The sequence below is a fragment of the Leguminivora glycinivorella genome, chromosome 15 (genome assembly GCF_023078275.1).
Source record: "Leguminivora glycinivorella isolate SPB_JAAS2020 chromosome 15, LegGlyc_1.1, whole genome shotgun sequence".
NCBI classification, from domain to species: Eukaryota; Metazoa; Arthropoda; class Insecta; order Lepidoptera; family Tortricidae; genus Leguminivora; species Leguminivora glycinivorella.
In genome coordinates this window covers 6,303,943-6,415,116 of record NC_062985.1, presented here as the reverse complement: position 1 = coordinate 6,415,116, position 111,174 = coordinate 6,303,943, and the positions used below count along the sequence as shown (strand labels likewise).

Here is a 111,174-nt window from a genome sequence, read left to right as displayed (position 1 = left end):
TACGAGGCCATGCATTTTCAACCTATTTTTATTTTTTTATACATGAACTCAACTCTCTTAGCAACATTACTAAGAATTCGTCTTGATATTTTTTTCAGTAAACTGATGAATTTTATCTTATCGCCAAATCCTTCAGAAATAACCGAATTAATTGAAACTTCAAAATGAAACAGCTCTACAACTCTAGTTTATGGTACATAGCCGTCAGTTATTAGAAACTAATTTTAGATACTTATTTTTAAGGATTTGTGTTTTTTTGTCCATAATGGCATCACCGTCCATTATGGGGTATTTCACCTTACCCGCATATTTTAAAGATCCATGCCATGCCAGTTCTTGGGCCCAACCAACACAGATTGTAAAGTTTATGATGCAGTGTGGTTGGCCATAACACTGTAAAGGCAGCCACACACGTCGCTACCTGAGCCGCTGTTTGCACCACACAGACATATTTAAATGACGTGTCAACATCACACCTTTGAATTAGGCTTTGTTTTTTGGATATGTAAATGAAATGAAAACAGTTTCTTATAATGTAGGTGTAGCTCTCTGTAAGTTTGTACAGCGTGTGTGAATGTGTAAATATTGATGAAAAAAGGCAATTTAGTTTCCTGATAATTTTCGGAAATGTACGTATTCTCTTTAGACTAGATACCTTAATAATGACTTTCTCCTTTAGCCTCATGGTTCATGATTAAATTAATTAGGTGTCACCTATATTTTTGAAATAGGTAGGTAAATTACATGTATAGGTACCCTTTTAAGAAAATGTACCTGTCCATCGTAGAAACCTAATAAATATCCATCTTATCAGTAGGTGTTAAATTAATTACGATGTTGAGTGTGATTAGTCATTATACCAACTCATTACCTACTTAGTTAAATCCGCCACTATTTACCTAAGATTACCTCAACTAGCGTCGTATATCGTGTATATCTAACGACCGTTGGATTATTTTTCAATAAAATGCATCAATTAAGTTCCATTTATTTTACTAAACGGCTAAATAATGACGAAAAACAAATATCTAAGACAGGGTTTTCCATTTTACTTTAACTTATCAAGCAAGCAAAACAAAAAATTAAGTACATTGCATCCGGTTTGTACCCAGCGTGTAATTACAATTTGATCCATGATTAACTAATCTTCCTCTATTTACGGCGCCACTAGATAGCCGCCTAGACCGGCAAACTGTAATAGACATATCAATTTCCAGCGGTCGGATTACGCTCCCTCCTGGGCATTTAAAACGTTGCATCTACTTTGCCAAAATAACGCCGAGTCACAGTCGTCACAGATCGCGATAACCACCCCAACCTCCCCTCTCCGAATAATACGTATCTATTAGAGCGTATATATCTCCGATTCGCCAAAGTATTTCTCAAACATGAAGATAGTCGACGAAAAATTCGAGTGGAGAAAATATGTATGGCAGCGGTATGCGAGGCGGAGGGTGGCAGCGGTGTGGGGACAGAGGGGGGCCCCCGCGCGCGTCAGTTCGCTCGCGTAGCTCGTGCAGGGAGGACGTACAGCTCGTCGCTAAAGTTTCGCGTGTGACTGACCGTGCGGATTGCTCCAGTGTTGTTAGTGGCTAGTGGAGTGTTGTGTTGGTGTGCAGACGATGCTTGGTGTTTGACGCGGGCATGTATCCAAGCGCGGGCGCGATGAACGCCGCCGCCGCCGCAGCTGCCGTGGCGGCCGCCAGGCATCCGGTAAGACTTCGCCCGAGATCAACCCCGACCCTCAAATCAACGGATATCAAACAGATGTGCCTCGTCTACAATGTGAAATAGTGCCAGTGCTTTGAGCAACAGTAAAGTGTCTCAAATTGATCTGAAGTGCCAAATTCGAGTCCCGTCGGCAAAGAATCGCAAACATTCAACTCATTTACGAATGTCATTTGCTCCTTTTAAAAATAAATTTGGAGTCGACTGACAGCTCCTCCCATTGTTATTATCTTGCACAAATGGTTCCAAACTGAGAGAGCGGAGAAAGTGTGCCACCACATGTCTCTTTTAACTTAATGCGCTTATTTCGCGCTTTTTGTGTGCATACTAATTTGCGAAACACTCAAATTCCAAACTGTTAACTTTTTATGCTCAGGTGCCGTGAATAGGAAAATTGTAGAAAATGTAAAGTGGATTTAACAGTGCGCACACGGATCGTTAAATATGGTTATCGTGAATTTTTCGTACAATGAACTACAATAAATTATGTTTGTTTTTGTACGAGTTCCTAAAGCGACCCCTCTCGTCGTCTTTGATCTGAACGACAAAGGGCGATCACAGGTACGCGAGGAAAAGTTGAATACCTTTCAACTAATTTGAAGGGTAATTGAAATGATCGCTCTATTATATCAGATGTTAATGAAAATTCAGGTTGATTACTAAAGTATAACGTTCAGTTCAGTTCATTTTGTCACGCCCCTACAAAAAACAAAATAGAACACCGTTCCAGTATTTTAAAAAGCGAACAATAGTAAAACATAGACAGTAAATACAGTGAAAACTGGATAAGTGGAATCGCAAGGGACCGGCTGTTTTGTTCCGCTTATCCAGGTTTTCCATTTATCCAGTTTTCCAATTAACCAGGTTCAAATAAAACGTCTTCTCACTTATAGAGGCTCTCGCTAATAGAGGTTGTCGATGCTAGTAATGTCGCTTATAGAGGTCACGTACAGTCAGCTGCAGAGAAAAGGAGACCCCCTGCCATACAAATTTCTATGTAAGGGGGTCTACTTTTCTCCGCAGCTGACTTTACATGCTATTAGAGCAGGCGCTAAGTCGGGAAAACTAAATACATCTTTTATTTAATATACATGTAGATATAAATTAATAGATATTAAATGAAAAAAACAACGCTGGATGGATTGTGTGAAAGAGGATATGAGGAAGAAAGATGTGAGTGTTGAGATGACGAAAGATAGAGGAGAATGGAAGAGGAAGACGTGTTGTACCGACCCCACATAACGTGGGATAAGGGTAGGAGGAAGAAGAAGACATGTAGATATAAATTAACAAAAAATTATACAGCAGTGTAGAATGAAGCTGGGGTGTAATAAAACGCCCCCCGCTGAGACGGCATGTCGCTACCGGCGGTACCGGCGCCCTACCCGGTTGATGTATTTTATTTTACTAAAATTACTAAACGGCTCTCAACAAACATTCAAGGGAATAATGCACAAACTGTTTTAGATGGAAATATTACACATAAAGTAGGTACTAGGTACATAAACAAACGAATTTCAGACAACATAACCTTTCTATCATTAAGAAATAATGTGATCATATTTTGCCTGACCGAGACACTTTTTAATTACATATATGTACATTACGTTGTGTGTAACATGCACAATCACATATGATACATTGTCAAACATAATACCGTGTTTTTTGACTCAGTCAGTATTGCACTTTCTTACCTCGAACTTTAAACGCATACATTTCATTTTTCTCCTAAGTTCTACGTATAGGGCTATACATTACACAAAGCTGCGTAATGCATAACCAACACGTCTTGAACATCTATTGGTAAGGCCATTATGCAGGCAGGTAAAGCCGGCTTTCTGATCAATGCTCGTCAGACACTCAATTATCCGTGAAATTGCTTCGGCGGATGTCGAACCTACCTACCCACGGTCGCGGCACTTCATTCCGCTAACTGATGATTCATGGATGGTTCATGTCTTATATAATATTTTATTGCAAATAAATATACATAGATGCGTTTACCCTGTAGCTTTATACGTAAATAATATATTAACTTTCTCAGCTCAACCTCAATTTTGCTCAATGTCGAAAATGCGTGCGAACTTGTCATTTACATAATTTGTGTAAAATTGTTTATTAAGTAATTAACGCTCTGGTGAATAATTAAATATCCCTCTTTATTTTTCGATATGGCAAGTTCATGACATCACCAGAAAGCGGCAGCTACGTTCCTAAACTTCCTAATGAGTCCTAATTGGAGCTCTTATACGGTCTAATTAGGATGTTACAATTGCTTGCCTGTCAGTACTCAGTAGCTTATACCCAGACTACCCAGTACTTGACAGCAACAGTGATAGATGGGATATGTTGATATAGGTACCTGCTTAAAGTACATACATATATAAATAAAACAATCCTTTACCTTGAGATGTTGCTATTAAATACTGAGCAAACTAAAAGATCTTGTCTGTAATGTTCAAATTCCCACTCAAAGTATACTTTGACTTGTCAAAGTTTTTTATTTAAGTATAAAATTGCTTGTGCACATAAACATGTTGCGAGTTCACTAGTTGCTCTTACATGTCATCAATAGCCACTAGCCACTAGATGATGATTTTTGCGACATTGCATCATGAGCGTTTGAAAGTGGTAAGACGTCCAACGCCTTTCCTCTTCCTATGTGATGACGATGACGACTACATATTATATGTACATATATATCTTGGTATGAATAATAACCAAAAACTACATATTGATCCCAAATTAACCTACATGATCATTTATTAAGGCATGATTTAAGTACATGTCGTAGGTTAAATGCCTATGGTCCCTCTATCGTCATAATGTCAATAAACACGTCATTTGTTTAAATAAGTTCAAGCATTCGTTTCTAGGGTCAGCTCAATTTATGAACGCTTCCGTCATCGAAAAGCACGTGTCTTATTATGTTGTCAAAGTACTAGCTTCTGAGAGTTAAATACCTATTAAAATCTAGGGAGGCCGTTATCTATATTTTAATACCTCAAAATCGACGCCTTCCTTGTCGATTTGTAAATCTTTCGTAGTCTATTCATCTCGAGAGTCACCTCTGGCCCTTTCTTTCTATAGAGGAACTATCAAGCGTGAAGTGACACTTGAATGAACAAGTGATGAAGTGAGATAGCTAAATAAAACATGCTAATAACACTTGATAATTTATACAAAGCTGGCCAGAAACAGGCGAAAACAAGCAAAACCTTAGGCCTGCGAACGAAGCCCGCAAGGCTCGTGTTAACCAGCAAATTAACACCAGAGTCGCTGAGCTACATGGAACACTTAATTCAAAGCAACGATCGATCTGACTTCGTTATGCTAATTTGCTTCCGCGACCACAACCATAAAAACCTTTTAAAACTAGACCTTCAGACTTTTGCGTACGGACGATTTTTGCTACTCTCAGCCAATTCCGAAGTCCGACGCAGACCGCAGACCACAGTGCATCTGTGTGACATTCCCGGCAATATTTCCCGACGTATACAGACCACAATTTAAATATCAATTTGCGTTTAAACCGTATGCCAAAGGGCACTTGTAAATATCATTTGAATGGATTATGAAAAAAGCGGAAGGGATTTATTGACTCGAAGGGGGAAAACATTGTTATTTGTAAACAATACAATTGTCACGAAAACGGCAAGAAGAATAATGTTTGTTTTCGTCACTTCTTTTGTCTTGAGAGAATCTCGTAATTCCATGCATAATAATGTAAATAATGTTGACTGCACGTAATGCGAAAATAAGTGTTATTTATTAACGATTTGTCACCAGGTTATTTGTTGGAGGCAATTAGCCGTTCATCACGCGATCTCTAATATGAATGATCATGTACTGAGCGCGGCGCTTGAGACGAGACGAGAGAGGTCGTATGAGCGGTTAAATCTCCAGTCGCATACAACTTTTTAGATTTGAGACAAGAACTTTACGAGTGTTTTAAAAATGTCACATGTGTTTAAAAGTTGTTATAGTGACATGAGTCTTTATTGTGTGAAGATATTGTGTGGCGTGTCATTGTACTGGAATAAAGTTACATACGTTGTTGAGTCCCGTACTCACATAAGTCGTTATTCCTCTGGGAGCGGCACAATGGTTGCCGGCCGTTCCCACGCCGTGTCGGAGGTTATGTTATAAGTTTATTGTTGACAATGCCTGCCGAACCATTATGCGGTATTTCTGAACTAACTTTGTGTAGGTATTTACTATTCATGGAGTTAAGTGAGATAATTTAAACCGCTTGCGTAGGTTTAAGCGACTGATTGTTCTTTTCTGGTAGGAATATTTTTAGCGGGTGTCTGTTGTGTCGTGTGTCGCTTAACGTGATGAAATTGATGTATTAATAAAAATATCTATACACATTTACAGCCGATTTTTCAAAAAAGAGTGTATTTGTTGAATTAGTACAATAATAAAATTATAACGTCGATCGTACAATTTACAAAAATATGGAAAAATATAGACCAATCAAGTTTTAAACGCAGTCGTTAAATTTTAAATATTGAATGAATAATCTGTATCAACTCTAAATAGTACCAATATTATAAAATTTTCACGAAAAACGAATATAATCCGCCACGGTTCAACCTTCAAATTCAGTGCCAAAATGATCTTGTTATCTCTGTAGGTATCTGTACAACATATTTCCTCTCCGAATTACCTACAGGTAAGAATGTTTGTTTAGTTCCGTATTTACGTGGGTAAGTGCCGAACTTGATAAGACGCTCTTAACTTATCAAGGTACGAGCGTGTTTGCAAACCGGCTTGTAATGGATCTTCTCGTTTGCGGGTATCGCTAACAACCTACACCGCAGTACTTAGCGTGAGATCAACATAATTAAATTAATCAAATAATAGATTAGATGATTGTAATTGTACTAGCGATTGCACTGGCCGGATTTGCTCTTAGTTGTGACTCTTAAGTGTTAAGACGCATTACCTACATGAATTTGCAATTCTTAAGCAAACTAGTATTACATACCTCTTAGATTAAGTCTGTGCATTACCTATTAATTAAAATTATTAAATTATAAACCTACACAACATATTATAAAGCTGTTTCTAGTCACTAGTCTAATATAGCATGATATCATAAATAGGTATAAGGTACAGCGGGACAGACCTACACAACATAATATATAAAGCTGTTTCTAGTCACTAGTCTAATATAGCATGATATCATAAGTAGGTATAAAGTACAGCGGGAGTCGGGATTTGCCCTGCTGTACCTCTCTAAACTCTTTCTCCATAACGTCACGGCGCTGTTTACTGCGTCATTTGTAGTCATCGCCGAACGTGAGCGAGGAGAGGTGTTTGTCAAAGAGGCTATTTGTCTGTTTTCTCGAAATCCGTGTCGCCCACTGCGTCAATATTTGAGTGACGGCATTACCGCTACGTACCTACAAATTGGATCGTCGTATCCAAGTTTCGTCAAACATATCATGCGAGCAAACAGGCATAATTTATATGAAACTGTGTCATTAACGATTATTTTGGTGCGTTTATTATAACTCGTTAAAAGGGGTTATCGTGTTGATAAGTGAAGTGCCTTGAGTCAATGTTCGTCCGAAATAATTCCTGACATTCGTGGTGATAGCGTTATCAGAGAAAATAAACTCGGTATTTGGAGTAGGCAAACAGTATGCTAGCGTCGAGATTCCGCTGCGTTACCAGTACGTAAGGCAGTGTTCCCACTTAAGCGTCGCGTGTCTCGGGGCGCGCAACGGACGTCTCCGCCACGCCGCCTGGGGCGCGTCTTACGTCCTTCCAATACAAAATGTACTGAGGAGACGTTTTTTGAATTACATTCAGGCGGCGTGGCGGAAACGTCCATTGCGCGCCCCGAGACATGCGTCTTATGAGTGTGGATGGTCCCTAAGAGTAGCGGTTACATCACATCGTAACTGAAAATGTCAAAAATCACTTATAAGTATTTTTCAGTAATTAAAATATTAACTTTTATTTATATGAAATTTTCTTTATTTAATTGTGTAACAAGTTACTGCTACATATCTATAGATAGATTTTAGGCGTTGATAAATTATAGAAGACAAAAGGCCTTTACCCGTTGTGCATAAAATATGAAATGCCAAGACACCCATTTAAAATTCAGATTCATAAATAATTCTCCATCAAAATAACTTAGTAAGAAGCGGGCCCAATGTTTTATTTAGAACAGTGAACTAATTATCATACCTTCCTCAACGAGTCTTCAAGTGACAGCTCTCCCGCGCCGTCGACTCATTTGTCACTTTCTACAGGAAAACAATTGGACGTTATCTAAACAGAATCGCTTCCAGCCGGTTCACAGAAGGTCGTTGTCGATCGCCTGTTAGTGCATGCGGTGAAGTTTCTAAGAAAATAAAATCACTTTGGTGATCCCAGAGCTACCATATTAGTTTACTAAGAGTTTTTATTTTATTTTTTCATTATAAAAAGCCGTTGAACTTACTTTCAAAACTTTCCCAACTTTAAAAGCTTTTAATAAAGTTTATTTTTGTTTGAATTTAAGCGTAGTTAAGGCGTTACGGTGCCCGCGGCTTGAGTACACTAGTGAGGAGTTCAAATATTTGTGTATTCTTGTTTGATTTGTAAGTGCGAATGGTGTTTAGATGTTTACCGAGTCGCTGAACTCGTGTTGGCCGCGCGGACCTCTAATGCTGCTAATAAATCGTTGACATCGATCCATTTTATTTATTCACCGATAGACGGCTAAATGATACGACCTTGTTTTTATATTTGTCGAACGAATTCCCGAAAGTAGCAGTTCGGAAAGTACTGAAATGCTTAACATATAAAATAGTGCGTCTACAAAAGGGAAAAAAACATGAAAAAGTTGCGGGTAATTGACCAGCGAGTATAGTTTATACGCGGTGATTGAATAGTCGTGTTTCTCGAACCGCGCGAGGGCTGCCCCGGGCCGCGGCGCTCAAAATAAAACTCGAATTCCGGCCCAATAAACGAAGTCCTCAGCAGGTAGACGTGGGCAGACAGACGTATTCAATAATTTGAAGTAAGAACACGTTTTTCTTTTTATATCCGTTTAAACGCGTTCTGTTTAGTTTTGTTTTTGTGAGCGGCCTGCATGCGGGCCTTTCATCCGGGCTCTACACAATACTGCCACTCAAAAACGGTTCATTGTATTTTAATTTGACCTTTTCGGTGATAATTCATGGGAATCTTTTTTTCTTAAGCCGAGGGGAACGTTTATTCAGTCTATTATTGCCGTCGATTATTTTCCTTTTGTGACTGGTTTGAAGTTTGAGAATGATCTTATTCGTACTTATGCTATTACTTGTGGATTGAAGTAAAACAGGGTTGCTATAATAATAGTTCAACTGAGGGGTTGTAGTTCTCGTATAACATAATGGTCCATTTGATTTCACGGCATAATCAAATTTAATTATATTCTGATTTGGATTTCAATACTGTCTAATGGACGCAATTTACTAAAGCATTCATATTCAGTAACAATATAATGGCAGGTTCAACCGTTTTTAGAATGTCAACTCATAACATGATATCAAAATTACCTATCAACTGACATGCAAACCATCGCGAACTATATTTATACAGTAATCTAGTTAAATAACCAAATAGCAATTAATTCGGTCCGCGTTTATTTACCTACTGCATGATGTTTTCCGTTTTAATCGCGGCAATAAAACTTGGTACGGAGAACGCGGAGGGCGAGGCGAGAGCGAAACAGCGGCGGCCGCGTAGCGGTCCCGCGGCAAACAAATAATTGAATCCAAACCGTAACTTATTGGCCCCAGATAAATCGGAAGGGTTGTTTCCGAAGTATTAAATTACAAGCTAAATGTTAACGAAACATTGTAATTACTGATAAGTACACAACCACAGGGTATTCTGGAACTTCTAATTAAATTAAACATCGAGTACGCGTAATCAATTTGTTAATCTGGTGAGGTAAACGCGTTGGAATAAACTAGCCTTCGATCGGCCCACGTGTTAAGTGAATCGCTAATTATAATCGAGTGTGCACTCGACCTTAGAAAGCTAATAGAAACTTGGGTTTAAGGCGAGTACACACGTAAGTACAATGTCTCGCGTGACATGTCTCGGGTCGGGTCTCGGCTCGGCTCGATATCGTGTCAGACTCGCTATGATATGAACGCCGGCGCCGCCTCGCTACCGACTCGGATTTCTTTTTGCCTTTTATAATGCCATGTCTGTAATGTAACTGTCGATTTATTTTATTCTCCGATCGTGAGATGTGTACATGTACATGGATAAATAATTGCACGCCGAGAGAAATGGAATATAATTGCCGCGCGAAGTGAAATGAAACAAATCGCACCTTCTTTTATAGATCGCTCTCGTAAAATGAAAACAAGTAGCTCGGGGCCGTCGTTACGAGTACATTAAGTGCTGATAACGGTAAACGACTGCTATATCATCAGAGTCCCCATAAAATATTGATGGGCATTGTAAATGTCACGACATTAACGAAGTGATGGAGGATAAGGCGGCGCGGCGTGCTGGCGGCTGGCGGGCAGCGGGCAGGCGGGCTCACCGCAGCCACATTCACTAAATTCCCGGCATTTTCCCCGAGCCGATTGTCCGCAGCTCCATTTACAACGTCTACACGCTGCGCCAGTTCCTTTTACGCTTTTATTTACGCTCCTTTTATTATTTTTAAAGTCCGTTTGTTCGGCGTCGGCTCGCAGCGGTTATTTATTTTTTGCCGCCCGCCCGGCCTCCCGGCGACCGTGTGTTGTGTCCCTCGCTTTATTTTTATTTTCGTGCTTCTTATTATGGAGCTAGTTTTTTATTTTGTTTTTACTTTATTACGTGCTCGCGTGTTCGCGTTACTTTATTTGTGTTAAGAGGCGAGCGATGTTTTTTTTTTTTCATTAAAGCGAGGCTCACACCGAATTATGGTCATTAAAGGATAATTTGTATTACGATAATTTGGGATGCGTGTAATTTTTGTTTCGTGATAGGAATGTTTTGTCGAGCCTGTGATTGATGAGATGTTTTTGTTGGGTCTACTTATGCGTTTAACTTAAACTTGGCTGTCATTGTCAACTTGGTGGCCATTAGAAGGCCTGTTAGCCTTAGTTTAGTAAGACTTCCTGTTAATCCTTTTTCTAATGTAAAATGTTCTGTTCCAGGGTCCCCCCCAGCCCGGGCAACCCATCAAGTTCACGGTGGGGGAGTCCTGCGACCGGATCAAAGAAGAGTTCAACTTCCTTCAGGCGCAATATCATAAGTCAGTATTTATTGTATTTACTTTTCGTAAGATAATAAATATTACATGATTATACATCAGTGGCGGAGCGTCGATACAACTCGATTCCCAACGGGTTCCCTAAAATCCTCTAGTATCTGTAGAAGTCCATACAAAACAGATTCCAAAAACCCCTCCGGCTTTACCAACGAAAATTTTCACGCCCCGCCACTGTTATACATATACCTACATCTGGCAGTACAAAACAAAAACTGCCAAAAGACTATTAGTGAGAATATTATTGCACTCCAATTTGCATTAAGGTTCTGACGTTCTGAGTCTTAATTTGTTTACATTCTGTTGATTTCAGGCATTAATTTTATTGTGTATTTAAAAAAAATGAAGTATTGAGAAATGCCACTATGTTTGTATTCATACCGTGTACGTATGTGTGTAATAATTAAATACAATGGATTATAGCTCAAGCATTATTATATACATAAAAGAGAAAGCCATTGAATTCTATCGAAATAACTGGATTCCTAAAATAATTGCCCTCCATCGATCTCTGCGCACGAGTTGCCAGCGCAAGAACAGAAGCGCCGTAAATGTCATAATTTCGCAGAAATACTGTAATTAATCAACTACGAACACTCCTCGGCCATGACTTGTAGTTTACACTACAACTACTCGCACGAACGGAACACATACCGACGACCAGAGCCTTTAGCAAAGATTACTATCGTTGGCGATACGAGGAAAATCATACGCAATTGGCTCTGTCGCACCAATATGGAAGAGCGATAGAGAGAGATAACTATGATACGATACGGAGCAGAAACTATTGTAATCTTGGCTACAGGCCCTGCATAATTATATTTCAATTCGCCGTCGGCGGGCTATTATGGCGGCAAAAAACCTACATGATTATTAAAGTAATACTTTGTTCGCATCTGGCGATAGCGCTACGCTAATCATTGTAATTAAGACTCCCTGAGAATATATTAAGCTTAATGTGGAATTAATTTACATGTGTGATCTTCTCTGTGAGAATTTAACGCAGATACGAAACTTTACATGTGTTATGTAGTCATAATTCTTACTTATTTTTAAGCAGACAATTTTATTATTTAGCCCGAACAATTTTTATTTCCCATTTAATGCTCATCTCAATTTCAGTTATGAGAATCAATTCGAGCCGATATGAATATGATATTAATCTTTCATTCTTTTTACTTTTTATTCATTGACTGTGCTAAAAGTAAAGCTAAAAAGATACGTGTTCGCTTTTAGTATCACGAATGATAAATTTTTACTCACCCCTAATTCCCAGTGGACCCTAATACTTTATCCACACCAATGACAACTATATCACTTAAGTATCAGAGGGTAAAAAATCTCAACAGAGATTATCTCGGAATCCCCGTCAACAGAGATCCAGCTACCTGCCTCACGAAACCACCCTCTGTTACAAATCTTTTTTTCTATTGTCTAGCAAGAATTATTGTTTACATTGAATTTCTGACATAAAAAAATAACGATCGCGTTACAATATGGACAAGAACATTAAACAGGTGGTATAGCTTACGCAAGATAAACTATAGTCTGTTCCATTTGGATCTTAATAGATGTAAACAAAAAACCATCTGACTTGGTTAATTTATTGGGCCGAAGCTCCAATGTTTTGATTGTGTGGAATCATGTCGTTTTTAATTATAGGAAAATATTAATACCGTTATAATATATTTTGTAAGCTAATGGAAATAGCTTTGGGTTTTAGTTACCACAAATTTGGGAAAAATAGTTACACTATACTGTTTTGAAATACATTTATACATCGTAATATCTAGTTCATCTGTTTACTATAAACATCTGTTTGTTCCAGTTTAAAATTAGAATGCGAAAAGCTGGCTAGTGAAAAAATTGAAATTCAAAGGCATTATGTTATGGTGAGTTGTCAGCTAATTTATCTTCCCTTTTATTCGAACGAATCGCACTACAAAATTAAAGTGCATCAAATCAAAGTTGTAATCTGTTTAAAATTAATCTCTGGAACCCCCAACTGAGAGCTTCGTTCTGATTTCATGCTCTTTCGATTTTGTTTAGCGAAGCGTTCCTCATACAGGACCCAGTAGTAACTCTAGGCATATGCGGGAAAGCTCGAGATGTTTATCAAATGATACATCATTGTTTTGTCATTCAAGTTTAAATGAATTGTCCCCTTCGTCACCCGCATGCCCGTCATTATTGCTCCATCAGATTCGACCGTTCATTTTGTCACCCTCTAAATTATTTGGAGATTATTATCGTCCCTCTCCGACCCAAATATTATATGGGAATAACAATCATGCTTTGAAGAATGTTATTGAAACGTAGTAGGTATGCTAAGAATAAGTTATTTAGCACCTGTGATTTAAATATAAAAGTTTTTGGCATTCGTTAATCCTCAAATGTTCGTTCCATTCAGTTATGAATCACGATTAAGTGTTGCCAAATCGCTCGCAATTTATTTTAATACGCTTGAGAGGAAATTTTTGTCAGTATTTTTATGTGTCGGGAACACTTCTGGCGGCGCTCCAAGCTGCGCCGCGGATGTTTAGTCACTGTTCCTATAATTTGAGGAACTTCTCTGTGCCAAATGCTTCCCGTGTCAAAGCTCGGACGTTTAACATTTTTAACACTTGTAATCGAATCTGTTAATCTGTATTTATGTTTCAGTACTATGAAATGTCTTACGGCCTCAATGTGGAAATGCACAAGCAGGTATGTTAATTTTGTATTTTATTTTAGTTTTATGCAGAGACGCGGTGGCGGTGCGGCCTTGCGGTTATTATTTTTGCACAGCGAGAAACTAATTTGTACCAGTCATGACCCTCGCCTATGTGATTAAAGACTTGCCTTGCTATTTGCCCCCACGGGGAAACCTCAAAATTTGATCTAACATAATAAGATAGTAACAGTCTTACGTCTCGGTGTTCATCGATTACGTGCTCATTCACAAGAATTTCTATGTTGATTAATTCTTTATCAGTTATTACAGTCAAATATTTTGTGTTGCAAGACAAATGGATCAAAGTATGCAATTGATTAATCAAATAGATAAAGATGACAGACGAATATTCAAAAGCCGTATTAACGCAAGCGTCAAACCGCACCGCGACCGCGTCCGGTGTACGAGAGCTTTAACGATAATGTTGCTACATTCCACGCGTAATTCCGACACAAATGTAACATGAAAAACGGACCTGAAACAAATTTTCCAAGTAAAAAACTGTGTTGTTGCGATGCTTGTTTGTTGGATAAATGTTGTTTGACGGTGCTCCCGGCGGCGTTAGGGCGGGCCGGCGTTGAGCTTTGACATTTCGGTTTTTAAATTAACAAACGTTTCCCGCCAGTATTTTTTACTTTTCTTTCAACTAATAATAACTGATAGAGCTAAATAATAATTTGTCGAACTATTGATGGCGGTTAGGCATTTGTGTTGTGACGCCATTTATTCGAATGCGTTATTATCGGCGAGGGACGCTCCCCCAAGCGAGACTAAAGTGGAGACAATATATCTGTGAGTTACGAGGTGCTTGCGTTGCGACCATTCACGGGAAGGGATTCCAGGGTTGCTTAATATATAGCATTTATATCTCTAATACACCACATTACCCTACAAATACTATCCTTCTGAAGAATGAAACATTTAAGTGAAACAACCCATTTTTCCGAATATGTATTCAGAGTTTCAGACCCAATCATACCTAGGTATATTGTTGATTGTCCTCTTAGATACACGTAATTTTTAATTGTACGCCCATTGGTCTCGAACTAAAAAGCTTCATCTTTATCAATAAAAAAATTTATACCTATGTTTCGGGAATTATTAATGTTTATATTAGTAGTGTCAAATATGAAAATATAATTACCTTTTAAATGTCGTTAATTCTAGCTGTTTTTTCACAATTCAATTTTATTGATATTATCCCAAAGCTCAAGTGACTTGAATAGTCTCACGAGTAATCCTGCATATTTGTAGCAACCCTAACCGCAGCTACAATAGCTATCGCAACGAATGGATATGCAGGGGTCCTCAACCCTCGGGGCCCGCGGCGATAGGGGTTCCGTGGTAATCTGTTGATTTTACGCTCGGCCGGCCGACACGCTCCGACCCCGCTTTTTAATAATAACCGTACTTTAACACGTCCTCCAGACGGAACCGAAGCCAATTTACGCAGATTCCACGACAAATATGAACAACTGTGATTTTGTGACGCATGTTTTCATATGTAAGTTTTGTCTTGGTTTTTCTACTCTGTACCTATGATTACAGTTAAGTAGGAAGACAATTGTACAATTTCAAAATTATACTCAATTATATCAAAATATTTTACATTTGTTTTGTTTAGTTATTTAAAGATATTTGCAGAATATGTATGTATTATATACCGGTTATCACACGTAACTTAAACCACAAAACATATTAACAAAATCCTGCCGCTTAAAAAAGCAAGAGATTCATATCAAAACCAGAAACTTTAAGACCTGTTTGAAACGTAAACCGACGCTGTCAGTGCGTGAATATTTGCCGAGGGTCTGGTCTGCCCCGACGACGTAAGGGTTCTTATTTGTAATGTCAAATGGGCGTATGTGATAGGAATCACTAATGTTGATCCGCCTTTCCAACCGAGGGGCCTGTTGTTTGCTCCGGACAGATGGCTCACTAGCTCAACGCTTCAATGCGCTATTTAGCGTTCACTGTTCATTGTAATGGATTATTACATTAGCACTCAGCCCGCTCAGTCGAGCGATTAGAAAGAACCGTACCCCTTCAAGCTTTTATAGCGAGCGTAATCGCACAATAAGTAATGTTTTCTTTTTTGCTCGCCTTTGTGTTTGCCATAGCGTGACCGTGCCGGATTAAGCACTCAATAAAGTTTGAAGTCCGGAGCGAGTTTTCGATCCAAGGTTGGAGATCTTCCTCATAACGCTTAGTGTTAATTTAGTCGCGTCTAAGTCGCGTTTTGGCGCGACGCGGTCAGTTCCCGCGGTCGTGCACGCCCGGCGTGACCGCGTCTAACGCGCGTTTTCCGCTCTTTCTGACGACGACTAATTGCTTAGATTTTCTTTTGTTAGTCGCGGGGCTAGAGCACCGCGACCGTGCCGAATCGCACCTACTTACGCCGTGAATTGATTGTTTCGTCTTTGTGTAGCTGTATCGACACGGAGAGTTATTGTTCCGCGCCGCGAGACATTATTCATGCCGACTGACTTTCACGCTTTTGATTATTGCAACAGTTTCTATGTTTATATTTTAGTACGGAGCGAATACTACTAGTAATATTATTTCAGCATTATTTTACTACATAGATTAGAACAACTGATAAGGTGTTTCTGAATGTATATATGTTATCGAACCGATATTTTTATTACCATGGTTTATTCATCGATAAAGTTTATATATGCTGATAAAATACTCAAAGAGTCAATAGTTTAATGACCATTAACTGAAGAAATCGAGTGTCACCGATGGCGATAACACAATGAGTTAGGGTTGTCGAAACGGCTCGGGCCCGGAGTGTCACCCCTGCGCTCCAGTGCTCACATTCGCCACCCTCCACTGACACTCGCTCGTTACGCGCAGCAACATCTACTTTATAAATACAAGCGTCTTCGAAGCTATTGTTATTGCATCAGATTCCAACTCACCTACTAGATGATGGTAAGTATCCTACCTACTTATACTGTGAAATATTAAATCGCTTCAAACCGTTCAAACAGCTCGTAAAAAATAACATAAATCTTCCCTCCGACGACGCAGGGTCAGGTTCGGTATAATTCAATAATTTACTGGTTATTTCGATTCCATACGCCCTCACCCTCGAGTTGAAATTATTCATAAGCGGGCGGAGGATTGTTTGCCGTTGCATTAGGGTGCACCCGGTCATTGATAAAGCTACTGTTTGCGCGCAACCCTAATACATCTCTTGTAACTTATTATTCTAAAGTGGACTCTATTTTGTAGCTTGGCATGGTGGCCTTTGCACTAATCATAATAATGAGATATGAGGTTTTGAGGAATGAATGGGGCTGCACGTGCGATGTTTATAATGAATAACTAGGGCTGTTGAGCGAACCCTGTAATCCCGTTTGTTTTTCTGCCACGCTCTATTATTATCAACGACATGCAAGACTGTTGGGAATCTACCTACAATACTGATTGTGAGTGGGATTAACTTTTAGCTATCCAATTTTATTTTCAATCTTATCTAACAACATGAATTTATTTCGTTTCATTTATCGATCGAATTAATTTTAATCTGTTTGTCAGCTGCAATATATATTTTCTATCTTTGTTAAATAAAATGCTTTATCTTTAGCAAGGTCATATAACTAAGGGAACAACATTTAAATGGGTTTGCAAGGCGCATAAGTGTTGATATTGATACCTGTATTATAACGGGTGGCAGCGTGCTTTATCGGAGAGCGAGCGCCGTGGAGTGTGAAGTGCTCACATCGCAGCGCAGACAGTCGTCAAAGGCCCACATAATGGGCGCTATCTTCCCATCTACAGGCGGATACAGCGTTGTGAATTGTTTAAACGAACGCAACAACTCACAATGAACGCTCGGTCGCCCCCCGCTTTAAAAGCGAAATTATCTCTCCATCTACAGGGTGCGTGCGCGGCAGATGGCGCTTGCAATAAAACCACTAAACGCGATATCGCTCGCTGCCCCCCCTCGCCTTATTATTTGATCGGGGAGCCAAATTAAAGGATTTACAGTAACCCCTCGCAGCGACCCTCGCTCGCCAACAATCACCTCTGTATTAAGTCTAATTGTGTTTTCAAATTCGGCCCCTATAATATTAGGGGAAGCGATGCGCGCCATGTGAAAAAATAGGGCGTTTTCGCCCCACCGGCTTTATTAAATTCGCTCATACAGCGTGCTCTCGAACGGCTATTAGTATTCGTTATTTGCGACATGACATTTGTCAGGAAAGAATGAATAAATTACTCGAACGGATCCCGTGTAATGTGGTTGAACACTCGTGACTGGTAAATATAGCTTTATTGCTAGTTCAAATCACGCAATGAGTCGACGTAATAACAGAATCGTGTTGTACTCAAAGCGCTCTCTAATAACCGTCGATTATCTCAGGTTCTCGTTCATTACTGTCGATATCAATCTCGTGATTGTTCTTAATTTAATTTGCCTTATTAAAAGGTTTAGAGGACATTCTGTAGATTATCGCCTCCCGCAGTCGCTGCACGTTTAACGTCATTCTGGTCGTTTATTTATTGCCCCTCGCCGGCGGCGACGGCGCGAAACTAATTACATTGAATACGGCCCTGCTCCGCGGGCGCCTTAATTGCACTGATTGAGACACGGATATTGATTTCGAAACAGTTTGTTGATGCCAGCTCCGGTACAGTCGACGGCATATATCATCACCTACACCGGGCACCGTATTGTCAATGGCGCAAGAGCGCATTCGGATGATTTTGCCCGTCTCCTCGAGTGTCTGATGCATACGTACCCGGCGGTGGCCGGGCGTGAAACGGCCCTCATGAATAATGTACGCCTTGTTCGCTCCTTGACTTTTCATTTAAAACAGACGATTTCTATTCGCCTCGTATTCTGCGCCTATGACTCACTCATTTTTCATTCAGTGTAATAGCCCGTAAAACTGCAGCTCGCGCGGTGTAAGAATTTTAACAAGCGGCATTTCATTTACCTACTTGCATAGTTGCATACTAATCATGTTCGCAAACATTGATTCCCACATAATAAAGTCTGATCCCATAATTGCTAATGTAAAATTAAGCCATTTAACTAAATGAAGTCAACTCTTAAAAAGCAGTTATAAAGCCGAGAGAGACTTTACAAACCGGTTTTATCACTTATCCGTTTTATTAGATGAGTGATTAAGAATGTTTTATTAATAAATTGTTTACCTGAGGCTTGAAAGTGGATATGATAATCGAGATAAGTTAAGGAGCTTCACTTCGGCTCGGTAAATTAATTGTGAAGGTTCGCACGGATTGTATCATTAAGCCTCGTTTACATATCATGGAAACAGTAACAGTTGTACGGCGGTGGGACACACTCTATACAAATAGAATGAAACAATGCAAACAGGGCGAAGGGGTTACTACAAATACAGGGGGGCGACCCTCGGGGTGAGCCCCTCACTGACAGTTGCTCAAAATACTGCGGAATTAAACTTGCATTTTATGACTATCACAGAGATTGTTCACAATGGAATTACTAATGAAAATGTTGCTGATTTCTATTTTAATCCAGATTAGTGTTACCTACTTAAGGAGAAGACGGGAATACCGACAATTTTAATCACCTGGTTAATAAGCAGTTATTTTTTATTGATCATTCGCATGACTAGTGTAATTGATTGAATAAATTCTTTCCTCTTTGAATGCTAATTAACCGCCTTTAAAATTGATTTGGCACTAACGAGAGATTATGATTAATTTAATGTGTTAAAAAAAAGTATAAAGTATTTAGTGTATTAATCCTCTTCGACAATTCATGATTTATAACAGGCATTAGTATTAAATGGCTAACGCGTGTAAAACGACCGGTTATGTTGTAGTGATAAAAGTAGGCGTGCCAAGTTAGCGGAACTGATTTCGAATCCAAGTAAGGCCCTGTCCTACAAATGTTTGTGAGGAAGTTTTTGTTGTAATTAGTATTTATGTAAATGCACGTGTCGTGTCAATACTGTCAAGGGTATCTTTGCCTAACCGTTTCAGAGAGCTATGTGATACATAACATAGCCTAACTATTGTGCCTACTTACGCAAAGATTGCTCAACAATCATCAACAGGACATCTTAAACAATTAAGTACTTAACGCAACGCAACTTGAATTATGGTCTTCACATATATAGTTATCAGTTATCAAGTCATCATCGCACACACACTAATAGCCTCAGGAAATGCTCGCAGTGCAATAATCGTATCTGCGTCGCGTCGCCGCCGTGACATGTGCACGCAGCACCGCAGCCGCAGCGTGCATTACTTATGACTGCAATCGATGCAGTCGTCTGCGGTCGCACAGTGTATAATTGCACATTTAGATGATAATTAGTGGCTGTTTCATACCTACTTCTTATTGCAACCACGTGTTAAACAATTTTATATGTATTGTATGTATGTATATGTATTAACACTGAAGAGTAACTTAAGACTATATAAGTTTGTGAACATGAAGACAAGTGGATTTAGAAATATCCAGTAGAACACGTCAAGTAGTGATGTAGTAGTTTCTATAAATAATTTTATCTGACTTTTTAAATGATCAGTAGAGGTACTTTATCAAACGTAAGTATTATCGTTATCAATATGTAGAGGCACTAGAGAGTAGAGAGAGACACTTGTAGATACGATTCAATGGAGCTTGAATGCAACGAGTCATGTAAAACATCAAATAAAGGATAAAATGAACTTGTCTTCTAAATCGACGTACGTATTAAAATGTACCTATGGTTCGAAAAGGCCATAGGGCAAGAAATTAGTATTACGACATAGGTACGATTAGAATCATTAAAAACCACCACCATCATTAAAAAGAAAAACTAAGAGGAGGGTAAGATAGAAGGATGATACCTACTAGTATCACGTTCCCAAGTTCTACACTTTCACAAAAAGCGGTTTGGTGTGCTTCAGTCCACGATAAAAGAATACTTGTACATTTTGGCGTCTATTTGTTTAGCTGTGTACAATTTTCCCGGCTGCCGGTACCGACCACGTGTTTCCGGTTAGATAGCGATCGCCGGAAGGCCGACGTGGGCCTAATGCCGAATCCACACTAACTGTCAAGACGTTCGGCTGTTGAAGGACATTTACTTAGTATGGATTCGCTGTTTCATTTTGCTGAAGAGATAGGAGCTTGAATAGGAATAGTTGCAGGATAAGAAATAAAAACCAACTTGCATCCCAATCAACTTAGGCCTGATTTAGACGGCGTGCGAACTCGCATGCGATTTTAGTTACATTGCGGGCAGCAGAGGTTAACGTTACATACAACACAGCACAGTTTTGCAAAGCCATCAAATACCGCAATGTAATAAATCTCGCACCTTGTAACCACTAAACTAGGGCAACGAGTACACTTAAAGTGAGTCTACTCAAGGAAGGCTGTATCGCATTTAGAAATTATGATTCTTTTGTATGAATTAATTGATTTATTTAAATAACAATTCATTGTCAAACACTTACTGAAATTCGTTTAAATTTATTTAAAGTAATCGATTGTTTATTAACAAGCTGATAAGAATACATGAAGGTTGCCCTCAATTTCGTTTTTAATTGCCTCCAGAATAACGATTCTTTAGTAAAATAAAGTAAAATATAGGGTGTTATCAACCACATAAAGAACGCGATAATATAAAGATAGGAATGTTTGCGAGGGTTATCCAACTTTGAACTGCTAATCAATGTTTTTGTATATTTTAACAAGCTGTTAATAAGTAACGCCTCTATTTATAGAAATTACATACGTACCTATTATATTTTAATATGTACTTATATAAAGGCTAGGATATATGTAACTAAGATTATCAGAAAAATGAGCAATGAAAAAGTACCGACCTATAAAATGTTGGAGTTGGGGCAAATTTTTTAAATTGATTTTTCGGGAAAAGGAAATCCAATCCTGCCATAAAGAGAAAATCTTTTAATTGTTTATGCAACGCCGAATGAGCTGCTTAGATTTTTATATTATTTACGTATGTAATATAATCGGCTTCTATTTATACATCTTACGTTGGTACAAAAAGTTATTTACGACTACACATTAGGCGATAAGTTTCTGGTCAAAGTTCACGTTGAACTTTGAGACCCATAATCATTGTTTGTACAACACTTGCTAGCTCATTAGTATGCGATACTTATTCTAATCATGATTAATTCTTAGTAACTAGTAGTTTCAATTTTTCAGTAATATAAACTACTCGAAAGTAAACGTACCTTGTTTTTTATTAAGGCATAATTCCGTAGAACATTTTTTAGACATTAACCTCTTGATAGACTCAACATTCTGCTGTTTATAACTATTTACCAAGGTGTTCGTGTGTGGCGCCACATGTCCCTACAAACAGCTGAAATAAAACCATTTACAGGCCAAACCAGAACTTTAGCCATCCTTTTTACTCACAAACGTCTCTGGCAAGTTGGAAAAGGACAGTCTGTGTCCTGAATGGGCTGGAACGTGCCCACTAATGACTAATTCATGGAGCAAATGAATCGCTCGGCAACTATGTCGGAATTTAACGTACTTATGCTCCGCTCACGGACCTAATTGTAATTATAGCACCGTTGTTTTGACCAGGAAATTGAATTTTGCCTGAAACTCGATTATGCTTGATTAGACGTCCTAGTTTCGAATTTTTCGCTATACAACTACATAATCTAGTATGAATAACATAGTAGTAGGTACTAGTACCCTCGCCAGACAAAGAATAAAGAACATTGGAGCAGGTTACCTGGAATTAAAGGACTTCAGGGAACTACCCATGAGCCTCATCATCAAATCAAACACATGGGGATGGTCGAGAAGCTCCTGAATAGCTGCAGGATCGTAGGGTTAATTGCACAAAAGATCACAATGGGTCGAAGTGTAGGTATCCGTAAGGCCGTTTTCACATTATCCGATCCGATATCGGATGTCGGAAGGATTTCAATGGAAAAAATTCAAGATGGCGCCCGTAATGTATGGGATATCGGTCCGACATCCGATATCGGATCGGATAATGTGAAAACGCACTAAGGGCCTCGACAGATAGATGAGATGAGTAACTTTTTCGTCCTTCACATGAGTCAATTACGAAAATTAGGTTAACATTACGACTAACAATTCTTGATCGATAAGTCAAAATTAAACCCACTTTTAAAAACATTCACACAGGTCAAAGTTTAAATGAAGCGAAAATACGCTTAGTTTAAACAAATAGGTAAAGAAGTGTAATATTAGAACGGGGGCGGAGTGCGGCTGCGGTCGGCCGCGGCCTGCGGTCTCGCCCGACCTAGCGGCGGATAAATAAGCCCGGGGTTCAACCTGAATTTATTTAATTGTTGTAATTAAAACATTTATGCGCTACTGGTGATGTTAGGTTATTTTGTTTTAAATTGATGGGTTAAAAGAGTTTTGTAGTATCTCTGTTACTAATATACATACCTACAACGTTGTACGTACATACATACTTGCCTAGGTGTTATATCGACGTGTACGTGCTCAATTTTGAATAAGAAAATTTTAACAGAGCTCAAATTTTTACCCGATTTTGTAAAATGATTGTAGAGATGCAATTACTAAAAATAATTTGACATACAAAAATAGCAACTGCTTCGCGTGATAAATACGATATCTGTCATACTTATGTACTTACTTATATTTAATAAGTTAATAACACATTTTTAAGTTTTCAAATACAGATAATAACTCGAGGACTTCAAACATACCATTACTTAATACAGTTGTATATGCTTTGAAACAGACTGCGTATAAAGTATCAATATTTTCCCCAGCATCCACACTCCACATTCGTTATCTGTACAGCATCTCGCACACAGGTACAGTCGGCAACGAGTGAGCAAATAGCGCAGCGTAAACGGGCTTCGTAAACAATCCTCCGCGAGGGCGTCGCCCAAACTTGTACACGTTATATTCCTTATTTTGTTTTATACCTAGATACCTACTACGAGAGTGAAGGACAAAGAGAGTGGAATCACTCAAGCAGACATGTCTGCGAACGGTGATATAATATTAAGCCTAGATAAGAAAATTAAAAGTAGAAGAATTACTTTGGTCAAACTTAAAGTAAGGCCACTAAATCGCTAGCCGACTGCGGTACGTTACCATCTAAGCTTTTTCATTAGAATTATTTCCATCTCATTGCGTGAGAGGAGACCTGTGCCCAGCAATAGGACGTATATTCGCTCAATTATTATTTGTAAATTTGTATAGGTCTTCCAGCCAGAATATAAAATACTTCATGATATACTTAGACTTAGGTATTATAGATTTTTTTTTTTTTTTTCAATGTCGGCACTTTATCAAGCTAACGGATTACATAATCTTAACAAACATATATAATTACAAAAATACACCAATTACACACTTACAAACTAACACAAAACTACATAAACCAAAAAAAAAAAAAAAAAAAAAAAAAAACCCCTACAGTCTACTCATATAGGCCTAGTAACTTTGCGCGAGGCATTGTTCCCAGGACACTGGCCGCATTGCCCCTTTGCAGGGCTAAACTTAACCTTTGGGCAAAGAACGCTCCTGCCCGGAGGTCGCCAGACGAACAAATAAGTTTTACGGACAGCTCTTTTACTATTTTTTTGGTGTCTGACGACCAAGGCCCAAAGGTTTCAACCGCCAATGCCACAAATTCATAGTTGCTTTTCAAAAACGCGTATTTGCGACATTTGGCGGTTTGAGCATCTTCTGCAGCCGCACCTGGCTTTTTGGACGAACGCTGTACGTAGGACGGTGCCAGCGTGTCTACACACGTGACGTCCCATGCCAACGGCCGCCCCAGAAACCATGGCACTAGCGTGCACCCATCAGGTCGCTTACCGTCTGCCGCTGACAGTCCCACTGGCTCTAGAGTTGCCGGTATAGCGGCGGTACCGAGGGCCCTATTTATAAGGTCGTTTAACGCTGCATGTCTAAATCCGCGGCCAGCACTTGCTTGGCAACAGAGCCCATGGCGTCCTAAGGGATTCACTAGCGCCTCACAACGGCTGCAGCGGTGCGGTTCACAGACCCTCAACCCCAGTCTGAGACTTACAGCTATACGCAATGTGGGTGAATCCAAAAGGGTCCCGAGGTTCCGTGATGGCAAAGCGTGAAGCCAATGACTCGACTCTGGTTCAGAAATAGCCAACCACCGCGCTCTTTCACTGGGATCAGTACAACTCTCCAAAAGCGATTTATGAATAGCTTGAACCTTTATAGAGTCCCAAGCCGCTTGGCTGGTCTTTTCCGTTGGCGGGTTCTCGCCCGGGTTTCCGGCTCTCCATGCAGACTCCGCATCCGCCAAGCCTGACACTGCTACATCAGCGGGATTAGTAACGTTAAGGATACCGCCAACGAGGAGCGCAGTGCTGTGGATAGACGCGAGGTAAGCAGGAAGAGCCAGGTCGCCTGTAGAGCGTATGCCGAGCCCTCCATATTTTATCGGCAGTGTAACTTGGGACCAACTTTGAGAATCCACCGAGACATTCAAAATTGCGCACAAAGACTCCTTAATCACTTTATCAATGGCTGAAGTCAGATCGGGAAATTTCCATACTGGGCTGCATCGTAGTATGTACATAAATTTAGGTGTAAATAGACACAATCTTAATATGTAAATAGCCATGTGGGAACTAATTTTGAAAAGAAGGGCCGAATTATTCTTAAAATTATTTAATTTAGAATATACTGTCGGTGGAATAGCATCATCGTAAATTGGAGCTCCCAAAAGATTAAGAGAGTCGCGGGTCAGAAAAACAACATCCGGTGCAATACAGTTAAATTTCTGCGTTACATCAGTCCGTGCGCTAGGTGTGAGTTTGTCCGAGATAAGAACCTCACACTTATCAAAATTAAGCAGAAGCCCGATTTCAGAAAACTGTTGCATGATGGTCTGTAGATCGTCTAAAACTGCCGAAGCTTTCCCCCCCAACGTCCCGTCGTCCAGATACCAAATATTAAGCTTCGACGTAAGTTGGGTGATTATAGGATGGATCACGAGGCTAAATAAAACTGGCCCGAGAGGATCACCCTGCTGGCATCCGACACATGAGGCAATCTCCCTCTCACCAAACAATAATTTAGATGGTTCGCCATAACATTGTACTAAATATTCAAAGATCTCCGGAAGTTCCCTGTGAACCGCATCCAAAAGTGCACTCCGATCTACAGAATTAAACGCATTCCTAACATCAAGTTTAAGCAGAACTTCGAAATCATCACTCTCCAAAAAAGAACGCGTGGCATGAACCGCGGCCTCACACCCACCCTTTACTCCAAAACCAAGCTGTTTAGGTTTAAACTTGTCTACAAGTCGGGTGTGAAACTCTTTACAACATAATTTCGAGGCTAAACGCCTAAGCGTACTACCCACTGCTATCGGTCGAATACCGCCATCTTTTTTCCTTAAGGCTATGAGGTTAGCGCCATACAGAATAGGACAAATTTCATTGCATATTCTGCCAGAAAGCATTAAGTTTACTAAACCGGTTAGCTCCGTCAGAAGGGACTCTCCAGCATCTCCCATTAGTGGGCCTGTCAAGTCCTTAAGGTGCTGAGGGGTGATTGCGTCTAGGCCGCCTGCCGAGCCATTTGGAAACGAGCGAATCGCTTGCAAAGTGGCAAGTTCTGTAACCTGTAGAGGTTGCGGTGCGGTAGCTGGCGATTCGGGAAGCGTCACTGGTGAATCGGGTGTCGGATGTTTCTCTTTAAGAGCGGTGAACACTTCCGCGGAACGTGAGGCCAAGGTGTCGCTGGAAAATAAAAGATTTGTGGCGCTCCTAATATTACCGTCCGAAATTTTGTTTTCGATTGCCTTGATTTTGCTATTTATATTACAATTGCCTTGAAAATGGTGATTCCATGGACTCCGCAGGGTACCTGGGATGGAGTAAATTTTCTTTGATAATGGAGGCTAGAGTTCGATTTGATTTGTCACGAGGAATATTGCAATTTCTGTACATGAAAGTAAGCAAAGCCTCCCACGCGGATACATTATTGTCGGATACCACCTTAGCCACGCATTCCGTTAAACTCCGAGCTACCGCTACCCGAGCCCCTTTTGGTATTCGCTTAGCTATTTTAGTACCGGACTTTAGGGAGGCTAGCCTCGCGGGCAAGTCTGCTGGTGCTAAGGTTGACCTATTGAAAACAGACAAACCTTGTCTGTCGATACGAGTGGTAACTGTTAGAGGTGGGTCTATCCTGGGAACATGCGTCTTGATTAGATGGATTTTAAGCCCACGATCACCCTTATACAATTTTCGGTCTTGGCAAATGGGACATTCTACAAGTCTGGCTACCTCCTCGCTCATTATCACAAACACACGACACGACAGTTAAAATACCTAAAAAAATAATGATTCTAATTAAACTAGGTACTTAAATACAAATTTACAACGGTATATAAAAAAGTAAAAATAAAAATAAAGGCGAGAGATCTTGAAGCTATCACCTACTCAACCAAATGGTGTGCAGTTTGCAAGCTGCGTATTTCCTTGAGGCCGGTTCTGCGAGGTCTATTATGCACGTACGAGCACATCTCTGTAAGACGGCGTATTTATAGATTTTTTCCTGTTCTCAACTTGTGAAACCCTGATATTAGAAACATACTACATAAGCATGTACTATTAGCTAGATAAAACAAAGGGAATAAACCACCGAAGATCCGGCTTCTCAAGCCAAACAGATAACAAACAATGGGGCAATCGTTCTCTGTAAACAGGCCCTGTCGACTGTCCAAGATACAGCATCGCGGCAGTCCTTGCTGCGTCATATAAAACAACATTCGACGTCTAAGAACCTGTACATTTGCTGCTCTTGCAATTTTCATATTGCTGGTACAGCTACCTTTTTTAAATTATACGGAGAATCATAAGATTAGATAGAAAATTTTGTAATGCTCATCATCATCAAATCATCAATTATTTAAAAGTTGGGACTCTTGTCGGTGGAGCTACTTCCATGTGTGCCGGTCTTCTGCCTTTCTTTTGCCTTCCTGATACGACACGTCGTTGATTCTTTCCTTTATTTGTGTCATATACGCTCTCCTTGGTCTCCTCTTTTACCTTCTTTCTTCAATTACTCCACAATTCTTCAGCTACAAGTCTCAAATTTCGTTTTGAAGTAGAAGTATGTCAGATAATGGCCGAAATAAACCCCCTACAGACGAGCTAGCAAACAGGACAGAGCAAACGGTCTCCGTAAACAACCGGCGTAGATGCAGCACTTGGGTACATATTTAACTGCACTCCCTCCCTGGCTCAGTGTTCGCAATACTGAGAGGGAGATTTTTAGTCTTAGCAGTGACATCTAATCTGTTAAATGTATAAAGAAACTCAGGTAAAATATATACATGTACATGAACGCTTAAACAAAACACTATTTTTTGTTGTATAATCATGTCGACTGTTGACTATTGAAACAGGAACTTTACACATTGATCTAATTCAGGTAATTTGTATTCTATGACATTATGTATAACCGAGTCTTTCCCTAATGTAATGTAACTTATTTTAAAAATGCATATTATCCATAACTTGGTCTCGATTGTAAAATATGTTTCATCGATTGATTCTAGCTATTAATTTAAGCTGGTATGAAAGCTAAATATGTGCCTGTTATCTTATCGTAGTAATAATAACTTTGTTTCAAAACGTCCTTTATCAACACCAAATCCAAAGCGTATTCAAGCAAATAACAAGCCGATATCAGTTTAGCCATCGTTCAAAAATAATCCGATAGCACTGATATCCTTCCAAAATACGGTGCGTAGGATTTTAGGTAATCAATATTATAAAGGACACGATAAACGATATCTGTTGCTGAAGTCAGATGATCTACAAATACATACAACTTAGCCGTGTAACAATGATGGATCGTGGGCTTAAGTCACAGTATAATAAAGAGACTATCGTAGTGCTTAAGTTTTGAAGATATAGATATTATAGATAAAAGCTGTGGTGAGAATGTTCTCATAACTGTTACTTAATAAAAATTAATGAAGCTCTTCATATATCACTAGAAAGTTTCGTAATTGATGATAACACTCATTAACATATTTATAATGTAGTATCGAATAGTTAAACTCATTATGTTGCGGTAGCATCCGCGCCCATAAAATAAATAATTTGTAGCCGCCGCCGAGCCGAGTCCACGTGGACTGCAGCAAGATAAACGCTGTAGCGATTTAATGTTCCTGTTTTGATATGAAATTATCTCGGTATTGATGTTATTATCCAAAATAAGCGGTTGATATCTGCCGTTTTATAGCTAACTACGGTTCGCCGAGCCGGCGCTGCGAACTAAAAATATAATCGATGCTCGTCCGCGCGGCACTAATTCGATACTCGCGAGCGTTCGATTTTTAATAGCATTTTTTGGAACTATATTCGCTTCCATTCCCTTGATATTTCGCAGTTTTTTAGTTCCCTGCCTAAAACAAATGTTTTGAAATCGTAGCTTCGTTCGTCCAATAAAATGCCGCTTCAAAACATGGCATATTTATTATTTAGTGCCGAATCATCACTCGTCAGATTATCGCCAACTTTCAATCTTGCATAATCATCGATGAACTCGTAATCGGAGTGGAGCTATTTCAATTTGTTTATTTGCTCGTGGTTAATTGGTGCTATTATGTTACCGAATATAGTGGTGTATTAGTTGTCGCACGCTATTGTGTTCTTGTTCGTACACAAATTACACGTGTTAAGCGATCGGAGCCCGCGGCGCCGGAAATGCGAGTCATTACCAGCGGCTCGTTAATGTCGGCAAAAAACCGTGCACCGCGCTGATTGCTTACTACCGCTGCTTGTGAAACTATCTTGTGTACACTCTGCAATTGGTCAATTCAGCATATTGAGGCATTCGAACATACATACTTTGCCAATTTAGTCATGCGATTTCTCCAATACACTACATTAAATCGGTCTTGTTTTGCTGTTTTTTGTTTTAAAGTAATTTCATTATCTCCTGCAAAGTCGCCATCACTTCTTAAACAAACGTCAGACCGCTTCAGAATTTCCAGTAATCAACTTCGGTATAAGGGCACTTGTAAAAGTGTCGAGTCAAAAAGGCTTTACGCTTTAGCGAAAAGCAAGATACACAATGGGCAATAAACGTTTGGCAGGACCTAAACAAACAGGGGTAGCTAGGAAGCTGGCTCTTTGTTTGGCGAGAAACATTCGAGTCAACACGAGAATACATGCGCCTCGGACTCTGACTATTGTAACCACATGCCGTTGCAGCCATGTTTGCGTCGCGCGGCGCACGTAACATCAGGCTATACTCATAAAATGACGATCGCATTAAACCCATCCGAGAATCGATGCCACTTGCGTGTCGAGCGAACGTTTTCGTTGCTTTCAATCCTTGAATAAATACTTAATGATTTGTCATCAGTCGCAGAACAACTCTAGTTGTCGTGTTAGAACCCAATTAACGATGGTTGAATATTAGAAAAAACTTGCAATATTTTTTTCTCAAACATGCAATGAAATATTGTCTTTACGTTCCTTAAAATGGGCTGGGAAGTATCGCTTTTTGGGCGCAACAACTCGAGAGGACTGTAAAGGGATTTCATATTATTTTTTAGGCCTAGGCCTGCAAAGTAACTTTTTTTTATAAAATATTGTCCTTTAGAGCATTTTTTTTTTATTTCATTGTATGTTTGAGAAAAGCACTGTACATGCCTTGGCGTGAAAACGGATTCCCGGCCTCGTATCCCTATCCGGCCTCGCTCGCACGCTCGCTCGGCCGTATATACCCACTTGGCCGGAAATCCTCATTTTCCCGGCCTCTGATGTAATGTACTATTTAATAAGGATAAAGCAATCTGTTTGCAGTTTTATCGCTATTTTATTGGACTCAGTGAATTAAGTTACGTATTGCAGCCTATTCAAGTGGCAATTATACGAGTATGCTATACTGTCCATAAATTTAATTTTGTAAGAAACTGCAGGGCATTATTACGAGTATTGACATTCTTTTTTGTATCGAAATAATTACATGTAATGTAACTGAAAGCGTTGTAAATGATTGACAGCGGCACTTGTTCGCCACTCGAGGGATCGCAATTACGTGTATCTGATCTGATGACGACGACAGCGTATACCGAGATAACGACCTGCCCGATCACTACCGCCTCTAGTCCACTTTTGAATAAACTTGTCCTACATAATTACACACTTTGCTTTAATGAATATCGACGGCGAGCGCAGGCGCGATCCGGTTCTCCAAGTATCGGGGCGTTCGAACACCAATTATTTTAAGTAATTTATAATGCCGTCCTCCAGTAGCACTTTACTCGTGATAAATTGACTACATATGTTCCCCTCATGCTATTTGTCAAATTTCATTTTACCGTAAACTTCGAAAACCTTGTAAGCATAATAAGCAGAGTAGTTGAGGCCATTAAAATGTAAGGTGCAATTAGAAAGCTAACGACTCGCGAGGACAGTGGGCAGGAATATGTACTTTACATTATTGATGTGCGCCATCCAGCCACTAATGTACCGCGACAGGCTGTGTTTAAACAATTATTGCTGAGCGAATGCGATACGAATCGATGATAATGTTGGCCTCTGTCTGCTGCAATAATAGCCCATTTATCGACTCGACTGCCATTTCGTCGGAGGAATTATTTATTACCGCGCCATAAGAGCGACCGCGTCGTGGCTTTTAATACAATAGTGGCCTTTACGAGACTGCTTTGTTTAATAAAGTGTAGAAACTTCGCCGCGAAGATAACGTACATGAAATAATTTATGAAACGATGCCGCGAGGCGTAATGAAGGACGCGACCGCAGTTTACTGGGAAGCGTCCGGTTTAATTTCGTAAAACAATCGCGGTAAAAGTTCATCGGGCGAAGTGGTCGGGACGGAAGAGTTGCGAGCTGCCGCGCGTTCCTTGCCCTGCCACCGAGGCGTGGACGTCGCGCTTACACAAAACAGACATAACAAATTTATGTACTAGCGTTCAAGCACTCCCGTCCGCTTATTCCCGCACCGTGTGTGAAGTCGACATTCGTTCCGGGAGGGAAGACAATAAATTGCACCACGTGCGGCGCGCCGCGCCTCCATTTGGGTCAGCCACGCCGTATGCGTTGCACTCGGTTGCATTTGCAAGATAAGCGCGACTTTTGAGAATTCGCATTACTGTTTCAACCACCGTACCTAATACGTGTTAAGCTTTTAATATAATGCTCACGCCGAGCACTATCAGTTTACTGTCGGTAAATGTGTTCTGTTGGCCGTGACAATAAAACTGTGGTAAACTTTTTTAATTTCCCAAGTGACTCCTGCTCTCGTGTTAAGAGCCGCCGTGCGCGACTCCGATTAATTTAGATATGGAGGTTTAAATGGAGGGTAGTGCGGGGACAAATGGAGCGTCACCGCAGGCAAGATGCAGTGCCAGATTAAAAGCTCAACCGACTAAACCACGTGAAAATCGCGCAAAAAGAGGAGTCACGGGCGGCATTAGCGGATGAGTGTCGGAGCCATTAGTGCAGCCCTCCCCGCCCCCTGCGCCCGCTCACCCTGAAACCCAACGTTCCTCTTTTATTTCTCGCGCGGGATGAACTCCTTAATGACAAACCGTACTATATCTTTTGTGGAGAGCTCGCAAAAGTACGTATTTTTGCGGCTCTTTTGTACGCCCGCTTTTATTCCGCCGCTCGTGGCTGCCGGTCTAGCTATAATTATGTACGTGCCAGTGCAAATGGTACGAGATTTTTCGACTTGTAAAGTCAATGAAATGTTTTAATCTGGAGGCTCTTTGTTCGTGTCTATTGAACGGCGTAGGCACGGGCTGATATGATGGGAATGCAATTGGATTATGTACTGGTTTCGATCGAAACTAAACCTACGAAGCCGTGAAATGTGGTCTCTATCACATTATCTACGCATCATGGATGATCAGACTGGGGCCATAATGAGAGTAATAAATTGAACTTTGCATATTTATGAGGTTTGATATAATAAATATTTACTTAAATTTATCGATATTTAAATTTGAAGCCATATTCGTTTGGGATAAAAAAATTAGTAGTTAACAAACAACACGTAATCGAAAACTCGTCTTTCGCCTATCGCACGTTAAATTGAAATAATCTGTTTAATTTGCTTTCCCGGAACGCAATATAAAGCGAGATAAATAAATGAAATGAGTTCTCACGGTCTGAAAAGCTAGGTCTCATTAATGCGGACACGATGTTGCTCGGCGAGTCATCGGGAGGGAATGAAAATGTAATTTGCGGTAATTCGGGTTGTGTCGCACGCCGCGCCGGCCGAGCCTCGCGGTTACACCGCCAATACGTATTATTTACACTATTTTAACACTCCATTCATACGTTGCAATAATATGCATTTGAGCGTCGTTACCGGTTTCTACTTTAGTCGTTCTATACAAATGACAGATTTGTGATACATGCTCATATTGCACATCAAATCAAATCAATAGTCGCCAAATTGAATTGTACAAATCGTAAACTATTACTACTAATCCTATGTAATAAAAATTAGAATAGTCAATCACGAACGCTTTAAATTCACTTATAGCAGTTTGCACTGATTGGTAGTTTATTTTTTTAATATGTTACAAAGACATTACCATAGGTTCTGTAATAGGTCCTATACCTATTACATAATACTTACATAAAACATAAAAGCAGAAACTATATATGTACATGTAGCTGCAAAGCGATGAACGCTAGAAACTACAGATATTTGCAAACGAGTCTTGCGCTTTGTGTTGCTGTGCCATTTGCGGTGCCGGCTGCCGACGACGCAGAATTGTTCAGCTTGCTCCCCGACACCGCATAACTACAACTACACTAGCCCGTACCAATGTACACGGGTTTTGTTTTTGCACTACACGGCAAATAGTTAGGACTCAAAAAATCTAAGCGGTTAAGAGTTTTTATAAGATTGGCATAAGACAAAACAAGACAATTGTTGGCTCAACCTTTTACTGCTTTTCTACCAGTTTTACCTAAATTAACAGCAACGAAATTATCAGAAAGACGACGACAGTAGGTAATTTTTATTATGATCTCATTTCACCATTTGTAACCAGTACTCATTTCAATATAGAACTAGGAATTCTAATATACGTAAACAAACTTGGTTCTCATACTTACAACCATCGAAGTTCATAAAGAGGCAGTTGGTCGCAGTAACAAGGCAGGCTAGCGACAAACAGTCCGGCTATTTAGCGGAGCGGAATTGAAGTGCAATTTGCGGTGCGGCGACACCCGCCGAGCGCCTTTATGCAGCGCTGCTCTCGTATGCTGCAGCGGAGCGTGCGCTCCGAATGGGGCTGTTATTCCAAACCCAACCGAGACTCGGGCAGGCTAGCATTGTGCTGAGACTTGGTGTTATAATCACGCGCCAGTTATTTGAAACTCGGAAGATTTCTCTGGGAATGAAGAAACCCTATAAGGAAAAGTTTAAATATGTATGTTAAAATTTTGTTCTATTGCGTTCCGAATGAGGTTGTTATACCGAACCGAACTTCGACTCGGGCAGGCTAGAATTGAAACTTGGTGTCATAATCACGCGCCAGGTTAATTGCTACTACAATGTAAACGTCTGTCTTGATAACTAAAGATGGTCTGAGACTAGGAAGATTCCACTGGGAATGAAGAACTCCTACAAGGGAACGTTTAAATTAAGTTTGTTCTAATGCGTTCCGAATGGAGATGTTATTCCGAACCTCGCCTCGACTCGCAGACTATAGCATTGTGCTGAGACTTGGTGTCATAATCACGCGCCAGTTATTTGATAGGTACTACAAAGTAAACGTCTGTCTTGATGACTAAAGATGGTCTGAGAGTCGGAAGATTCCTCCGTTTGGGGCTGTTATTACCAACCTAGGCGACTCGTGACGAGACGCTCGCTGACTGACACTATACTAGTAATTATACACAAATTTACTATTTTCTTTTGACGATTAAATAGCCAAGCTATCTAAAGGTATATTTATTCGAGAAACCCCGAGAAAAATGTATGTTTAAATTCTGATTTCTAAGACCTGTAGTTGTTCTTTTTCGAGATCAAGTCCTTATAGGGTATCTAATAGGGGATATGTAGGGATAAAATGTTTTGAGAATTAAATAAAAACAAGAGACACAGCTCACTGCTAACAATCATCTGTTTCGGAGAAAACTGACACACGTACACAATTTGTTTTGATGTTGTGCTAGTCTGCAGTAACAAATCTCTAGTTCTATAGTTACGAGTAGTCAATAGTCATAGTCACCATGTACGATTGACAGTTGGTCGATGTGTTCATTTTTTAGAAATTAAAGCCTTGATGGCGACACTGATACAAAACTAATCAAATTATGTATGACATTAGTAATCAGCTAATCATAATTTGTCAGAAATTTCTTGTAACTATATAGATTAATATGTAGGTGCATACGTCAACGTGATGAGAAGGATAAACATATAATTTACCTATAATAATAATGTGATGTACCTAACAATAATAATTACACGATTCCCGCCTAAATCTGGCTGTTCCGGGTAAGCTTATCGACCCATAATCCGATTACACAATTACGTAGCTTATGCTACGCAGACCAATTATAATCTACGTGCTCGTGTAATCAATGGAAGCTCATAAATATCATTGTTGGGAATCAGGACTGAATAAAATTCAATAATTAATAAAATCGGCGACACCGACTTCTTGTTTACAGGGTCATATTAAACGCATCATCCGCGGGCTCATTATGTTAATTCCCGCTCGATTCACGGCGGATCTGTGAATAAAATTACTGTGCATTTAAACGTGAAATACAACAAAGCCAATGAATATGGCGCGCCAACAATTTATCATTTCATTCATCGCGTATTGTTTATCGTGTTAATTGTAACTGCTACGATGCAATTTATTTCGACGTATATTTATTTATTTGCTTAGTTTTCTGATTTATGATGATGGCGAGATACCTACACGTTGGAATAAAGCAACTTACAATAGGGACATAAATATACCGCGTGGAATCGGACGACGATCCTTTCGGGAAATGGGAGATAGTGTAGCATTAGGACAACATTTTTCCCCTAGAAACTATACAATTTACTTTAACTATTTTCAAGTTATAGCCTTTCAAACATTTTTGTAAAAATGTACTAGGTGCAAACCCTAAACAGGTGACAGGGTCAATGACCTTACTTGTAAACAATCGTTAGATGACAGAACATTTACTGGTGTTAATTTGATGCCGTACCATTTTGGATCTGTTTCCGACACCGATAACAAATGTCGCAGGATTTTCAGGGACCGTTCTCTTTGTGGATTTATCAGATGAAAGCTTAGGTTACATACATATTTTTAATAATATCAACACAAAAATTGTTCAAGTGACATTAGATATGACAACCACTGACTACTAATCATAAACATGAAGGCATAAACAATTAAGGAAGAAATCGCGACCTCTTTTATCATAAAAAAAGTTATGTTTATCTTACTTAGACTGATATAATGTAATAATTTGTATAACCGCTTTTCACATCACTGTTTTTAAAGCCGGGCGTTTTTTCATGCATGAAAAAATGTACGCCCACATTTTTTCATGCATGACCTAGTTCTTAACTATTATTTGGTTCGCAAAATTAATAGGTTACATTTTCAACGACCAGCAAAACTCTTTACGTGGTCGAAAATTGATAAGATGTTTGACGCTTGAAATGATAGGTATTGTCATTTCATCTTCAGTCAGTTAGTTATTAAGTTTATTATGTTAACGTTATTACACTAAGTATTAACAATATAGTATGATGTTTTATGCATTGCACAGTGCCTTAGTGTCTCACTGTAATACTGTGTAATTTGTTTTGAAATAAAATAAAATAAAAATAAAATAAAATCTAATGTCATAATTATTCGACTAAAATTGCCTATGTTAAAACATCGTGATTATTGAAATTTGCTCTACGTAAAACTGCAATGGAACTGTAATGTGACTGATTATTAACAAAAGTAACAAACCAAATCCACTCTCGCATCAGGTGGGGCATAGAAAAATTTTTAGGTGCTTCTGATATAGTCACTTAGATTACAAACTTATCCCAATGTGGAGCCATCACGAAAAAGCACAAAATGACCAACGAATCAACCCGCGGGCCCTGCAGCTAGACTTGATGAAAAAATACTGCGGTATTATCGCCGGAGTCCAGGGAAACATTAATTACATACAATATTAAATATCATGTGCTACAACGTCACGGAACATCATGCATTTACCTACGAAGATGGAAGAACATTTGAACACCGTAGGATGTTAACGTGAAAATAGTGTTAAAAATGGTTAAAAGTATGTAATAAAGATTGATAATCATATTTTTGCCATTATTTCATTTAAGTATTTGACATGCGTCATTCATACATCAGTGTATTAATGTCAACGCTCGGAAAGAATGCAAACAATGTCCGAGATTTCCCGATTGCGATCCCTTAACCTTAATCTAACAATATGGTATGTGCATGTAGGGTTATCACCAGGGCCAAAAGTTGGCAAATTTGTTAATTTTATTTTTTGTTTAATTTATCATTCCAACCTTCACTAATCTACTCTGCTGCACTTATATAACGCTATATTCCCGAGAAGGAACATGGTGTTAAACCACCCTGTATACATTGTATTGTGCGTGTGTGTCTACTGTCTAGTGTGTCTATACCACTAAGTAATCATCGCATGTTTATAATATTGTGAGTTAACAGGTACATAAGCACCAATGTAATCGCTATTTACGCAAAATTATTAATTTATTACGATCGGAGTGACTCCGTATCCGTACTTAGGTGCAACTCGTCCAGGGCAATAATTATGTATGTTAACTGTAGAGTGTACGCAACTACGCATGCAGCTTATATGTATTTCTTAAAACATAGGTCAATAACCTAAGTGTATTTTAAGCTAATATTAAGCCGTGGCCCACAAACAACCGATTTTATAAAAACAAGCAAAGCAATTAAATAGTTAGGTATTGGAATGTAGCAACCTTTGCGTGTCAATTAATATGTAAAATACGTCCAGTTAGCGTTTAATTTAGCCGATGACAGCTTTTATTGAATGTAAATTGTCCATATTATACAAAGAAATAGATCACTGAATTTAAATAGCCCTCAATCAATCTGTGACCGTTTAAATGTCATGTTTTTATTCATGTTATCTGCTATTTTATGGTTCCGATGTCCGAGTGCGTGATCGTCGTATCGCCGTGTTTCTTGGCGCGGAACATTCTGAATTAATGCTCGATAACGATTGGTCATAACATCGAGAACGTTTCAGAACATCCGACCAACCAAATTGCTGATATTACATTAGTTATTTCCATGCTATAACACGCCAGGTTTCTCGCTGCAACTTTGCAGAGTAATAATTTAAATATTAATTCACTTCTAAATCGCGAACATTTTACAAGGCTAAGTATTTCAGTTCTCTTCAATCACACTTTAATTGGAAGTTAAACTATACCTACTTACTATTTTCAGACGGAAATAGCAAAAAGGCTGAATGCAATAATAGCACAAATCCTACCGTTCCTGTCACAAGAGCACCAACAGCAGGTGGCCACGGCCGTGGAGCGGGCGAAACAGGTCACCATGACGGAACTCAACGCCATCATTGGGGTAAGTAACATTCTAACTAATTTAACATTATTTATGAGTAGGTATATCTATTTCAAGCTGCCAGTACTAAACTCATTGGCATTTAACTGGCTAGTGGCTTACACAATCTTACAAATTAACTAGCAGTCAAATCCAAGGCATGAACAAAAAGAATTAATCGCCGGAAGTATAACTAAGCAACTTACTATTGTCGTTGCAAAAAAGGCAATGCTCAATCAAGTGTATAATCTATGCCTTCACTGAGTGCAGTCTAAACGTTATATTGCGCGTAACAACGTTAACAGAACAAATTCACGAGCGCAGCTTTTCATGCGAAACCGATTAAATCTACACGTGTCTTGTTTGCACAGCAGTAGGTTGTTGGTTGTAAATGCGAGCGCGGAATGTTTAGCGACTACTACTGCTCTACGTGGCATCTGTCCAAACAGTCCACTCTTTGCTTAGTTATGCGACTGATTGCATGACTGGCCGCCTCGCCTGTCTCGCGATGACAAACTGCTTTTTTTACTTTAAATAATTACTCGCAATATCTTTAATGGAGCACGTTTTTCGGTTCACAATAAAACTGTAAAAGACTTGTAAAACTTGAGCAGGTACGAAACTCGAGTGGATTCTATAAAAGCGCTTTCAACAGGTCGAAAGTTTGGCGCTCGTTAATTAAACGATCTTAGACGATCTGGCCGCGCGCCAGCCGCCTGATAAAATTACAAACTACAACGCTACCAATTTATAAAGAAAATAATAATTTATTATATTAATTTATCGTGATGACCCGGCTGGTAATTATTAGAGCCGCGTGTTTTACTGCATTACACATGTGAAGCGGTCATTTGTCACCCGCGTGGGCGCGCACTGTATCAGCCTAATGACTCCGCTGTTAGCATTTACATACGAGATGTTAACCGCACCTTTCCAGGCGCGAATTAGAGCCCGTCCTCAAATTGCCGCTCTAACTAATTTCACGATATTCTAATTGTACTTTTCAAGAGAAGCGTCGTGACTCGTGAGCGCTTCATCGCGACGTGACGGTCCATTACACTCGAGTCTTCTCGCACTCGTGCCAAGTCGTTAGTGCGACCTATTCTCGCGATGTGTTAACGCTTGGCATGTGTTAATGTAAATAGATACCTATCTATTAGTTTTGTAGATGCGGCGACTGAAATAAATCACTTTAAAGATAATGAGGGCGAAAATAGTGGTGGAAGTCACTTGACGCTGCGCCGTCTGTGGTTGGAACTTGGCGGGCCGCCAACTCGATCACACGGACCACATTGTTACCACCTCTGCCGGCTCTGCCCGCGACTGATCTATTCCCTATTTTTAAAACCAAAGCCTCACGGTTCTATAATTAACTTGGCGCAGTTTAATAGGAGGCAGCTTTTGTAACAAAATTAGCCAGAGATTACTGTATCTGCAGCTCACGTGTTGTTGGCTACGTATCAAGATTCAAATGGATTGTTTGCGCATATTCGCACATTTCATTCCCGGAATTGCGAGCCAACTTTATGTCCCACATTACAATTCTTCAAGCAAAATATCGTAAATTCTGTACCGTAAGCGTCTTGGGGTATTACCATCTCGGTCTTAAAGAACCTTTTATGCCCGCTTATACGGTGTGAAAACACCTTGAACGAGAGAATCTACCTGCCTAAAGATCCCCTTAATATTTGCTGAAGGTTCAATGCCCCGGCGTGGATTTACCTATAGATTTACTGAACAGCTTTCGAGATACCGGCAAAACGCAATATCGTCTCCCCCTATAAAATACTCTAATTTAAATAAAAAAGCTGCGCCACCTTCCGTATGTCGGTCCTTTTTTATTACGGACCTTTTTTATTTTCGGGTCAGCTAGGGATCAAAGGGGCTCTCCCCGGAGCAGAGGCGGCTCGTGGCTATAATATGTGGGTGTTCACTCTAACTCTCATTGTGAGCACGAAGATCCTACATGTATGTACCTAGAATGACGGTACTCCTATGTGGATTTTCGATATGCTGAATCTAAGGCCTTGCATATTTCCTGACGACCGATCATTGAGACGGGTTTCGGTCCATGCACACTCACCACCTCCGTCGTCCGCGCCAGTTCCAAATAAAAGAAATGGAAAACCAAACAGTTTTCACTTTTGTCACATTCACAACCACTGGACTTTTAATTCTAATCGGGTTGCTAAAGTTTTTTCACACACTTTTATGTCACGTTGCATCCATCCATTCTCACACACTGAAATTATTTACACTTACAATTAAAACAATTTAATTATGCGGTTTCAAATTAAGTCTAAATCGTATTTCCCGCGGGTGCCGTACAACTTGTTTACAAAATAGCGCGCGAAATAAGTACGCGGATGACCGCGAAGCGCATCGCGCCTGCGCGTTGCAACAAGATGGTAATCAAGGACAAACGCACAGACCTATACCGAGATAGAAGGAACAAGCTCGGCGGTTGACAAGAACAACCGTGTAACATTTTGCACGGACATTTGACGTCACGAATATGAGTTGACTCGCAGTTTGAATAGCTAATTTTTACATCGCTCGTAATCTAAGAACAAATTAAATTATTTTCATTACACGCATTGTTAAGACACTTATTTCATGTTTATATATGATATCGCTCGTTTTGAATGCACGCCAAGTCGAGGTCGTCAAATTAAAGCTGCAATGAACAAAAGAGCAACAACGCAGACTGTCGTTTGCGGCGAGGAAAGAGGTCGTTGAGTCTTCTTTTTGCCACGCGAAGTACTAAATAGGATACTTTTTCCTTCTATTTTGATATAGTTCTGTGGTCGGTGCGGCGCTCCCGATTTACCTAATATTTCATAGATAATCGTCTGTCTCACGCGCGGAGCTGTGTCTAAACTTCTCTTTCACTCTCACTGAATTTTCTATTGATGAATGTACTGAATCTTTTTCCATAGGAGCGCAATCGAAAGCGCTCCGTTGAGCGCGGTGCGTATGAAATTGTAGGAAGGGAGTTGGCGGAGTAATAGTCAGATTAATGAACTTTTAAGAAATACAAGTAATTGTTTAATTGAGCTTAACTTTTTTGCGATACTTTTCTTAAATAGTAATACATTAATTAGAGGTATCATAACAGATGTATTACTATAATTTACTTGTGATTATTTCTGGGAGTGCACCGCACAAGCGCACTTTAGGGCGAGCCGCTACTGCCCCGGAGAGTGGCCTCCCCGGCCCGTCTGATTTGCGACGATTCTACCGCGCGCCGATTTGTGAAGAGGGAATACTCTTCAAATTGGGGACTCTGTTTGCCTGCCTATTAAAATCACTTACCGTCTTGCAGAGTGCTCCGTTTCCAAATTTAAACGTCTTGCTTTTGTTAAAGCTTTTGTTTACGATCCTCTTGTTTTACTTCAGACGCTTTTATATTTGTTACCGTTGACTTTAATCGTATTTCATTTAAATGGTTTCCAGGTTTTTTTATGACTTCCCGTAACGATATCTGAATATCGTCTGAAGCAGTACTTATTCGTTTCAATCTATATCAAATAAACTGGCTTCTTATTGAGAAGAAAGAGGGTACGGTAGAAAAATGCGTGTTACGTGAAGGGTAAATGCGTACGGTGACAATATAGGTAAACGCGGCAGATAGACCCGCTGAGCAGAGGTCGGGAGGCTTGTTCGTCGCCCCGTTATCGGCGGGCGCATCATTTCTCGTTCTGATTTTATTCCGCGCCGCCGTTTTGAAGGGTGGCGCCGACCTCGAGGTAATAGCTTCCAGACACTCGCACCTTCTCATGTTCACCTATACATGACACAAATGTACGCATTGAAACAATATTCATGAAACCCCGGATCGATACGAAGACGAGCTCCGTCACACACAGATGCACGACCAACATCCCAGTCATCCCACATCGAACCGCTTTATGAGTAATAGTCTAATCAGAATTTACGATGTGATTATTTGTAATAGAAAATCCATATCTTTGATAGTAATTGTGCGGAATAAACAAGTGTATTATGTATCTCGTTTATGCAACATTATCTGGAGAGATAGGTGCGCAAACACGAGTGCTCGCTGTGTAAATAGAGCGTATCTGTTTCCCCGTCGATGGCTCTATAAACAAGCGAGTCGCGAAAACATTTCTGTCTAGTTTACGTCGGTTCTCGCGCCCTCTGATAAAAATTACGAGGAGAATAAATCGGGGTAGCGGCGGGGAGGGTGAGAGGGGAAACATGAATTTGTCATTTTTTCCGAGGCACGTTCGCGGCGGTGATAAATATTGCATGGGATCGTGTAGCTCCTCGGTATTTCTTGTGCGTCTGCCCAGCTCCGCTACCGCATTAACTTTTCTCCGTCGCTTAGGCGCTTGTTTTTCAACCAGTGAGTTAGGGCCGGGCCTGTCGTCGCTTCCAATGAAATTATGAAATCAGTTTTACGACTCATCCGGCTCACGAGTTTTTCTTTTAGCTAAAAATTTATTCATTTCGTTTCGGCTTCTCGTATTTGTTTATGGTTGGGATAGGTTCTCTGAGGAAAATTACAAATAATAAAGACTATTATATTACTCGGTTAGTTAAATAGTAATGTAGAAATAAAACCATTGGAGTGAAAAAAAAAATTAATTAGATTCTATTCACAGCTTGTTGCTTAATGTGCCCTAACTTTATAATGTAGTATTTGTGTTTGACTGTAAGTGATAAAAGCAATTATGTTGAAAGTGTAACATGTGTGTTGGCGCGTCGCGTGTTGCCGGTTCTCGTCTAATGGCGCGTTAGCCGCGCCCCCACCCTGTCTCAATAAACTACCCTCTTTGTAGCTTATGTCGTCGTTTTATGCCCCGCGCTCACAGCCGGGTGGCTCGGGACACAATATCGATAGTTATCAACTGTGATACAATGGGGACGGACGCGACCTATCAATGTTGTCATCCTAATTCTTTGTTGATCCTTTCAGTTACCTTTTTTTTCTTTTATGGAATGTTATTTTTGTATAAAGTGAACGTATATATGATATCACGCTGCAATTTATCTTTGCGTCATTGCAAGAGACTAATAAAAAGTCAAAGCCAATTAGATCATCAATACATTTTAATTGCCAACATCACTGCGTCAATTGCCAAATATACGGGCAATCAATCAATTATTTTAAAGCAGCGGCGATATCTTAATCCGACGTCGACTGCGCGGCGGCGGCGGCGGAGCAATCGCTGGTAATTGCACTTTAATGTGCTCCGACCGCAAACTAACTGATCTTAATTATTCCGGCGTTAGAATGGAAACTTTCCTCGTCTCTCGATAGAACTATTAAAACGTAACTAATTGTGGGTTAATGATATAGAAACAGATTACAATCCCACTTATGTTACTTAGAGCGCTCTAATTGTCCGGGCAATAAAAAAGCAATAAGCATTATCGTTAACTGACTCGTTTTTATGGTCATCTGTTGGTTACTCTATCAATGTTTTATGTTTTAAACATTTCATCGTTTGTTAGCCATAAAAAAATGGTGTATTATCCTCTTTACTACAAACATAATAATCCCGGAAACCGAAATCCATTTCACAGTAATCGAAATAGTTTTCTTTGTTTTGTGGATTTGGCAAGCCGCTTTACGCACGGCTCCGGAGCTCCATATTTGTGTCAAAAGCATCGGTGTTCAGAGAAATATTTTCACGCAAAAATCTGAGCCGCAGAGCACCGCGCTATCCATTTATAAATCGAGAGTAATCCCGCCGAGACGTGAACGGGAAAGGGAACTCTAACATTTTCTTTACAAATTTTACCCGCTACAACCCTTGCCAATTTTTAACAAAGTATTTGCTTCCCTGACTTTAAAGCAAACTCAGTATTTCATTCAGTAAATTGCAAAAAAAGATTTATTGGAATTTGGCAATTTTATACAGTCATTGACAGAAGCTGAGCTTTTATTTGTCAGAATTATATTTATATTTTATAAGCGAGTTCACTATGAATATTTCCTACAATGTTAATAAAATAACAAAACGGTATATTTTTTCAATGTTGTTAACATGACGTATTTTTTAGAGTAGGTACCTATTTTTACAAAGACAGCATCCAGTCATGTCTACCTTAATCCATTGTAATTCCAGTGGGACCCACATGCCCCAGCCCATATTTAAAATATCTGATATCTTGTGATTTATCTTTCTGTTCTCGCTTACGTTTGAATAACAAATTGACCTTGGTACAAGTTGGAAGGATTCAACGTTCTCAAAGGAATTATTCTATCCGACCGTGAATGAACATAATATTTTCAGAATACATACTTAATAGAAAGCATTATGATTGCTATACAATATAAGTATTATATTATGTCTTTCTGAATTGTATTTAACGTATACTTACTTAGATAATAATCCTTAAAGAAAATTTAATCTAACTTCAATCTAGTTCATAATATAATTTCCGTAACACCAGGCTTCTCCGAAGTTAGCTGGGTATATGCAAACGTCGTTAAGAGGATCAAGTTTTAATCCCCAAGGCTGCTTTGCTCTTTAATCACGACTAAATTATGTGCTAACAAAAATGTAACGAACTCCTACTACTCAGAAAGAAATGGTTGTATGTGCGTATGCCTCCATTCAGAACTTACTGCCTTTGTGCCTGCGTGGGATCTGCGGTATTGTCATTCATATCTGTGGGGGCGTTAGGGTTACCACCTCTGAGTAAATAAACGAGACAGCCAACTAACCCGTCTCCCCACCCTGAACTGTAGAATTAATCATAAAGCATAATACAAATATTATGGTGCTCGGCACACATATTCTGATTTCAATTAATACTCGTATTTACGAAATTTCATCGAACAATGCCCGCTGGCGTTGTACGTTTAGGAAATGTGTGCCTATTGTTATTACTGATGTTTATAAAATAGCGTGTTTAAATAGAAATAGGCATTGCTTAGTTTATAAACGTAACAGATGGGGAATACAATAGAGATCACGCGTAATCCTGTCGACATGACTATAGGGCTGTGCAATACTCACACACGGGCACGGGGGTAACCGTGGTCGAGGACCCGGGTAACATGGGGTGAACAGTGACAGGTAACGCGGGTACACAAGGTAATTACGGTTTTGTTTGTATAATTTGGACTGGTACTACGCTACGCCGGCCCACGCTTTATGAATTTATGACGCATGTTTAAATTGTTTAATGAAACGAGGTGAACTACTGACCCGAGAATTATTCTTGACACTGCAGTGTTAGTAAATGATTATGCTTGCAGGCATACTCGAAAATTTGCATAACATTCGTGTTGTCTTGTCTTGACATAATAATGTCATGTGTTCAGTTTGGAGTAGGTTTACAACATTGTTAATAAATTATGTTAATGCCAGTTGGTAAAACCGCTTATTTATTATGTGTTCAGCGTTTATACTTCCATTTATGTCAAGTTTTATAAAAGATAGCTAAAACACGTGCCGCTTGCGTTGCCCGCTAAACAGATTACTTGCGCGTTTATTTGGTCCCGTGGGGTGTGAGGAATTGGACCAAAAATATAATTGGAATTTAAAAATTCCCTTTTGTAGAAAAGCACTCTAGCTAAGTGGCGCTCGCCACCTTTTGACACACAATAAATCACAGCCGTGAGCGGCCAATAAAAAATATGTTCCACCCTCGGCGAAAATCCAATTAATTTTCGGCCGCTAAAAAAGAACGTGCTCGTCCGACCGAAAAAAGCTTGGCGAGTCGGAGAGGAGTGCGCGAGAAGTGCCGCGGAGCGCGCGCGAGCGGACGCGGACGCGGACGCGGAAACGGGCGCGGGCGCGGACGCGACGGCGGGAGCGGGCACTTCGGGGACAGATGGGCGGGCAAACCACTCGCAGTGTATAATAATAACGTTAAACGAGACGAGATACGAACGGGAAGCGCGGGAAAAGTGGAAAAAGGGGAATAATGGAGAAGGAGTAATCAATTTCGCTCAGTCGCCGCCGCCGGCGGAGTTCTCATTTAAAATTTAAAATATCGCGGCGGCAGGGGGCCGTGGAGGACTTTTAATTTGGGCCGGCTACGGTTTAAAAATGCACGACGCTCTGCGGTGACACATCAATTCACTTTGACTGTCGGCACTCCCAACTAAAATGTTTCTTTTTTCACTTTAATCAGAGGAGCTAATTTGCGTCGCGCGAAACCCATGCATAAATTGGGCTTTTGCAATCACGCATTAATCTCACTACCGCGCCTGTATCGGACCTGACGCGGCGTCTACTGTCAGTACTGCCCGCCACCTGCGCCACCCTTGACCGCCTTTCAAACATCAAGTAACAAATTTAAATGCAAAACTCACCCCTTTATAGGCATCAGGCACCAATTCAAGTATACTTACACGTCCCAACCCTATAATAATAAGCAAAGCCATTGTAGGGATCGTTTGAACCCCTTTGTTATAGTTTTTGCTTGAGGATCAAGAAGGTAATTGTTATAAAACTTGTTTTGTGATTTGTTGACATGTGATAGTGGTCCTACAATTACTTAGTAGCCAAAGACAGATTTAAATCCTGTACATATTGCCATTCCCACTTAGTTCTATTCAGAGCTATATCAGGTTAGCTTTCACCTATCAAGCATGTTAAGTAACTAATAGTAAAAAAAATTAATGTACTAAAGAGTACGTTTAAGCTAACTTTCCCTCGATTGGATTTGACACAATTACGTCTGGCTCTATATTTGTGTGCCCTGACGTCGGTTGCTGTATGTGAGCATATTGTTTCAGCAACAAAGGCCCGACCTGCCGCGGCTGCTGCAGCAGATGCACGCAGCGCACCTCCCCACGCACGGCGCGCCGCCGCTGCCGCTGCTGGGGCAAGGCGCGCTGCCGCCCGCGGGCCTGCTCGGGCTCGGCGTGCCGCACCACCCGCTCTCCGTGCTCGCCAAGCCGCCCGACCTGCACCGCCCCGATGACAAGGGGAACGGTATGTACATGCTGATGTTATGACATTCGCACAGGAATCTCTGATCTTCTATCGGGTTGCACCAACCACATTTGACAAATTTAAATTTACCATTCTGTCAACGGCGGATGGTGCAACAGGCACTTAGCATTAGTGTGTTGATGGACACTAAGTAACTCCTTTAAGGCTTGCAATCATACACAACACACGTCTAAGTATTTTGCCAGAATTTCCTTTACTTTCATCCTAAATTAGTTTAATGATTCGGGTCGGGTGAGATAAATATTTTACTACAATGTACTTCTTTTTGCTATCCCATAATAACACCGTCGTCATAAGCACACCTTATAAAGTCAAAAATTGAATGTGGTATTCGATTATTTAGCCAATCACTCAATAAAATAGAACAATACATAGTAGAAATGCATATATTACGAACCTACATAGTAAAATTGTTCATACAAAGGGCAATAGTAAAGCAGATTGGATTTCTCCAGCGCACAAATCCTACCCGGAAATCCCGGAATAGCCAACACCCTGGCTGACCGATTTATATGATTATTGGTAGCCGGGCTAGTCAATCACTGGATCATTCCTGGCCGCAGCCCTGTCTTTTGTCGCCTTGCCAATTATATCAAACAACGGCCCACTATGTACTGCACGACGCACGTCAAAGGCATTTAATGCATAGCCTGAATCGCCTGAGTTTGTGCGCAAAGCAATCGCCGGAGCAATCCTATTACCGCGCACGTACGAGTACATAGGCGAAGGGTATTAGTAGTCCATGTGCTGCTACAATTAATTTAAATGCAATAGCCTCAATAATTGGCTCTGTTAGCACGGGTAGGTAGTTAGCATCCCGTCTGTCCGCATCATAGGTAATTGAAGCGTGCTCGCTCACTGGAACTATTATTATAATATATCTAATCGTGCATTAACCATTTATATAAAGCAGTTTACATTATTTATGAGGCTAATTATACCCTTGAAAAAATCAACATATTTTTTTTATAACTTTCGTACTAGGTAACTAAATGTAAATAATATTAGCCAGCGCAAACAGCTAGCTAACCTAATTTGTTTTAATTCGAGTAATTTAAAGCTTGGATGAGTTCACGACCGCAGACATTCAAGTCACCCGCAAAATTACGTTTTTAATTGACTAAACAGCTAAAGTCATAGAATTGCCACTATTCATTCCCCCGACAGTAATACAAATAACTCTGGTGCGTACGTGAGTTAGGCACTTATTTATTTTAATCCTCGTAATTTAGTAAACATTAAAACACGGCGAAGTTCGCGACCGCATACACTCAAGTCACCCGCAAAATTACGTTACTAATTGACTAAAACACGCGACGCTCACACCAGCAGGAATAATTAATTGAGGCAAGGTAGAGTGGAGGAGCCCCCACCTGCTCGGTAACTCTTACATCAGTACACCGATAATGGCACAAATTAGCCGGGGAAGTGGCTGGGGGCGGAGGGCGCGGGCGGGGGGCGCTAAGCCGGAACATCCCGGAGCGCAGATTACCGCTTGCTTTTGTAATTAACCGGAGCGACGGGCGGCTTCCAAATCCATTTCTGTGTTACATTTTCATTTGCGGCGCGCTCGCCCCGCGTGCCTGGATTATTCGCGCTACGCTCAAACCGCACCGCTCCCATTGTTTGTATGAATATTATTATTACTATAACTAACCTATATACGACTTACACAACTACAACATCTGCTATACTCAGCGATGAAAAAATCTGTTATGTTTTCCAAACTGAGCGCTTGTTTACTTATTCTATCCAAACATTGACAAGTAGCTTCAATTCGGAGAAGTGACTTTTTCATACTTCCAAAGCAATATCGGGCGAGCCATATAGCCGTCAGCGATCCGAAAACACGCAAACAGCGAGTTCAAAAAGCCTCTCGAAGCTGGTAAATATTGAAACAGTAGTGGGATTGGAGACGTCAGGCGGTCGAGGGGGCTCTAATAGTCTCCCGTGCCGCACGGTAAACAACAGGCCAAACAAACATGCGCTGTATTAGGCACATTCATTTTGATCATAATGAAATAAAGTGGGAGAAAGGCATAATAAACAATTAACGAACAGATTTTTTTTTAAGTTTTAAAAAAATTTGTTGTCTTCAAAAAATACTTCACCGAATTTCCGACTACGTTCGTATGTGTTTATCTACATAGAATCAACATACATGCGAAATCTAGTTACTACTAACTAGTAACTTTCTCAAGAACCTTTAAGTTATTCGCTACGCACACATCACCATTGATTGATGCTAGTAATTCTGGAAATAAGTCGCTGCAGACGAAGTGGCCGGGTAGGTACAATGCACCGCGCGTGTACCGACTGCCGATGCGGCATTAGTATGCCCTGGGAGTACACAGGTATACCTTTTGTTGCGCACACTGTACTGAGGAGTAAAATCATTATTAGGTTACGTTTGCAAGCCTGTGTTGTGTTGTCACTTTAAAATGTTAGGATGTATTTACGTACCTACCTAAACTAACCGATAGAAAGAAAGTTTCTACCAATACTTAGCCTAATCATTCATTCGGAATGTTATACAACAAATATAAGAAGGCATCTAAACTAGAAAGTTACCCAAAATGCAAAGCATTTTTATATCAAAAAGAAAACAGCTACCTACTTCATCTGATTAAATTCTTTGAAGCGCCTTTTTGTAGACTTTGAGTTCATAATAATATTGTTGTATTATCTACCCTAACCATATTGGTCGGAAAGGTTCAGTAATTATATTAGCGTCCCTACTGCGGTTAACTTTCTTCCAAGGGTTCCGTCAGAGGGTTCGTAGGCATCTGACAAGTTCGCGGGGCTTCCATTACCGCACATTCTACAAGTTCGGAGTAGGTATTTGGCGACGGCGTCTATCGAAACTTCGTAAATAACTAAGTACGTTGAACACTCATCCACGCGGCATCAAGTCAAAAGCTCTACGGTGAATAGTTAATACGTCGCTTACGAATATGTGCTTGTTGTATATACATTATAAATATACCTTTTTTATTGTTTGCTAATAAATTTAAGAAAAGATAAGAAAAAACCGCTAGGTGACAGTCTAAACTAAAGGGTAAAAAGCTCTATATCTAAAATTACTTAGTCATAATAAAAATAAACAACATACAAACATATATCTTTCGGTCTTTAATCTTCTTTAGCGTAAAACTCATAAAGCTCTTTCCCTTTTAAGGCTCACCTTTAAAGAGCTTTACGAGTATCATTATAATAATTGCTATTAGAAAGTTGAGGTATTTGGGCGACCCCGAGATGCGTGACGCGACAGCCCCTGCAATATTCATCGGGCACTTTACACTCGACCCGGCTCACACCCTGCCCGGGTACATCGCCGAGATTATACCTACCCCTGTCCGGGTTATAATACGTTTCAATTTCATCCGCTTTATCCACCCGAGAAACGATTTATGGGTTAACGGGCCGGAGGTGTTAAACAATTTCTCTGGTACTTCCTTGTATTATCTGTGCTTGTACCCAATGTGGGGTACGTGAAATACCAATTCATATTTTTTTTAATGATTCAGCTTAATAATCCATACAACATAATTGTTTGCTAAAACTATTTATTAACTATAACTGTAAAACAGTTTTAATTTGGAGTGCGGGTTTATGATAATTGTTACTTCAAACCATTGAATTGTCTCGTTTGTCGACAGGTATCAGCTCTGCAGAGGAGAGGCATGTGAGTACACAACTTTTTCCAATTTAGACGAGGTTGTTAAATTTTCAACGACAAAAAATATGCTTTGAAAAATTCCCAACAGGCATTCCTACTTTTCCATTTTGGAATGCCAACGCGCAGGAGCTCGCTCGAACACGTTGATTTCATAACAGGGCACAAGTGGGTGGCGCTATGCAAGTGGCACCCCCTACAGGGTTGCCATGATGCAAAACCTCTTTCAAAGATTAAGGATGTCACTCGCTTACAATACCCGTACCCTCCTACGGCGGCTACAGTTAACGCGCGGGTCGGAAGTTTAACGTTTTAATTAAAATCGGAAGCGTCGTAAAATATTTTTAAGGCTTAAGTTGGTGACCCTAGTGCAATATAGAAGTGTGCTTCACAGTGCGTCGGCGAGGTGTTGCGAATGTCGGGTATCGTGTTACCGCGCGGCGGGGGTGGTGCCTCCCTTGTTGTGCTCGGGTGCTCGCGGCGCACCGCACAGATGTGCCACTGCCGTCGCTCTGCAAGCGAAACGAAATGCATGCGAATCGATCCGTGCCCCCGCTGCTGCGAACATTGTCTTTGTTCATCTAACCTACTTCTCTCTGAGCGCGCCACAAATCTCTCATTTTGACGTTTTGATTTCAATTCTGCGCGTTTGGAGACAAAACTTTAGATTTTACCCCATTTTTACCTGGAGTTAATTATATGTATATCTATTATAATCATGACGAAACTTTACAATTTGCTTTGTGAACGGTGGAAACCCGATAATGAGATTAAGTTGGTAAGGCATACCTTAACAAGTTAGAAAACTGGCGCTCCGGAGTTTACAAGTTTATTCTCCGGTGTGACCCGGTTGGCGCTCGAGCCGCCGATCTGTGCAAACGCGGCGAGCTGAGTAATGCACGAACGCGCCTTACAATTTCAAGTGGGGGTGGGAGGGGGTTACTGCACTCCGTAATAAAGTTTACATAAACCGAGCGTCTTGGCTGCGGCTGGGGGCGTCAGGTTACGCCTCGCCCTATGGACGAATGTTTTCACTGGAATCACGCCGCTGACACACTGTTGCAACTTCGTTTATTTGCCAACATCGAACGGTGTTTGATTTTCTGATATATTGACTAGCTTGTGAGCTATTTTCTGTAACAGAGTCGGTACAGATATTATGATTAAATATTAACCAGAAATCATTTTAATCATTTCACGTTTTGAACACAATTTTATTTGAAAATGGGAACTAAGCCTTTATTATCTGGTTAAAGTAGGCAAAATCAGCTTAAGGAAGAACTCGATATAATTTAGTTAAATATTACCGCATAATTTAATTCTCTACCTTCTTTCTAAAGCTCCTTAAAATCTCCCAAAATAATCAAGGGTAGGACGGTTACGTCAGGCAATTTACACCGAGGTGAAATTGAGCAGCGGCCTTAAGCCTAACAGGGCGAGCCTTCCTCGATCTCATTTGGGTAGCATAATAACCGCGGATTTATTTCCGCCGCCCGTTCATTCGCTCTCAAATCGCGCCTAATATTCAATTTGGACGCCCGAACCACACAAAAACTGCTCGGAGCCGGTTCATTACGCGCGCATCTCGCCTCTTCATCCTCCTTACCTTATCTAAGCCACTCCCCCTCCCACCCCCGGGAGCACACCACTTCAAGTGGAAAACTCGCAGGGCGAGGGCCGCTCAACCTTGTTTAGCATTCTCCTCGACTTCTTTATTTAATAGATGATGAAAAAACCCCGGTCCGAATAAATTTGCGTTTGTTCTTCGACATGCCCCGACGGTGCGTATCGGAGGTGCTCCTTTAATTAAGACGGTAGAGGCGCGTGTAAATGCGAATACTACCTGCAGCGATATGGAGGACGGGCGCGCTTTATTAAAGCGTTCGAGTTTAATTCGGCCGTATTTGTAGCTAGCGACAACCCTAGCGCGTCATGTTTACGCGCGGTAAAACAGCGCTCGACACAACCCTCACAATTTATCGCCCCAGACTTTTCTTAATTGGAAGAAATGGCCACTTGTAATTATTAAGACGCCGTAAAGTGAAACAGATTGCGCGGTAGTCCTCTCCGCGGCAGTTAGGAGTTTACTCTCTTTTGCCTTTTCTTTGCGCTTTATGCGCGGACCTTAGTACGTTTATGTTTTGCTTTTATTACGGAATCCAAGTTTACTGTTTACCGTGGAATAGGTACTCGCTCTTTACTACACTCGCTAAAATAAGAATAAAATAAATGATGTTATTGAGCTTCAGTTGCTTCAGTTTAATCCGAACATTATTTTTATTAACTCGATCAAATAAAACATTGAATCCGATAAATGGTACCTACGTGAACCGGTTAGTATTGAGTGAAACCATCAGATAGCAAAGCTGGCATACCGTCTATAGATATTGATCAGGCGCATGCAGCCGAGGGCTCTGATATGGACCACTCCAGACTAAATCTATTATATGGATTATGCTATAGGTACTTAGTTCAGGGCATAACCATAGTACTCAGTAAGTACTTTTATCATATACTTAACGGGCATGCATATGTATTTAATTATGATCCGAATATTTTATATACTAACCTTCTAAGTACTAAGTATTTAAAAAGCCAAAAACTTCACTTATTTTTGCCTTAGTGATCGAAAATCTCGAAATCGTATTTAATATTGAGCAATATTTCTGGCTCTAGTGAAAATGGCTGACCTCTTCGATTGATTAACAAGCGATACCGAGATTCAGGAAGCAAACCCATCAACACGTGAGCGAAACGTCACGTAATGAACACGCGGTCCGGCTGAGCGGGCTTACACTTGCGGCCCACGGTCCCGTGCCTCCGAAATGATCTATTCAGCATCCCAGATACATTTAGATTATGCTCACTGAGCTGATCGGCGCCTAGCGCTCCGCTCTAATCTCCTTATGCTCCGTCTTGATACAGAATAACAGATTACTACGTCGCTGCATCTCGACAGATTATCTGTCTTGTCCTGGATGGTTGTACATTAAGGATTGTGTCGCTGAAGTTTATAAGCGGTTAAATAGATTACTGGAGCGTGAACGGGCTAATGTTCTAATTAGTAACGGTGTTATGAATTCGTTAGGTGTGTGGTATAGATTCTAAAACACTACCTAAACAAAGCAAATAAACACAAAAGCTAAAATGTTTGTTGTCAGTTTTCGGTACTTTCACAGCTAAACGATTCGAACAATAAATAAATTGGTACTGCTTGCAAGCGCTTATTAATTTGAATGTTGTTGCTTTGTTATTTCTGCAATTGGAATAACATTTAATACCGTGAGTTAAGAGCTTACCTCCACAGAGGTAGGCGGCGCTGGTCGTGCTCGCGGCTTTGTCCCGATACCCGTATCGCATCGATTCATGCAGGCTTGATCGAATCGCACCCCCCTCCCACCCACAACAATACCTCAGAGCAGTACGTGAGCGAATGGAATATTCAATATTTCAAACCTATTTAAATTCTCAATGCGCCTGAAGAAACTCCTTCATTCTTTTATAAACAATTTTCGATGATGTGAAACCGAGTCAAGAATGACTGATTCTAAGTTTTATATGTCTTCATTAGCACCATGACTAGATGTAGACATGTCCACATCTAGTGCTAGAAGTCGCTTTATAAGTAGATATACGTTTATTGAACTTCTCTTTAAGGAACGACATAACAACCCTCTACCTACATTTTTTATTCATCAACACCAAAGGATTGAAATATCTGAAACTATTTGCCGAACCTAATCTAATAAGTGACATTTTCCTTAAAACATTCAAATTATCTATGTCAATGGAAACGTAAATGAATGCCTACAAAAATACATAAAATTAAATAGATGCGCAGATTGAATAGATGCTAATGTATTTCATAGTCATTGTTTCACCGACCGTTTAATCAAATATCACGGCAGCGACGAACCGTGTCATAACGTGCCACTTCCACAGATTCAATATTCCAAATGAAATATTCAATAGGTATTGCATTCGCTAGTAACGAAAGTGCTATATTTTATAGGTGCCAGTAAACAAAACGAAATGTTCAACTCAGTGCACCATTTCTCTCCGAATTCATACCGACGCTGTGCTTGATTCCGATCGATTTTAAAATACTTAATTAAAAAATATGAATTCTTGTGATTGAGTTGCGAGCGCAACTGATTAATTCTTATTGGAATTCTTATTTTAAATAGTGATCGGAGATATTTAATATCTTCATGTAATTGCAGTTATTAAAATGTTATTACATTTCTAAAGCATTCCTTTTTATATGAGTATTTGAATCCCACATTAATTAGGCGCTTAAAACAAAAAATGTACATTTAAATTATTTATGACTTTTCCATGTGTTTACAAGCATTACTTTTTACCCATAACTTTGACATAATACGTGCAAAGTAGCCGCTTTTCCAAAGTCGAGCAAAAAGGTGTTGTCAGTGTTAGCGTGCACCGCCCGACTTGCCCGAGCCAGCCTGGCTGCGGTCGCACATGCTCCCTGTTGCGGTCTTGCTCGGCCGCGAGGGCTGCCACACACATGCTCTGAAAGCACGCCACATTTGTACATAGTACCTTCCCTTGACTCATGCCTCAAACAAAGGTGCATGTTCGCTCGCACGTCAATGACGACTAATGAATTATAGACCCAACTATAATTCAATTGTGTACCTTTCTTTGACTGGCATTCGTTAACGAGTAGTTTTTGCGCTTTGCTAGTGACGCTTAAGATTCCTATACGGCCGGATGTAAGTTATTGTCTTTGTCCCTTCATTGTTCTGACAATTTCACCTTTTTCTACCACTGTAACTGCCTGAACGCACAATCATTTCCATGGAAAACCAATTACAAAAATTGGTATTCAACTCGGTGTCGAAAGGAAAATGTTTGAATCGACATGGATATACGTATGCGAAACACGCAATGCTCCTCTAGTGAGCATGCTTAAAGGAGCGAGTTTTCTTGATCGTTTTGCAGCCCTGCTGATGCTCATGCCGACGTGTGTGGCCTGCGCCCCGCATACATAATGGCTACCATATCCCCGCTCACCTACAATACAACACATATTGCATTCACTTCATTACATTCTTCAATTTTACGACGTAACCGCTGACTTAATCGTGTTATTGTTGAGCTGTAAACATTTTACAGTCTTCTTTTTACTGACTCATTTTATTGAAATACTAACTTAAACATGAATAATGCGTTCACCCAAGATTTTCCCAAGCAGTCGGTAATACAAAGAGCGGAGTGAACGTGACTAACTAGAGTGTGGTTAATTTTTTACTTCAAGCCCTAATTCTCACGATACTTTATAATCGCCGTGAACTTGTTTGTAATGAAAAACAAATAAAAACATAAGTAGTGTGGGTAATTGAAATGGTTGCATGTAATTAGCAGGTCGGCGAGCGATCGCTCGCGGCTCGCTGCACGTCTTCATAATTTATCTCAATTAGTCGCGCGTAATGAGCGGAAGGGCGACGGCGGCGGCGTGAGCGCCTAACGCTCCGGAGGTTTACTCCGACCATTTTCACTGTTTATGTGCTTTTATGACTACACATACTTTTGCTATTATACTTAAGTAACTAAATAATATTTAGCTTAATGCGTCTCGTAATTCTTAGACATTTCTTTGAATTTGTCTCGATTTGCGTAAGTGCTACAGCGCTACTGACTTAGCCGCTACCTTTGACGCGCATGAATTACTTTTATGGAGCCTACATTTACATTTTATTTAGGACAAACTCGGGATTGTAATTCAATTTATTTTGATTTCTGGGTAGATCAAATATTTACCTAAATTTCGTAGAAATCAAAAGCATTTGCATAATAAATAATAACTGAATTTATCTAGAGAATTGGCATGATTGCATGAGCAATGAACAATCTGCCACCGAGCCAATTGCGCACAAATTATCTCAGCATACTGGTTGCGGTCACCCGTAGCCGGCGGTTGTTCACGATATTGGCCGACAAGGCAAGGCATGCGCTGCGGTTGTCGGGCGGCGTGTTTAACAATGCGGCGGCGGCGGCGGCGGCCTTGTTCGCCGCGCCGTAACGTGTTACCCAACACGCCGACGCCGTGTCGCCCGCCGCCGCGCCGCACTCCACGCCGCACCTCCGTGCCTTCGTGCTTATCACGCATTTACATATGCTTCACTCGCTACGCCGTGTACGGGCATCGAAAATGTTTCATGAATAAATTTGTAATCCAATTTGATGGTTAGGTAACTCCGACTTTACGAACACGTCGAACCGATAAAAACAAACAATCGAACTAGACGACTAACAGCCGGTCACGATTCGAATAATCTCCGCTCCGCTTAAAACGATTAATCATAAAAAAGCGAGCGGGTCGCAGCCCTTTTTCGAGTTTTCCTCGTTACGGGCTAAGACGAGAATCATTAGGAATTAAATTTCCCCTTTCATTAGTCCCTCAACCCTCGTATAATTCCGGACGCGGAGCAATAACAATATAAATCCCCCGTCGCGCCGAGCGGGGGATTACGGCTTGTCTCGACCCTAATTTAGGGCTGCCCCCGCCCCGGATTAACGAAGTGGCGGAATCCGCTAGGGTTGTCGCTGCGCATAAACTTGTTACGTGTTTAATGTTTTATTGACGGGTGGCGAGGGAGCTCTCATTTAAATAAGCGCGTCCCCTTCGCACGCGCCGCCCGCCGCCGGGGTCGCGCGATCATGCGAATGCTGCCGCTGACCGCAAAACCCGCTCTCGAGATACTGACCCTTCTGCCCGCTACTAAATAATAAACTGGAAAATAAATCAAGATAAATGCCCACTTAACGGTATCTTGTCGCGGCGACTTATTAGCATATCTTATTGACACTTCAACTGTTAAATCTCATGTGGGCGGTATTCAATTCAAATTCATTTGCCTCGAGTCTTCTCCAAAACGGGTTCATTACGCTCTTTCAATACCATACAATGCCACATTAAGTACTCGGAATACCGTAACGGAGTAGGTAATAATTTAAGAAGGCTGAGCACGCTACAAATTAATTTAGCTATTATTTGGAAGGGAATCACTTATGAAGACGGAACGAATTGTTTATCCCCGGCATTAAGTCCCGAGAGTGTCGACGCACATATTGCCGCGGAGGCAGCCTCCCTCTGATTTAAGCGAGGGATCACAATTAAAGGAACCGGCGATGTCAACACGAGCGCCACTCTCCGCCGATACATTTTATTACCATAATAACGCCACGGACATTTGTCTCGCGTTAATACAATTTAAATGAACAATCCCTGTTTTATATAGTTTTACAAGGCTAATGACTACACAACATTATGTATGCTAGCATTGATAGCATTAGCAATGGCTAGACAAATAGGTATATTTCTAGAAGTAGTCAGTTTCTCCTCTGCCAATTTTCTAAATTTTCCAAACGAGCTGCCTCTCAACTCTACGCGACGAAACTCGATTCAGGGTAATTTATTTAAGTAATTCTACAAAGCGAGGCCGTGTACACCGTATTAAAATTTTGCCTCGAGACCGCAAAGTAGACGCTAACACAAAATTAAAGTCGTCGACACTTAAGGGCTTCGTAGTTCCCGAAGGGGGAGAGTTTCCGTGAAATTTCTCTCAGAATGTCGAAATGGCGGGCGAGTTTCGCAAGTCAACTCAATTATCGTTTTAATTAAGGCGCCGTGCCACGTGACATTTGTTTGCGTGCGTGAAAGCGATCGCCCCCCGCCCGCCGCGGCCCTGCTCCTGTTAATTGTGCTAATTACTCCTGTAATGGAGCGAGGGAGGGTGAGATTGCTTATCGACGACGCTCCCGGAATTTGCTTTGTGTGATACATCAGCCCGACTCAACTTCTTGTTAACTGATTACTTTACTTCGGATTATACACCTCTTTTAATACTTTGGCAACGCAATAATTGCTATCATTCTTTAAATGTTTAAGTGACTGAATTTAAATTCAAGTTACCGTATTACAACTTTACATCTCAGAAAGAATAAAACTTAAGTTTATAAAAATCGAGCGCAGGTAGCAAACAAAGCAGTAATGAACATCAATTCTATCGGGCAAGTTTCCAAGCGGTGCATTTGTGAGTGGTACGGAGTATGGCGCAGCCGGAGTTCCCTCCGAGAGCGCTCGTAACGCGGAGTGGCGGCGTAATGGCCGCGCACTTCACCGCGCGGTCGGGCACGGTGCGGGCGGCGGCGGGCGCGGGGGCGGGCGCGGACCACGAGCGACAGCGGGCGCGCCGCCCGACATAGAGCGCCGGGCAATTTGGTTATTTGGGGTCGGCCATAAACCGATAGCGCGCAGTAAACGCAATCCTCCACTCGCGACTATAAACTTTACGAGTCACGTAAAAACGCGCTCGAAACGCCGACTCGCTACCATAAATTTATGCTAATGTATTCTTTATAGGAGTTTAATGTGTATTCAGAAATTCCTCCATTATTTATGTATACGAATGAACCGGTAAAAGTTAATTTTAAAGTCGTACAGCGTCCCGCGGTTTCCGTGAACAATTATTTTTTTGGTGCAAGTCTAACGTTTTTGTGAGCTCCAGTGCCGGTGTGGGGATGTCGTTTACAAACGATGTTTGCCTACAGGCTCGTTTATGTTTGCGCGAGGTGCAGGCGCGCTGCACAAACCAAAAAAGAAATAGGTAGGTACATATTATGTATAAACTAGATACTCGTAAATGTAGACCTGTAAAAACTACTACTGCCAACTTTTATATTTAATACATTTAGTTTGTCAAAAAATTGACACACTAAGCTTTTTAGACTCACATGCATAAACCTATACAAAGTTGTAAATTGAGAACGTAATGGGACTTTAAAAGTAAATGGTGCGCAATAAAACTTTTCGATGACAGTATCATAAAACGAAGTCGTATAAAGCCGGTAGAGCCGCAGTTTCGATAAAAGCTGAAAGCGTCGCGTGTAAATCACGTAACTTTTCAAAACTATTATGCCTGAAATATAGTCCGAACTCAATCCGTACATTTCCGAGCGGACGGTCTATTTATCTATTTCCCCCGCTTCCGCCCCCAGCGTCCGGTTAACCGCCCCCCCTTCCGGTTAACCGGCGGCGGCGCGCGCGGCTAAACGGCTCGTCGCGTGACCGCAGACAATAAGCCCGGGCGGCGTTAACAGCGCGCCTGTGTGTTGCCACTTTATACGTTACGTCATGCCTCCCCCGGCACCCGGTACCCGGCACACACACGCCGCGAGTATGTGTGCCGAGCTCCTTGGCTCGCGGCGCGAACGGTAGCCGATAAGTCGTGTTGTCGAAGCTTGTAGCGAGACGGCGCCGCCCGCGACCCCGTCCCCGACTCAATTGCCTTTTTCTTGAGGTCGACCCGCGTAATCGGATAAAGTAAAGATTAGCTCTGTCCGCTTTTCTGTTGAAAATGGAAAAGGTTGGGTAAATGACTACTCAATACATTCACATCTTTTTATTTCAGGGAAGGAAAATCTATTACGACCGTTTTATGTTTCTATGTTCGTATCATAAAGATACTGACTCTTCATCATGGTGTAAGATTAGGTGTGTTTCTATTTGTATATGTAGATTTGATTGGTACATTGCCGATGAATGTACAGTGAGCTGCGAAATTGCATGGAGAAATTATGAATGAATTTATTGATAAATTCTCCATGCACTTTTGCAGCTCGCTGTAAAATAAAATATAAAGTCAACATTATTAAATAACAGTAAATAGTCACCGTTCCAGCGTCAACCATAACCACAATTCGATTTATTAAATTCACTAATAACCGCAGACCTTCGAGCGAGTTCCTCGTATAACATAAAATCCGACCAATCGAACCCGACACGTCACATTACGGCTGCGGCTCTCGAAATAGCCCACTTGAAATTCGATATCGAATGCTGTGGAGATCGGGTGATCGTAATATTAAGGCCCGCCCCGCGTGTGGACGCGGTTTTATGCCCGCGCGACTTGTGCCAATGATAAAAGTTTATTGGTTACATTTCGACTACTATCAAAATATCCAATAACGCCGCCATAAGCCACGTTATTTATCTTACATACTAATACCTATAGGAGCATAACGGGTTCGGCCCGTTTTATTGTTTCCCTAGTCTTTAACTGCGGCGCTCGTGCGAACCTTCTTTCTTTTAGGGATATTATCAGGGGAGACATTTTATTTTCCCTTAGTTTCTTTGCCAAATATTTTCGCTATTAAAAAGTTTGAGCACCAAACTTTTCTGTTAGGGTTAGCTAGTTTCTTGTGTTCATCAATTAGGCTACTTATTATTTATTACCTTAAGTTTGATTCAGACTTTTAGATTTGATTTTTTACCTAACTGTACGTACGAATTAGTGTACAAATTACACCCTCTAGAAACAAAATTATATGAGTAGACAGAAGGTATTCAAGTGCAAGATAGAACAGTATATCAAACAAAGCCAGTGTATTGCAACGTTAAGTACTCGGCCGACGATAAATAGATGCGAATCCGACATAAAGTGTTATTGTCTGGGTGCGATGCGGAGCAGCACGATAAGTCACAGCGGGCGGCGACAGGCCGGCGTGGCGAGCAAATTAACAGGCGCTTGCCACTCGCCTCTAACTTACTGCCTCGTAAAATTAGGCCCGTTCCACCCTCCAGGCACGCCACGGTACAAGTATCTTAAACAGCACCATGTCTTCGTTTTTGAGACATTGCTCAGACAAGTCAGTACTCAGTAGCTACTTCGGTTAGGTGTAGTTTTAGCTAAAGCTAGCTAAGATAGTGATATGAAAATATTCAGATGATTATTGTAGCAGCTGTTGTACTGTCCATTGTATGAAAGTCATTATTATTCGACGTTTAAGCATCGCCATTTCTTAAGCAAGGATTTGTGGTGGATATCAATCATAGTGAACTAAACCACAGCTACATGGTTTACCCACACCGATTTTGGCACTTGCTTGGAGTCAAGGTACTGATTATGTAAATAGGCCTGGCGTGCGGACGCCGCTCTCCCTGAGGGCCGAGGATTACGGCCCGTTTCTCATTCATGACCAGTTACGACATAAGTAATTACAGTACAGCCACGCCGTGTGACAAAGACGGACGTGAGGGTGGTAGGTACAGTAGCAGCATCTAAATTAGATTTACAACTGTAGGCTGGACGTGTACTTTAATTATTTCATCATCTTGCCTACTCACTCCGAAACACTCTAGAATTATACAGTCGTAGAAAACCGAAGCCTTGTCGGTTTTATAGCACGATAAAAGCGCTTGAAGCACTATCGTAAAACACACGAACTGGGCTGTCTACAACCACCTGGTGAATAAGTATAAGTACATAGCTATATTCGCAATATGTTGACTTCACGATACCAGACACGTACGTGAGCCTTTTCACCCGACCGGCCCTCACGGCTGCGTGCACTTGAAATAGCATCTGTCTAACAGCGCTGCGCACTCGACCGAATATCAGTAATTCGAATACATTTCGATATCTGGCTGCGAATAATATACGCGATACGTACGTCAACGCGGCGGAATCAGACCGAGCGGGGTCGTCACGTATATGATTATTTCATTAGTCCGTATTTGCGCACTCATCCAAATGTTGCGGCCGCCGGCCCCGCCGGGGGGCAGGCGGTGACCACTCCCCGAGCTAATCACGCGGTCAGTTTGCTCTGCCTCAGCTTGTTTTGATATTGATATTGACTAGCGCTCGCTTCGCTGCACGCCGATTTATTTGCGAACAATGATCGATTGATTGCTTTACGTAAGCCCGACCGTAAACGGTTTGATTATGTTTACCCGACCGTATTGTTAGAGTAAAAACGTGGGTGTACTATTTCTGTAGCTGTGCTGTTTTGTTGTTGCAGAGAAATTCCATATCACCCGGTGAAAGAGAAAAGTACCGGACGCGAAGTCCGGCTGAACCTGACCATAAAAAATTGAAGAAGGAAGAAAAAGACATGGGCCATGTAAGTTTTTAGTTATTTTTTTTCTTTTCCCAGTGCATATGATGACATTGCGATTGTTGTGTGCCTTGCCTTTCTTTACTATTGTATACTCAAGTTGGTGTACCTGCTTACACATCTTCAGCCTTCTTTATATATATCAATATGTAGACTAATAAAAACGTAAACGACAATCTGTAGGTGATGAATTACAACTTTTAATAAATATTTCCAGGAACTAGTGGTAGACGACGCGAGCGAAGAGCCGACGTCGCCGCACAACGGCGCGCCCTCCCCCCGAGAGAACGGGCTCGACAAACTGCAGCCCAAGAAGGAGCACCCACCTCATAGCCCTAGGTACCATTCTTGTTTCGACTCTCAAATTATCTTATATTATTACCAATCGGTCTATTCAGCCACCAAAAACGGCGTTTGCTGTAATAGTCTGCATTATAGACGAATAAATGGGTGATGTGTAAAACTAACTAAAAACGTGCATCGTCGGATTTCATCGAACTGTTTGACTAGAACGAATGGTCATGTTTATTCAATATTTAATACATATTTTTATAGTAATAGTAGAATCAATTTTGTTTTATTTTCACGGGACACTATTTTTTAATCGGAAAATAACATTTATTCAGTGTATTTTCTATTTGATTGGAATTTACACCTCGCGCCGTTTCTTTCTAATCTCTATGTAGAGCACAAATTCGCTATAATCGCTTTATCCATTTAAAAGAAGCCGTACTAAGTAAATACATGCCTCTAATAGGGTCAGTGTATGTAGGAGCCGTCCGGCCGTCTAATCCGTCTTCTCACTAAATCAATTACTGACACCGATGTTTAGTGTACTCCTAATAACTGTAATGGTATTAGACACGCTTTGATGGATAAACCGACGATAAGCCATGGAGATACTAACTTGTTTTTAGTGTCAAGAAGTGTTATCACGCTTTCATTGTAACTTGATATTATCGTGACTTGACACTTCTTCATCACGCATTTGATACAGTGTGATTATTAAGATCAGTTGCACGCAAGTGTCTATTACCGTTAGTGTTAGTAGGCGTCTGTCAAATGTGTATGGTACAAGTACTTACTCTTATTTTTATAAAGTATACATTAACTTTAACATCATCTTGTTACGGTTCCAGGTCAGGCACGTCAAGCAACGCCTCAACGCCGTCAGCAAAAAAGCTAGATGAGAAGCCGAGCACGCCGATCTCCAAGCCCGTGACGCCGACGTCGGGCGCGAGCGGCGCGGGCGCGGCCGGCGCGCCGCTGAAGGCCGCGGTGAAGCCGCCCGCGCTGCAGTACCCGTACCTCGGCAACGGCGCGCACGACGCCTACGGCCTGGCGGGCTACTCGGCGCGCGCGGCGCTGGCTTACGAACCTCTGCGCCCGCCGATCGGACCGGCGGCGTTGGCGCCCATTCCTGGTGGCAAGCCGTAAGTTGTACCGACTATATAGTCTTTTGTTTCCTCGTCTGTGCATAATCTCTGAAGTATGCAAATGCTTGGCTGAGGAATCACATCAAGAACCCAGCCAGTTCTATTTAAAATAATACCCTACATGGCGACCCTGTCAGCCTCATATTTAGGGCGATTCTCTGTAAGCTTGTAATCGGCTGTCCTGGCCGATTTTTTCAAAAAGTACTTCAATTATTTAAATAATAAGCATGTCTAATAAAACTTTAACCTCGAATCTTTACGGGCCATCATTTTTATAACCATAACTATTTTAAGCGTTTTACTACACGTAATAGCAGCTCTAAAAATACAGTCCCCTGGCTGTCCCCATCACTGTCTTCCCACCTAGAAGTGAAAGTTACGAAAAAAATATTAAAACTAAATACAAGCGGCAGTTAAATCAAAACAATCGAATTATTAAATTATATTATTGTAGTATAACGAGGTCTGATTAATTGGTTATTTATTTAATAAAGTCCAGTAAACTTTGTCCCCAGAATTTGTATACAGTCCCCTGCCTAAAATATTTAGCCATATTAAAAAATAACCACTATGTTCGCAAACGTATTTTTGAGTGAAACGAAACGCAATCGCTGTGAAGTTGGTTACCATGCCTAATGCGGCGGCGAGACGCCATTTTGTTTAGTGTCAGAGCATCACTTGTGAGGTGAACCCGCGTTTGGACCGCTGCCACACCCAGTCCCCTGGTAAGAGTCCCCTGGTAAAAGAAATTTTTATTTCTGTTGAGATTTTCTTAAAAAAGCTTCTGTTGATTATTGATGTGCAAATATGCCATTGAAATAATAAATGACTGATCAATATAAAATGACTTTTATCTAAATCAGTCTGGTGCGCTCACTCGCCTACGTCGCACGTGTCCTCCTATTAGCCTCCGCAACTAGTCTCATTGACCAGTGTTTCTCAAAGTTTTGTTATTTTTGCTTATATTAATTTCCTACATCATGCAGTGTGCTATGTGTGGTGACGGTGTTACCGACGCTATTCACTGTGGATCTTGCGATAACGATATAGGTTATTGCTGTGCTAATCAAACTGAGCAAGAATATAGAAAACTCAGCGCTAGTCGGAAAGCGGCGTGGAAATGTCTAAAATGTAAAAAGACTGTCTCTACAACTCCCAAGACCGACCTTGATTCGATTATGGCTAAGCTGAAACAAATGGAGGTTCATCTAGTGAGCCTTCCAGGTCTAGTGCAGGACGTAAAAGACATTAAATCTGATTTAGCAGAGGTAAAAGACTCATGTGCATCAAACAGTGCTAATGTGTCTGAGTGCATTTCGCGATTAGACGAAGTTGAAAAGAAGATACCCGATCTCGAAGCAAATAACGTCAGAATCAACTCCCTTGGCCAGCAGATTACTCAGCTAAAATCGGAGATAACAAATCGTGACCAATGGTACCGCCTAAATAATATAGAAGTTAAAGGTGTCCCACTCAAGAATAACGAAAACCTCTTCACTATCGTGGGGCGCATTGGCGAGATAATTGATTTCCCGATACAAAACACTAGTATAAATTATATATCCCGGATCCCGTCCCACAATCCTAAAGAGAAATCCATCATCGTTAGTTTCGTTAATCGATATGTCAAAGAGAACTTCATTGCATCAGCGAGACTGAAGAAGACTATGTTAGCGGAAGATCTCGGATTCCAGGACTGTCACAGCAGGATCTTTGTTAATGATCATTTAACACCTGATTACAAAATGTTGCTAACGAAGACAAAAACCGAATTAAAATCTAAAAACTATAAGTATGTATGGGTGAAATTCGCGAAGATTCACGTACGCAAGGACGACAACTCGAAAGTTCACGTCATTAACAATGAAAGTGATTTAAACAAGTTACTTTAATTTGTGTCTTAGTTTACCTAAATATTTTGTTGCTATTAGTTACAGTTGTGTCAATCTTTGCTAACAGTCTTGCCTATGTATGCAAAAGTTTGAGTATCACTGAACGGGCCGGCTCGGCTGGACCGGTCGCTTATCGTTGTCGGGCGCATGGCTTATCGCTATTCGCATTCCAGGCGCACCGCTCATGGCATGCTCACTTAACTATATTTGTCTCTTTCTTGCATCGACTTAAATTATGCTTAATTACTCGCTCTTTCGCACTTATTAGAAACCGCTTATGTCTTACGATTTCCACTTTGTGTTGCATTTATTATCAATTACAAACGAAGTTACTTTACCTTTCATGCTTATTTAATTCAATTCACTGTTTACGCAGCTCGATTATTTTGTTGTTATTTTATTATTGCGTTGAATATATACTAAAATGGCTTTAAATAATGATGGGGGAGGGAGTTATCCTACTATTTATTACCAAAACGTAAGGGGACTTCGGTCGAAAACTTCAATTTTTTATCGAAACTTATTAGTTGCATCTTATGACATAATCCTATTAACAGAGACGTGGTTACTAGATGGAGTTCTAGACACGGAGTTATTTGATGATCGGTATGTCGTTTGGAGACGTGATCGAGATTCGCTTTTAACCGGTCAAAATCGTGGAGGTGGCGTAATTATAGCAATTCGTAAGGAACTGGCAGCCATTCCGCAGCCTACCTACCAATCATCGGCTGAGGATCTATGGGTAACTTTGACTATTAAGGGCCGGCATAACTCATCAATTAAACTGCACCTGTGTGTTTTATATTTATGTAAGCAAAATAAGGGTAATACATTCTCACAGCAGTTATCTAATTTCCTTGATAGCCTGAGTGAAGCTGTGTTGCGTGGATGTGATGATAAATACTTAATAATAGGAGACTTTAACATGAGCAATATAATATGGACACGTCAGCATTCTATTTTGGTGCCCTCGAACTATAAAACTAATGATGAGTGTTGTTTGATTGATGAATTAAACACCTTAAACTTAAGTCAGTATAATGATATTCTAAACCAATACGGAAAGTTATTAGACCTTGTCCTGTCAAATGATGTAGTACATGTTAGTGAGTGTTTGGACCCTTTAGTACCGATTGACCCGTACCATAAAGCAATATTAGTCTCGATTCAGTTCGCACAAATAAGCAGTTTAAAACCCGCTTCTCGTATTAAATATTTTTACAATAAAGGCGATTATCCCTCCATCAACAATGAACTGACCTTGATTAACTGGGAGGAAGAATTCTCGCGACGCTCTTTAGATGAGTCGGTTAACTTCTTTTATTCCATATTTAAAAAACTGCGACTTAAATATATTCCTAGTAAAATAATTCATGACGATAGTTTTCCTAAGTGGTATTCGCCCGCACTAAAAAAAGCGATCAAAGAGAAAGCTAAATATTTTAAAAAATTTCGTATATATGGCAATATATCAGATCAAATCTCTTTTAATTTTCAACGGGACAGGGTCAAAAAACTTGAACAGTCATGCTTTACTTCCTATGTTCGCAAGCTCGAAAGCAACATCGTTAAAAACCCCAAGCAGTTCTGGTCCTACATTAAGTCACGTTCTAGCTCACATGGTATACCAAATTGTTTAAAGTACGAAGATAGATTAGTTAACACAGCCCAAGATATATGTGAAGCTTTCTCTAACTATTTCTATACAACATTTTCAGCACCTAGTACCGACCAAGTGGTCACATCCGTGGTTAGTCCATATTCACACATATGTAATGTAGAGGTTAATTCGGATGCTATTGTTAAGTTACTATTAAAATTGGATCCGTCCAAATCGGCTGGACCTGATGACATGCCAGCTCAATTTTTGATTAACTGTGCGGATGCTATTGTAAAACCCATATCTCTCCTGTTTAAGCGCTCGTTCACTGATTGCCACGTCCCCTCGATTTGGAAATCAGCCTATATTACACCCGTTCATAAGAAGGGTTCAAAAACTGAAGTAACTAATTATAGGCCAATTTCTAAACTTTGTATACTTGCTAAAGTACTTGAAAAGCTAGTTTATTCACAAGTATATGAGGCAATTAAGAATTATTTTAGTCCTTTTCAACATGGTTTTTTGAGATGTAAGTCTACCGTTTCAAATTTGATACTCCTTAATGATTATGTAACTACGGCCATGTCTGAGGGTAGTCAAGTCGATGTAGTGTACACCGACTACAGCAAAGCATTTGATAGGATTGACCATAAATTACTAATTTTTAAATTAAATAATATGGGTATTCATGGGGATCTATTGCGATGGTTCACATCTTATATTGATAATAGGTCGCAAGCTGTTGTCATTAACAACTATATGTCAGGCTGGGTAAGTGTTCCCAGTGGCGTTCCTCAAGGATCGTTGTTGGGCCCTTTGCTTTTTAATATATTTGTTAATGACATCAGTGACTGCTTCCAGTCTGCCAAGTTGCTATGCTTTGCTGACGATATGAAGATTTTTACCAAAGTTAGCTCAGTACATGATTCTACCCTTTTACAAAATGATCTTACACGACTTGTCGCATATTGTCAAATTAATAAACTAGAATTAAATGTTTCCAAATGCTTTGCTTTAACTTTCACTAGACAACGCAATATAATCCCGACTACATATAAGCTTAATAACCATGAGCTTGAAACTCTATCATGTATGAGGGACTTGGGAGTCATCCATGATTCTAAGCTTCTATTTGATAGTCACATAGACAATATAGTAACTAGTGCTACTAAGACATTAGGGTTTATTATGCGTAGTTGCCAACATTTTACTCAAATTAAAACTATGAAAGTCCTTTATTGTACATATGTCAGAAGCAAACTGGAATATGCGTCTCAAATTTGGAACCCTTCTTATAATATATACATTAACAGAATAGAACGTATACAGAAAAAGTTTGTTAAATATCTCTGCTTTAAACTAAACACCGTTTATAATTCATCAAATTATGAAAATATTTGCAAAAAACATCACCTTATTCCATTATATAAACGTCGTCATATTGCTGATATTTCCTTTTTACTTAGCATTTCAAATGGCAATATTGATTGTCCCGAATTGCTCGCTAAGCTTTCCTTCAATACACCATCTAGATCGAAAAGATACTTCCCTCCCTTATCAATCCCACTTACTTCACGTAACTATAGGAAAAATAGCTTTCTATTACGAGCTGGTAAAAGCTTAAATGAATTATCGAGGAAGCGTGATATTGACGTTTTTAATAGCAACATAACTACCATAAGACGGATCTTGACAGACGAGTTACTTAAGTGAGCAAGCCACGAGCGACAACATGTTATATAGATTGTTAATGTTGAATACTATATCGGTATAACTTGTTAATGTACTTATATATTAGTTTAGTTCTAAGTTTTGCTTTTCCAAGACATGTAATAATCATTACGTGTTAGTGAGATACACGTACATAGTTAGTAATTTAGTACTAGCCACCATTTGTTTGATAACCTGTTACTACTGGTGGGAACCTATAATTGGCTGTTTGTTACTAGGGTTATATTATCTATCCTGAATTGTAAGCTGTTGGTTCTCCAAATAATAAATAATAAATAATAATAAATAATAAATACATGACACGTTAAAAACAGTCCCCTCATGCCCCAAACAGTCCCCTGTTACGATTTTTTAGAAAATCGTTAATAACTCGGACCTAGCGCACGGCGAAGTTGTGTGCGCGGTCACAGTGTCGTCGCCGACCAAATACGTGTACACCGGCGGCAAGGGCTGCGTCAAGGTGTGGGACATCAGCCAGCCGAGCAAGGCGCCCGTCAGCCAGCTGGACTGCTTGGTGAGTGGGTAACTGTCGGGCTTTGGGTTTTGGACACATTTTTATTAGATAATTCCTGTAAATTATTTGTGTACGAAAAAATAAGTCGCTTCTATTCTGTGTAAAATAAACTATCATAGTTTAGCAAGCACACAAGATTTAACAAGACATCGTAAATTGTTAAGAGCTCAACGAGGGTGTGGAGTGGAAGGTCGATAATGCGCATGTATGCTTAAGAGTTGCAGACAGCATACATAATATAAAGCGCGTACCTACTGACTGAATTTTGATGAATAATTCCAAAAGAGAAAATAAGTGAATGGCATGGTCTTTTTCAAATGTGACATTAGTTATTCTTATCAAGTGGTAATGGTAACATGAAGAGACAAAACTAGGAATCTACCACGACTCCGCATGGTTGCGCATGGAACTCCATGACGTTGACCACGAGTGTCGTAACTACGACACTTCGCTTGACGTGTGTCAGTTTAACGAATGTTATTATCAATGTAGTCATTATGAAAGTATTATTCCAGCAACGAGACAACTACATCAGGTCGGTGAAGCTGCTGCCGGACGGGCGCACGCTGATCGTGGGCGGCGAGGCGTCCAACCTGTCCATCTGGGACCTGGCGTCGCCCACGCCGCGCATCAAGGCCGAGCTCACCTCCTCCGCGCCCGCCTGCTACGCGCTCGCCATCAGCCCCGACTCCAAGGTCAGTCCCGTCTTGTAGCTCCACCAAACTGGCTAAACACGTCACGATGATCACTAAAATATATGTAGCTACGACGACAACATTAACCGAAAACATTAAAAGCTCCTCGAAGGTCAGGGACCTCTTCTGCATAAAACCAGACACAAATGAAACTCCTCGAAGAGTTAAGCATCGGTCACGATATTGCTTAAAAGATGAACCGTTTATGTAACAAAATTATTACAATCAAAAATGTCTAGAGGGACGAGCTCAGAAATTAAAATCTGAAAATCCCTCAGTAGTCTTATAGTATTTTATGCAACTGGCGTTTAAGTGAGGTCAAAAAAGACGAGTGGCGTGAGTAACAATTTGGGGCGAAGCCGAAAATTGTTAATAAAGACGCCACGAGTATTTTTTGACTCAGTTAAACACCGTTGCATACAATACTTTTTCTACGACCATGCACTTACTTTTTAATAGTTTTCTAGAATAACTTTCGTGAAATTCGCACTATTTCCTGTATTTTGACTCGTCGGCCTCCCCTCTGTTCCCGCCTCACCCTGCCGCCCGCACTCCCCCGCGTCCCCGCTATATCCCCCATAACCCTCCTAGGCTTCCTCACAATGCTTTAAGAGCTATATCGTATGCGTGGGTGCGCGGGGCGCCGGCCGGGGGCGGGCATCTGCCATGTAGGGTTTTAACGATCTATGCACGACACTGTAAATGACGAATAACAACACGGGAAAGGAAAAGTTTTAGAATGGATCTATATATTATGTGACTTTTGATCGCTTGACACACGTTTGACAGGATTTCGCGTCAGTGAGGATCGATATGTATTTTTCATGCTGCTCCAAAGACACTTTGTTTTGTATAGCAAAATTTATGATAAAAATGCAACACAAAAAACATCTGACAGGCGATGCAGAGGTATGGCGTACATATGGCAGAGGAGGACGTGCTGCTCCGACCACAAATGGCTAGGACAAGGGCAGGCGAATGAATGATTATTCAGAACATATATATATAATTTAATTTCTCCTCTAAATAAAACTATTAGTTACACAACCTGTATTTCAATTACTTCATTACATAAAATGGTACTTAAAGAAAACTAGAACAAGAACGTTATAGCTCTAGTACTAGAAGATTACCAGTTTTAATCTTAACGTGGCCGCGTTGCAAAAGTTGGTGGTTTACAACCGATTTTACTTAACAGCTTTACTCAGACTAGCAGGGCATTAAAGCTACTACGGAAATTAAAATGTGGTTGTATTTGTAGTGCTACAACTGAGTAGATAATTTTTATTCAAAGTGCATAGTTTTTACAAAAAATAATAGCTTTAGTACCTCTACAATGATATACCTAACAACTCTTATTGACCCTGACCGCTGACTTTTTTATTTCTCCATCCATACATCTCATCTATAAGCTTCATAAAGCCTCGGCCAAACATAGGGCATTTTGATAGCGTAGCGTAAGCGGAGCGGAATGCGCGCTGAATGCGAGCGTATGCAAAGCGGATCGGCGGCATTGTATCACCTGCTGAAACACCTCTTTACAAACCTACCCTACCTCATCAAAAGTATCGTTCAAATATAAAATTCCTTCTCAACAAATTAGCAATTTTTTTCATAGATAAACGAGGAGCTGTTGCTTCATGCCAAAAGTGTCAAAAAAGTCGTAGCCCATCGAATTGCATCTATCGTTTGGAAAGTCTGACTGATTATTTGAGTTGGTTAGAGACAATCGGTTTTTATAGTACCATTTTCTTTGTGTAAATCGTAACTTTTCTAAGAATCCGTCGTACGTTCCAGGTGTGCTTCAGCTGTTGCTCGGACGGCAACATCGCGGTGTGGGACCTGCACAACCAGACGCTGGTGCGGCAGTTCCAGGGCCACACGGACGGCGCGTCCTGCATCGACATCTCCGCCGACGGCACCAAGCTGTGGACCGGCGGACTCGACAACACTGTGCGGTCAGTATCACATTATTAAGGCCACTATAGACGGGGCGAAATTCGCTGTGTCGGGAGGCCCCACGGGAGCCCTCTCACGCACAACTATGACCCCCGGCTAAATCCATGAAGCATGCCGCTGACCACAAATGAAAAAAAAACTGGACGAAAGTCGTATGCGATTTTAGATATATTACGGACTATTGAGGTTACACTTCATTCAGCCGACCGATCAAGTTATGGTTGTGACCCTAAATAGAAATAAAATAAAAATGGTAGTGTAAAACTTTAATGCAATTTTCTCACTTATGTGACTTTGAAATACACTATTTTGAGAGTGGTGACAACGAAACGAACGTGTGTTCAACAACATGAATAAGAGGCATGATAACACGAGGTAGTCGCAAATGTATCGCTCCTAAAAGTTGAATGTATTGCTCCTGGGAAAACGCGCGGTTTGTTTCATTTGGCGTGGGCGTAATTTCAAATTAAAATTCTAACCAAAAGGTACACTATTTTAACTTTAATAATACTGGCTTATTGCTTTGTTTCGACTTGTGATCTATGATGAGATCACTTTGTCAAAAATTGTTTTCGTCTATTGTGAAAGATCTTTTATATTTATGTTAATTGTTTGCGTTACAGGTCGTGGGATTTGAGAGAAGGCAGACAGTTGCAGCAACATGACTTCAGCTCTCAAATCTTCTCGTTGGGATACTGCCCTACAGGTGAAATATCCAAATATTCCAAATCATACATAATACACATAATATTTGTAACATCTACCTGTATGTGAGAATATATGATGAAAGTTGCAGCACACAATGATTTTACGAAAATATGAGTAGACTAACAATATTTGACGTGTAGTTCAGATTAAATTTTACGAGACACATTGCTTCACAGTAACTTATTTAAGTTACTCATGTACAAATCTAAAGAGGCAAAAGAAAATAACCAGTCGTTTTAAGTATCGTTGACGTTCTCAAGAACCTCAGGAGTTTTGCAAAAAAACGTTCTGACATGCATAGTAGATGAAGAATGTTTTCAATCCCGAATGTCTAGTTTACTTTCATATGTTTCTTACTACAACTGAGTATGTTCTCGAGAACTGCAGTACTCTAGTTTTATGCGATAAAAACGTTTCATATTATTATCACTAACTGTTTTTTACAAGCTTTTATTCAACTTGCCTTGTAAGTATGTTAGTTTCGGTCAAAACGTAGAAGCTAAATTTTACCCACTTCCCGGTTTCCGATTTAGCTGAAATTTTGCACGCATGTGTAAATCACGTGACAATGCAATATTATGGTATCATGGAGCTGATCTGATGATGGAGCAGAAAGGTGGTCATAAGAACTCTATTATGAAACGTCGTATCCCCATCGAGTAAGGGGTTTTTAAAAAAATCTCGGAGTAGATGACTGTTGAAAGAAAGTTACAGCTGGCGATAAAAGCTTGTGGCAAAATGATTTTTTTGTAAAAAAAACATTACTTCTCCAGGCGAGTGGCTCGCGGTGGGCATGGAGAACAGCAACGTGGAGGTGCTGCACGCGGTGAAGCCGGACAAGTACCAGCTGCACCTGCACGAGTCGTGCGTGCTGTCGCTGCGCTTCGCCAGCTGCGGCAAGTGGTTCGTGTCCACCGGCAAGGACAACCTGCTCAACGCCTGGCGCACGCCCTACGGCGCCAGTATATTCCAGGTATATATCGCTACTCATACGTCTGTCTATACTATCTGTTCGTAGACGCTTTTGCATTACAAATACGTCATCAAATTATAAACTCGAGCGTAGCTCTTGAAGGCAGTGAATACCATAAGCTATAAATGATTTAAAAACCGCTATGGAACAAATCAAATTATGAGGTGCAAGCACGCATTGCTCGCCCGAGTTGCTCAAAAGCGCCTAGCCTTCTGAGATAACATACAATAGAGAAATTTCGACGGGTACCACGGCGGTCGAGGTGGTGTAGTGGTCGATTTACGTCACCCTCGACACCCGGGTTCGATTCTCGGCTTCGCCACCAGTGGGCTTGATCGCTTTTTCTTTGGTGTATGGTTTCAGTTTATAAAAAACCCCATGCCATGCATTGCCTTATCTTAAAAAGTTGGATGGTTCATTTTACCACGATTATTTCTTACCAACATATCTAATTGAACTTATTGAAAGTTTATTATAACAATATAATTTTTGTCCACAGTCAAAAGAATCATCATCAGTACTAAGCTGTGACATCTCCTCGGACGACAAGTACATCGTGACGGGTTCCGGCGACAAGAAGGCCACAGTGTACGAAGTGATCTACTAGTGCGCGGAGCGGACAGTGACTGTGCTAGCGGACGTTCTCTGAGCGACAGTGGTGATATAGTTATAGTGTATGTATAGAGTATATTCGGAAGCCTGTATGTACTTATGCGACTTGTTTATATAGATTAGTGTGCGCGATTTATGTTTATTTGTTGAGCGCCGGTAGTGTATGTTGGCAGCAGATCTCAAAATGATGATTTCGTTTCAATATTGTTGTAAAATGCTCGTATTAAAGAAAAAATATGCGCAAATTAATATTTTGTTTCTTTTATAACCCACGTGCTTTAAGATAACGTTTATATCAATAGAGACCCAGTCACTAGGGTGCGAGAGATGATATGAAACGAAAGCAAGTTAATGATGCCAATGATGGGATGACGGGCTGCGCCGACCCTAAGTACTGAGATAAGGGCAAGCGAATGATGATGTTGATGACTATGGTGGAATGCCATCTGTCCAATACGTAAACTCACACCGGTATTCCCAAAAGGGTCTAGTGGCATCCATTGCAGACGTTTCTGCTTGTCAAAAAAGGTTAAATTAACACTTTTGTTGGTAAAATACCTTCAACCTCGTATCTCAATGAATAAATGAAGAGACCCTAGTCTATACTTGTTGATATAATGAACTAAGTGTACCCAACCATATTTGGTTTAGCATCCTAAAATTAAACTTTAGTAAAAAAATGCGTGCATGTAATTACCTAAGATTCAAATCGGCTTGTGACGTAAACGGAATTAACAGATTAACACTCGCACTTAGGTATTTACTCGCTTGGCTACACCGTAATAGTACATTGTGCAACAAGGGAGGTAAGGGGGACATTAAAGACGCGTGTTATTATTCACGATTGCCGCAGGCAGGAGTGAATAATACAGCGTGTGTATTCCATACGGGCGAATATCTTAATAACGATTAGTATCGGACCTAAGGAGCCGCGCTACATGTTTTTTCTTTTGATTAGATGAGATTTTTTTTTTCATACATAGTAATTCAGCACGCAATGTATTATGTCCAAATCAATTAGCGTATCTACCTAAACGTATTACGACATGACGTTTATGTCTTTAATGTCCTTACCTCCTGAGTTACACACAATGTTTTTCATCACATTTGAGAGAAAAAAATACAGAGAAAACAGTCATAAGGCAAAACCTTCAACCGGCGGCGTTGCGACCAGTAGTGTATCTCGATCTACATCAGATTATTCATATTAAATCCATTGTTTTTGATAACAAACACTTTTTGAACGAAAACAAACACGAAAATACTGCATATAAATTGAATGCAACGTTCAGAAAAGCATATAAATCATATAATTGAACTAAAATTCATTGAAATATTTTGATCTGTTGTACTCTCCGTTGCTAGGCAACGGTGGGTGCCTCGCGTACGCACGCGGTCAAGCGCGAGTAGAGAGCATTATGTCAGATTGTAAATTATAACAATTTACCTGAGTTAAATTTACGAAATAAATGCAAAACACTGAAATAATTGTAAAACATAAATAAAATGCATTTTTCATTCCGTATAATATATTTTTCACCACCCCAACGGGTAAAGGCTCACTTTGCTATTCGAAAACAGACAGCAAAATTGCATTTTATCCACAAGAGTGCAAAATAATTTCATACAAATTTTAACTTGATGTCTTAAGCGGGCTGGTAGATTTTACTTAATAAATTATGATTTTGAATCATAAATATTGAATTAATTGATGGATTTGATTTAGTTTCATGTTTTATAGTCAGTACTTTGTTCGTGTTGGTGTGGTGAATTTTTTTTTGTTTCACTCGGTGGCAAAGTTTGCATAACCTTCGTGCCTTGAAACCCTCGCAACGCTCAAGATTCCATAAGGTCAGGTGGGGTAAGGGGGACTATGGGGGAAGGGAAACACTGATCGGTAACTCTGAATTCATAGACTATAGCTGGGTCATTTGTAGGTCGGTAAGGTACTACCTAGGATTTAGTTACAAAACAAAAACAAAAATAGCGCTAGGTGTAAGGAGTGTGCGTCCTTGACAAAAACAAAAAATCAGTTGTCGTGCTACAAGACCACGAGTTGGACGAGTATTATTTATGTAGTGATTTGTGTAGCAAAAAGTTATGTCCGAAGACTTTTGATATCTGTAAATATTACTTTATATGTTGAATGTTCATGTTATGTATTTGAATTTGAGAAAACTATACTATAAATATGAAAATTTAACGTGATTAAATTACACAACCTACAAATGACATACCGGGGTAACGGGAACTACCATAGCCGGGGTAAGTGGAACATATGTTTCCTTTTCCCGATTTCAGGGGTCATGAACATTTTCAGAGACACATATTATATAAGTACCAGTGGCGGGGCGTGAAAATTTTCGTTGGTAAAGCCGGAGGGGTTTTTGGAATCTGTTTTGTATGGACTTCTACAGATACTAGAGAATTTTAGGGAACCCGTTGGGAATCGAGTTGTATCGACGCTCCGCCACTGATAAGTACAGAAATTTTGTATTGATCCAAGCTTCAGTATTTTAAATACAAATAATTACTAATAATTAAAAATCGTTTTGAAATTTGCAATTCCGAAAATCGAATTTTCGAACAAAACTTGTAAAAAAAATCGTTAAAAATAATTATATTTTTTAGTTACCAAACCCTGTCTCAAGCCCATATGTTCCCCTTACCCCGAATTTCAATTTACGTAAATATTTTCTATTTTAAACTATATGTCAAAGAACCAAAGTCTCCATTTGATTGATGATATTTTTTTTAATTTACATTTCCGGTATAATCCGCACTAGCGCCAATACTTTGAGATTTTAGAGAAGTGTTTCCCTTACCCCAAAACTCAGGAAAGGCAGGACCACCCTAAACATTTTATCAATTTTCAGCTACATGCATTAAAGCTAGTTTAAAAATTCATTTAACCCTAGAAAGCAGACTTAAAGAAGCATACTTTGTGTCGGTCAAGATGAATATACGACATTATTTATAAAGTGATTAGAGCTTGATATAAAATATAAAAAATGAAGTATGTTTCCCTTACCCCACCTGACCTTATTGGAATCTTTCGCTTGCTCAGATATCAATATTGGCATGTGCGGTTAAACAACTACTTTGCCCCCTTGTAAAACAAATAACTATTAATTAATAGTATTGAAATTTTATTTTATTTTTCTTAGCGAAGAGACTGATCCCACAGTCAAACTGTGAAAACCTTTTTGTAGGACATATGTTTTTGTCATACCTTTTGTGTGTGTGTTTTTTTTTTAAATAGCCCGTTTATGGGTGCGTAACATAATGAATACAAACTTTTGGCATATTCTCAATTTACAAACGCTCAAAAAGTATCTTATACTTTTAAACGAGCAATTCTTGTATATTTATTTATTTATTTATTTATATATATATTTATTTACACTGACGATCTCGGAAACCGCTCTAACGATTTCGCAGAAATTTGTTATGTGGGGGTTTTTGGGGGTGAAAAATCGGTCTAACTTATCCTTAGGTCCCGGAAAACGCGAATTTTCGAGTTTTCATGCGTTTTTCTTCGCGCGCCATCTCGTGTGCAGTAGTTGTACTGTTAAGACAGAATTCTTTCGGTCGATGTAAGTACTATTTATTGCAAACACTAGATGGCGACACAGGTCAAGGCTAAAACGACTATTTGAGTTTTTGTGGCGAAATGCGCGCCATCTCGTGTGGAGTAGTTGTGTTGTTAAGGCTGAGAATTCTTTCGCTCGATGTAGGTACTATTCATTTTTGAACTAGATGGCGACACATGTCAAGGATACGCAGCGCCGGCCCGTGCACTCGATCAGGGTAGAGCGAGTTTGAGTTTCGGCGCCCTTGGGAAGAAATTTCACTAAGTAGGAAAATAAATCGCGAGCGCAGCGAGCGCGAAATTTTTTTCATAGTAATGCCGTAATTTGAAGATTGACGCAATACAGAATTTATGGATTGCATCATACAGAGTGCGAAAGGGACAAATGGTTGAAATTTCGTAGTCGCAGCCTAGTATAGTTACCTGTTAGTGGGGAAGTTTATCGACAAAAAGAGGCCAAACCTTTTTTTTCTTGACCAAAGCATGAAACTTGGCACAGTTGTTCCTTATATCAAAATAAGCCGATTAAGATCGGGAGCCTTCGGGAGCCTCCCCCCTGGGGCTCGGGAGGGGGGGTCAAAGTACCGCTTCACCCGGCTTGCTTTGAAAAATTCTAACATACCCCGTTTAGTTCATAGGTCATGTTTGGTATCGTTTTCGAGTAAATCAATAACGTAGAATTCGTTTTTAGTACTAAAATTATAATTTAATGGTAAATAAAATAAAAAAAAAATAAAAAAATTGAAATTTTCATCCATGATTTACAAATTCAGTTCATCATAAATAACAAACTGTTTGCTTTTTCTATAAATAAAAAATAAGACATGATAGCCTATTTAATATAGATTATAAAAAATATAACTTTCATCCACCTTTACTAACGTTAAGTTCCACAAAAAAATTACTTTAAGACGCGCGGCGTCGGGACGCCGCGAGCGTAATTTTAAAATGCCTTTATTTTAAAAAAACTCTATTAGAACCCGTTTAGCTATTAGGTGATGTTTAGTATCGTTTTCGAGTAAATAAATAACGTAGAATTTAGTTTTGGTACTAAAATGACCATTTAATGTTAAATGAAATAAAAAATAAAAAATTCTGTGAGTTGCAAATTCAAGTCACCATAAATGTCAAACGGTTTGCTTTTTCTATAAATATAAAAATATGATATTAAAGCCTATTCACAAAGGATAGTACGCGTTCACCTACGCGAGCTTAGACTGTATGCGGGGAACGCGCCTCTTTCATATATTTGATCGCCAGTGTCAGAGGTGTGTTAATGCATAAATAGAAAAAGATTCATTATTATTGACTCCGGTGTCGACAACGGCAACACTCGGGTCGGACCACACGATCTAAAGATCGACTGTACCTGTTATTTATTCATTGTAGTGAATCCTGTAAGAAATTTATATAATAGTATTTTATACAATCGTGATATAATACAAAACTTTTCAGTCGAGTACCATGTGTAGTACGGTACTAGAGTGAAAAGCTTAATTATATCACTATTGTATACAATACTTTTTCTACGAGTCATCATCTTCATCATCAATGGACGGAAATATCACCATTCATGCAAGTTAAAATTAATGTCAATAGAGTCGTTCACTGTTGTATCAACATCGAATTACCTAGCAACCAATTGTTTGTAATAACCGTCTCTGATTGGCCGATACCGCGACAGATAAAAAAAATGTGTTTCACATGCAGGAAAATTTGCCAGATATCGCAAATTAGTATAGAAATTGTATGAAGTTCTATTTTTGAAATTATTATAGTTAACTAAAGTCAATTATAATGAGCTTATTATAATTGAGTCGGAACTGCCATAGAGTATCCAACACTGAAAAGTTAGTACTTATAGTTTAGTCTGTGGTGTCCTAATTGACAGATTACTCATACTCATACTCATACTATACATTCCCTTCACAGAGACATAGCTGGGTACATATGGAACTGCATAAAGAAGGCTCTACCCACTTTATGCAGTTGCATCGGTGTTTGCAACCTGATTTACATTTACATCTTTTAACTTCTAAGCATATACTGGCCACTTCAGTATTGCCTGACTGGGATGGAAGGAAGAAGGAGACGAATGGGTACCACACTACCCATTCGTCTCCTTCTTCCTTCCATCCCCAAGAAGACGGACTTGGCAAATTTTGGTGTGGCACCAACGCCTGACTCCAAACAAGAACGCCCTGAGTCCCATTTCTCAAAACTGAAAGTTACAAGTTACAAGCGGAAGTCTCTTTGCAACTTGTCATATTAGACATTGACAACCAGTTGAAAATTGTAACTTGTAGCTTCGAGAAATGGGCCCCTGGTACACCTGTGCGCAGTATATGCTGATGCAAGGCAGCCTCTGAAGGAGGTATGTGCTCCAATTGTCGATCTTTTTTGGTAGCTAAAGAGGTAGGTACTTCGACCACTCATTCACCGTTACGCAACGACTTGGTCTGAATCTGAAACAATATGTGCATTATCATTTTAGAGTCTACAACTATCAAATTACAACTTTTTGGTGGATCACGTAACCTTCAGTATTACCCACTTACGTTACGTATCATACAAAATTATTACAAACTTTAGTAGAATCTGATTTGCCTCTGATATTGCTCCATCTTGTAATAGTTTGACACCTTGGGTGGCCTGGCTAAGCTTCAAAGCCAAAAGAAAACGTTTCTAGATTAGACATAGTATGGGATAGGTACGATAAACGCAGCTTGAAACGATCAACAAGGGAGAAACATGGCCACCCAAGGCTTCAAACTATTACGAGATGGAGCAATATCATAGATAGGCTAATCAGATTCTACTAAAGTTTGTAATTATTTTGTATGATAGGTAAGTGTGTAATAGTGAAGGTGATCCACCAAAATGTTGTAATTTGATAGTTGCAGAATCTGTTTAAATAAAATGACAATGCACATATTGTTTCAGATCAAGGGTCCTTACGCAGCAGTGAATGAGTGAAGGAAGAACCTCTTTACTAGAAAAGATCGACACTTGGAGAACATACCTCCTTCCGAGGCTGCCTTACTTCATCATATACTGCCATTTGTCTAAGACTGGAGCTAAAGACATGCCAACCACACCCTTGCTGCCGACGCATTAGGACACCACGGACTCCACTGCCAGTCTAGTGCTGGCCGAATTTTGTGACACGCTGCACTTAACGATTTAATCCGCAAGGCTCTCGGCACAGCGAACATACCGACAACCCTCGAACCTGTCGGCTTGTCAGCAGCAGACGGAAAGCGGCCTGATGGTTGCTCGCTTTTGCCTTGGTTTCTGGGACGACCCTTGGCGCGTGACCTGTGTGGATACCTTGGCTCCGTCCAACGTCTAACGTTCGGCCCAGAAACCAGGGACTGCTGCTGCAAAACGCCCAGTTTAAACGCGCAAATATGCATTTTTAAAAAACAACTACATATTTGCGGCAATTGCATTTGAAACATTTGGACCATGGTCACCAAGCAGTTCGTGAAGGAAGTTTTCACCAAACTTGTCTGGGTGTTTGGTGACATACGCATAGGCTTTTACATCATATTTTTTATTTAAAGAAAAAGCAAACAGTTGACATTTTTGTTGACTTGAATTTGCAAATCATAGATGAATATTTTTTATTTATTTATTTACCATTAAATTATAATTGTAGTACCAAAAATAAATTCTTTGTTATTAATTTACTCGAAAACTATATCAAACATGACCTAATAGCTAAACCGGGTCTAATAGAGTTTTTAAAATAGAGGTATTTTAAAATTACGCTCGCGGCGTCCCGACGCCGCGCGTCTTAAAGTAATTTTTTTGTGGAACTTAACGTTTGTGAAGGTGGATAAAAGTTATATTTTTTATAATCTATATTAAATAGGCTTTCATATCATATTTTTTTATTTATAGAAAAAGCAAACAGTTTGTCATTTATGATGACTTGAATTTGTAAATCATGGATGAAAATTTCAAATTTTTTAATTTTTTTTTAATTTTACTTACCATTAAATTATAATTTTAGTACCAAAAATGAATTCTACGTTATTGATTTACTCGAAAACGATATCAAACATGACCTAATAGCTAAACGGGGTCTAATAGAGTTTCTAAAATAAAGGCATTTTAAAATTACGCTCGCGGCGTCCCGACGCCGCGCGTCTTAAAGTAATTTTTTTGTGGAACTTAACGTTAGTAAAGGTGGATAAAAGTTATATTTTTTATAATCTATATTAAATAGGCTATCATGTCTTATTTTTTATTTATAGAAAAAGCAAACAGTTTGTTATTTATGATGAACTGAATTTGTAAATCATGGATGAAAATTTCAATGTTTTTATTTTTATTTTATTTTATTTACCATTAAATTATAATTTTAGTACTAAAAACGAATTCTACGTTATAGATTTACTCGAAAACGATACCAAACATGACCTATTAACTAAACGGGGTAAGTTAGAATTTTTCAAACCAAGCCGGGTGAAGCGGTACTTTGACCCCCCCTCCCGGGCCCCAGGGGGGAGGCTCCCGAAGGCTCCCGATCTTAATCGGCTTATTTTGATATAAGGAACAACTGTGCCAAGTTTCATGCTTTGGTCAAAAAATTTAAGGTTTTGCAATAAACTCCCCAGCTATGTGGCTGAACGTGGATATCATGTACATAAAATAACAAACAAAATGGAGCACTAATAGTGGCCAAGTCAGGAAAGCAGATTCGGAATTTGTCCTAACTAAAAGAGAAGATAAATATAAATAGTAAGCGCGAGCGAAGCGAGCGCGATTTTTTTTCCTATTGACTCGATTAATTAATACAATCCGCCAGCGGGAAATCCGCGAACTTTCAAGCTTTTATCGTCTGCAGAGCTTAGCATATAAGAGTCTTTGACATATTTGGGAGTATTTTGACTTCACAGGGCGCCTATGTTCCCGACTTTTAGGCCTTATATTTCGCCATCACGATTATTTTTATAATACTAAGAGTTAATTAAGAGATTAACTGCGGACTCGATCGTCACCGTCGGGATGCCCATTTCGGTATTTTGCTACTAAGTTATCTGAGTGCTTTGAAATTCGCTCACCATCCGCTGTGACTGTAACTCACAAAATTACGCCTCTCTGAGACGTTTTGCGCCTTTGGCTTTATGAGGAACTCCGCTTTGGACTATCGGATAGCGACGTAACTTTGCCGTTCGCTGCACAACAACGTGGTTCGTCAAGGGCTAGAAATGCTAGAATCCTCCTTTTACGGCGCCCTAGCAACAGCGCCCTTATGAATGTTGGTATATGTTGGCAATGTGGTGCAACTTTCCACTTAATCTGAATTACAAATCTAGATTTTCAATAGGTGGGGTAACTTTCGACTTCTCTCGCCATTTTGTGATATGTGCGCGCCCACGCAACGTATAATTTTTTGTATGGATTTTCCCACATTCTCGATTTTGGCGCCCCCCTTACCATACGGCGCCTAGAGCGGCCGCTCCACTCGCTCTACCCTTAATCCGGCCCTGAGGATACGAAACAGAACCGAGCGAAGCTCGGTTGCCCAGATTACTTTTTTTATGTATAATGCACGAAAGGTATAATTTCAATTTGTATAAGATACAAATAATATAACATACAATATACATACTACCGTATACTATAATATACATATTAACTAATTACATTTACTATATCTTTAATAATATATAAATATTAAAAAATATAACAACATGTCATATAAATCACAAAATTAGGTTGGGAACCCCACAGAAAGGAATCTTGTCAAAAAAGTAGGTTTAGGTTAGGTTTGAACTGTGACCCCACAGAAACGAATCCTGTCAAAAAAGTAGGTTTAGGTTAGGTTTGAACTGTGACCCCACAGAAACTAATCCTGTCACAATAGTAAGTTTAGGTTAGGTTTGAACTGTGACCCCACAGAAACGAATCCTGTCAAAAAAGTAGGTTTAGGTTAGGTTTGAACTGTGACCCCACAGAAACGAATCCTGTCATAAAAGTAGGTTTAGGTTAGGTTTGAACTGTGACCCCACAGAAACGAATCCTGTCACAATAGTAGGTTTAGGTTAGGTTTGAACTGTGACCCCACAGAAACGAATCTTGTCAAAAAAGTAGGTTTAGGTTAGGTTTGAACTGTGACCCCCACAGAAACGAATCCTGTCAAAAAAGTAGGTTTAGGTTAGGTTTGAACTGTGACCCCACAGAAACGAATCCTGTCAAAAAAGTTAGGTTTGAACTGTGACCCCCACAGAAACTAATCCTGTCACAAAAGTAGGTTTAGGTTAGGTTTGAATTGTGACCCCACAGAAACGAATCCTGTCAAAAGAGTAGTTCATACCCACACATTTACTGCAATGATAATAAAAATAATCTAATAACAACGCGTTATATTCACAACATTGCACGAAACAAAACAGCAGGCGCTTATATCACCTGTATGGTATTCGTTTTGTATATTCTATTACTTCAACGTTATACCACATTATACTTATAGGAAACAATATTATATGTAACCAACATTATATAATTTGAATTTATGCTATCTAAAATTATATATAACAGCAATTATACTAATTGAACTTTATACCATACAAAATTATACAAATTGAAATTATACCTTCTACCGAATATACCATACGTTTGTATACGTTCTATTACTTACCCCCCGTTTATGTGTCCCACTGCTGGGCAAAGGCCTCTCCCCGTGATTTCCACAGCTCCCGTTGGTGTGCTATTTCTGGCCAATTAGTCATGAAGGTGTCAAAGTCGTCCCGCCATCTCCGTCTGGGCCTGCCACGTCCGCGCTTAAATTGAGGCATCCACTTGGTGGCTATGCTGGCCCACTTATCCGGGTGCATGCGACAAACGTGGCCTGCTCAGTCCCACTTTAGTCTGGCGGTCTTCTCCCCCACATCAGCTATTCGTGTTTTGGAGCGCAATGTAGTGTTTCGGATGCGATCCATCCTAGTAACACCTAAAATGCTGCGCTCCATTGCTCGTTGGCAAACCTTCAATTTGGACTTCTGACCCTCGGTGAATGATTGTGTTAATAAATTAATAAAAAAAATAAGACCCACCTCAAAAATAATCTACTAACAAGGTATAAAAAAAATTGAAAAGTAGTATTGTTCATGAAAATACTATGTACATACTTGAAATCATTATAATAATACAGTTTGGAAAGATAAGTCGGGCCCAGGGGCCAGAGACTTTCAGTTTTAAGACATGGGCCCCTGGAGGCTATTATAGTAAAATAAAAAGATGCATTATTTGTGCAATATGTTTCGTTAGTGTTTTAGACATTTGTAGTTTGTTATTGTGATGTAAGTAAATAATTGAACGACAGAACCTTTAATGACGAACTCGAGACCAATCATTGCTATTTTTTCTATCGAGCCGAATTCGTCAAATCATGTATATCGTACGGCAATGTCGGTTCAAATATATACTTTACTTGCCTTACTAAAACAGTTTTAGTATCGCAAGTAACATCAATTTTGCGCAATTGGATATTGACAGCCTCTTTCCACATCTGGATTTTTTGTAACTTAAAAAATTATATTGTTCTGTGCTCTAAACATAAGACGGTTAGGTACATTGTTGCAAGACTTGCGAGTTCCTCGAGTTCCTACATTATTTTTAGGTAGGCTTGTAAAAAAGTGAGGCTTGGAGGTATCTCCAAGTACCTCACTTTTTTACTACATCATCCTGTGTGCAAAATGACGTCGACGAATGTTTGTACATATCAACATTAAGTTATTTTTCACAAAATTTCTAATCATCCAATCCTAATCATTTATAGGTACAAATTAAAAAAAAAATTGATGTTGGGTCAAAACATTTGGAATGTTGGTTTGGAATATGCGTCCACGGGTGACTTTGTCGTCGTAACTTTTTTGTCTCTCACTCACACTATCGGACTATGGGCTAGTATGAAAGCGCGCCCACGTAGCCACGCAACTTCTCAATTCTCATAAAAACACATGAAATACATCCAAGAGACAAAAAAGTTGTGGCGACAAAGTCGCTCGTGGGCGCATACTAGGGTGGAGCGAAAAAACACTTTTCTGGAAATAGCAAACCTAATAGTTATCAATCAATGCCCCTTAGTCTATGAAGCCTTTGTGAAAATTTTCAGCTTTTTAAATCAACATCTTCTGCCTCCGCATTAGGTTTGAAATTTTGAAAATCTCATACATGAAACTAGACAAACTTTGGCGATTCTTGACGCTATTTTCGCAACTTTTTGTAGTTTCTCATAATGATATGTATCAATAACATATACTAAACATAATACTGCCGAATTTTTTTTTTATCTAAAAGTTGAATTTTTAGCTTTGTATGAGATTTTCAAAATTTCAACCCTAATGCGGAGGCAGAAGATGTTGATTTAAAAAGCTGAAAATTTGCACAAAGGCTTCATAGACTAAGGGGCATTGATTGATAACTATTAGGTTTGCTATTTCCAGAAAAGTGTTTTTTCGCTCCACCCTAGCGCATACCCTAAATAATTATGTCTGTGAAGTCGACTGTACCTGCTCGTAATTTAACTCCTAATATTTGTTCTTTTGCTAAGCTACGGTGTGAGACGGTTTTAAGGGTTTTGGGTGGGATCCTATACCTACGTAGATAGCTACCGCGCTATGGAGGAAACAGCGTGCGTAGCCGAATGCACAAACGCTCACGAAACGAAACGCTCTTAGTTATCTATATCTCAATCGTCTCTACTCTCTATCTATCTTGCGTATTGGCGCGATAGAGCCAGACTACCTTTCGCGGTGTTTCGTTTTCGTTTCGCGTCGTAAAAATGCCTTTCGGCTACGGGGCCAGAGCTGTTTCAGGCCCAACCCTATTAAACAATAAAAGACATGCGCATATAGCACTTATATAGATAACTATCTATACTTTACATGAAATGCAACATCATCAGTGCCATCACTGGATATCCGCGACATTATGCTTTAGTGGGAGCGTCTAATGTTTTTGTTAGCATGTCTTCTGTTTTATTTGTAAGTACTTTGCTGTGGCGTTAAATAGGTACTTAAATGTTTTCTGTATCTACATATTTAATGAAGCCATGTAGGCATTGTAGGTATACTAGATATAACAAGCAGTATAGAAATGCACCCGTTGGAAGTTATCAAAGTTCAAATTTGAACACACATTGTTTAAGGATGCAGAGGGTTAACGGTGCGTGTGGAAACCGACCTAAGAACTAAAATACCTACATGTTAATCTCTGTTGAAAAGATTGGTTAAATTATTAAAATAATTAAATGTATGCGTTTAATTCATTATTGGGGTGAAAAAAAAATGTACCTACTAAAATAGTTAATAAGTATTATGAACATGAACAATAAACACGATTGCGATGTATCACGCAAATCGATCGAACCCGGCAGGGACCAAGGTAAGCGAAATCATTAGAATTACTCCGGTGATTATGCACATAAAGAGTTAGGTATAAGTATGTACTAGTAATAACTTAATAAGCTAATAAATCTTTCTAGATAGGTACGAAATAATAGGGGATATGACGTAAAAGTCGTAAAACTGGGCAGAGGACGCTGCTAGGTCATTGTGGAAGGCCTACAGCCTACAGCGAACTATGTTCGACGGGTTGCCACTTGGGTAGGCGCCCACCATTGAATTACTATAAAAGATAAAAAAGATAAAAGATATTTTATTGAGTCAATAGAGGTGCTTAATTAACATTTTACTATCATGGTACAAAACCAAAAGATAAGTGTCATCTGATCCCCGTACTAGTGTGAACTGTATTACGGTGGGTCAGGGCCCCATTTAATAAACAATACAAATTGTAAATTGTAAATTGTACCGACAATTTACAATTCTACAAGTTTCTGATCAATAAAAATTACAAGTTACAAATTTGTCATAGTGGAAAATTTACATAATTGTAGGAGTTAAGCTACAATTTTACATATTTCTGTTCAATAAACATTTTCACTTGACAGGTGATTTTTAACAATTTTGTAAGGAAATGTGCTTTATTGAACACATAATTGTAATTACAAGTTTACATATTATGTAAATTGTAGTACAATTCTGACAGGAGATTAATGCTGTGTCAAAACTCGGTTTGAAGTGTGCTTTACGATCTGCATAATCAAAAAATATGGTTCTAACAACTAGTAGTGACAGTAATGGTAAGATTATGAATGTCGACGATTTTTTCGTAAAAGAATACATTTTACTTTGGATGTAATTGATTTTACGTTCAACGAAAAATTCCGGGTGAGCAAAACTACCGTCGAATATTAACTTAAAAATAGGGCAATAGGGCAAATAGGGGGTTATCTTCAAAGTGAGACTAATACTACAGATTATGTGTGCGTTGCACTGGATGAGCTGTGGCTCTCAAATATCATGTGGTAGCAGATGCACATGAGTATTCTAACCTTTTTTATACATATTTAAAGATATCAGTTGCTCGGCAATCTCTTTTTATTTCTTTATTTTAATCTCGTGTGTTTAATTTTTCACTAAACAGACCAAATAAAATATCCTTATTTACGTAAATGAGAGATAAAATTTTAATTTTGTTGTTGATTTCCATACTTTTTTTTTTATGGGATAGGAGGCAAACGAGCAGACAGGTCGCCTGATGGTAAGCGATCACCGCCGCCCATGGACACCCGAAACACCAGAGGTGTTGGAGGTGCGTTGCCGGCCTTTAAGATGGGTGTACGCTCTTTTCTTGAAGATTTGAAGGTCGTGTAGGTACTTAATGTTAAACAGTTAAACGGTAAACCAAATTATTGAGAACTTGTTGAAAATTTACATTTTATGTAAATTGTAAGTTACTATTACAAATTTGTGAGTACAATATTGTCATTGTAAACGACAGGCGTTTTTTACATTTTTAAATGTTTATTAAACGGCTTTTACAATCGTTACAATTGTACGTTTTCTAATTGTAGGTTTCTTACTTATTTGTAGGTTTTATTAAACAGCACTTGTAGCAAAACTTTACAAATATGTCACTTTTTTACAAAATTGTTGAATTGTAATGTTTATTAAATGGGGCCCAGGATTCACCGTCCTTACGTATGTATTTATATAATTATAAACCATGTACCAATCACTTGTAGGATTATCTAAACTAACCCTTAATGACATAACACTTAGATCCAAACTAGTGTGCATACAAAATCGTTACTTTATAAGTTTGCCGAATTTGTTAATTAGTCACTACATTAAAGTACGTAACTACCTACTTAATAAGAACTTCATTATAACATGACAACAAAGGTAAACTAAATATAAAATAACAGTTAAGAATTTCACAAACGAATAGTGAACAACACCCGTTGCTGGGCCGTCTTTGGAGTAAACACGTAGTATATGCAAAAACATAAGATTAACATACTATGTACTAACGTACTAGAAATGACAACCCAAACAAATTCTATGCGCCGGCCGGCAGCGCGGGGCGCATGCGTGGGGAGGTACCGTGTCATAGAGTATGACTTGACCAATGACCACCTAGACGCGACACTTTTAGTGTAGACCTTTGTTTTATACTTTTTGTAAAATACTAAGTAGTTTAATTTTAGTACTACCATATACTGAGTGAAACAAAAAATACATTATTGAATTTATTGATATACTTTAATTGCCCTTGAAGCAAATTATAATTATTTTATGAAACTATCGATTAAAACTCGTGTTAGATTTGTGTAATATTCATAACTATAACGTGAAATAAACATTTCTCTTTTATATATTGCAAACATAATATAATCACAACATTATAATACTTTATTACCTAGAATGTGTTCTGTGACTGCAATAAGTACTTTCGCCACTTTTAAAGCGAATTCATCTGATAATTTACGCAATGATGGTACTTGGACTTGAAATGACCACTTAATTGTATTCCATCTCTATTTTAGTGCCGGATTACTGACGTTTCGGACCAGTGCCGGAGTATTGAGATTGTACTGTAATCTGTATTGAGATTGTACATTAGATTAAAATTATCTAATGTACAATCTCAGCATAGCTTGTCCAAAATCATGTTCAATAACGTTAAAAATCACTTTCTATTTACTTATAGTAACTAATTAGAACTTTTCATTTCACTATTGTAGCTCTGCACACGAACATGGCAAACTGTAGGGAAGTACAGTACCTACCAGTACATTACTACATTCAATACCTATCTCAATCAATCAATTCTTATCAAAATAAAATATTTTATAAATAACGGTACCCATCGTCATTAGGGCCTCATTTGAAACGAACGTTATGTAGGCAAATAAAACAAATATAACCACGGCGATAGTGGTCAAACACATCTTTGTTACCATAGAAATAAGATTGTATCAATATTTTGCCATTACTAAAAATGCTGCTGCTATCATGTTCTGCTTTCAGCACATGTGACCACCAGTCCACCATGTGTTATTCTAACGATGTTTTTATCAATTAGAAATATTAGAGTTGTGATGAAACATATTTGTAAATAACCATGTAATTTTAGATAAGCCAGGGTTCCAGAAATATAAACCGCCAAATGTTTATCTTTTGACATTCAACGCAGTTTTATTCCGTTGTTTAGATTTTTCCATGGCCATGTGAAAACGTTTAGGCCCTGAAAACATTAAGTTTACTCGTATTCCTCCTATTGGCAATTATGAATTACCTAGAAAGATCTGAAGCATACGATGGCACAACATAGGTACTTATTAGAAAAATTTAATGATAGAAAAATAAATTTTAATAATGTACCTTATTATCATATCCTATCGGAACGATCAGATAGATGTCCAGGCAAGGCCACGTCATCATTTCATCCTAAATAGTTAAATAGGCCTTTTGTAATTTATGTATTAATATATTAGTGTAATTGTAGGGTCTTTCGGCCCTGTACCGCAATGAACGTATTAACAACGTAATAGTACCTAAGTGGCAAACAGCCCGTCATACAGATCCTGGCACCGCCAGCCACCGAGTATTGGAACGAGCGTCGCCGTACAAAGGAAAACTTTAGATTAAAACCTTGTGTACAAAACACACTAGTAGTAAGCACCTAAGTGCATTTAGTGCAGTAAGTATGCACTTTTGTCTCAGGCGATGCTGCTGGGCACCATTGTTCCTTAGGTAGAACAAAGCTGATATCGCCCTATAGCCACGAAATCGAACCGTGAGGACCGTGAAAAAAAGCAAAGTAAGTTTTTTAATCCTATTTATTCTATACTCTGTCCTGTTCAGCTGTCTATAATCTGTCTTCACATATTGAGCTGCACGTCACAAGTCTAGTGTGTGTGATCATAAGTTCTGGGTGCGTAGCCAAGATACCAATCACTTAATTACCTATCTACTTATGCCCCGTAGCGAACGAAACGTCTTTGTCGCAGTCGCATGCATATGGGAGACTGGTAGTAATAGTTATTTGTTATACAAGGGGGCAAGTTGTATTATAACGCCGAGTGTGGAATTGAAAAACGAGCAAGCGAAAGGATTCTATAGTTGAACCACGACACGAGCGAAGCGAGTGGTTCGAAAATAGAATCCTGAACTTGTGAGTTTTTAGGGTTCCGTAGTCAACTAGGAACCCTTATAGTTTCGCTATGTCTGTCTGTCCGTCCGTCCATCCGTCCGTCCGTCCGCGGATAATCTCAGTAACCGTAAGCACTAGAAAGCTGAAATTTGGTACCAATAATTATGTATATCGATCACGCCAACAAAGTGCAAAAATAAAAAATGGAAAAAAAAAATATTATTAGGGTACCCCCCCACATGTAAAGTGGGGGCTGATATTTTTTTTCATTCCAACCCCAACGTGTGATATATTGTTGGATAGGTATTTAAAAATGAATAAGGGTTTACTCAGATCGTTTTTTGATAATATTAATATTTTGTCCCCCCCCCCCCCTCTAACTTTTGAACCATATGTTTAAAAAATATGAAAAAAATCACAAAAGTAGAACTTTATAAAGACTTTCTAGGAAAATTGTTTTGAACTTGATAGGTTAAGTAGTTTTTGAGAAAAATACGGAAAACTACGGAACCCTACACTGAGCGTGGCCCGACACGCTCTTGGCCGGTTTTATTTAAATCACGAGAAGTAAAATACATTTGCACCCGAGTGTAACACAAAACTTTTCCCCTCACTATAACGAGGAAACTACAACGCAAAAAATGTGTTTATCACTGCTTCCAGTAGTTCCACAGGTGGTAAATCATCTTTATTACTTAGATTCACCTACTTTTATAAATTTTAAAGCAGTTAACACATAGTTAACTGCTTTAAAATTTATAAAAGTAGGTGAATCTAAAAAATAATAGTAGCAGCAGTTAATTTGACTTTATTCAAGGTCAAATTACTTTACCCACTAGTGGATAAAATGCGTTTTTACCCGCTGGTATTAAAGGACAAAACACGTGTTTCCGAGCTAGTGAGGGGAAAAGAGATAAACGCTAACAGTAACTGTATGTTTTCCACGGAACGAAGGATTGATACTTTGGCTCAGCAACGTGGTCTGGAAAGTAGGTGCGTAACCTAATTGTTTTTTTGGTATAATTTCATGAGACCCTTTTGTATTATACATTCACTAGCGCCACTTGGGAGTAAAGGTTAGGTACCTATGTACTTACAAGACATTTGGCAAACGGAGCGACGAATTGACGTGACTTTTTAAGTGAAGATAGTTGAGGGGATGGAGAGGCTACTTTTGTCTTTCTAACCCCCCACCTTCCCTAAAGACCCCCGACAGACCCCAGGTGTAAGTTTGTATGGAGCGTTCCGCGATTATCTAATTTAACGCGAGCGAAGCCGCGGGCAAAAGCTAGTACTTACCTATTATTATATATTTTTCAGACAAACCTACTTGCTACTTATTGGATTTACAATTTTATTGTTATGTTATTAATTGTTTGTATGTCTCTCGTAAAGTACCTGCAAACAAAACAAATAAACAACAGCGGAAACATGTCTAACATGAATTACCAGGAAAGATAACAATTATAAACATCACAGTTCCAGATAATTGTTTATTGCCATTAACAACGCACTTGTTACTCATACGGGTTTTCCTAAAAATCCAAATATATACTTTTCCCCTCACTAGCTCGGAAACACGTGTTTTGTCCTTTAATACCAGCGGGTAAAAACGCATTTTATCCACTAGTGGGTAAAGTAATTTGACCTTGAATAAAGTCAAATTAACTGCTTTAAAATTGATAAAAGTAGGTGAATCTAGTAATAAAGATGATTTACCACCTGTGGAACTACTGGAAGCAGTGATAAACGCATTTTTTGCGTTGTAGTTTCCTCGCTATAGCGAGGGGAAAAGTTTTGTGTTACACTCGGGTGCAAATGTATTTTACTTCTCGTGTGTTAAAAAACTCGCAAGTTCAGGATTCTATTCTCGAACCACTCGCTACGCTCGTGGTTCAACTATAGAATCCTTTCACTTGCTCGTTTTTCAATTCCACGCTCGGCGTTAAAATACAACTTTGCCCCCTTGTATAACAAATAACTATAGTCGGTCCTAAAGTTCTGTCACAAATGCTTTAACTGATAAAATTGTATATAAAGGTTTTTATTCAATAAAAAATACATGATATCAAAACCTGTTTTATACTTATTAAAATGTGATATAAACGATCGAAAATGTAGATCGTGATTTTTAAGAATCCTTGATTACTTTGAGTTTGTCGATAGACGTCAGCACGCGAAAAAATAGACTTCGCAAAAGGAAGAAAAAAACATTGTTACATTAGCCAAATAAAATAATTATTTTTTTAGTATGAGTTCTCTGAATTTGGGCATATTGAATTACTGGTATTTCATTTTCCTAGAAATCTTTTAGTCTGCTAGTAACCTTTAGAACTTGGGTACTTTTCAGTAAAACGCTTAGATTTCACAATCATCAACGGGAATGTGCAACAAAACGTTGTACAGTAGCAATATTGTCCATTTAATTCACAAAAATCATATACAAACTTAAAGATAAAAGACCCGGCGTTTATAATAAGTATCATTAAAGCATATTAAGCCAACCAAAAATAAATAAAAAATAAAAACGTCCGGAAGAGGTCGCGTGTTTCTTGACTTGTTTTTTTTACCAAATTTTCAGATGTTACAAGGAACCACGCGAAACTGCGACAGCAAAGTACTTTAAGTAATATTGCAATTTATTCAGTATGAAACGAGCTTTCAAACCATGCTAAGTATATATAAAGTTGTAATATATATCTCACTGTCTTTTTTTAATATTTGTTCATAAATAGAAACTTCTGATTGTGATTTAATAAAACATCGGTAGGTAATTACTAATTAGAAATCAGTCATAGTTACAAAATATCCGTAACTTCTATGAAAAGGGTCAAATATTTTTTATCAATCGGTGTACCTAATAAAAGCAGAAAGACTGGTGGTCGTAGCCGAATGGCATTTCTACGACGCGAAACGAAAACGAAACGCCGCGATAGGTAGTCTGGCTCTGTCGCGCCAATACGCAAGAGCGATAGAGATAGATATCTACGAGCGTTTCGTTTCGTGAGCGTTTGTGCATTCGGCTACGCACGTTGTGGTTTGTACATGGTATTTGATGGTACACGATCGTGATAAGTTTTCAAATGCCGCTTAGGGTCAATTTTGACATAACAGAATTTTCAATGCGAAAAGAAATATTAGCGATAGGGAAAAAAACTAAGCACAGACGAGTTAACACCAATGAAACAATATTATGCGCCACCAGCCTACTATTTATTATTAACGAATTCGGCTCACTTTACGTTGGATTTGGAAGGCAACACTAAAACATATGCGAACGCGTACATATCTATGAAAAACGTACTTAATTTTATCTTCGCCTAGTGGAAGTCGTTGCAGCCGTCATACCCATAACCACTGAAAAGCGCTAAAACGCGACAAAATAGGTAGATTGGGAGCAATCTGGCGGTGTGGTGGCACAAAGCATCCCGACGCGACGCGATATGGCGCCAGGAACTCGCCGATGAGATACGATATGATAACCGTGCAGATGTTGGCGGTGCCAGCCTCCGGACAGCTTCAACCGCTAGATTATACATTTACAACTGAACGACCGAAGGTCCTCTTTTCCCTTATCCCATATTATTGTTATCCCATACTTACTTATAGAGTAGTAGGTAAATCATTGGGGAAGATAATGCAAAATTGAAGACAGAGGGCAATCTCGACTGGAGGGTACCTACTCGTAATTTCGTTTTTTTTTTCATGTTTTACGTATATAATTAACTAGAGTGCCGTACCCATATGACCACTGGACACATAATATGATATGGGTGTTCAACGGATACATATTATGACACTGTAGGTAATAATGTAAAGCATGGAATAAACCATTAGTTGAAATTAATTACTCACCAGTCGAGATTGTCTCCCCTGCACCTTACTAAATTTCTATGTAAATACTTTTTAATGAATAGGTACAACATAGGTAATTCTACTGCTCGTGTAATAATTAAAATATCTGGGCGACGTATCCTTGACATGTGTCGCCATCTAGTTCAAAAATGAATAATACCTACATCGAGCGAAAGAATTCTCAGCCTTAACAACACAACTACTCCACACGAGATGGCGCGCATTTCGCCACAAAAACTCAAATAGTGTATTTTTCTATTTGTTTTAGCCTTGACCTGTGTCGCCATCTAGTGTTTGCAATAAATAGTACTTACATCGACCGAAAGAATTCTGTCTTAACAGTACAACTACTGCACACGAGATGGCGCGCGAAGAAAAACGCATGAAAACTCGAAAATTCGCGTTTTCCGGGACCTAAGGATAAGTTAGACCGATTTTTCACCCCCAAAAACCCCCACATAACAAATTTCAGCGAAATCGTTAGAGCGGTTTCCGAGATCGTCAGTGTAAATAAATATATAAATAAATAAATAAATAAATAAATAAATAAATAAATAAATAAATAAATAAATAAATAAATATACAAGAATTGCTCGTTTAAAAGTATAAGATACTACTAAGTAATTGTCAATAATGTAGAATCTGCGCGTATTTTATAATTCGCGACAAATATGTACATTTAATAAATGCCATAAATCCGTGAGATATCAACAGATGCCGGCGGTACCAGCCACCAGTCGCAAGAGCTTGCTCTCAAATTGTCATCCAATTCCAATCATTAATGGTTAGGTAACAAAAATTCATTGGTTACATATAATATAAACCCACATCTACAGTTAGATCATTGTTTTATGATTTCTCGTTTATTAGATTTTGTAATTATTCAATTATATTTATAAGCTGTTCCGTCTGATACATGCAAATTAACAGACAAACGCATGTAAACCGTTTAGGAACAGGCGTGGTACGACCTTGGAATTTGAAAATTAATCTCTAGGTAGATACAGGGTGAACTTGTAGAGCAATTAGAGATGGGCGCTGACGGGTAAATACCGGGAAAATACCCATATCTACCCAATCTACCCGGTATTTACCCGTATCTACCCAAATGAGCGGGTATAAAAAATAATCTATGAAATTAAAGATTATTCTTAATTTACATGACTGAAATATATTTTTCTACTAAAATAAATATATATGTTTGACTAACTAATATTAAAATGTTAACAGAGATTCCAAATATTCCATATATCATGTGTAATTTACCACATTCAATTAAAAAGTTGTATTCCCCAGATGTTTTAGGCCCACTAAGTATGTATAACTTACTTAACTTAAACATGGTGGACAGACAAATTCAAATTCATTAGCCAATGAGGTCACAGCTTTGCAAAACGCCAGGTAGTTGCATCCGTATTTAAAGGGTGCAATAAGTCACTTGACCGGTCAGTTACTTTTTTTTATTTTTATTTATGGGATACTTATACTTTAGTTTGTACTTAGTTAAACAAGCGCCACGTCCATGTGTGATTTTAATTAACACTTGCTTTGAATTCGGACTGTAATAATGCCTTCTATGTGACTTCGGCTAGATACTGGACTTCGGCTAGATAGTAGGCTTTACCAAACAAACAGCAAGTAACATTTTAGTGCTATAATTTTGGTTTCCGACGCTAAAAGCTACTATAGATGTCGTATAAAGGTTTTCGCGTGACCGCCTGTCGTATAAAAGCCTCCAGTAACACCTTTTAGCTATATAAGCTTGTACCGCTAAAAGGTGTTATTAGGAAGTGATGTAAACGTTTATATCACCATTTTATAGAGCCGCTATAGGCCTGCACGGGAAGCATGGTCGCGCGATAGACGATAAAATAGCAGGCCATCCCTATCGCACTATTTGTAAGTGCGATAGGGACGGCCTGATATTTTATCGTCTATCGCGCGACCATGCTTCCCGTGCTGGTCTATAACAGGATCAAATATGACTACTATAGGTCTATATTATTGTATAATAGTGTTAGGAATCACTGCTATGCAATCAATTTGCGCTACTAAGGTTCCCGACAAGCCGCTATAGTTGTTGCGTTATACAGCTAAAAGGTGTTATTAGGAAGTGATGTAAACGTTTATATCACCATTTTATAGAGCCGCTATAGGCCTGGTCTATAACAGGATCAAATATGACTATTATAGAACAATATTACTGTATAATGGTGTTAGAAATCACTGTTATGCAATCAATTTGCGCTATTAAGGTTACCAACAAGCCGCTTATAGTATTTTTAGTAGTTGTGTTTTAACAGATTTAAAACCTAACTATACCACTATTTTGGGATATAGTGGCTTTGGAAAACACTGCTATAGTATTTAACACTGTATAGTAGTGATATGAATACCATTATAGAGCTATTTTTATAATGAAGTTTTCAGGATACGTTTATATAGCTTTGAAAAGTTATAGTCGTTTTCTAATGCATTTTATATTGAAAAGTTATAGTCGTTTTCTAATGCATTTTATATCTCATCGCCGTATACGCCACAATGACTCTTTAAATATCACAGACCTGTTGAATAATGATTTCGGTATCTCTTTTAAAACACAATAGCGTTATAGCTGAGTTTACTATATGTTTTATAAACCAAATCAGATATATAAGAGTAGAAAACGATTACTTTTAAATGACAATTTTGACCTTAAAAGGCTGCTTTATGGTGTTTATACATCGTAATTATGAAATCAGGCCAAAGATGCGGTATCTGGTTCCGTACAGTGTTTTTCTAGAAATTAACTTTAAAAATACACATAGCGACCAATTGTAGTTTAGATTTGTCACACTAAAAAGAAAACAACATTTATTAATACTACACGCAACTATGGGAACAAATCAAATTATTTTAACAAATATTCTGATTTGTGTTTTTTATGTAGTCACACTACTATATATAAATTAAAAATCGAAATAAGATGTCATATATTAAAGAAAAAATGACGAGCACCACCAGTGGTGAAGGCCGGATTCGAACCGGCGTCTTTTAGCAATCCGGGCCAAACGCCATCACCCCTAGGCCACCTCGCCTCGCTCGCTCGCTCGTGCTCGTCATTTTTTCTTTAATATATGACATCTTATTTCGATTTTTAATTTATTAATACTGTTTAAAAGATCTTTCTACAGTAAAACATTGAAAACAAGTATGGTTTTCTATATAAAGAACTTATAAGTTAAACTGGATCATAGTTAAATTCTCATGCAACCCTAATTGAATCCACAATGGCGGGCTTATGGCAGTGAATGCGTATGATAAGTGATATACCTAGTCGAACTATAAAAGCGTATGTTTTACTTCTTGGATCCATAGTAGAAACTATGGTGCCAATAATTTTATTGTATTAAATTATATTTATTTATTTTATTCAAAACATGTATAAATCGAGGGCGCATTTAAAATACTCCATTAAACTAATATTCTTTCAACGGTAAAATTTCCATCGCATACCTTTTTGCAGTAATGATGGAAGTATACGAAATCCAAATTATGTTAAGTGACACTAAACTTCACAAGTTCACACGCCACTTTTCGTTAAGTTCCTCGTTTAGAACAGTTTTTGTTAAATATTACACACATTAAATTATTTTAGAAATTTCGCATTAAAAGGGACGGCAACTGCTATTATAGAACAAAATAACCTGTATAACGGAATCTCAAATGCTACTATAGCATACATTTATACTATAATAGCGTTACTGTGTCCTCTATGTCAACAAATTAGCACAATAGTCATCATTACATCACCATTATAGACCTTAAACGTCACGGATGATACTGCTATAGGCCTATTATATCACTAAATGGCTGCATAATTGCGCCAAATCGGCTCTACAGTACCAATATAGACTATTTATAGGACCATTTAGTGTGATTTAATTTGGTGTCCTCCACCACTATAGGACCAGAAATTGTTACTTGAGAGGAACTATAATAAGCACACAAAATTTCATCCCCATCGGTTCAGCCGTTTAGGAGGAGGAGGTAACAAACACACAAGCATGTCAATGATATTTAACAAATTCCTTATTCAATACAAATACTTCGATATATGTTTATAGAACTATATTAATAAAATATAAATATATTATACAATACCAAGAAAACATTTTTTCACGATTAAATTCAATTTATGACCCATTTTATTACAATATTTATTTATACCCACCCATTAGGGTAGAAAAGGTAAATATCGGGTAGATTGGGTAAATACCCGGTAAATACCCGATATCTACCCCGGGTATTTTCCCGCCGCCCATCTCTAAGAGCAATACAACGTGTTTCCGGTACCACTCAAAACCTCAGACACCTCAACTGATTTTTATTTTTTTAAACTCATCTAGAGTATTCATTTTTTAATCTGATGGTTACTTTTTTTTTAATTTAATTTTTAATTTTCTGTACAGCTCTACTTGACTTTTAGCTCTACACTCAATAAAATAATTGCTAACTACCATCATAAACCATTAAACTATTTATTTGTGTACGTTACTGCAACGACATAAGGTTTACCAATAGACAGCTACGATGTCACTGTAAAAGACTTTAAAGCTTTGTCACAGTAAACTTCAAATTGGACAGGTAATCGCAGTAAGCAAATTTAAACCCAATATTCAAAATTACAAGGTTGTAATTAGGTACGAGTTCAATTTGTTATGACTTATGATAAACATTAAGATGAAATTGACAAACAACGTCAAACTGTCAAACTCGTAGCGGAAAAAATAATCATTCAAGTAACCAGCCAGTATTAATACCCCCAAATACTGAAAAAGGTAAACAACCTCTTGCAATGCGATATACACAATGTTGTATTACGAATACAATAGAATAGGCACATAAAAAATAACTAATAATACTAATTTAAATAAAAATATTACCCCCATCAAGATATAGCTCAATCGATTCTACTCTCGATTCTGAACAAACGGTTTTCAGGTTTTTAGTGTTAAGTGAAACACGGTGTATATGTCTTGCTCTAAGACAAGATTTTTGAAATCTTCTATTATGCTTGTGTAGCGCCTAGCGCCACTTCCGAAATTGGCATACCTATCATAAAAATTAGATAAGTATTATTTTAAGTGTATTTCGCTCAGAAAACACCTTTAGTATGTACCTAGTGTCAATCACGTTATACAATTTTTGTAGGTATTGTGTAGTTATCTCCATAGTTAAAAGTGGCCACTTTTAGATAAGTTTTTGAGGATAACTGTAATTATTCTTATCGGTATCTTTCCTTTATATTTACCTGTGTGTTTTTTTCTGTCTTCAAAAGTTTATTCATTAATTTTAATCTTGTATTTTTTTTATTGTAAACACTGTTTATGCCCTATGTCCACCAAAGGACAGGATAATCAGGATATGCCTAGTGTGGGCACCAGACTAAAATGTAACTGACTGTGTCGCTTTTTTTCAAATGTTTTTACATAAAACTGTATACCTCTAATACAGTGATTTATACAATAACTAACAATTATCTAATTTAACGCTTTGCAAGTCATAAGTATGGATGGAACTATGCGAAATTAAACCCTATCACTGTGAAATAGATTTCTTAAAAATAATATTGCCTAGGGTAAAATCACCAGTAGTCAGCCTCAAATCGAAAGTTCTATGTTCAAGGCCCTCTAATTTGATCTCCAATTGACCGATAAGAATAATTAGTCTTTTTATAGTTCAAGGGTTTAATAAAGTTTACTTTTTAACCGACTTCAAAAAAGGAGGAGGTTCTCAATTCGACTGAATGTTTTTTTTTTTTTTATGTATGTTACTCGATATCTCCGAGAATCGTGGACCGATTTTCAAAATTTTTTTTTTGATCGAACGGGTATAACCCCGAGATAGTCCCATTGGCACCAAGTCAGGGTCTGATGATGGGATCTTGGAGAAATCGAGGGAACTCTTCAAATGTTATAGGCACATGTAATGTTTTTAGTGTATTTTTCAAAGGTACACCAGTATTTACGCCTGACGGTAGTAATTTTATGTGGCTGAGCTGATGATGGAAGGTCAACTCCTCAATGGTTAGGAGTTAAAGGATAATTCTTTCACTACTGTACATATATTCGGACTGATACATATAATATCACTAGGAACCACTAAAAATCAACAAATAAATTAACTTTTTAACAAAAAATAAAACCGCCTTCAAAAATAAGCGCGTTACAAAACACGGAGAAACTAAAAAGCAAAAAATAATAAACCTTTGAATTCAGATTTCTTATCGTATTGCAATAATCTAAACATCCAAATTATAAACAAATCAATTATTTTTGGAGTCGGTACCAGCCTGTGTATGGTTGGGTGGGGCAAACAGGCAATAGCAAGGCGACGAACAGGTCTGGTACCGACTACAAAAATAATTGATTTGTTTATAATTTGGATGTTTAGATTATTGCAATACGATATGAAATCTGAATTCAAAGGTTTATTATTTTTTGCTTTTTAGTTTCTCCGTGTTTTGTAACGCGCTTATTTTTGAAGGCGGTTTTATTTTTTGTTAATTGAAAAAATAATGTTAAGTAGGTACACATATTTAAAATTGCAAACTACTATTAAACACTAACCTCCGATGTATAATGATACAGCCAGAAATAGTTAGGCAAGAAAGGCTGACCACTGGCTTGTGGCTGAGCACTGGTGCATTTAACCATTATAAAGGGCATAAAGGCTTAGAGTTAAAGCTATAAGAAAATATCAGAAGTGGCGCTAGTGTCGCTCTACCATTCGTCTAATATTATTAATAGGAACAGATTTTAGAGATTTTTACACATACAGCTCTTGAACTACACGCGTCAGTTGCGCTGCCGCCGGCGATCGTCGCCGGCCATAGACCACGGCACAATCGCAACATGCGCGCGATAGACCTTGATTTATTACGTGATTTATTCATTTTTTCATTAAGAAAAATACTACACATGCGAGATGACCTGTCTGCGTTACGTAGAAGCGGACAATGTAAAAAACGTTAACCCGGACCTATGGTCTTCGATTAAAATCTACAATTTGAATAAAATATACTTTGATTTAGACTGATTGATTTAAAGATTTTTGAGAAATTGATTTAAGGGTCTAGAGAAAATTTGCACAGTCAATTATACAGGGTAAATTCAAAAATTCATAACTCGAAAACTACAAAAAATCGGCTAATGGCTATGGGGTATATTCTGATAAAAAAAAGTTGTCCCTTACCTCTATATGTATATTATGAGCCTAATTACTGAGAGATTAAAACCGTACACTACCTGACACAGATGCTACTCTAGGGCATATCTCAAATGTAATTGTCAATTGTCAGAAGGTTGTCATGTATTGGGGGCATTAGCATGAACACTACTAAGTATATCGAGCGCCATTAATAACTTTAAAAAGCTAGACTTCTAAGCCTAGACATTGCACCCTAGTTTTATCGCTCTAAAGTTATACCTAATCTACAAATAACTACGAATTCATGATTCTTGATTTAGTATTCCCAAAATAAACTAGTTTATTTTTCCTGTGGTCCACTTTATTTGTCATTTAGATAAATATCCATCTGGAAATTTGGAACGTTCAAATCTGTTATCATATGCACATAGTGCATGACGTGATGCCAGCCACAACATTTCGCGTTGAATGACGGTAGCAAGTAACAATGAGTCACTGGGTCCAAACACCACATGGTTTTTACGTTTTAGGTTTTTTCACTGTGAGCAGCTTCAAAAGAATTTTATCAGAGCCTAGCTCGTTGTGGGGATGGAAGCGGATATCCTTCCTTGGTAGCATTTTTGCAAACATATATTTGTTTTTATCAAACGCAACTGTATGTTCCTCTTCCTACACACTTATAACATAATCAAAACACCATATCGAATACTATCGGGAGCTTAAAAAGCTTTGGTAAAATATGTAAAATAATAATGTAAGGAGTCTGACGATGTGCTAAAGCGTCAAAATAAATCTCTTTTTCTTCTGCTGATCTTTTGTAAATTTCAATGTTATTTCTGCTAGGTATTTGTCTTGCATAAAATGTCAAAGAGTCGAAGACTCGATCGGGTCAGTCAAACATAACAAGCCATATTGATAACAGAGAAAGTGAATGATCCGCCGGTAGGCACAAATGATGTTTATTAAATAGCGCACATACTTAATTGATATTTTTCTATTTCTTATCAGAAATAATATGGCTTATGAGTGGTAGTTACAGGGTGAATTACCTACTGACATGGAATTTTACAAAGAATCCATTTTACATATGCTTCCATTTTACTTTCCGAACCCATTTTACTTTCTTTTTTATATTGGTATGTACCTACATAAAAAAGAAAGCTTAATTAAATAGCCTTAAGGCTCTAGCTGCATATTCCTACTTTATTTTTAGAATTGTATTGCCTGAAAGTGGAAGATAAACGATATTAGCCATAGATACGAGTATACTCGGTCTACTTACTATACTTACAATAAAATATGGGTATAAAAGTTTCTGTGCGGAAAAATATCGCTCACCTGCGAATTAATTGTTGTTTACAAACAATTCCACGACACAATCCGTCTGTTGTACCACGCGCGTCGGGCCAGTTCGTCTGATAAGGTTTAATCTGGCCGAGCTCTGCGGACATGGATCCGCCGATAATCGCCGATCGCGGTTATCACGCGTCCGCTGCTCGCCGGCGCGGGCGCAGCCGTCGCTCACTTTACTCCCGGCCGCTCCACAGCCGGCTGCCTGTCTCTTTACACGACTATCTCTATACTAAATATACGATACAGAGGCAGTTGCATCGTAAGTAAAATTAAAGTCAATTTTAATTCGAACTTTATTTACTTACTCGCCTTTGCATCTCAGTGAATGTTTATTTATTATTTCAGGAGCACCATGCTTCGCGACAGCAACATTGCGGTCAGCGAGGACGTGCTCCTCAGTGACGAGCTCCTCTTCGAGTACTCGCCGGCCGAGAGCCTCATCAACTTCGAGCTGCCGAGCCTCGGCTCCGACGCCGACGACTGGCAGTTCAGTGACTTGGACATTAATTGTGATGCGTTCGTGAGTAGTAGTGTGAGAAATGCGGACGATGCGAGATCTCGATCGCCAGTGTTATTCGATTTCGCCGATTTGGACAATACTTTCGATTTCGATGAGTTCCTGTTAGAAGCTTTGAGCAGTGACCGTTCGAATGACGCGCTGCACTCGGGCTCCGAGGCCACGGACAGCAGCGAAGACTCACTGGGGAGGCTGTCGGTTCTCGGTATAGATTTAGAGTCGATGCGAGTTCACGAATGCAGCTACCAACCCGAGGAGGACGCGTCCAAGCGGGAGACAGAGCCGAAGACTGAGAAGCGATCGTGGGGCGAGCCGCAATTCTGTCCGACGATGGGAGTGTTCCGGTGTCCGGTGGAAGAGTGCGGAAAGGTGTACGCGAAAGCGTCGCACGTGCGCGCGCACCTGCGGCGGCACAGCGGGGAGAAGCCGTACCGGTGCACGTGGGGCGGCTGCTCGTGGCGGTTCGCGCGCTCCGACGAACTGGCGCGCCACCGCCGCAGCCACTCCGGCGACAAGCCGTACCGCTGCGGCGAGTGCGGGAAGCGCTTCGCCCGGTCCGACCACCTCGCCAAGCACGGGCGAGTGCACGCACGCCGTGCCGCCGCAGCCGCCGCCGCTGCCGCTGCCGCAGCCGCCAACGCGGCCAGACGACCTGCCTCTTACGGGTACCGGACGCGAAGGCTTCTGTGATGATTAATGAGTCTCAGCTAGAATATTAATGAACCTTTATTTTGCGCGGGCGCGAAATATTTATTGTGAACTAGCCAGTTGTCATTAAGTGTTTTGTGACAATGTAGTGACTGACTAATACTTAGAGCTTATTGAGATTTAAATAAGTAACTTAACAACAACGCATGCTAATACATGAGACAGAATTATGTATATTTGCATAGTCATAGCCGTCTTAGGATTCATGTGTGTTAAAAATGTTAAAATTATCACCTATGTAGGTATGTTTAATTATTATTTCTCAAGAGTTTGGATTGATTTACGTTTAATTTTACTAGACTTATATGTATGTATTCACGGTATTTTTTCATGAGGCACCATGTCTGAGAATGAATGACTTAAAATTATAGCAACCAAACAGTAAACGGGTTCTCACTTTAATTTAAGTATATTTTGTATAAGGTACCGTACCTCGAGACAATCTCGGCTGGCATATAATTTCAACTAATCCGATGGACAATTAATTAATGGCACTAGTCTAAATAGTTAATAATGTAAAAACATGGGAATGAATTCAATTATATACAACCAAAGACATATATAACTACTCCGTATAGACAGATAAAGTCTAAGAAAAAAACGTACCTCAGTACCATACAGAAAAAGGTACCACCGCACCACCGCCTAGATGGATGGATGGATTATACCTTTGGGGTACGCTCAGCTAGATGGCGCTAATATTAATATTTGACATTTGAACACATACAAAGAGGATCGAGTATTATAGAGAATTACTGTCGAAGAAAAATGTGTAATCACAGTGCATAGACTGCCATCTCTTGACACAGGCTTAAAACTTTTGAACCTCAGTTTTGACAATTAGGCCCATATTCATACCTTACATATTATTAGAGAGCGGATTTCATGTAGCGATTTAAATATTAATATGGATATGACTAGTGAAATTTCTTAAGTGTCATGTGGTTTATAATAATAACCTTAGGGTAGCAGGAAACAGATTGCAAAGAACAATGAACGGGTAGTGCCAACATAAAAATTACGTAGGTATTCGAACTATTTCAACACATCAAAAAGTAAGAGAAAAAAAAAATATGCAAAAGACTATTTTGACCAAAATAATATTATAAACGCATACACACATATACAATATATATACATATATATATATATATAATACACATGTACAAAGGCAAGTCAAGGTAGCGAGAGGTAATGAGATTTTAAAATATTTTTAAACAAGGGAAGAGATTTCGCGCATCTTACATCCAACGGCAAAGCATTCCACAAACGGACAGCCCGAAAAGTAATAGTTATTTGTTATACAAGGGGGCAAAGTTGTATTTTAACGCCGAGTGTGGAATTGAAAAACGAGCAAGTGAAAGGATTCTATAGTTGAACCACGAGCGAAGCGAGTGGTTCGGGAATAGAATCCTGAACTTGCGAGTTTTTTAACACACGAGGAGTAAAATACATTTGCACCCGAGTGTAACACAAAACTTTTCCCCTCACTATAGCGAGGAAACTACAACGTAAAAAATGCGTTTATCACTGCTTCCAGTAGTTCCACAGGTGGTAAATCATTTTTATTACTAGATTCACCTACTTTTATCAATTTTAAAGCAGTTAATTTGACTTTATTCAAGATCAAACAACTTTACCCACTAGTGGATAAAATGCGTTTTTACCCGCTGGTATTAAAGGACAAAACACGTGTTTCCGAGCTAGTGAGGGGAAAAAGAGTTTATGTAAAATTTAGAAGTAGAAGAATAATAAGTAATAATAAGGTCTAACAATCTATTATTATACATCGCACACCGCAAACTGCTGAATTTATATTAATGTAATTTTTGCAACAAACTACATTTAAAGAAAAGTATTTTAGTCTAAAAAAGGAGTTTGTATACAGAAATAGAATAATTTTCATTTTTCTATTCTTTGAGTCGTAATAGAAGTTTTTACTGTGCAATGAGCACAAGAAATATTAAAGAAGAAGAACTTAAATAAATAAATTGTTTAAAAAAATTAACAAACATTTTTTAAATTTATTTTCATCATAATTTTTGGCCAATATTGACAAAAGCACTCGGAAAGGGTTTTACTTTTATGTTCCGATTAATTTTTTCTGTGTGTAGAAAACTAATAAATTATGCAAGTTATATCCATATTAATATTTAAATCGCTACCAGAAATCCGCTCTCTACAATATACCCAGTTTATTGTTACATATATTTATCGTTTTAAATATTATTTTACGCGTACTTTACCAACGTACCACACAAAAATATTCCATAATCCTTAATTGTTAATTTGTACTAGAGATGGGCCGAATATTCGGTAAATATTCGGTATTCGGCATATTCGGCAAGTTTTTCAATGTTCGTATTCGGCCGAATAGTTCGGTTATATTGCCGAATATTTACCGAATAAACAAAGTAAATAATAGCATAAGTTTTTTCGTAATTCATCGCATAATGACATCCTATTTCAGCATTCTAAGAAACCACCAAACGGATTTAAAAATGCGTTAAAATATAAGTACCTACAATAATTAATTACTCGTATGTTAAAAATTAAAATAACGTAGCTTAAGATACAAACCCAAATTTTTCTTATGCACTAAATTATAGGAACATAAGAGCCTTAGTACCCATTACTTACTAATCATTGAAAAGTTTTTAACTCTAAGTCAGGATTTAAAATATGGCCGAATGTTCGGTTCGGTAACAGCTGAACCGAATGTTCGGCCGAATATTCGTATTCGGCAAAGTCCGTATTCGGCCCATCTCTAATTTGTACATAACACCAGATTTATTATAGCATTGATATAGTAATGTTATTTAATATTCAAGAAATAGTCTATTTAGAGGAATATGGGTGGATTTTAAAATATTTTTCCTTGGGAATATTTGACAGACAGCTACAGGCAATAGTCATATCATAGTACTTATGCAAGGTTTAACTCTATCTTGTGTAAATTATATAAATGAATAATCTGATTAATACTAGCTTAATAACTAATATGTGCCTGATAATAGCGCACGTAGAGATAGAAGTATGCGTGAGGAGAAACGAAAGATAAAAACCAAAATATCAAAATTTGTTTATGCAATAAGATAACACAAGGTGCTGTTAAATATTAATTACCTCTTAAGGGCAATGCACTCCAATCAACAAAGTCATAGAGATTTGCTCAATAACATTAAAGTTAATTGCGTACTAAGTAAATCGCAGTTCTTTATATAAACGATAATAAGTGAAAGAAGACTGTTTTGATGTAGATTTAAAAGCAATAAAGTGAGCCGGGGAGCGGGCGTCGGCAAGAAACTCCCGCAATCAATCAATTACCGGCATTATCTACTAACGGCCCTTCCGCTTCATTCATGGATATGTGACGAAAACAACGCGTCTCACGCTCATGCATCCTTTCCTTCACGTTACGTCCCAATACATGTTAACATACCATAACAATACTTGACATAAGGGGCGCAGTAAGTTTTTAAAGAGTTGGTAGCAGAGGGCATATCACGGACAAGTTCACAAACTACTGGCACCATTCTCTTATTACTTTTGGTTTTAACTTGGTGTTCAGAGTAAAAGGGTTCCTTAGGGCCTACAACAAAAACCGTTTTTTTACTCAATTAAGATGTAATTTGAGTATTAGAGTAAGATTTCCACGATTTGATAACTTCGGTGTTCGCGATATGTTCCTCGGCGTGACCTAACGAAATACTGTATGCTTATAAATTTTATTTACCACCAATCTGCTACGAATGCAGTAATATGGCTTTTCCTAACAAATAAAATATTATCAAATAATGGTAACTAACGTTTTTGAATGTATCCTGCTATCGACCTTATTGGATAAATCGTTTAGCATTTAATGGGTACGTCTGTACGAGACTAGAGTGTACTTATTCATAAATGTTTATTACCTCACCGTTTAATGTTATCAATACTCCTTGCATGACTTAGTAACACAACACGAATAACACGAACGTTAATGCATAAGTTATAGCTTGTAAGGTTAAGTAAACACGAAAACCACAAACACAAGTGTACAAAAATATTCCAAAGACATTTTAGCTAATGATAAAAATTCTGAAAGGTTATATATTATTTTGGCTCAAGTAAACATAGTATAGATAGTACGCACTCTTTATTTTTTTTAAGATGACTATCGTTTCGTTCATATAAATATGTCATGGAACTCATGGATCTTCAAACAGAAGAATTGTCTTAATTGTCCGAATATATTAGCTAGTAGGTATATTTAAGTTTGTATTAAGAAGTACGATAAAAAATTGAGATGAACTCAAATGTGTTTCACTGATGAACCTGTTTATCAATTTATTGCCATGCACTTTGCCTATGAAGCCATTCGTTTTGGGCTCCAGTCCCGGTAAGGACATCTGTTGGACGAGCAAGGACATTTTAATTGTTGCTGAATTATGGGATTTATGGGTGTTTTCTATGCATTTTTGGAAATTGTAACCCCTTATGAACTTCAGCTCTCTACATATCTATAATGTAATCAATTGTAGCTAATGTTTGAGGAACTTATGTCTAGGCTCTCCCCAATAATTTTATAATTAAAATCGGACAACCCCTGGCCTAAAAAACATAGCAAAGCAACAAACCTATGATTATTTTTGTATAGGAAAAAACACAGCAATCGTGTATTTCCGTTATATTTTTATAGCCCTAATGATTGGGCATTGATTGAATACTAGCTACTTAGCAAATCTTATTTCTTTGGTTTTGTAACCTTGCGAGCGTTGCTTGCTCTCGGTTAGAAGTGGAATCGTCTGAGAGCGTGATGCTAATTTAGGCCCCTACTATCCACGGCACGGCGGCGGCGTCATTTGACGAGTGCATACTACAATTGCAATGACGACGATGACGAAGCATAGTGCATGCAATCGGCACGCAAGCGTAAAATAACGAGAGTGATTATTACGCACAGAACTACAAGTTACGCTTATTTCTGTGATCTTACCTGCTGCTGAGTGGACAGTCGCCCAGTACGAATGAGTATCTTATAAAAATACAATACAACAAACATACCTATTGTTTTAATAGTCTCACATCCAGTCATATTCCAGTCGCTTTAGAAATAAGACGTTTAGAATCAGTCCCACAAATTCATGTCATCATTTACTACATCACTCATAAAACCGAATGAACTAGAATTACCATTACAATATAATTTTGGTTTTTGATACTATTTACAGAGAATATTAACCAATATTAACGAGGTTTACTTTGAAAAGTTTGAAATGAAGTCACCTTCGCGCGGCGACATTATCATACATAGGTGTTGCCATGTATGAAAAGTTGTGTATTTGCATTTTTTTATCTGATTTTATATTTTAATTTGTATTCTTGATCAAACAGTTTTTTGATTAATAAAATTAAAATAAAAACGTAAATTAAATAATAATATTTGGTTTGTGTATATACTTGAAACTTGTTGAAACTAAAAAAATA

General features: G+C 39.1%; 2 protein-coding genes across 2 annotated transcripts; both read left to right on the top strand.

Annotated features, from left to right (window-relative positions):
* Positions 1-1,501: 1,501 nt before the first annotated feature.
* On the top strand, positions 1,502-75,220 carry LOC125234180 (protein groucho-like). The gene is made up of 18 exons (XM_048140387.1): positions 1,502-1,713; positions 10,878-10,975; positions 12,819-12,882; positions 13,652-13,696; positions 38,192-38,329; positions 47,034-47,232; positions 50,913-50,938; positions 62,756-62,857; positions 63,069-63,190; positions 63,991-64,284; positions 65,582-65,802; positions 67,898-67,929; positions 69,866-70,024; positions 70,540-70,719; positions 72,517-72,677; positions 73,302-73,384; positions 74,160-74,359; positions 74,859-75,220. Exons 1-18 carry the CDS (start codon positions 1,645-1,647, stop codon positions 74,964-74,966), a joined length of 2,301 nt encoding a protein of 766 aa, XP_047996344.1. The 5' UTR covers positions 1,502-1,644; the 3' UTR covers positions 74,967-75,220.
* A 28,810-nt stretch (positions 75,221-104,030) lies between these two features.
* On the top strand, positions 104,031-106,362 carry LOC125233971 (Krueppel-like factor 2). Its single transcript, XM_048140151.1, has 2 exons — positions 104,031-104,739; positions 104,826-106,362. Exon 2 carries the CDS (start codon positions 104,833-104,835, stop codon positions 105,685-105,687), a length of 855 nt encoding a protein of 284 aa, XP_047996108.1. The 5' UTR covers positions 104,031-104,739; positions 104,826-104,832; the 3' UTR covers positions 105,688-106,362.
* The last annotated feature ends 4,812 nt before the right edge of the window (positions 106,363-111,174 follow it).

Coding starts and splice junctions, on each gene's coding strand:
- LOC125234180 (XM_048140387.1), top strand. CDS start 1,645: ATGTATCCAAGCGCGGGCGCGATGAACGCCGCCGCCGCCGCAGCTGCC. Junction 12,883..13,651: donor TTCAAAGGCATTATGTTATG/GTGAGTTGTCAG, acceptor TTTATGTTTCAG/TACTATGAAATGTCTTACGG. Junction 72,678..73,301: donor GGACTCGACAACACTGTGCG/GTCAGTATCACA, acceptor TTTGCGTTACAG/GTCGTGGGATTTGAGAGAAG.
- LOC125233971 (XM_048140151.1), top strand. CDS start 104,833: ATGCTTCGCGACAGCAACATTGCGGTCAGCGAGGACGTGCTCCTCAGT.